This window comes from Pteropus medius, unplaced genomic scaffold, assembly GCF_902729225.1.
Source record: "Pteropus medius unplaced genomic scaffold, Ma_sr-lr_union100, whole genome shotgun sequence".
Taxonomy (NCBI): Eukaryota; Metazoa; Chordata; class Mammalia; order Chiroptera; family Pteropodidae; genus Pteropus; species Pteropus medius.
The window spans coordinates 20,054,814-20,193,389 of NW_024344378.1; the positions used below are offsets into that span (position 1 = coordinate 20,054,814).

At 45.6% G+C, this 138,576-nt stretch overlaps 7 protein-coding genes and 3 long non-coding RNA genes across 29 annotated transcripts in view; 5 read left to right on the top strand and 5 right to left on the bottom strand.

Moving 5' to 3' along the window:
• Positions 1 to 1,974, top strand: part of LOC120609181 (uncharacterized) — an 8,665-nt gene extending 6,691 nt beyond the window's left edge. The window contains exon 2 of the long non-coding RNA XR_005654692.1: positions 1,676 to 1,974. This is a non-coding gene — a long non-coding RNA (uncharacterized LOC120609181). The remainder of the gene's footprint in view (positions 1 to 1,675) is intronic.
• Positions 1,975 to 6,090: 4,116 nt separating this feature from the next.
• Positions 6,091 to 8,851, top strand: LOC120609190 (uncharacterized). The gene is made up of 2 exons (XR_005654697.1): positions 6,091 to 7,686; positions 8,587 to 8,851. It is a non-coding gene; the product is annotated as an uncharacterized LOC120609190 (long non-coding RNA).
• A 1,309-nt stretch (positions 8,852 to 10,160) lies between these two features.
• On the bottom strand, positions 10,161 to 18,439 carry SFXN3 (sideroflexin 3). 4 transcript variants are annotated; one of them, XM_039871464.1, is made up of 11 exons: positions 18,262 to 18,439; positions 15,860 to 16,023; positions 15,033 to 15,203; positions 14,586 to 14,684; positions 14,150 to 14,225; positions 13,904 to 13,989; positions 13,501 to 13,628; positions 13,255 to 13,304; positions 12,332 to 12,381; positions 11,817 to 11,864; positions 10,161 to 11,560 (listed from the first exon to the last, which is right to left on the bottom strand). In XM_039871464.1, the coding sequence occupies exons 2-11, from the start codon at positions 16,018 to 16,020 to the stop codon at positions 11,464 to 11,466; spliced, it is 966 nt and encodes a 321-aa protein (XP_039727398.1). In that variant the 5' UTR covers positions 16,021 to 16,023; positions 18,262 to 18,439; the 3' UTR covers positions 10,161 to 11,463. The 4 variants fall into 4 exon arrangements, with proteins under 4 accessions (XP_039727398.1, XP_039727397.1, XP_039727400.1 ...); XM_039871463.1 differs by lacking the exon at positions 18,262 to 18,439 and adding an exon at positions 17,281 to 17,425; XM_039871466.1 differs by lacking the exon at positions 18,262 to 18,439 and adding an exon at positions 17,281 to 17,392 and having other exon boundaries at positions 15,153 to 15,203.
• A 108-nt stretch (positions 18,440 to 18,547) lies between these two features.
• On the top strand, positions 18,548 to 37,278 carry PDZD7 (PDZ domain containing 7). 6 transcript variants are annotated; one of them, XM_039871446.1, is made up of 17 exons: positions 18,548 to 18,699; positions 19,396 to 19,770; positions 23,754 to 23,894; positions 24,206 to 24,380; positions 24,905 to 25,081; positions 25,358 to 25,505; positions 26,719 to 26,779; positions 27,171 to 27,575; positions 28,086 to 28,283; positions 29,836 to 29,886; positions 30,485 to 30,660; positions 33,769 to 33,860; positions 33,977 to 34,068; positions 34,235 to 34,306; positions 34,786 to 35,397; positions 35,705 to 35,805; positions 36,202 to 37,278. In XM_039871446.1, the coding sequence occupies exons 2-17, from the start codon at positions 19,548 to 19,550 to the stop codon at positions 36,415 to 36,417; spliced, it is 2,940 nt and encodes a 979-aa protein (XP_039727380.1). In that variant the 5' UTR covers positions 18,548 to 18,699; positions 19,396 to 19,547; the 3' UTR covers positions 36,418 to 37,278. The 6 variants fall into 6 exon arrangements, with proteins under 6 accessions (XP_039727380.1, XP_039727382.1, XP_039727383.1 ...); XM_039871448.1 differs by lacking the exon at positions 35,705 to 35,805 and having other exon boundaries at positions 36,202 to 36,345; XM_039871449.1 differs by lacking the exons at positions 35,705 to 35,805; positions 36,202 to 37,278 and having other exon boundaries at positions 34,790 to 34,997.
• Positions 37,123 to 47,190, bottom strand: LZTS2 (leucine zipper tumor suppressor 2). Of its 2 annotated transcripts, none has more exons than XM_039871462.1 (5): positions 47,037 to 47,190; positions 41,335 to 41,784; positions 40,072 to 40,719; positions 39,288 to 39,545; positions 37,123 to 38,453 (listed from the first exon to the last, which is right to left on the bottom strand). In XM_039871462.1, the coding sequence occupies exons 2-5, from the start codon at positions 41,740 to 41,742 to the stop codon at positions 37,770 to 37,772; spliced, it is 1,998 nt and encodes a 665-aa protein (XP_039727396.1). In that variant the 5' UTR covers positions 41,743 to 41,784; positions 47,037 to 47,190; the 3' UTR covers positions 37,123 to 37,769. The 2 variants fall into 2 exon arrangements, with proteins under 2 accessions (XP_039727396.1, XP_039727395.1); XM_039871461.1 differs by lacking the exon at positions 47,037 to 47,190 and adding an exon at positions 44,295 to 44,441.
• Positions 47,191 to 49,516: 2,326 nt separating this feature from the next.
• Positions 49,517 to 55,116, bottom strand: TWNK (twinkle mtDNA helicase). Of its 6 annotated transcripts, none has more exons than XM_039871460.1 (6): positions 54,993 to 55,116; positions 52,802 to 52,928; positions 52,373 to 52,613; positions 52,109 to 52,216; positions 51,643 to 51,784; positions 49,517 to 50,727 (listed from the first exon to the last, which is right to left on the bottom strand). In XM_039871460.1, exons 3-6 carry the CDS (start codon positions 52,492 to 52,494, stop codon positions 50,428 to 50,430), a joined length of 672 nt encoding a protein of 223 aa, XP_039727394.1. In that variant the 5' UTR covers positions 52,495 to 52,613; positions 52,802 to 52,928; positions 54,993 to 55,116; the 3' UTR covers positions 49,517 to 50,427. The 6 variants fall into 6 exon arrangements, with proteins under 6 accessions (XP_039727394.1, XP_039727391.1, XP_039727390.1 ...); XM_039871457.1 differs by lacking the exon at positions 54,993 to 55,116 and adding an exon at positions 54,287 to 54,683; XM_039871456.1 differs by lacking the exon at positions 52,802 to 52,928 and having other exon boundaries at positions 54,993 to 55,112.
• On the top strand, positions 54,724 to 55,956 carry MRPL43 (mitochondrial ribosomal protein L43). The gene is made up of 3 exons (XM_039871468.1): positions 54,724 to 54,918; positions 55,011 to 55,117; positions 55,230 to 55,956. Exons 1-3 carry the CDS (start codon positions 54,788 to 54,790, stop codon positions 55,469 to 55,471), a joined length of 480 nt encoding a protein of 159 aa, XP_039727402.1. The 5' UTR covers positions 54,724 to 54,787; the 3' UTR covers positions 55,472 to 55,956.
• A 494-nt stretch (positions 55,957 to 56,450) lies between these two features.
• SEMA4G (semaphorin 4G) lies at positions 56,451 to 69,638 on the bottom strand. Of its 5 annotated transcripts, XR_005654694.1 has the most exons (17): positions 69,540 to 69,624; positions 68,192 to 68,267; positions 66,149 to 66,625; positions 65,801 to 66,051; positions 65,556 to 65,618; positions 62,989 to 63,087; positions 62,778 to 62,871; positions 62,537 to 62,650; positions 62,170 to 62,339; positions 61,917 to 62,086; positions 61,506 to 61,650; positions 61,133 to 61,355; positions 60,664 to 60,779; positions 60,365 to 60,522; positions 60,101 to 60,162; positions 57,642 to 58,701; positions 56,451 to 57,521 (listed from the first exon to the last, which is right to left on the bottom strand). XR_005654694.1 is itself a non-coding variant. In XM_039871453.1 (15 exons), the coding sequence occupies exons 2-15, from the start codon at positions 66,270 to 66,272 to the stop codon at positions 57,872 to 57,874; spliced, it is 2,619 nt and encodes an 872-aa protein (XP_039727387.1). In that variant the 5' UTR covers positions 66,273 to 66,625; positions 69,540 to 69,638; the 3' UTR covers positions 56,451 to 57,871. The 5 variants fall into 5 exon arrangements, 1 of the variants encoding a protein (XP_039727387.1); XR_005654696.1 differs by lacking the exon at positions 68,192 to 68,267 and having other exon boundaries at positions 65,903 to 66,051; positions 69,540 to 69,638; XR_005654693.1 differs by lacking the exon at positions 68,192 to 68,267 and having other exon boundaries at positions 69,540 to 69,638.
• Positions 69,639 to 75,370: 5,732 nt separating this feature from the next.
• Positions 75,371 to 110,314, bottom strand: SLF2 (SMC5/6 complex localization factor 2). Of its 2 annotated transcripts, none has more exons than XM_039871445.1 (20): positions 110,010 to 110,314; positions 107,421 to 107,464; positions 106,251 to 106,993; positions 104,892 to 104,949; positions 100,113 to 101,098; positions 99,059 to 99,129; positions 96,547 to 96,669; positions 96,034 to 96,201; positions 94,923 to 95,025; positions 91,433 to 91,508; positions 90,497 to 90,638; positions 88,882 to 88,981; positions 88,100 to 88,276; positions 86,834 to 86,931; positions 86,193 to 86,280; positions 84,518 to 84,649; positions 83,970 to 84,047; positions 81,132 to 81,218; positions 79,061 to 79,129; positions 75,371 to 77,256 (listed from the first exon to the last, which is right to left on the bottom strand). In XM_039871445.1, exons 1-20 carry the CDS (start codon positions 110,147 to 110,149, stop codon positions 77,221 to 77,223), a joined length of 3,519 nt encoding a protein of 1,172 aa, XP_039727379.1. In that variant the 5' UTR covers positions 110,150 to 110,314; the 3' UTR covers positions 75,371 to 77,220. The 2 variants fall into 2 exon arrangements, with proteins under 2 accessions (XP_039727379.1, XP_039727378.1); XM_039871444.1 differs by having other exon boundaries at positions 75,389 to 77,256; positions 100,113 to 101,101.
• Positions 109,872 to 119,561, top strand: LOC120609191 (uncharacterized). Its single transcript, XR_005654698.1, has 2 exons — positions 109,872 to 110,005; positions 110,887 to 119,561. It is a non-coding gene; the product is annotated as an uncharacterized LOC120609191 (long non-coding RNA).
• Positions 119,562 to 138,576: the final 19,015 nt, after the last annotated feature.

The following is a 138,576-nucleotide window of genomic DNA, read 5'->3' on the forward strand; positions in this document are numbered from 1 at the left end:
AGCCACAGCATCTGGCCACCTGAGGCCAAAGTACTTCAGGGTTGGCATGAAGAGGAGAGATGCTCTGGGGCTGTGGAGCTGGCAGTGAGGGGAGGTAGGTCAGTCCCCTGTGAGGCTAGGACGTTTGAGAGGTCCTGGGAAGAACCTCCAGCTACTAGTGCTGAGATAGGAAGGTGGGAGGTGAGAGCAGTTATGGCTAACATCAGCTGCTGATGTTGGCAGGAACTTTTCTGGCTTTGGGTGGTTGAGATGAGGGGAGTGGTGAGTGGCAATCAGGTGGCTCTCTAAGCTGAGGGGCAGTGCAAGCCTCTGAGCTATGGGACTAAGGTGTCCCACTCCAGTCTTCCTCATTCTTGCCCCTCTCCTCACCTGAGGTCTGTGGTGACCAAGTTCCTTTGCAGGAGACAAGCCAGCTACCTCACAGGGAAAAATATGATTGGAGCCCTTCTCAGGTTCGGAAACACCGCAGTTTACCTAAGGCCTTGATGCCACTGCCCTGTGCAGTGCATTGAGATGAAAAGGGAAACGAGGAAAGGGGTTGTCCAGAGGCCCTTTACCTCCGCCCAGGGGCTCAGATGCGACTTGCCTGGCCCGGTGGATATCAGGGAGGATGAGACGCTGTTAGAAGGCGAGGGCACGGCGCAGTTCCGCGGCCCAGTCTGTTGGATGACCCCAGCCCAGAACCCAGAGCCTTGGCTGGGACCCCGAACCCAAAGCCTGGAGAGCCCCCTGCGAGAACGCTGTGGGCAAGTGGCGGCGCGGGGCAGGAAGGCGGACGGAGGGAGGCCCAGCCCCGCCCCAGAGCATGGTGAGCCTCCATCCCACCTGCGCGAGGGCACCCCGCCCGGCGAGGAGGGGCGGGAGTCCGAGGCGGGTCGGATTCCCAGCCAGCTCTCTTCGCAGGAGGCGGCCCATTATCCGGCGTCGTTAAACAGCAATTAGATGGAAATTAAGCCGAGAACAAGTATTGATTATCTCATTAAGGCCGGGGGAGCCCGCTCTGTCAGTGAGCATTTACCGCCGCTCACCCCATTATCTGCAAGGTGAAAGCCTGCGGTCATCAAAACCCAGTGATGTATCGATTTTACCCCATCCCCAAACCCAGTCCCTCCACCTCCCCCCTAGCGTAAGTGGGTCTAGAGAGGTGACACCAGGAGTGTGATGAGATGGAGGAAGAGCTTAAGTCCCCATTCTCTCCGTCTTAGCACTTCCTCTGTAGTTTCCCTCATTTTCTGCTCCTAAATAATTATTTTTCCCTGATGGGGAGCATGGGGTTAAGTGGTGGGTGGAGGAGAGATCAGAGACAGTTCACATCTTTCCAGGGCTGAGGAGGTGAGGCTCTCCTAGTTTTACATCCAAAGAAGAGACACTAGAGACTTAATAGAAAGAATTTACCCCTATTGACACAGTATAGGGAGCCTCTGGGCCCCAAACTCCTGTAGGGAAATGAAACACTTACTTCTTGGTGACTACCATCACCAAAGGAAGAGATACCTGGGACCACCCCCCATGCTCCCCAAGACTTGGAAACCTCAGAATTCAAAAGGGGCTTCCTCAGAGTCCCAGATGATGTGACCTTTGGAGAAAAAATCTCTGTGTTGGAAAGAAAAGTTTTCGTTCTAGCTTTGTTTCTAGCTGGCTGTATGACCTCAGACAAGTCATTTTGCCTCTTCAGGCCATGGAATGCTCAAAAGAATGAGAGTTGAAGATATCTAAGGCTCCTGAGATATCTGAGCCTTCACACATAACCCCATGGACTAAGTGCTGAGCTCTCAGCTGGCGGACGGGATGCAGCTGTGTGCCCAGCCCTTGCCCACCCGCCTGGAACTTCTGGCTTCAAGGAGGAGAAGACACTGAACTGATAATCACAGAAATAATGAATAAGTTACAATTATGATATGAATACAGGTGCTATGAGGGTGTTTAAGAAAGGGATGGGGAGCTAGCACAAGAAGCAAATGTTTAAAAAAAAAACCCACAAGCCTGTCGCCCACTCATTTATTCAACTCACAATTACTGAAGGTGCTGCAGAGCCCATGCTGAGCAAAACCATGGTCCCTTCCCTCTAGAACCCACAGTCCAGTGGGGGAGACAGACATCAATGTCACAATCACATGAATAAAGGTAAAAGCACGCATATGGTACATATACTGAAAAATATGACAGGAAGCAATCAGCGCGAATAAGTGGAGAACTGACTTGGAGGAGAAGAGGTTAAGGACGTCTCTCCGAGAAAGTAATGGTCATTCCTTCTTTTAAGATCAGAAGTCTTTCAATCAGGCCCGCGGTAAGCTGGGAGAGCACTCTAGAGAGGGCTCACCTTCCTCCCTCACTAGCCTTGCCTCGGAACACGCCTGGGTCTGAGACTCAGCAGAAAATAGGATTCCAGTCTCTGACATGCCCAACACCGTGTGGGGCTCACCTGAGAACCTCAGGTGTGCCCAGAGGCCAGAAAAGGAGGCGAAGGGAGGAGTGGCTGAAGCAGGTGATGCACCAGTCCCGCACCAGGTTGGCCCGCGCAGAGCGAGCGGCTCTGCAGTGGTATCTGGGCTCATCTCCCTGCCCCGGAGCCGGGCAACTATTAATCTTGGTTGACGGTTTCTAATGTCCTAATTGGGAGGTGGGGAGAGCAGCCCAGTCCGCCCTAAAGGTAGAAGCGGCTAATGGGCCTCTTCATCACCGCCAGGAGCGGGTCCCTGGCGGGGCGCGAGGGGCGCTGCAGCAGGTGAGACGCTGAGCAGGCGGCAGCCCTTAATGAAGCTGTCGGGCTGGGGCAGACCCAGAGGCGAGCTTGGGGGAGAGAGGCGGTCCCAGGGACGAGAGGACGATTTGCCCATTTCCGGTCCAACAGCCCAACCCAGGGCTCACCTGGGTGCCCTTTACCAGAGAAAGCCTCCTGGCAGCGTAGTGCTGGGGTGGTGAATGCTGGATTAGACCTGCATCAGCATAGATCTTTTCAGAGGTGACAAGAGTTGGGCAGTATACGGGAGAGGGGGAATGTCTCAGGGCCCCGGTACCCCTGCAATAAGCGAGAGCAGAAAGTGGGCGCCCCAATGTGTGCTGTTACAAGGCCTGTACCCGACGTGTGCAGTGGGGAGATGTTGGGAGCCAATGTGGGCCTCTGGAACTTCAATGACTCCAGAGAGCCTTGTCTTTTCATAGTCGCTATCTTTCTCCTCTATGACTCAGTTTTCCTTCTTGGAGCGGGTTTGTGAGCCCCCCGACTTCCAACTCTCAAGCCCGTCCCCTCCTCCAGTATATATGCTAGCGGGACCTGTCGCTAACCCATTTCTCCAAGTGCATCCCCCTTACCCTTCCATCCTCAACCAAACTGCCGGAGGCGGGGGAGAGGGGATTGCTGGGCCCACAGCTGGGTCGGCGCCGCTCCTCTGCCTTCCCCTGGGATCCGCTGCGTTCTGGAGCCCCGGCTTCTCCTTGAGCTTCGCAGTCTCTCGCTTGCAGTCAGCCTCTCTCCCGCCCCCTCCCGCTTCCAGCCGCATCAGAAATATATTGTATTCTCACCTAACCCTGTTCAATTACAGCATAATAAAACACATAATAAAAACCTAATTCATTTTTCTTTTGCGTCCCCCATCTCCCGGCATCTTCTTGCTCGGGATTAAAAATTTGTCTTCATGTTTGTGGCACCGCAGTCCGGGAGCCTCTGCATCTTTAATGTATGAGCTTGGGAGCTAGGGACCCGCGGGTTCAGCCGTCTTAGCGCCGGGAAGGCGCCCGCCAGTCACCTGAGGATGCGGGTGGGGAAGAAGGGAGAAGCACAGACCTGCATGGGGCCACAGCGGCAGCCGCCCACTCCTTCCATGGGACAGGGGGCTCAAAGTCCCCCGGGTTTCCAGTGGCGTTAGTCACATCCAACAGACCCATTTTGGCCTCCAGGGGGCGTACTGTGTGACCATTCTGGATTTGGAGTTTACTAAGGAGACACAGCTACCGTGCAGCCCAGCCAGAGACACAGAGCAGAGCCTAGAGGCAGGGAGGGACCCTTCTGTCCTCAGCCTCTATTCTCTCCTTTTCTTCTGAGCTGGACCGGCCAACTCAGTTCTGGCTTCCAATCACCACCACCAACCCCAGTCCCTAGGGACCCTCTACCACCCTCTGATCACGTTGTGAAAAACCTGGGTCACTGAAACAAGGTTAGAACTTCCCAGACGGAATTATCAAGAATTTAAAAAAGAGAAATTTTCCTGCAAAGGCATGGCACCTGTGAGTTTACACAGGGCAGGTGTGAGACCCAAATACAAGCCAGTACTATTCCCTCATTTTTTCATTTCTTCATACATTTATGGCAGGGTATCCCAAACTTTCTACATTCATGGAAGCCTTAGTTTTTCAGTAATTTTGTCACAGAATCCTAGGTCAAAATAAATATCTAACAGTTCCCTTTAAGTACTTAGGTCCAGACAACTTAATATTTATGTCCTAACTCCCTTGTAGCTGTTTGAAAAACTAATACACATAAACTGGAAGGAAAAAAAGAATGTTTTTATATCATTCTTAATCTCAGTTACTTACTAACAGGACTTGTGTGCCAGTTGGGCTCTGCATAATTTTTCAAAACTTTGGTTCAGCCTGGATACCGCTACCTTCATTTCCAGTTTCACACTGACTTCTGTGTAGTTCTTGCTTTTCTGTCACAGCAACCATCAAAAACCCAGTTTTGCAAAGACATGGAAAGTAATATACTATAATCTAATTTTGAAACTGAGTTTGAGCTAGCAGTTTGTGCAGTGTCCAACAGATGTCAAGTACCGCTGGGATGGGTTTCCCTCAAAAACTTAAAATGTCCTGTGATTTCATTGTGGCAGTCTGGGGTGCCTCAGTACACATTTGGAAACAGCAGATTTAGGAAGTCTGCCTGTTTTCCTTTTGCAACAAACCTCTTTAGTGGTTTTGGAATGTTTGGGACAATTGAATAGAGGTCATCTGATTTGGCCAATGGAAAACAACTTGTATTTTATCCACAACTCAGGGATAAGATATAAGCAAGGGAGTCCAACAGCCTGGGGGGTCAGGTGTTGGAAGCCAGCTTGCAGAAATGGGGCCCTGAAAGAAAATCACTAGCAATAATGAGCAAGTCCAGCAAGATGAACCAGACTCAGAAGGCTTGAGTATCATAAAAAGCAATGCTTCCAGGGTGATGCTTAATTTTACATCACCACTACCCAGCACCTTCACTGTGCCTTGGTGTCCTGGAAAGGAAAGCATACAAATAAAACTATATCGCCAGAGGCCCAAGCAACTCTGCTATGGGGCCATTCAATAAGAACTGGACAAGAATAAGGTGAAGGGGTGAAGGTATCTCCCTTTCAGCATGCCTTAAATGATGGCAGCTCAGTGCTAGCCTCAGAAGCTGCAGAGGTGGAGGGTAGATAAGCATCACAGGGAACTAACTGCTGAAGGGAAAAGGCATTGACAAGTGCAGGGAAGCAGGCAGACAACAGGGTTGGAGACAGTGGCTCTGATTACATGTGAGACACTCTCTCCCTCACCCCCTTGCATTTGGGACTCTTAGGGAGACACAGAATAGAAAGGGCTAAGCTCCTTCTCTTGCTGGCCATCCTTTATAGGGACATATCTGGGGACAAGTTTCACTTTGCCTGGGGGACTTTTTAAGCCATACTCCCCCCAAGATTTTGATATGCCCCCCTGAGAGGACATGCTCTCCCATCCTCCAGGCTGAAAATCACTAAAGCTGACAGCCATTGCTTCTGTTATGAATATGTCACAAATTTTAAAGGTTTCCTGAGGAGTAAAACAAATCAAGAGCCACTATGTTAGTGACCTTACCTAGGACTAGTGGAGTTTAGGGCACTTTTGGATTCCACATTCATTTATTCAGCAAACATGTATTGAGTACCTACTGTGGCTCAGACACTATTATAGGTGCTGTGGGCACATAAAAGTGAAGATATGAGTTGCCTAATAGGTACAGAGTTTCGGATATGCAAGATGAAAAAGTTATGGAGATCTGTTTCACAAGTTTATGAATATACTTAATACCACTGAACTGTACACTTAAACATGGTTACGATGATATATTTTATGTTATGTGTGGGTTTTTTTTTAATCACAATTAGAAAAAAAGTAAAGATATGGTGCCTGCCCTCAGGAAGGTTTTTATTTAAACTGGAGAGAATCAACTGTATAGGACCAGTAATAATACATATTGCCATAAATACCAATCAGGGTGATTTTTCAGCTCACAACAACTGCTCTACTTTAGGAACAGGCCCAGCCACAGAGATGGACCTGAAGTAATGATGTCCAGTATTCTTGCAACTTAACACTGACCTCTGGCCACCTCCTAGGGGTAGACAACTGATCGAAACTGTACCAGTTTTGAAACTTGAATGGAGAGATTGGAGGCTGCGGCTGGTTGAAGCTGTACCTTAATGGCAGTGCCCATAAACTCCAGTTACTGAAGTCTCCAGAGTTTCCCAGCTTCCTGCATTTTCCAAGGCCAAGTTAGTTAGTTCCATGTTTGGTTCTCAGAGCGAGCAATAAATCCTTCCAATACATCCTTCTATTTACTGAAGCTAGTCACAATTATTCTCTGCTGTTTTTCACAAAATAACTTCAATTAAAATTAAACCAGACCTTCTCCTTCTGGGAAATAAAAGTTGTCAATTTTCACAAAGCAAGTTTAACAGAGTATGGTGGGAAATAATACGATTGTTTTCATAATTATGCATAAATAAATAAAATTAAGGTGGTCAATTGAGGACTTGCTGATGATGGGGGAGTCTTCAGTCAGAAAATAATATAGGTGATTCATTGGCTAATTTATACATTAACATGGCAAATTCTTGCTCTATAAGCAAACTCTTCACCCTGAAGGAGCTGCTCGTTGCTTGTTCCAGGCACTGGTTATTTTCCTACTGGATATGTTGGGGGGTGAAGAGGAAAGGGTTGTGTGTGTAGCCCCCAAACTGTGCAGGGTTCCTCCCACAGTCTCCTGGTCGTTATTCAGTTGCAAAACTTCGCTGGTCTGAGAAGACTGGAAAGAGGAAGCTAGAGGAGCTGTGGCCCCAAGCTGAGTGTGCCATTTTCTCTCTGACAGGCTTTGCTGAGACGACCAGTGAGGAAAAAGATATGTGTATATGGAAAGAAAGAAGGGAGAAACCCAGGAAGCTCTCTCTTGGGAAATGATCCAACCGGGTCAAAATTCTGCTATAATTTCTAGCAAAGTTTGCCCCCACATGAGGACCCGAGATCACAGCAACGAGGGGGTGACTTCGACAAAGAGGGGACTTGGAGGGGCGCCTTAATGACTGCTGGGCACAGGCTGTGTCCTGTGGGAAGGGTCTCTGTTCACCCAACCTGCGATTTCTGCCCAGTGCCTGGTACAGAGCTTCTCTTAGCAGAGTTCAGTAAACGTTTCCAGAACAGAGAATGCGAAGGCGGAGAGAGGGAGAGGGGCGGACCGTGCAAAAGGCAGGACCAATGGCTCCGGAAGCCGCTGAAAAAATCCGGCCACGAGACCCAAGAGAGGCCTCGCGTGACTCCTTGAAAACCTCGCGGATTTCCGGGCAGGAAGTCAAAGGGCGGGCACTGAGGCGCTCGTCGGCTTCGAAACTGGAAAAGAGTAAGAGGACTTGGCGGATTTAGCGGCCCAGGACCGAGGTTACCCAGGAAGTGGATCTGAGACGTAGGTTTCGGGCTCAGGTAGGAAAGATGAATTGTCTTCAGGCCTGTGGCGCTAAAGCCGTTGCCTAGGAGACGAGGAGGTGGAGCGAGCCTGACTGACAGAGACCATGCTCCTGACAGGCTAAGTCCAGAGGGGCGTAACTTACCTGTGACTGACAGACCCAGGGGCGGGGCTGGCTTCAGGGGACAAGCTCTACCGGGAAGAAATGGTGGGGCTTGGCTTTAACCCTTGGGGTACCGATCCAGCGGACTAGGCTAGTCCACAGAGCCGGAGCTGAAGCTGGCCCTAACCACTAGGGACTAACCTGTCCCTGAGATGCCAGCCTCATTAGTTCCAGTGACCGGGGAAAAGAGGATACTTAGCCTCCTTCCTGTGGTCAGGCTAAGCCAGGGCTCTAGACCCAAGCCATTTTCCTCCTTTGACCGTATGTTGCGAGAGAGGGAGAGTTGTGGTTTTTCTTAATAGCGGGCAGGGTGGGGGCTCTGAAGCAGATGAGGCCGGAAGAGTGAAAGGCAGGGGAGGGACGCCAAGGACACAGATGCAGGCTTCCAGAGAAGTTTCCTATAGTCTGAACACAAGGAGGATGAGAGGAGGCCCAAGAATGGGGCAGATTACTTTGCAGTGAGGAGTGATACCCTGTGCTCAAATGCTGAGTTCCAAGGAAAAATCTAAGTACGTGGAGGCATTTTGGAAAATGTACCTAACTAGGATTTGCCTCTGTAGAGCCTGTGAAGTTAGCCTAAAGCTATTTTTTTTGCTTTGAGAAGCAGGTATGGAAATAAGAACGAAAGATGGCAGGAAAACATTTCCTAACTGGCCCACTGGTGCCCTGGCCAGTCTTCTCTCTGACATGGTTCAGTGTTATCTGCAAAGCTCAAGTAATCTGTTATAAAATGTTCTTTTTTTTTTTTTTTCAGAGAGTGCTGCACCTCACCCCCAAGTGGATTTATCTTAGATATTTCCAGTAAAATTGCAAGGTCTCTTTTCAAGAGTATTACCAAAGGCCAAAGCTGTTACTGCAGCAGGTTTTAAGAGTTGATCCAGGGCTCCAGTGGGCTTGGTGGGAGGCACTGGTCCAGATCGGCAGGACAGGACAGAAATGAAACTGGTTATCTATTTAATCAAGAATGGAAATCTTTGCTTATACTCCTTCAGCTATAAAACCCTCATGCTTGGACAGTCTTCAGTGGCTTTAATAGAAAGGTCTGTGTACACTTGAGGCCTGTCAGTTTTGCTGGCCTGGAATGTCAGAGGGACTAGGAACATGACTTCAAGTTTGGCTGGCAGCTGGCAGGTGAGAAAGCAGCACAGCACAGTGGCTTCAGTAATACAGAGCTCGACTTGAATCTTGGCTCTACCTCCTCTTAGTTGTGTAGCTGTGGGTAATTTCTTAATCATCTTTAAGCTTGTGTCTTTGCTAAGAATGGACATAACATGTCTGGCCTCACAGGAATGGTTGTGAAAATCAGAAGAGATAATAGACTTAAAGCAGTTTGCTTCATTAAGTCTGGAACCACACAGTAGGACTCAATGAACAGTAGCTGGTGTCACTCCTACTACCCATACAAGTAAACTTCTACTTCCCAAGAGGAGGGAAGGAGCCCTGGCCAAGGCAGCAGGTTCACTTCAGGCTGCTATAGGACCATTCAGCCCTAAAGATTTCTCCCCACCACCTAGTGTGAGAGCTTTGGGTTGAACAAAGGGAGATGTAAGGTATTTCCCACAGGGAGTAGGGAATGGATTTTGTTATAGATTCATTCATATTTATTCTTTTGAAGCTTCCAAAGCCAAGGCTTAGGGTGTGAGGGGCAACTATAAACTGTTTAGTAGTGGGTGTCACCAGATGTACATAGGCATGAACTTTTAGCCTAATTTTTGCCAGAAAACAAAAGGGGGAGGTCGTTGACATAAGCAGGGAAGGAGTGGAGGGCCCTGGGGGTGGGAGAAAGGGATATTAAGCAGCAAATGGTCCCTGCCAGACTTTTTCCCATGTAGTATCAATGGGGGCATAGAGGAGGGTGGAGGGTGTGTTGGTGCCTAACAACTTCCCTCTCATGAAGCTGGGCAGTACTTAGCTCTCGAGCCTTCCTCTATGCAGAGGCTTCCCTGAGCACCAGAGGCCACCACTCCATGTCAAATGTCTGAAGGGAACCAAGAAGCTCAGAACCTGAGTAGGTATGTAGGTGTGTGATCATCTCCCCACCCCGCACCCCTGAAGATGGAAATGAAGCCAGGGCTCCATTTGCTGAGTGAATAGAAGGTGGAGGCTTCCATCTACATCCCCTTTACATCCCCTAAACTTGAGTACTGAAGGTGCTGATGCAGGACTGATTTTTCTCATCTCAGAGCGCCCTCTGCTGAGAGCTGAGGCTCCCTACAGGAGGGGAGGGAAGAGACAGACCTGGACCTTGTGGGGAGAGAAGGGAAGGCCACACAGGCGGGTGGCTCTTCCTGAGCACTCACAATATAGAATCAAATGAAGATCAAGAAGTAGACAGGTTTCCAGTTTATTGAGCAACAATGGCATCATAGCTTTTACTGCTGGTGGCGGTTGGCTGGGGGAGCAGGAAAGTGCTCTTAGAAGACCCCTTTGGTGCCTTCAACTCTACTTCAGCCAGAGGTCATGGGAGTTGAAGTCAAGTTCCAACTCTGCTCTCTCTGAGTTTACCAGCACATGCTCCATCCCCAGGACCACCTCCCCTTTGAACCAGCTTTTGATGCCTGGGCCCCTCTTCCTTCGGGGGTGGTGATGGGGGTAGGAACAGGGCCAAGCCTCAAGAAAGAGAAGCTAAGGTGGGGGTTCTGCTGAATGCCTAACAAGGGCCAATGGAACACAAAATTCCCTGTCTTAAGGTTGTATATGTGGGGCCTAGTTGCCTTGAGAGTGTGCTAGTTACACCCACTCAGATACCTGTGGAATGTAAGCACCGTTCTATAGCTGTGTCACCTCTAAGAGGCTGTGCTGGGAGTTCTTAAAGGGGAATGTTTCTCTGCCTTAGTGGTTTTTTGGTTGAGGGAGAAGGTCGGGATTATAGGTTTAGATTTGATATTATGATGTCAGAGAGGACCAAGAACTCCTAGGATGGTGCCTGAAGATGCCCACATTGCAGTGGGGGAACTGGGAAGGGAAGATGGCAAGAGCCCAGATACCCCTTAGCTCTGGCAAAGAAGAGGAGAGGAAATGATTTATTCTGGGATGTGGGGGATGTATAAGCCCCCTTCCTCTCTTAGCCTGACATGTCTTCTTTTGCTAGCCCAGTCCCTGAGTCAGCTTTGGGGACCAGTTAGCAGAAATCTGAAGGATTCAGTTCAGTTTGGTCTGCTAGTGTCCCTCAGTCTGTCCTGAAATCCTGGGGCTCCTTCTATGTCCAGAAGGGGAGAGGTGCTGTCAGAAATGACTTGGCCAGTAGCACTGTTTAGGCAAGGATGTTGTGTAGTCTGGCTGGCTGGAAGGTGGCAGGAGGCCAAGTGGAAAAGCCAGATATCAGGACATCCCAGGACAGAATGTCTGCTCCTAGCTTCCAGAACAACATGTACACACATGTATCACATATGTATATACACAGACACACTAGCACAGGAGAAAGGGATTACATGATGCTGCTCTTTGAAATCAGAGAGGAGAGAAAAAGGCTTATGAGAGTACCTTCCCCAGCCTAATGGATTGCTGGTCTCAATAGCTATTCCCCACTAAGCCCCCTGCCCAGTACCAGGCAAAAGAGAGTGGCAGGATGGCAAGGCTCCACAAACACAGCGGCTCAAGGAGGTGAGGGAGGGGCCGGGGTGACCCTCCCTCACAGTCCCTTGTTGTAGTAAACCACTTCAACGCTGGGGTTTTGCTGATGAATCTGGGCTCTCAGTTCTGGCTCCAGCCTGCTCACGTGTATGGAGCTACAAAAGAATAGCACAGGCAGGCTTGTCCCCTGAACCAACACCCCTCAGGCCAAGGGATCACCATCCCTCCTCCCAAGCTGAAGAAACTTCTCTGTTAAAGGCCAGAAGGTCCAGATCACTGTCATTCTCCCACCCCAAGAATAAGCTGAGTGCCTGCCAGGCCTCTTCTGGGAGCACACTGAAGGACCCTAAAATCAGCTGGTTCCAGCGATGAGGAGACCTGTTCAGAGCCAAGTCCAAGGGCAACACTTACCTTCTCTGGGGAAACAGGGCACAGCACAGGGGGGTGGCAAATACCAGGCTGGGGAGAAGAATGTTGGAAAGGTCTGTGAAGTTTTGGCCTAAGGGTGTTCCCTCCCTGCACACCACCCTATTTCTAGAGACTGCCCCTAGGGGTGGAGACTAATTAAAGCCAACACTGACATTAGGTTCTGGCTGAAGAAAGAACCTCCAGAGCATCACAGCCATTGAGAGAGAGAATCAGGAATTCAGTGTGCATGAAACTCCTGGATGGTACCAAAAGGCACATTTTCATGGTTTCCTTCTGTAGACGAAGACTGGAACCGCTTCAACTAGGCCTGACCTTCAAGGACAGGGATTACCTGATAACTAACACACACAGTGTGCCCTAGGGGTGTCCAAGACCCCCAGATGCTCAATGTATAAATTAACGATGTATATAAACATCTTAAAAGCAATAAATACTTGCCTGTGTCCACTATGAAAAGGGCACTCCCACATACCCTTGCTAACTCCCTGCACACTTACCAGAAGCCCACCAGTCCCACTTGCAGGGGTGCCCCCAGCCAGGGGCGGCGCTGTGGGGAGACAGAGACAATGGAATGGCAAGTGTCCCTGCCCTCTGCCCTCACTCTATTTCACCCATCACACCTCTATCCCACCAGCCATGCCTCTGACCCTCTGATTTGTGGCCTTTTTCTTTCTCCTAAGCCTATAAGAGGGTTGGGGCCTCCAGAGAACCACCTTCCACTCCACCAGGCCTGTTTGCTGACCCTCTCCCTAGTGTCCCATGACCCATCTGGTCTCTCAGATTGGTTCCCATGGCACTCCCTGCCCCTCTTTCTCGTCTCTGATTTCCTCCAGAAGCTGTTTTCTTCAGGAAGCCTCCTCTGACCCTCCACGCATCTCCCCCCATCCCAGTGTCATGAATTTGTCCTTTTCCACATATATTTCCTGCTCTACATACCTTTCTTCGATTTGCTCCAGCTATAGGGACCACCATTCTGTTCCTCCAAAGCATATAGTTGGTGTTCAATAAAAATTTGTGAATAAATGGTCCAATGAATGAGCCAGAGCTTGTGCTGCTGGGCCTTGCTTTCTTGTCCTGTTTGTGCATGTGTGTGTGTCTCACTGTTGTTAATAGGTGACAGCATATGTATGGTAGCAAGTGTGATTATGATACTACATCCCTGGTGTGTGTCAGAGGCCTCTGGAGTGACACCAATTTCCTTCAGGATAGAAACCATTTCATTCCTTCCCTTATCTGCTCCTCCTATTCTCTCAGTGTTCCTTTACCCCCAGCCCAATTCATTCTTGCTGAATGAATGAAGGGGGAGGGGGCAAAAAGGTGGCAAATCTTAGACTCAAGTCAGGCTGGAGAGGGATTTGGGGACTCACTTCTGCTCCCAGGAACCACTGCTTCCAAGATAGGAGAGGTGAGAGTGACCTACCTTCAGGAATTCTTTCTTCTCCAAAGTGTCCATGATCACGGGGGGAATGGCTGAGGGAAGAGCAGGGCAGGGAGGGATGGAGTTAATGGTGTGAAAGTTGGGATCCTTAGGGAGGGGACTCCCCCTTCACAGTTCCTCCCAAGTCTCTCTGGAGTCTTATGGCCCCAGAGTCCTCAAAACCCCTGAAGAACTGCACCCATGTTCTCTGAGAGCCTCCCATGCCCCAGCCAGCCACCCCTGCCTCACCCATGGCAGGAATTGCCATGCAGATTCTCGATATCACCACCTGGAAGATTCCCTGCTTGGCCGCAGTCACCGAGTGGCCAAGCCTCTGCCCTGCCTCGTCAGTCACTGGGATGCCCACCTGTAGCTCCCTGAGAAGGCAAGAGGGTGAGAGTTGGATCACAGGCCCCAAATCCTACCTGAAATGCCTTCATGGGCAGCTATTCCCTGGGGTCCCCTCAGACATCGTAGATTCAAAAGCTGGTTCTCCTACCCCAGATCCCAGTGTCAGACTGAGATTGGACCCAGCAGCTCATGCTCCGGGTAGGAGAGGATAGTCCCCACTCTGGTTGGTCCCCACGGCTGGATGGTATGCCCACCCACATGGACACTGGGCGTGCATAGACCAGGAGTTGGGGCCACTCACCTCTGCCTCATCAGAGGGATGTTGATGCAGTTTGCAGCTGCTACAGCTGCAAAGGGCACAAATCTGCCAACTAGTGGGGGCAGGTGCTGGGGGAGGAAAGATGTCATTTAGTGGCCATGAGGGCCACTGGGTGATGAGGAACTTTGGGGAGAGTTACGGGGGCGTATATGTCAGGGTGGAGGAATGACAGGGAAGGAGGTGGATAAAGGATGACTGAGGACCAGTAGAATGGGAGGGGCACTTTACCTTGGTGAGGGATTTGAGTCCCAGGGCTGTGGCCACAGCCCCGGTGGTGGCACTCACATAAGCTGTTCCTAGCTGCCTGTGGATGGAAAAGCCAGGACACAAGGTGGGAGGTGAACTGTTTAGCATGTGGCTCTTTCCTTCAGGGACATGCCAAATCTTTAACAAGGAGGCGTGGGAGGGCGGCCTCATTGCAGAGAAACGCCTACTGTGCTCTAGTGTAGACTTGTCTGGAAGCCCTAACTCCTCCCCTTGAAGAAGAATGGGTCCCCCAAAGCATACACAAGAGGTTCCCATGCCCCCAGGCCAGGATAGTGGGGAGGGAGGCAGGCTGAGAAGGGGGCACAGAGCCACTTGCTACATGAGCCACTGGGGAACAGGAGACAACAGGAGAAACAGTGGTGGGCAGGGAGAAGAGTCTCTGGGGATGAGCTCTCACCCCACAGTGATGGGAGCATCGCCACTGCGGTTGGAGTAGTTAACGACGGCATTGAAGGATTGATTCACCCACTGCCAGAACACCACGGTTGGGGTCTTCCTGAGGGAACAAAGACATTTACTTCTGCCCCCTCTACAGTGTCCCTCATCCTTGGACTCTGATAATGAAACCCCAAAGGTTATTCCCAAACCTTCAAGAGGAACCCAAATGATGACCCTAGCTCCTGCTCTGGTGACCTCTGCATGACCGTCCCCATTTACATAAACACACTCAATGTCTCTGGGATCTCCAAGGCTGAGTTCTGAGGAATGGAAGGGATTCTAACACAAACTGTCACTTATCCACTATTTTCTGCCCACACTGGCCCAGAGAGGAAGCAGCTAGTCATCAAGCTATGCTCTAGCTTGGACAGAGTACTAGGGAGAGGACACACAGGTCAGGACCTGCCTGTAGAAGGTGAGCATGCAGCCAGTGATGGTCATGTTCATGGGCACCTGGGCTGACATGCGGCCAATCAGGACCACCTTCTCCCCCGTGTCTGGATGGAAGGCAGAGTCGTACACATACTTGGCCCTCCACAGCTGGTCTTCAGTGAGCCCTGGTGTCACCACGCCAGCCCTGCAGAGGTTAGCAGGGAGCAGACAGGCAATTCTAGGGGGCAGATTGACCACCCAAGCCCTGCCCACCTGACTCAGGGGAAGTCTGGGCAGAGGACCAATCATTTTGGTCCCCAATCTCAGAATAAAGGAGCTCCTTGTCTCTGCGAGAGAATCAAATCTTCCCAGAAAGCGGGGAAGTGCTTCTATTTCTATTTCTCTCTAGTCACACAAAGAGGGGTGCCCCTGAATTTCTGCCCAAATACTGAATCATGAGTAATGGTGGTTTCCAATGGGTCAAAAATGGCTAGGGGTATTGCAAGGGTTTTTCCTCCTGGAGACAAGGGGGATGCCTTCCTACCTCTTTATCAACTTTGAGCCTCTCTGTCTTTGCAGATGGTGGCCCAGCAGTGGGATGGGTCCCTGTACAGGGTTTGTGAGGCATAGAGCAGGCCCCTACCCATAAATATCAGTGCTACCTCCTAAACCCAAACACCCTAAAATCTTTCAGATTAAAGCTCTGTGCCATTGTTTTCTGTGATTCCAACAGGTAGGGCCAGGGAGTGAGGGGTGAGACAGGGTCACTCCCAAGCTTGGGGAGACAAGTGCAAAAGGTATTGTATTAATGGCAGGGAATAAGATCCTGGGTTACAGGGTCAAGATGAGGAAGGGAGTCACCTGTAGTTCTGCACAATGTTCCGTGAAGCTTCCAGCTGTGCCCCAGACAACAGGAGATTTCGGGGGTCAGTAACAGTGAAGAAGTGTCGGGCTCTGCCCAGGAAAGTGCTTTGGTCCCAGCGAGGTTCCTGGATGTTGATATCTAAAGGCAACTCACCCATTTTCTGTAAGGCAGGGACCAGAGTCAGAGGACTCCAAAGAGTGGATCCAAGGGCTCTACCTGGGAGAGCCTTTGGTGGCCCTGCCCTGGTTCCAGGGCCTGTCACCAATCCCTTCTAGAGATCAAGGTGACTCCAGATAGGTAAGTGACAGTGGGGGAGGAGCTATTTTCTAGGCAATGTCCTGGCCCAGGGATCTGCCACCACTGGAGGAACCTGGGGTGTGGGTGGGGAGGGGAGGAATCAGAACTGGGAAAACAGATCTTGCACTCTGGCTTGGTGCAGATTTTCACAAGTGAGGATTTACATGTGCGTGGTTGATGCATGAGCAGCGACTAATCCCATGTGGCTACTCTTGTGCTCTGTATGCACAAAAATGCATCTTATATGCATTCTACATTCATGCTCATGTCACTTTTAGGCACCAGCTGCCCTGAGACCTTGTATGCAAATTCCCAAGGCTGTTTGGAAACATGGCATAAGCCATCCTACATCCTAGCTCCTGATTGGAGGAGAACAGGAGCTCACGGGCCACCCCAGAGTTTATCTATTCCAGATCTCAAACAGGAACTCTGGCATGTGTGTGGGGTGTGTGTGGGTGTGTGTGTGTGTGTGTGTGTGTGTGTGCGTGTGTGTGTTTTCAATCCACACTGAATGTCCGGAGGCTTTCCTTGTTCCCCAGCTGGGCAAAGCTGGCACAGACATGTTTCCACTTCTAGCCCCAGTCCTTACCCTGAGCCACCTACCTCCAGAAAAGGGGCAGGATTCTGTAAGTGCCCTCTCCACCCAGCACAGAGAGGAAAGCCTGAAACAGCCATCTGGCTGCGCTGGGCAAAATCCTGCAGAATGACTAATCCTTTTCAACTGCACTTCCTCCCTCACAGGCAAACACACCCTCCCCTTTCTGACACACTCACATTCACATACCCACACACAAAGACACCATCATACCCTACACAGACACACACACAGAATGGACACGCCCTGCATACACTGGCCCACAAATACCGTTACTTGCGTGTACGCACACACACACACACACACATACCACTCAGCCCATATCCATCAGTTACAGACACTTGAATGTGTGACCACAGAGCATCCTGGCATTCTTCCCCCAACCAACATCTCCTCTTGCTGCATGGACCTTCCCACAGACGAGTATTCTGAATCAGGACAGGACAGAGAAGGCAGGTCTCCCTCTGTGACACCCAGCCCTCGACCCCCAACTCGCCTGACCAAGAACCCCACCCAAGCACTCACGTTCCTGGGCTCCTGGGCTCCTGGGCTCTGCAGCTCTCAGACCCGCCTTCCTCTCCGCACGTCGCCGCCACTGCCCTCCCACCCATCACGTGTAACGTCACTTGTGACGCTAACCAGAAGGAGGGGCGGGGGCTCCCCCGCCCCCCGCCCCAGCACGTCTGCCTGGCGTGCCCAGGGATTGGCAGAATCTGGAGGCGGTGGGTGTCATTTGGGATGACGCCCCGATCTCGGGCCACGGGGATCCAGCCCCAGCCAGAGAGGGGAGGGGAAGAGCCGCGGGTGTTGCATCTTTTGCTTGCAGTCTCCTGGCTGGCGTCCGCAGACACCCGGCCTCGGCAGCAAGGCTTCTAAGTGTCCAGCACCCAGGGCGCAGGAGGGCGGAGTGAAGGGTCTATCCTGTGATGGTGCCCTCGGTGGGACTCGGGTTACCGCGCGGCTTGTTTACTTGATGGCTGCCTTGACAGTGGCTTCTGCCTACTTGGCCTCCTGGGCTCCTACCCCACTTCCCACCAGCTCATTCCCCTCGCAGTACCTCGTATTCACGCCCCTCCATAGCCCCTTGCCTCTCATGCCTGTGCCCCTTCGATGTCCTCAGCTCCCTTTTTATTCCCCTCTGTGACCCTTAGCTCCACTGGGTCCCCAGTTTCCTTATGCTCCCAATCTCTACCTCTGCACACAGACCTTAGCCCCAGTCCCTGCCCTCGGATGTGAAGGAGCAGAAGGCTCAAGGTAGCTCTTTCTGCATCAAGCAAGTGGATCAAAAAGATTCTTCCTCTACCTAGTGTCTTGGGATCAGCTGCTGCTCTCTGCGACCTTTCCATAACTGGTTGGCCAGAGAGAGACTGTCTGACATAGAAAGAGGATGCCTATGAAGAAGGCAGCACTCAGCCACACACACACTCACAACGCACCCAGTCACAGTACAGAGCACGCCTGCCACACACCCAGGTGCCAGCCCACTCCTGAGTACCGCAGGCTCACATCCTGCTCTGACTAGGTGACTTTCCCTCACTGAGGCATCGGGGGTGACCGCTGAGGGGTGGCAATTTCATGAGCTCTGGTAGCTGGCTTGGCCTGGAGAAGACGCTGTTCTGGGTTCTCCTGAGCTGAACCGGTAGTGGGAGGGCGTCAAGCCGAGATCCGCGCCCCCAAGTTCGCAGTTGGGGTGGGGCACCAGCACTAGAATCCGAGCGGTTAGAATCCAGCGGCCCAGCCCAGGTGACAAATGGCTGTTCTGGGCGCCCAAAGGAAGTGGCGGGAGGGAGTGACTGGCGGCCCTCTCAACCAATGGGAGCGCGGGGCTGCGCAGGCCAGCCGGGATCCTGCCACCTCGATGAGGCGTGGGCGGGGTTTCCTCACTGCTGCAGTCGCTCGCGCCCACCGGCGGGCGAGGCCGGAGGTGGCCGCATACAAGAGCAGGTGAGGGGGCTGGGAGCCCAGCTCGAGAGACGGGAGGCCAGGAGGTCCAAGTGGGGACTAGGGTGCTGTGTTCTGGAGACTAGGATTTGGCCCCAGGTTTGCGCGGGATGTTGTGGGGCTCTTGCCAGCAGGTCCTCCCACCAAGCCTGGGAGAGGTTCACGCAACCTCTCTAGACGGGTGTCGGGGAGAGACGGAGGGGACAGCAGCCTAGGGGCTGGGGATCTCTGGGAGCTGGGGAAATCTCTGGGGTGTTTGGCTGCAGCTGTCCCAGGTCCTGAAGCCCTGCCCTCCAGGCCTGAGCACCAGGGGCTGGCCCCCTACCCACCCACACAGGAGAGGTGTGCAGTAAACTCTCCTGGTCTCAATTTCTTTCACACTACTTGAAAACCCAGGGTGCGCAATAATCCTATCTTTACTCTCTCAACCTTTACTGAGGACTGGGAACTGAACAGATGACTCAGCTGAGAGCAGGAATGAGGGATGCAAGAGAGGTTCCTACTCGCCTTGTAGGAATGGCTCCAGAAGTCCACGATGGTGCCTGGACTGGGCAGTTCTCTGGCCAGGGGTGGGAGAGGTTAGGAGTCTAAGGCATGGGAGGGCAGGATGCTCAAATCAGAGAGAAGGGTGGAAATGCTAAGGGCAGCATTCAAACCCCTCTCTCAACTCCCAACCCCTCCCCCACTCTTCCTGCGCAGGCCTGGAGCTCACACTCTGGAGAGGCAGCAGAGGTGGGGGATCCTGGTCACTGTGACCACAGTCCTGTTCAGAAGGCTCATGGAGCCCCAAGCTCGCGGAGCCCTCCTCCTGAGGACTAGCAGGTTCCTTCTAAACCTGTAGTCTAGCCGCCATGGCACACGGTTTCTCAGTGGGCTTCGACCCACTGGGCCTCAGAGACCTAAGCTCGGGCTCTCTGAGCTCCCTCTCCTCCCGAGGCCATCTGGGCAGCGATTCTGGCTCCGCAATGCGATACCTGCTGAGAAAGCAACAGCGGCTGCTGAATGGGCCCCCCCGCGGAATCCGAGCCTCATCGCCCATGGGCCGAGTCATCCTCATCAACTCCCCCATCGAAGGTGCAGGCAAGGCCCAGCCATCAGCTGGGAGTGCGGGGTGGGGGAAGGGGACATATGGCACTAGGCAGAAGAAGGTAGAGGCAATATGGGCAGGGGAACTCAAGAGAGGGGCGTCTTAGGGAGGGGCTAGCAGGCTCTCTGGGGAACCCATATAATTTTATCTTTTTCTCCCGAAATAATCTTTTAGGTTCCGGATTGTAGAGAGGCCAGAGGTGGGATAGGGCAATGGCTGGCAAGGAAAATTGTGTGTGTGGGGGTACAAGTTAGCCTGCTAGAGCTAGGAAGGGTATTAAATTGGCTTTTTCATCCCACGGACTCTACCTTTCTCCAAACTCATTTGTGTAAGCCTTTGGGGGGTGGGCAGGATAGAGGACATCCTCCATCAACCAGCCTATTGAGTGACCAGCTCTGTGCTGAGCTGTGAAGAGTCAGTGACCAGGTGGGCAGACAGAATGAAAGGCTTCACCTGAAGGAGATAGGTAATAAAGGTATAGCAAATATTTAGAAGAGGGGGGAGAAGAGGAGGATGGAGGGTCTGGGAGGGAGCCCCACGGCTCCTGAAGGAGCAGGAGACCGAAGCTTATTTAGATGCTTAATGCTGTTTCATGGCACACAGATTCTGTACCAGCCCTGGTTAGGTTCTGCAGGGGTCCTAGAGAGAAATAAAGCTCAATCTTTACCTTCAGAAATTTACGGTGTAGCAGGGCTTAGAGATAGCATTAAGAGCAGCTGGCGGAGGTATCACAGACAAAGGATGGAAGTGGAAAGCATGGAACACGATGGGGCAGGCACTTAGGAGACAGCCTGGCTGCACTGACAGATGTGAGGCGACAAAGAGTAAGTGAGTAAAGCAGGACCTTGAATGGTGGTGGGAAAGTGGGGGCCCCCTGGGCCTGAGCTTTCTGTGGGCAGGATCAGATAAATATCTCTAGCTCGTTCCTGTCTCTCGGCCAGCAGAGCTCCCTTGGCCAAATCCCAGACTGGGCTTTTTCACACCCTGTTTCTTCCCTTTAACTCAGTTGGGCATCCCTACTCCCCTGCCCAGTCCTCTAGGGTAGGGATGGAGCATGTTGCTCAGGAAGCAGGCTTTTCTCCACCAGTGGTCCAGCACACTCACCCCTCATCCTCCACACACTCAGCCTCACCCTCAGGTAAGCAGCAGAGCACTGCTGAGAGTGACCACTGTCAGGTGGTCAGGGAACAGAAGTCCTCAGAGGAGCAGTGAGACATGGAGGCGAAAGGGGGGAACTGCAGCACTGCCCTTGTGAGTGATATTGCGCTATACCTCCCTCACACACTGCGCACACCCCCTCACATACCAGACTTACCATGCCCAAGGGGCCCTGTTCTGACAAGCTGGCCCCCAGCCTGTCTGGCCTGGAAGCCTCTGAGATCAGAATCCTCCCCCTGCCTGAGCACAAGTATCTCCCAACTCTCCACAGCCTGGCCCCCCTCACCTGTGTTATTATTTAGACCACTCAGGGGCCTAAAGTAACTGATAAGGGAGACACATCACCCCCATGAGGTCCCACCAGCCTCTCAAACCCTGCTGATCCCAGAGAAAATGCATCATCTTTAATCCAAACCAGCCCTTTCTCCTTGTTCTCCTAGCGCATTCAGTTATTCATTCATTCATCCTTTTATTCTTTCCTTTATTCAAGAAATACTTAGCAAACACCAAGGAATGAGCAGCATACTTGGGGAAAAAATGGTGGAAAAGAATTACAAAGTCTCTACCATGGTTGAGTTTACAACCTAGTGAAAGGAGACAGAAAGTAAATAATATACAAATAAGCAAATAATGAGAAAGGATAGTAAGATTCTTGAAGGTACTAAATCAGATATTATGCAGGAGTAGTGTTTCTTAAACTTTAGAATACATCAGAATTGCCTGGGATGGGGGCAGGGTCTTGTTAAAAGACAGATTGCTGGGTCCTACACCTAGAGCTTCTGATTCAGTGAGTCTGAAGTAAAGCCTGAGAATTTGCATTTTTAATAAGATCCCAGGTGCTGCTGCTGCTGCTGCTGGTCTGGGAAGCATGCTTTTAAGAACCACTTTTAATAGACACTACCTGGGAGGAGAGAAAGAACTTTCTTAGGTAGGGTAGTCCATCAAGGCTTCTCTGATTAAGTGGTATCTGAGCCAGGAAAGCCTGAGGAATAGGAGCTGGCTTTATGAAGGTCTGGGCAAGAGTATCACAGGCAGAGGAAACACTGAAAGCATTGGCCTGTAAGAGGAACAGGAAGGAGGTCAGGGAGGCCAGGGTGAGTGGCCAGAGATGAGAGAAGAGAGGTGGGCAGAAAAAAACCTGTGGAGGACCTTACTGGGCATGGGAGGAGTGTGGCATTCCTTCTGGAAGCAAGGGCAGGCATTAAAGGTTTTAATCAGGGGAAAGGCATGGTCTATTACAAAAGCTAACTCTGACCACTGTATAGAGAATATATTAAAGAAGGCAAGAGCAAAAGTGGGGAGAGAGTGAGGAGGCTGCGTAGTGCCTGGAGGGAGAGGTCGGTCGCCTGGGCTAGGGCTAGGGCAGTGCAGGTAGAAATGTTCCAGCTTTAGATGCCCCAAGCTCTTAGGCTCAAACTCCCAGATATGGCATCCCTTTGGCTCCAGGGACGGCTGAGGAGAAAGAGGGTTGGGGGATGAGAGAGCAAAAAGCTCCTTGGCTGGGCCGAAAAGGTCCAAAAACCTGTGCAGATAGAATCGGCTAGGATGCCCCAGGATCTCCATGTCTCTGTTCCGTACCATCCCTGCTCACAGACTGCCTTTGGGGATTTCTTTCTGAGCTTCCCTGGTCATGCACTGTAACCTGATTTCTCTTAGTCAAATAAGTAAGTGTGTGTGTGTGTGTGTGTGTGTGTGTGTGTGTGGAGAGAGAGAGAGAGAGAGAGATTTCTTCTGGAGTAAGCCTTGCCCAAGAAGAAATCTCACCTTCTCACCTGGGAACCAACTTACCCCTCCAGTCTTCTCACCTTTCTCCAACCAAAAGACCTTGTCAAGGATCCACCTGAGCTTTTGTTCACTCCATTCCTTCATCAGTGTCCTCCCTTTCCCCTCCACCCATCCAAATCCTACCCATCTTAATCCTCCAAGAAACCTTTCCTGACAGCTCCAGCCCCTGTGGGCCTCCCTCCTCTTTATTTTCCCCAGCGCTGATGGAGAGGACCACTCTGGGCTCTGGGCACATACTGCAACATGGTGTTGATTTGAGTTTCTCTCTTCATATCGTCAGGTAGCCGTTACCTCCAGAATCGCAGAGTCTAAGAGATAGAAGGCGCCTCAGGGATCCTTCCACAACATTCTTAACGAGGATTTACCCAGTGTCAGCATGTGTGCCTCCAAAGATGAGGAACTCACTCTCCCTCCTGGAAAACTCATTCCATTGTCTGACAGCTGAAGTTTTTAGAAAGTTTTCCCTTGCTAAGTTGGCCTCCATCTAACTCTACTATGTGGGCTTGGTTCTGCCCTCTGGGTTGCACAGTCGAAAATATCTAATACCTTTCACAGAATAGCTCTTCAACTATTTGAAGATAGAGCTAACATACTCATTTCCCCTGCAAGCCGAAGAGCCCAAACTCCCTCAACCACACCCCATAGAATGGGGTCTTGAACCTCTTTTCTATCCATCTGTCCCTCAGAATACCAGGATTTTTAGGTATTTGGCCTATCCCGGGCATGGGAAGCTTAGTAAACATTAGACACACACACGCACACGTGCACACACACACATTTATATTATGAGGATGGAGAACAGTGTCCTCTGGCATGGAGTCCTGTCCCAACTGCTCTCACACCCTTCCTGGCCCATAGTCTCAAAATCATCCAGAGGGAACTCAAAGAACTAGCCGGCCCCCTTGTTTAGGTCCCTGGGTGCCTGCGTCCAGCAACTCAGCCTTTTTAGACCCCAAGCTGAGAAACTCAGTGGTCCACTGTGCCCAGTATGGGCATGGGAGTCATGCTTGTGTCCCCATTTCTTCAGCCAACAGTGATGAGAGTGACATCATCCACGCAGTCCGGGTGGAGAAGAGCCCAGCGGGGAGGCTGGGTTTCAGTGTGCGGGGCGGCTCTGAGCACGGCCTGGGCATCTTCGTCAGCAAGGTGGAGGAGGGGAGCAGTGCAGGTGAGCAGGGTCCCCAGGGACGAGGTCCTGGGGGATGTATGTGACCCCGTCTCAGTGGAGTACAAAGATGCTCTTGTCAGGATGGGAGAAAGGGCCTTCAGCTTTGGAGGGCCTGATCTGATGGGGAGATGGCAGAGTGGGCTACTGGACAGATCTCTAGTCTAAAAGCGGACATTCAGACCCTACCTGGGGATCCCCAATCTCAGGGAATAAGTTTTACCACAAGGAGCCTGGTCTGATGGGGGCTTAGCCTCAGGCTGGGGAACTTCTCCCAAGGGACCGATGCCAGCCACCACTCTCCCTTGATGCAGAGCGGGCTGGCCTGTGTGTGGGGGACAAGATCACGGAGGTGAACGGGCTGAGCCTGGAGAGCACCACAATGGGCAGTGCCGTGAAGGTCCTGACAGGCAGCAGCCGCCTGCACATGATGGTGAGGCGCATGGGCCGTGTGCCAGGCATCAAATTCTCCAAGGAGAAGACCACATGGTGAGAAGACCTGCCCCACCTGCCCCATAGCACTCCCACCTAAAGCCATAGCAGGAGAAGCTGAGGGCATAGGGCTCTGTATGGGCCTGGCTAGTATGACTTCTGTTCCTCCCAACTCCTGGGGCGGGAAATAAGGGATCCTAAGTCCTGACCTTGAATGAGAAAAGGCCACATCTGTCTCCCAGCCCTCCTCTCCACGGCTCTGCTGTCCCAGGCCCCAGTAGCCCTGCCCTCTACACTCCTGCTGCTGCTGCTGCTCTGAGTCTGGGATAGTAACAGCACCTCTCCCTTTAGAGCCTGTGAGGATTCGAGATGGGCCTGGCAAATTGCAGCTGCTCAATAAAACGAGGAGATTAGGATGGTTTCCCAGATTTGATTAATTTATGTCCCACTGAAGATTTCAGGCCTGGGAAGTCCCCCAAAGTCCCCCACTGTTCCCATGCAGTTGTGGGGGCTGCTGGGAGGAGGGGAGTGGATAGTAGCAGATGGCGGCCCAGGCTGAGGGCCCCTTGTCCCTGCCCCAGGGTGGACGTGGTTAATCGGCGGCTGGTGGTGGAGAAGGGCAATTCGACGCCGTCCGACAGCAGTTCAGAGGACAGCGTTCGGCGCATCGTTCACCTCTACACGACCTCTGACGACTTCTGCCTGGGCTTCAACATCCGTGGGGGCAAGGAGTTTGGCCTGGGCATCTATGTGTCCAAGTGAGGGCTGGGCAGGGAATGAAATGGGTAGGGAATGGAGCTTGGAAGGGCCTGGGCTGGGACCTGGAGTTGGGTCAGCAAGAGAGGCCTGGCCAACTACATGTCCAAATGAGGGCCTAGGTCAGGGGTGGGATCTACAGAGTGGGGCGGGGGTCGCCTGGAAGGAGGGTCAGGGAGTTTGACGGGCATTCCTGTATCTAAGTGAAGAGAATCTGGAATGGGGTGAGGGAGGGCAGGCCAGGAGGCCTATCAAGACTGCTGCCTGTCTGATCTCAGAGTAGACCATGGTGGGCTGGCCGAAGAGAACGGCATCAAGGTGGGAGACCAGGTCCTGGCGGCCAACGGTGTCAGGTTCGACAATATCAGCCACAGCCAGGCCGTGGAGGTGCTGAAGGGCCAAACACACATCATGTTGACCATCAAGGTGGGCAGGACCTTGGGAGTCAGGGAGAGGCCAGACTGACAGCCGATAGAGTACTCTAGTACTTACTTATGCCCATAGCTCTGCAGTTTATGACTTTTCCACAGCCACGTGAGAGGCAGGGCAGGCATTGTTCTCATCCCTATTTTGCAGAAGAAACTGAGGCTCAGAGAGACAAAATAACTGAGGAACTATGGTCAGTTACTCAGCTGGTCAGTAGCAGGGCCGAGTTCCAGACCTGCTCCTGGGACATCTAGGGCAATATCCCTTCATATGGGTGGCAGAGGCCTAGAACTGAAAGGGAAAACATTCCTCCCAGAAGGTTGGGGCAGTAGCTGTGGCTTTGGGCAGGACCTAGAAGGTGGACATCCTCAGAGCACAGGGCAAGAGGAGCTGGGCTGGGGCCAGAGATTGGGTTTCAGGGGAGGCGGCTGGATCCATTATTCATATGGGTCTCACACTTGCCTGTGGATCAGGTCCTTCTCACTCTGGCTCCTGGAAGAGGTAATCCCTCACTCTCCCTAGTGCCTCATCCTGGCCCCTGCTCCACCCTCTCCAAACCGTCACCCATTTCACCATTCAGTGCCTCATCCACCATTGCCCGCCCCGCCACTGACTCTATTTCTCACCTCCCACATCCCATTTTTCCCTTTCCTTCTCAAATTATCCAAAAGTGTTCCTTCTTACTCCCACTTTGCCCCTCATTGATTGATTCATTCATTCATTCACTTGTTTATTCATTCATCCACTCATTCAATATTTCTAAGTACTTACTATATGACTATACCAGGTACTGAGGCTGCAACAGCAAACAGGACAAGTCCTCTGCATAGACTAGATACATGCAGGTTGCGAAAATTGCTACAAGGAAATTAACAGAGAAACAGGATAGGGTAAGTTAGGAAGGCCCTTTTAGCCAGGGGGCATGATGAGAGCAGGCCTCTCTGAGGAGTTGACACCTGAATAGGGAGAAGGAGCTAGCACAGATGAGCTGAAGGAAGAGAATCCAGTCCGTAGGAACAGCAGATGCAAAGGCCCTGAGGCATAGAGGAATGTTGCATGTTCAGAAATACAGTGGCTCGTGTAGCTAGAGCATGATGAACTCAGAGGAGACTGATAAGGTTGAAAGTTTACTCCTGTCCTAGAACTCTCCATCCTTACCCTCCCTTCTCACCCATTCCCCTATGCCCTCCTCTGCGCACCATGCCTTCCCCAGGAGACAGGCCGTTACCCTGCCTACAAGGAGATGGTTTCTGAGTACTGTTGGCTGAACCGACGTAAGTGGCCCAGGCCCCCAAGGTTGGAGAGAAAGGGCTGAGGCCCGAGGGTGGGGCCAGAATCTCTGAAGAATAAATGGGCAGAAGCAGGATCTTACTGGGATTTTCACACTGCCCAGAGTCATTTCTGGACTCTCCTTTGAGAAGCTGCAAGTTTCTTGCAGGCTCTCCTAGGGTCTGGAGTCTCAGGATGTGGGTGGAGGAAAAGCAACTTGCCCAAGGTCTCTTAACAAGTCAGTAGCAGGATTCTGAGCATCTGAGTCCCCAGACCTTGGCTAGTGCTACACTCTCCCCAAACCTCCAAGCCCGGGGGATGTCTGCAAGCCTGGTAGGGCTTTGAAGCAACCCTGTCAGACCCCCAAGATGCCCCTGCCTTCCCCACTGCCCACAGTGAGCAACGGGGTGCTGCAGCAGCTGTCCCAGGCCTCTGAGAGCAGCTCCAGTGTCTCCTCATACGCCTCCAGTGTCCCCTACAGCTCTGCTGAGGGCTCCGGCTCCCTGCCCTCGGACCACATGGATGTCTGCCTGGGGCCTGAGGAGCCCAGGCTTGGCCCAGGCAGGGGGCGGGCAGACATGGCCATGCAGACGGAGCCCGACATGGGGGGCTGCATGGAGACCTGGTGCAGTGTGCGGCCCACGGTCATCCTCAGGGACACGGCCATCCGCTCCAATGGACCCTTGCCTGCCTGCCACCTTGACTCTGCACTCTCGGAGTCCCCCAAGACTGCTCTGCTGCTGGCTCTCAGCCGACCTCGGCCCCCCATCACACGCTCCCAGAGTCACTTGACCTTGTGGGGTACGTAGGGTGGCTGCTGCTTTCTCTATTGCTCCTGGTCCAAAACCTCCCTCACACCCTGTCCTATGCCCCAAACCTCCCTTTGCCCCAGGCCTCCACCCAGACCCAGTCCCAACCTCAGCCCCAGAATACACTCAGACCCTGCTCTGGGTCCCATTTTAAATTAATCCTGGGCCCCGAATCCACCGTCAGTCCCAGCACCAGTTCCAGTCAGTTCTGAGCCCCAAACCAGCCCTAACCAAGCCCCTCTATCCTGGAGTTCCCAGGCCTGTCTATACACACAGACCCCAGCCCTCACGGATTCTTCACATAGCTGTAGCTGTGGAATGGGGGAGGGATGGAACGTAGGAGGAGAACCCCCCACCCCATCCCCATTCCCACCTCCTCACACAGCTGCAGATCCTGTCTGCCCCCTACTCTCCCCTTCTCTCTGCCCTCCCCCGACCTCGCCCCTTGTCCTTCCCTTCTGCCCACCCCTCCAGCACCCCCGGTGCTCCTCCGTGTCTGCAGAGGAGAAGAAGCAGCGGAAGAAGGAGAAGTCAGGGTTCCCTGGGGAGAAGGGGGCCCTGCAACGCTCCAAGACGCTGATGAACCTCTTCTTCAAGGGAGGGCGGCAGGGGCGGCTGGCAGGGGACTGGCGCAAAGAGGCCTGGACGCTGGAGAGCGGGAGCCCAGCCAAGGCCCGCCCTCGCCTGGACCTGGAGAAAGGTAAGTACTGTGTGGGTCAGACAGGGAGGATGGAGGAAAGGTCCACTGTGGCATCCAGCAGGTACGACTTTAAATCCCACCCTGCCTCTTATTAGCTGTGAGTCACCACTCCACCCTGTGAGCCTCAGTTTCCTCATGAGTTAAATGGGAATAACAATACCTGTATCTTTAGGAATAGTGAAGAATAAGTGGATTAGTATATTTTCATCACGCAGGACACACAGAAGGTGCTCAGAAAATGTAGTGGCCATTGTTGTACTATCTCATCTCCTCATTTTACGGAAGGGAAAACTGATAGATTCATAGCATAGAAAGAAGTAGAAGAGCTTAGGTTTATCCCTGTACTTTTGGTGCTGAGAGGGAAGGATACTTCTTTCCTAGAGCATTTGGCTTCACTTCTCAACAGGCTCTACCCAGTTCTAATCACCCTTGAGCAAGACCATTTCTCGGTCAGGATCCAGGCAGAAGGGTCCAGGCAGGCTTCACGTGTTTGAAGGACTTTCTAAGGACTCTCATGGAAGGCCCCTCATCTCCCAAATGAGGTTCAGAGAGGGTACCAGGGCGGAAGGCTCTTGAGGTTGCCTGTGACAGAAACTCAACCCAAATTAGCTTTAAAAAACACACCTTGGTTCAGCTACTGATTTCACCTGGATCTAAATGTTTAAACAATCTCTTCAGATATCTGCCCCCATCATGTTTTGGTTCCGTTTCTCCTGGGTTAGCTTCATTATCATACAGGCTTTGCCCACCCGAGCTAAGAAGCCCACTGTCACTTAGCAAGGCAGGGAAAAGAGAGCTTCTCCTTAAATAGTCCCAGCTGAAGTCTCAGACTCTTACTGGCCCAGCTGGGATCACATGTCCAACAAATCACTGCGACACGGGAGAGAGAGGGTACTTTCATCAGCCAGCCTGAGTCATGCGCCCACCCTGGAGTACATGCACTGAGAATAGGCATCCCCAGTTAAAATCAGGGTGCCGTTCCTAAAAAGGAGAGCGGATGTTGGAAAGGCAAAAACGACCAGAGGGTGAGGAGCTGGGCTCTGTCCCTCCCTGGTGTCTCGAGGTAACAATCCCATGGGAGGGACAATCCCTTCAAATCAGGAGAAGCCAGCCCCTGTCCCTCAGCCCACCTTTCTTTCCACAGACCCAGGAGCCCTGCTCCCTCCTGGTTCTCCTCCTGCCTCTCTGGCCACTCCCCTCTCTCCTTCAAAGGCTCCATTTTTCCTCTTTGTTCTTTGAAGGTAGGTGCTCCCCTAAACTGTCCTTGGGGTTCTTGTTTCCATACATTTGTTTCCAAATGAATCTCCATAGGCAGAGCTCAGACTGCACACTCTCTCAATCTAAAACCTTCAGTGACTCCCCATTGCCTATGAACAAAGTCCTTGGCCTGAGCATGGCCTTCAAGACCTCATGGCCTGGCCTCTTGCTTCCCCATCCTTCCTCCTTCCATCCTGAACTCTCCTAGCCAGTGATCTAGCCAGTCCTGACCTCCCCAACCCCCATTTTCAGACTGGGGGCCAGGGCCTGCTGCTGAACCTTTTCTTCTTCTTAGCAGGGGGAGTGGGGCCCGTGCAGAAGTTTGTCACCTGGAGACTGAGACGTGGTAATTCATGCATCCCTTTACCAGGGCCTGGTTTACAGCAGAGCTTCCAATAGGGTGCATGTTGGAGGCAGCTGAGGGGTTTGGGCTAAACTAAGTTGGGGTCAAGAATGAGGAATCAGAAAGATAGGGAGGTGCATATTGGGGCAGCTAAAAAAGAACTGGACTAAGTTTACTAAGAAAGATAGGGTTCCAGGTAAATATTGGGGTGCATTTTTAAATACTGGGAGCTTAAGTTGGAACACCCAAAGACAGATTTGAGGGACAAAAAGGAACCTGTGCTAGAACTCTAATAGGGACCAGACTAACATGACAGTGCATGTTCAGGGAGCCTGGGGGGCACTGGGCCAGGACTTCATTAAGGAACAGACTGGTGTAGGGGTTGTGTGTTTTGGGGGCTGAGGGGCCTGAGGAGGAGCTCCATTGGTGGGTAGGCGAGACCATGGTGGGGAGCATCTAGGCTAGGCTGGAACACCATTGGGGGCACTTAGGCCTCTTAGCCAGCCTGTCATGGGATCTGGCCCTCACTGAGGGAAGCCCCTGCCTCCTCCCCTGGTGACTCCTGGCTCCTTCATCATACCCCTCTCTTCCTGCCCTGCAGACCAGGAGAGGGGGCGAGCCCTGCTCTCTGCCAGGTCCGGGAGTCCCTCCAGCCAGCTGCCCAATGTGGATGAGAGAGTGCAGGCCTGGGAGAGCCGACGGCCCCTTATTCAGGACCTGGCCCGGCGGCTGCTGACTGATGATGAGGTGCTGGCCATCACTCGCCACTGCTCCAGGGTGAGCCTTTAGCCTGCCCCCAGACCCAGCATGTGGTCACTCAGTCACCCAGCTCCTCATTCATTCAGGTCACTGCTGACTAGTACTTGGGCTTGATGCTGTGAGGCCAGAGGTCCTTAAAAGCAGAAATTGCCACTGTCATGAGCATACACACACACAAGACGCCAAGACACACACACACACACACACACACGCCAAGACACACACACACACACACACACACACACACACACACTAAGCTCACAACCAGGAAGGGGGAATAGATAATAACTAGAACCTAAATATCCATAGCGACAAATCATGTGAAGTACTGTGAAGGAAAAGAATATGAGAAAATAACCCAAGAAATACAAATTAGATGTGGTCTGGGAGGGCTTCCTTGAGGAGGTGAGAGAAGAAGTCAGACAGTGATGAGTTGGGGGACATGAATCCCTGCAGTCACCTGCCCCCATTTTCCTCTAAACCCCAGCCTCCTCCTCCATACCTTCCTGGGTCAGCTAACAGGCCTGGCCTCATGCTAGACCCCTACTCCTATTTCCTATTTCCCTTGTCCCCTCACACGGCCCAAGCCTCCCCTAACACCTACACTGTTATGCTCTTTTCTCTTCCACGTCAAACAGTCCAGAGGGCCCAGGGTGGGTTATAAGTTAGGTTTGAGGGAGCTTTTGTAGCCTGAATGTTGGGGAGGCTGCGGGAGGCACAGGTCATTCCCTCAAGGAGGATTGGATGGCCCTTTTCTAGCCTGCTGTCTCAAGAACCCTCAGGTTTCTGCGATGGCTTCCCTGTGATGAATCTGCATCTGCGCACACATGACCCTGTGTGCGAGAGGGCAAACTGAGGAGTTTCAGGGAATCGCTTGTGGATCCCTCCACTTCCTGACCTTGGTCAGAGTGGGCTGAGATGTATGTCTGTGTGATGTATGCATTTGTCTGTGTGGGCTACCTGGGTTTGTGTTGACTTAACAGTACGATTGTATCTGTGCGTGAGTGTGAGTGTATCTGGCTAAGGCACGTGCGTGTCACCTGGAGACTGAGACGTGGTAATTCATGCATCCCTTTACCAAAGCCTGGTTTACAGCAGAGCTGCAGATAGAGTGCCTGTTGGGAGCAGCTAAGGGCTTTTGGGTTTAACTTGGTAAGCGTTAAGTGTGGTGCTCAGCTCTCAGCACTAAATGGGGCTCTGTGTTTACCAGCCTCTGTGAGCCTGCAACTCTGGGGTGTGGCCACTAGGTGGGGCTCTGTGTCTGTTTCTTTGTTGGACTTTTTCTCCATCCCTCAGCTCCTCTCACCCAGCGCAAGGTAGGTTTCTTCTCACAGTGTCCCCGCAACACCTGGGGAACTTGGCATACCACCCAAACCTGACGCAAGCCCTGCCCACATCAAGAGATCAGATCCTCTGGAGTGGAATCCTGGCCTGAAAGATTAGTAAAGCTCCCCTAGTGATTCTAATGGGTGGCCCTGAACTCCCAGGCCTCCCTTCTCTCCTCCCCATTAGCCACCTCTCCACAGCCACCAAACCAAGCATTATAAACCACCTCTCTGATCACTTTACACTCCCCAAGACTCCTTGTAACCTCTTTGGCAGAACGGAATGCAAGTTCCTTATCCTTATTTTCAAAGCCCTCCCACTAATCTCAGCTTTCTCATAGTCGCCACGTCATCATCTTCCCCTGGTCTCCGCACAGATTCATGCAGTTTATGGACTGCACGACTCTAGGTGCAGTACTCCCATTGCCATCGCAACCCGTGCAGCCTACCCGGAAGCCCTTCTGGCACCCCAAGGTCAAGTTAAACTTCTATCTATCCATTATTCCACATCAGCCTCGGAGCACTTTCTTTCCAACTTTCATGCCGATCCCTGCATTTGTCCTTAAGAGTCAGCATAAATGCCACCGCTTCCATGAAGCCTACTCTGATCTTCCCACGCTCCTATGAGACGCTCTCTGGCCCCACTGCCAGTGATTTGTGATTCATTGGGGCATGTGGCTCGTTCTGCTCCTTGTTCCCACTATACTGAGTTCCTGAAGATCTGGAACAGGGTCTTCATTGTTGTTCACCCAATGCCCAGTACACAGCCTGGCACTTAGTGGGTGCTGAATGCAGGTTTGTGGACTTGAAGTGTGTGCACATATTTGACTATTTCTGTACAATTATGTGTATCTCTCTCCAGACAAAAGGGGGTATATTGTTGATATGTATATGTGTGAGTCACTGTACCTTTGTGTGCGGTTTAGGGCCACACACATAATTTATCTTTTATTTCCAGATATGTATGAATGTCTCATTCTGACCACCAGGGCATGCTGTTTTTCTGTGTTTATGCCCAATCAAGATGCTCTGTTTGTGACCCTGAACCAGTACATGTCTCCCTCTCACCACCAGGGGGCGATGCGCTGCCTCAGTAGTGTGGCTCCCAGTGTTCAGTTTGCCAGTTTGCGTAGGTGGGGTGTGGCTGGTGGCATCCGCGCAGTGCCAAGCAGAAGGGCCTCCACCCCCTTGAGTACTGACTGGAACGGCTTTCTGTAGGGCCACCCCTTCCCCAAGTCCCCATTCCATCCTGAACAAAGCATAATTTGTAGGTCTGTGTGCAGACAAGTGCTGGGCAAGCCAGGCCCATAGCCTAGTGTTTGGCTCAAATTCCTTCCTTCTGCTTGGAGGTGGGGGTGGGGAGGAGAGTCCACTCCCTGCACATCCTTTTCCGGCACCAGAGCAGGCAAGAGCCAGACTTCTCAGGTTCCAGTCCCTCTTCATACTTCCTTATCCGTGTGGCCTTGGCAAAGTCCTTTTCTCTGAGCTTCAGTGTCCTCTTCTGTAAAACAGGAATAACTAATGTCATCTCTCAGGCTGGTTGCTAAATGAGAGATTATGTGTATGTAAAAGGCTTAGAAAAGTGCCTGTCCCAAAGCTGTCATTGCTGTTGTTCTTTGTTGTTCATTGCTATTATAAGTCTGTTGTTATTATCACAGGCTTCTACCTAGTCACCAAGTCCGTAAGACATCCTACGGACAGCCTGGGGATGGAGAGAGCCTTTTCTAAACGTAGGGGGTCCCTCCATGCCCAGCTCTGGAGGTCCCTGCTGTTATGTGACCTGTAATGCCTCTCTCTGCAGTATGTGCATGAGGGTGGCGTGGAGGACCTGGTGAGGCCCCTGCTGGCCATTTTGGACAGGCCTGCGAAGCTGCTGCTGCTGCGGGACATCAGGTGGGGAGGGGTGTGTGGGGAGCGCTTGAGGGCAGGAAGGGGACCCCTGATTCCAGCCTTTCCTGGCACCTCCAGAACTGAGACCCAGCCCACCTCCATCCCTTGTCCTCCCCCAGGAGTGTGGTGGCTCTCACAGACCTGGGCCGCTTCGACAGCATGGTGATGCCTGTGGAGCTGGAAGCTTTTGAGGCCCTCAAGAGCCGGACAGGTCAGCAGCTGGGGGGCAGGACTTGTGTATCTTGAGCCCCAGGTAGGGATAAGAATGGTATCTCCCTGTGAAGAGTGGGCAGAGATTGCCAGAGCCTCTTGAGCTGTGTTCCTCAGAGAGTCTGGCAGCGGGGCCCTGACTCTGACCTGTTCTCCTCTTTAACCAGTGCGGCCTACTGCTTTGCGGCCCTCCCGGCAGGACACACCACCCAAGCGTCACCTCATCACACCTGTGCCTGGTCAGTAGAGTCTCAGAGCCCAGGGAAGGGGCATAGTCCTGGGGGACTGGGGAAGGGAGGATGGGCTTTCCATCCCTGCCCCACGCGGGGTATTGTGGTTTCAGAGGTATTTATGGTTCCCTGAAAGAAAGCCCAGAACCATTTCTGTCACATCCGCTCACCACTATCATCTACCTAATAATTGGTTTTAAACTCACTTTTTAAATCTAGTCTCATTCTATGCAGTAATCTCTGAGAAATCATCAGTTTGGTGTACGAGTCATATTTTTTCTCAGATACATTGTAGTATAACTATTATGATGGAAAGTATTAAAATAGTTATAATGGAACCTAGGCAGTGTCCTTCACTGCAGGGAACGCTGCTGTAGGGCCTGAGCAAACTCAGGCCTGGGTTTACTGGGCTCACAAAGAACTGGAGTCTTGTAAGGTGGTCTGGGCTGGTGAGGAGTGGGCAGCCTGACCTTGGCCCTCTTCCCCAGACAGCCGTGGAGGCTTCTACCTGCTGCCTGCGAATGGCTTCTCAGAGGAGGAAGACGATGGGGAGCTGAGGGAGCGGCTGGGGGACCTCCAGGTCTCCCTGGGTGCCTCTGCCCCCCGTCACCCTCATAAAGGAATCCCCCCTCTCCAAGATGTGCCAGTGGATGCCTTCACCCCACACCGAAGCGCCTGCACGGTCCCTCCCCAGCCACCCCCTGTTGCTCCTCGGCCCCCAAGGCCCAATTGGCTGCTGACAGAACCCCTGGCACGGGAGGATCAGAGCCAGAGCCAGAGCCAGGGCTCAGCCCAGAGCCGTAGCCGCAGCCGGAGCCGCAGCCGCAGCCAGGGCCAAGGCAAGTCCCCTGGACGCAGGCGTTCCCCATCACCAGCACCTATCCCCGCCCCCAACATGACCAACGGACGCGGACGCTACCACAAGCCTCGGAAGGCCAGGCCCCCTCTGCCGCGACCTCTGGATGGTCAGTCAGCCAAGGCAGGAGGCAGTCAAGGGACCTCTGAGAACAGAACTGGCAGGACAGCCAAGGAGGCAGCTACAAAGTCCCCTAGTTGGGAGCTGAGGACAGTCACACTGTCCAAGATGAAGCAGTCATTGGGTGAGTCCAGGTGGGAATGGGCCTGGCAGGGGGGCTCTTGGGTTTGGGTGAGGTTGGTGGGTTTGGTTTTGGGGTATGACTCTAGGGCCTGGGCCTAGGAAAAGGATCTGGGTATTGGGGTATAGTTGTGGGGTCTAGATTTGGGGGTTTTGGGATCTAGAAGATTTTGGAGCTGAGGACTCAGTAGTAACAGAACTAGGGTTTGGAAGAAGTTGGGGCCCTGTATTTGGGGATGGGGCCCTGGGTCTATCCTGGGAGCTCTAAGTTTTAGAGGTATGGTGCACCTGACCCCGTGTCTCTCTACTAGGCATCAGCATTTCAGGAGGCATCGAGTCCAGGGTGCAGCCCATGGTGAAGATAGAAAAGATCTTCCCTGGGGGGGCCGCCTTCCTCTGTGGGGCCCTGCAGGTGGGTGAAGTGCACCCAGGCCCACTTTTTCGGCCCAGAGCTGATTCTGGCTAGGGGTGGGCTGGTACATGTTCATCTGCCAGCCAGGCATGTTCAGACCAGGTCGTGGGAGGAGGGGGGTCAGGCCTGTAGGATGAGCATGCCAAGGGAAAAATCTGTCCCCTCATGCCAGCCCGGGCCTGAGGGTGGCCCATCCTGTTCCATCCCTAGCCCCAAGGGACAAAGGGCCATTGTCTGCGCCCCACCCAGCCCCCAACGGCTCCAGGCACAAAAGTCCCATTGTCCATCCTCTCTACCCAGATGGGGAGGAGTATCTAGCTGGTGGAGGTGAGAGGTTGGATGCTGTGGTGGGGGTGACCGAAGGGAGAGGGACTGATTCTCCCACTCTCATCCCAGGCCGGCTTTGAGCTAGTGGCAGTGGATGGAGAGACCCTGGAGCAGGTGACTCACCAGCGGGCAGTGGACACCATCCGCCGGGCTTATCGAAACAAGGCTCGGGAGCCCATGGAGCTTGTGGTCAAGGTCCCCATTCCCAGCTCACTACCCTCACCCTCTGACTCGTCAGACCTCATGGATCTGCACCCTCCTGCTGACCATTCCCCGTCCCACTGACCCCAGCCCAGTCCCCTCTCCAACCCTCCAGACTCCTGATACTAACCCTGGATTCTCCTCACCTACCCCGTGACTCTTCTTGCTGACCTCGGATCCTCCCACTGACCTCAAATTCTCCTGCTCCCTCCCAGATGCCTCCTATTAACTTCCTCTGGAGCCAGGAACCTCCCACTCCTGCTTGCCTTGCCGACTCCCAAAGCTCCACACTGGTGGCTGAGATCTCCCTTTCTTCTTTCCCCAGTTCACTAAGGCTCTGCCCTTTCCAGACAAACTCGGTGTCAAGGACAAGGTGCTACTAAGCAGCCTGTGTCACCCACTCACTGCTCTCAACTTCCCAAGATAGGAAGGGGATCAAGAAACTTAAGGTGTGGTGCTTGGGATTGGTGGGCACTAACGATGTCCTCTGTGATTCTCCTAAGCACTGAGGGACATGGATTCTCAAGACACACCCTCAGGGGTCACTGCATCCCAGTCCGGTGGTGCCCAGTCCTGAGCAGTGTTTTGTGCAAGGGACAGGATAGAAGGCTTTTCTAGTTTCTCAAACTCTGAAGGACCATTTCATGTGGTCCACTAGGACCTCAGACTTTCTATGGGATCTGTCCTTCCCCCTTTCTCCCCTGGCCAACACCTATATGAGGAAACAGACAGCAAATAACAAGGGAGTGGGGTAAAACGAGTTCCATAATCTTTATCCAGCACACTCACTTTTTAAAAACAAAATTTTTTTTTAATTTTTTTCTTTGGGTTTGTACAAGAAATTTACAGTGTGAAAAATATACAAGTGAAAACGAGGCCATAAATCTGGGTGCGGGGAGGGGCCCCTTGGTCACAAACACAAATAAACAAGACATTTCTTTCTGAGTTTTTCCTTTGGTCTGACTACAGTCCCCTCACCTCAGGAAAGGGGATGCAGAGCTGGAAGGTGGGGAACAGAACTCAGTCCCAGTCCTGTCCCCCAACAAGGGCAGGGTGAAGGCAGGCACATCTGGAGCAGCTGGCATTGTCTGGCTCTCTCTGGCTTTGGGTTGGGGCAGAATGTGGAGATGAGGGAGCCCCTTTCTCTCCCTAGCCCCCTGGCTGAGTGAACTGGTGAGCATCTGGGGTAAATGGTGTTGACAGAGTGGCAGCAGGTGGGCAGTGAAATAGTGACTAGGAGCCTCTGGGTGACAGTGAACATGAGGACCTCCAAGGAGTCTAATCTTGCTCATCCAAGTTACGGGATGGCCCCGAGTTCTTGGCAGAGGCCCAGAGGCCTGGATCTCAGGGGGCAAGTGGCTCCTGGGTTCTCAGTGGACCTCAGGCTACTGTCCCCTTTCAGTAGAGCTCCCTACAAACCTGGGATGCCGAGGGCCCTAAATTTCGGTGGCAGTGATTTCCTCCAGGCAGATGCAGGGCGCTGGCTCGGCCAGGCCCAGGTCAGCGAGCTCCCGGGCCTCCAGCTCCAAGCTGAGCTGCTGCAGCTCCTGCTCCAGCTGCCGGTTCCGCCGGTACATCTGGATATAGTTGTGCTGCAGTTGCTTCTGGTAGCGGATCACCTGCTCCTTCTCTGCCTGCCAGGCCAGCCGTTCTCCCTCAAAGCTGTCCCTCTGCTCCTCGCCCCTTCGCCGTTCCCGCTGTAGCTCCACCCGCAGCTGTTCCACCTGGGCCCGCAGGCTGCCCCCGACCCCAGCTGCTACCCGTTGTGCCTTGGCCTCATCACTCTCTGCCAGGAGGAATGGGTCAGCAGCGGCAGGTGGCACAGGGGGTTCCCGGAGTCCAGCTGCCTCTGTATCCAACTGCCCAGCTTTCTCCCGCAGCCGCTCGGCCTCCTGGCGGTGCCGCTGTAGCTCTTGGGAACAGGTCTCCAGCTCCAGCTCTCGTGCTCGGGCTGCCTCCTGGAGGCCCCGTGCCCGGCCCTCACTGACCCGCAGCGCAGCCCGGGCCTCCCGAAGTGCCACCCGAAGGGCCACCAGCTCACTGCCCTTCTGCACCAGCTCTGCCTGAGACTCCTTCAGCTGCTGCTTCAGCAGGGAGATCTCGCCTGATTTCTGGCACACCTGGGGGTGGGAGGGAGTTGGGAAGGGTGGTGAGAAGGATTCTCCAGGAGAGTCAGACCCTGTATGGCATCATGCTGTACATTTGGTGGAAAGGAGGTGTGATCATTGTAATATCCATTTTACAAATGGAGACACCGAGAGGAACCTAGTGACATGCCCCCAGGTCACACGTCATGTCAGTGGCTAAACTGAATACAGACCCAGATGTTTCTCCTTCAAAGCGGGTGTCTTTACACCATCATGAGGCACGGCAGAGCCCTGGGGCCTAGTGGTGGCAGAGTGTGCAGGAGTGGGGGCAACTGAGGGCAGTGGCCATATTTCCAGTTGAGAGGCCCTACAGTGTTTTGGTTAAAAGTGTAGACCAAGGAGCAAGACTGCCTGGGTTCAAATCTCAGCTCTGCCACAGACTAGGTGTGATTTTGGCCTCTAGCCTTTCTGGCCTCCGTTTCTACATTTCTAAAATGGGGATATTAACAGTACCCACCCAACAGTATGGCTATTATGAGAATTAGATGAAATATAGTCTAAGTAACATGCTTAGAACAGCACCTAGCACATAGCAAGCACTACATTCTTATTGCTGGCCGGAAGGCAGTGGGTAAGAATACCACTGGCTATGGGCACTAGACCAGACCAGTGAGAAGACCAAACACGCATGTATGAGGCGGCCCCCACCCAGAAAGGGAGGTCAGAGGGGGATCCTCATCTTGGAGAGAAGAAGAAGGGGAGGCCCTCTAGGGGGCCCCTCGAGGGCTCAGGGGGTGTGGCTGGGCCCCTCTTTCCAGGCCCTATCCCTGCAGGACCCTGCTCCGTGCCCGTCCTGATCTGACCCACCTCCCACTTGGTCTCCTCCAGCCGTGGCCCGAGCTCCCGCTGCTCCCGCTCGAAGGTGGCGCAGCGCCGCTCCAGCTGCTCACGCTCCTGCAGGAGCTGCACAAAGTCGTCCTGTAGTTGCCGCTTCTCCTGCTGCAGCTGGAACACCTGCAGCTGCAGCAGCTGTTGGGCCCGCTGTGCCCGCTGCGCCTGGGCCGCACCGTCCTCTCGCAGGGCCTCGCGCTCCCGCTGCCAGTGCCGCTGCCGCTCCTCGTACACCTGCGGGCAAGAAGGCACACCTGGCTCCTGGAAGCTCCCCCGAAACTCTAGCCCTGGCTGCCCCCAATCACTGACTGCTCTGGGGCCCACTGGCCTGGGTTCGGGAAGGCTAGATTCCACTAAACAATGATAATGATTACGATAACGATAAGAACTACTTGTATCGTAACAATACGAGTGTGCCGCGCATTATTCTAAGCACTTTACATCCTTTGTCTTCTTACTCCTCCTAACTCTTAAGAGGCCAGAACTATCCTGATCCATAGATGAGGAAACTGAGGCTCGGTCTGAATAAGTAACTTGCTCAAGTCTGAAAAACAGTAAATGGTGGTGCTGGGTTTGAATCCTCACCATGCTACAGTTAAACCAGACAGCTGGGGTGGGAATGGGGTCACAAGTGCAACTGCCCACCACTTTCTCCTCTGTCCCAGAACAAACTGAGATGCTCCTTGGCGTCCCAGCACCTTTGGATGTCCTACCATGCCACCCCCATTATAGCCACTGACCACACCGGGCACATGGTTACCTCGCTGTCATCCAGACTGTCCCGCAGCTGTTGTAGCTCTGTCTCTCGGTCTCGGAGCTTCCCTTCCAGGACACAGTGCAGCAGGGCCTCATCCGAAGGGGGTGGTGGGGGTGGGGGTGGGGGTGGGGAGCGCTCCCCACAGGAGCTGCTGTCAGGGGAAGCCCGTGGACCGCTGCCCAAGAACACCCCAGCCACGCGACCCCCCACAGAGCCTGTGCTCTTGCTGGAGGAAGACCGGCCACTGTCTGAGTGGGAGGGCCCAGCAGGGGCCCCTCGGGCTGGCCCTGGCAGTGCCCCCCGCCCAGGGCCATGGGAGGGCAGGTGCCCACCTGGGGAGTTGGTGGCCGGCTCAGCACCCCCGGTGCTGTAAGTAGGCAGGCTAGACAGTGAGTTTCGGCCAGAGTCAGACAGTGTCCCTGATGGGCAGCCACTGGCCCAGCCACTCAGTGCCAGGGGTTTGTCAGCAGCTGAGGAAGAGGAGGAAGAGGAGGAGGAAGCAGGGCCCCCAAACAGCTGTGTTAGGCTGCCCTGGCTCCCAGACAGTCCGGTGGCCCGAGGACCCAGGAAGCTGGGGAGAGATGGCGCCCCTCGAGGTTTGGGCAACACTGGCTTGAAGGCTGTTGGGCGAATCAGGATTTTCTCCATGTTCTGAAATGAGATACCACGTGACATTGGGGATGAGCTGCCCAATCTTTCAAAGCCTTTATCACACTCTGTCCTCCCATCCAGAGTCCCCCATCCCCAACTGCTACCACTGGCTCAGGACCTCCTAAATGTCATCTTCATATCAAGTAATTTAAAAGGGTTCATCTTTAATCATTACTATAGCCAGGTGAGCAAAATATTATCACTATCTCCATATTACAGATGAAGAAATAGAGGCTCAGCAGTTAAAGACCTTGCTCAAAGTCACCGCTGCTGTATAACAGTATTACCAAGTAGGTAACATTTATTAAATACATAGTATGTATCAGGCACTAACTAGGTTAAATACTTTACATATATTATTTGATTTAATTCTCACAACAGTCCTATGAGAGCTGACCTATTACCTCCACTTCACAGATATAGTAACTGAGGCTCAGAAAGGTTAAGTGACTTCCCTGAGGTCATACAGCCACAATGAGGCAGAGCTGGGATTAGAACCTAGGTCTGGTGAATCTGGAGCCCATGTTCTTTCCTCTAAACAGGCCCCCAAATTCCTGCAGCTTCTCCAGGGGACTCCTGTTCTACCCAGGCCCCAAAGGGGAAGCTGGTCCTCACCTTCTCCAGTTTTCCAGAGACAGGAATGAGCTTTGGAGGCGGGCCACGAAGATGGGCATTGCGTGCCCGCTGCTCTCGGGCATCCTCAATATCACTGCTTGGGCTGGGGGGTGACTCTGTCCGGAAGTCCTCATTGATGTATGTGAAGGTGGTGCCAGGGACAGTCTTCCTGGGGGGCACAGCTGGGCAAAGCGGTTCCTGTGCCTCATAGCCACCCCGCAGCAGCCCATCCTGCTGCCGGAAGAAGGTGGGCCCAGTGGGGCCATGGTGGCGGGTAGGAGCCGGCCCTCCGGGGCAGGGCCGGCCTGAGATGAGGCTGCTCACACTGCCCATGGCTGGAGCTTGTGGGGCAGTGGCGGCCTCAGGAGTGGGCTCCAGTGGCACTGGCAGAGTCTGTACAATGGCCATAGCAACAGTGGCTCAGGCCTGGCCGAAGGCCTCCAGGGGAACCTGTGAGCAGGGCAGTGGTGTTAGACTCACTCCACCTTGAGCCCCCTCTCTATACAAGGCCCCAAGTCCCTCTCCTGGAAACAGCCTCCTGATGTCAGTAACAATCCCTGATGCCCCCAGAGGCTCCCCTTCGAGCACTGGCATGAACCTCGGTTCTCCCTGAGCCCTAGACCATTGTCCAGCTCAGGTCTGAACATGGCTGAAGACTCAGTCTACCTAGCAAGATGACAAGGGGAGGGGAGATCTGGTGGTTATGCGAGACCCATGGCAGAAGAGGCCCAGGCCTCAGCTCAAACCTGCATCCCTACAGAGGCAAGGACTCAAGTTAGGGAGGGAGCCTTCTCTACCAGCTCCCAGCACAGGTCCCTGGTCCCCTGGGACAGATGGCCTCATTAGAGGGCAGTTTGGGCAGAGGTAAGCAACCACAGGGATGCAGTCAGCAACTCAGATGGTAATTAGGGAACAAACAGCTAAGGCCAGGCAGTGCCCAGCCTCCCCCAGGTGGGCCTCAGTTTCTCCCAGACAGAGAGGCGGCAAGGGTGGAGCTGGCCAAACAAGAAATCCAGAGCTCTTCTAGAGCCCACAGGTGCCCTCTGGGGTCTCCTGCCTCTCAATGGTAGATGCAGGCTTATGCTTATTGCCATCACAACACCCAGCCTCACCACACCCAATTGGTTAGGCCTAAAGGAGCATACACAGGACCACTGCCAACATCTACGAAACCTTCCAGCTTTAGATGTTCCCCAGAGTGACCCAGAGCGGGTGAGGGTAGAAGCCCCACCATCACCTCTGGCAGCTGATCCTAGATCTCACTTCCCTGGAACCCAGGGAAGAGGGCTCCACCTTCCCAGGCCCTGCTCCTTCCTGGAAGGGGACAGCAAGTCTCCACCAGGAACTCCCTCCTCCTCCATCCTGAGGCTGAAGACCAGGACTCAGGCATCTGCTGAAGTCATCACACAGAGCATGGGCCAAGATGTGGACAGAGAATCGCGTAGGAGCAGGAGTGTGTGTATTTACTTACTTGTGTGTGTGTGAGACTGTGCACAGTGGAGCATGGAAATAAGCAGGGTGTATATAGAAATGTGTGTGAAAATATGAATGTGAGTAGAAACATATGGATACATTCACATATATGTGTGAATTCACATGTCCATATCTTACAAGAGTATGTGTGTAAATAAGGTGTCACTCTTAGAAAGTATTGAAAGTTACAAATGCATACATAACTGAATTTGTGATATGCGACTAACACTAGATGAATATTTGGATGTCCACTTATATATCCAAGTTTATGTGTAAACTCACATGTATCTTACACGAGTGTATGTACAGAAAAGTGAGTGTCCACAAATGTATATCAAGGAGTGTGTGGACAGGAGCATGTGTGAGAGAGGCTGGGAGTCAGTGGCATGCAGGGCCAACTAGGTGAGTGGGAGCTTGGTTTCTGTCACTCACTGGAGTGTGGGAGAGGAAAGACATCTGATTCCTTTGCCTGGTCAATCTGTTCCCCTTCTTTCTTGTGTTTCATTAAGTCCCCCCCTCCCTCATCCTCAAGTCAAAAGATCCTGAGACCCAGGGAGATGTCCAGGCGGAGGAAGGAAGAGCTGGGAGCTAGGGATGAGCAGTATCCACCCCACAAGTGCAAGCCTTGAGCAAAGCAGATGGAACACCCACTCCTCTACCTTCTCCCAGGCCACTCCAGGACATGGAGAAAATATTGAGGAAGTGGCTTCTTAGAGGGCAGTAGGGTCTTGCACCTTTGTATTTCTCCACTTCAGTGAGCACAGAGAAAGTGAAAACTGAGGGGAGGAGACAAACTCAGAGAGACAGGGACCCAAAAGACAAGAGACAAAGACGCAGAGCCTTCAGGGTCAGGCAGACAAGGAGACAGGCAGGCTCAGTGAGGAGGGGGAACCCTGAACCTCACGGATCCAGGGGCCCCTAAACCCAGAAACAACATAAAGCTGGGCCCTGTGACCCAGACACCCAGGGAGCCAGAGCCAGGCATCTGGAAAGCGAGGCCCAGCCGGCCCAGCTCCCGCTCTTGGAGCCCGAGAGAGAAGGAGGGGCAAGTGGAGGCTCCATTTTGAGAAATGCGTCTGTGGCTGTGGGAAAAGGAACCCCAGCTCTCCCCAGCACTCCTTGAGTGACTCCTCTAGCACAAAACACCCAACCTTAGGGGTTGAGCGAAGCCGAGGGCCGAGTTCAGAAAGGGCCCGAGAAGGGTCTGGCTAAGGCCCGAGGGCCCGCACACGTATGTTAAGGGTTGAAGAGTTGGGGAAAGTCTCCCTTCACCAGATTCCAAGGACCAGTCATGAGGAATCGAGTCTTGGAACATGAGTTCCCATTCTGCAACAGGAATCCAGGACCCCCCCGCCTCCCAGAGATATCCCCACCCCGCCGCTTCCATAAAGTGGGGCCGCTGTGGAATGCCACCTCCCCACTGGCCCTCCGCCTCGCAGAAGTTGGGGGCGGCCCCAAGGTCGCCTCCCCGCCCCGGCGCCCCTCACCTCCGCCGCGCGGCTCCATGCTCAGCCCTGGGAAGCCCCCCGTGCGCCACCGGCGAGCCGCCTGGCTCCAACCCGCGCGCGGCCACTCGGAGCGGCCTGGCCCGACCCGGCCCCGCCTCCGCGGCGCCCCCCGCGGGGCAGACCCCGCCCGGCCCGAGTAGGCGGTGCAGCGCGGGGGAGGGGTCCCAGGGGCGTCCCCGCCCCCGGGGCGCGGCCTCGCGCAAGCACCCCACGTCATGCGTGTCACGCGTGTCCCGCGGGGCGCACGCGGGGGCTGCACAGCTGGACTTAGGATCCCTCCCTCCCTCCCAGACCGGTGGCTGTGTATCTGGGGGTTCGGTCGGCTCAGGACTCGGCGGCGGCAGCGGGTCACCCTCTATTCCAACCGGGGCCCCGGGGTTAGCCGCGGCTGGTCATTGTTGGAGCACAAAGGGCCTGGCGCCGCGGCGGCCGCCCTTCCCCTGCACCCCCCCACCCCCGCTCCTCTAGTCGAAACCTCCCTCCCAGGCACACTCTCCGGCTTCGGAGTCCAGAAGGGGAGGCAGAGGAGCGGGGGTCAGTTGCCACCCACTCTACCCGGCTGCCGAGGCCGGCGCCCCAGCACAAGGGGCCGAAGCTTGGTCCGTACCTGCCCCACCCCCAGCGGCATGGAGGCGGCACGCTTGGATTTGCGGAGGCTGCGCCACCTGGCGGCTTATTTCAAGAACACACCCAGTCCGTCACACACACATATATACACACACCCATCCAACTCGGCGGGGGCCTTACCCGACTCCCCAGCACTGTACCCTAACCTTCGCGAGCCCGCGAGTGCTTCCCAACCTTCCCTCAGAATCATTTGCTAGGACAGCGATCATTGCTTGGAGAGGCAGCCCCTGGCTCCTCAACATCACTGGGGTGAGCCTGTCCAAACCTGCAGTCCAAACCTCCACCAGCCTCACAGCAGACAACATTCCAGTCTTCTCAGGGTCACGAATATTCTCACCCTCTGGCAAACAACACAACCTTAACACCCACACGACCTTTCCCACATTCAGTCTCACATAGCCACAATCACAGTCTCATCTGTCACGTGGTTCCACGTTCCTTCTTTCCATAATCTTTCCAACTCACACAGGCACACTCAATGTCACACGCCTAGTTGTGCCCAAGATCTCACAACTTGCAGTCCTTTACACCCAGTCACAATCTTAAACACATAGTCTCCTAAGCATCTTTCACACATTGACAAGCTTATTCACAGCCATACAACTTTCTACATATACACACATTTATCAAACATTCTACCACACAGACTTTCCTGTAGGGGTCTCTGTGACCTGGTCAGGTCAGTTGATGCTGGCACCCCTGGGCAAGGACAGCCTCCTTCTCCTTAACCCCTGCAACAGGGCCAGGCCTGAAAGAACTCCTCTGCTCCAGGAAGGAGCATCTCCCCCGCCTTCCAGGCCACAGCCCTGGCTGGCTCTCAGCTCTATTTTTAGCTCTATGGAAAGGGTTGTTTTTCTTTTTCCCTGGAAAGGGAAACATAGCCCAGCCACCCTCAGGCTCACCCCGGACCCCCAGCCTCACAAGAACAGACGGAGCCCCTCTCTCCAGTAGAGACCCCTCCTCTGGCCTTGCCCTGATCCCAGCCTCCTGGGGCACCAGAAGCCTCCTCCCCTTTCTGGCAGCCTGCCCAGAAGCTCAGGCAGCAGCTGGGCTCAGCGTGTGTAGGGTTGGGGGGTGGGGCAGGGAAAGGCCAAGGGCTGCTGCCCACTCCCTCATTAGGGGGCTGGGGTGGAGGAGGGGGGCTCGCCTCCCTTCTACACCAGTGGGATAGGCCCACTGGTGCTGACGGGAGGTTTATGCTCCTGCATTTTCTGGGAGAGGGGAACTCCCAGTCTTGCCTGAGTGGGTTTCCTGCTCCTACCTAGGGAGGAGGAGCTCCCAGTTCTGCAAGAAGGGGTAGTAGTAGGAAGGGGACCGACGGGAGCTGGGAGCTGGGGCAGCTGCTCCTCAGGCCGGTGGTATGGGGCAGGGGCTGCCGTCCACTGTCATCAAGAATAGCGCCCCTCTCTGACACTTGCGAGGCTGGAGGTACCATGAATGTGTTCAGGAGAAGAAAGGCTCGGAGCCCAGGTAACCCCACCCCAGCCTAACAGTTCTCCGGTCCTCCTGTGCTACCCCAACTCCAGGGGGCGTTGTGTTCCCATTTCTAGGGGAGGGCTTATCATTTATCCATGCGGAGGATGGAATATAACCCCGCGTGGAACCTCGCCCTGATGCCGGGGTGGGGAAGCACAGCCCACCTGTCTGCGAAACGATCACGTGCTCGGCGCCTGTTTACAACTTAGTCGTCACCTGTGGGCGGCGGGGAAGCTGGAACAGCTGGAGGTGTCCCACCCGGCCTACCCACATCGGCCCTTTCCTCCCACCACCGTCATGTACGCGACAGTAGAGAGCCCTGCCCGCTAGGGGTCCGCGCGGGCCAGGGGCTGCAAAAGTAATCCACTGGGTGCGTCCTTTCCTGAGTGCACATGTGTTCGTGTGTCCCAAGTGCGTGCGTGGGTCTGTGTGCACGCGCGTGTGGGCCCGTCGGTGTTTCCGTGTCGGTTCTCTGTTCAGACACTTTGCCTGCGTCCCGCGGAGTGGAGACCCCTCACCTCATCCCAACCCCCAGCTTCGCCAGACTGCAAAGTTTACTCCGGAGCGGAGATGAGCAGGAGGCTGGAGTTCCTACACCTCTGCGCCCCTACCACTCACCCAGCGCCACCTGCGCCGCTACTCCAGCTCCTGCCTGGCTCCTCCAGCTCCAGCGCGGACACCTCCTCGCCGTAGATCCGCCGGCTCCTAAGCCCGCTCCGAGTTCCAGACTCCCGGCGCCCGCCAGGCCAGGCCTGGTAGAGCGGGGCGGGGCCGCCGAAGGCCGCGCCCCCCGACCCAAGGAAGGGAGTGGTCTGTCCAGCAACCCCCACCCCCGCAACAGCCGACCCAGTACCCTACCCAGCAGAGCCACCGTGGCCCGAGGCTGCCTTCTCGTATTTGATTTAACAGCTTACTGGATTTAGCTTTAGACTTGAGGAAGGGGCGAGCTGCACGTGACCGAGAGCTAAGCTACCTACCTGGCTGCACTAAACAAGCTGGCTATAGGGCTTTTTCTGCCACCGCCCCTGCTTTGGAGAGAGCCAAACCTGGTCCACTCTCGGCCCATTCCCCAGACACAGGGAAAACCCCTGGGAAGCAGACAAAGAAGGCTCGAGTTCCACCGAAACAGACCGGATCCCCCTCGACTCCCCCTATACCTAGGTTTGGGGTTGCCCAAGAACCAGCACCTCGCTCTTCTCTGGAGTAGATGCCTACCTAGGTGAGCAGACCTGCCTGTTCTGCACTCCCCCCCCCACCCCCGGCTCCTTGAGCATGACATGATCTCCCTTAGATTCATAAAGTTCCACCCACAGGCACAAACAGGAAGTTGGCTGGTATTGTAGGGAGGCACCTAGGGCTCCCTCCCTCCATGGCACCCAAGGCAGCTTGTGATGTCTACAGGTGTCTGAGCTATATTTACAGCCTGAGCACTTGAGCAGCAGAAGCCCAGTGAGTTTTGACCCTTCTCAAACCCATCCACAGTAAAGAAGCTCCCTCACCACGAAGTGTGACAATGAATCTGAGGACAGGGCTGCAGATTTAGCTGGACCTTGCTTGGCCAGGCCCTTCCTAAACTCTGAGGGAGATTTCTTAACATCCAATTGGACATAGGCAGAGTACTTTGCCTCAATCCACTTTTTGGCTGGGTACAGGGACAGTGGCTGCCAGAGCCCTTACATAGGACCCAAGAATCCCTCACTGCTTTTTAGGCTCCAGGGACTCCTGAAAACATTTTGGGCTCATCTTGATGTGAGGAGTTTAAGACAGGTGTGGAATGGAATGTGTTTCTGTAGGGTGTGGGGCTGGGAGAGCTTTAGCTTCCCTTCCCCCCATCATTCTGGTATGTGCTGTGTGGGGTCTGCTAGGAGGATGGGGCAAAACAGAGAAGTGCGTTTCTATCCCTCTATCCCAGATTCACACAGAGACCTCAAAAAGTTCCCCTGATGGAAACGCCTAAAAGATTTCCTGAGAACAAACCAGGCATTCTGGGGAGAACAGAATGTGGAACCCATGTCTTTATAGGTAGGACTGACCTAGTGGTGTGCATCTGGAAGGCATGGCTGATTTTGTGTTATAGACTCTGGATGAGGCCGAGACCAGCCAGCGGCTGGGAATGATTACTGTGGGATTAGGAGGCCTGGCTCCAGCCAGTCTAGGAGAGATCCCCAAGAAGGGAGGCCCTGGAGGAGCTATACCTCCCCCACTCCCACCCCCAGAGAACAGCTTTGCTCCAGGTCTGTTTCAGGAGACAACTGTAGCCACAGTTTTCACATATAAAAGACCAGAGACCTCAGACCTTTCTATAAGGTCCTAGAAGCCCCCTCTTAGATTAACAGGGAGACCTTGATAAGACAGCCCTACTTCCAGGGAGCGGGGAACCAACCCCAGCCCTTATGAAAGTCTTCTCCTCAGCAGCACCCCCTCCACCAAAACAAAATAATACTGCATTCTCACCATTCTTGCAGGCAAATCCAAAGGGCAAGTAGGACTTCAGGATATCAGAAGAAGTGAGACGAGAAAATGTTATCATTAGGAACATTTCTGACAGGGTCTCTAGGTAACTTTTCCCATCTCCTTCGGGGCTTGTTAAAAATGAAGAACCCTATACCTCTCCTCGAACCTTCAGAATTAGAAATTTCTGTGTGTGTATGAGGATTGGGGCGAGCTGTGCCTAGGTTCTGCTTTTTTAAACATAAGAGAAACGCTGAGAAGGTACAAAGAGGAGGGAGATGGACAAGGGCCAAATAAGAATATGCTGAGCCTGAGTCCACATTGAGAGAGGTCAGAGAGTGGCTCATATCACAGAGGGACAGCTGGTCAGGCAGAGCATAGGCATGTGGCCCAGTGACCCACACCTCTGCCAACGATCACATGGAGATCCTCATGGAAAATAGGGATAAAGAGGCACCATCCTGTCCTCCCCAGGCCAAGAAGCAGTGTAAGGGTGTGTTATGTGTGAAGGCCCTTTAATGCTCCTGCTTCCTTGGGAGGTTACGGGATGGGGGAGGGGACCCATCAACTCTTCAAAATGAGAGAAAAATCCGGTTATAGACTGTAGAGACACCTGGTGGACAAATAAGAAAAAGCACAGAAACAAAGACAATGGAAACATTTTTTTTTTCAATAAAACTAGAAAAGGCTCTACAAAAGTTATAACTGCATCCACTCCAGTGGTCTGAGGCAGCATACTATACAATGTGTCCATGTGGGGGACACTCTGGGCTCACAGCTTTCTTCCATGGCTCTCTGGCCAAGCTTCCACCTTTTGGACCCTGATATTACAGGGCCAAGCACCTAGGATCCAATGGTAGCAAATGCCACCACATAGCAGGCTCCAGGGCGGGGAGCAGAGGAGCTTGGTACTCATGTCACCCTTTGGCTCTGAAAGCCTAGGTTGGAATTTTGGCAAGGAGTCCCCCATTCCCCTCCAGGTTCAGGGGGCCTGACCCCACTGCTTTGAACTCAACTTGCTCATTCCCAGCATAGGGCCTTTGTATTTATGTTACCTTCTACCGGGATCCCTGTTTCTCCATATGTTCACATGGCTCAATAGTAGTTCTTTAGGTCCCAGCTCGAATGTCCTCTGCTCAGAGCCACCATTTCAGACCTTAATCTAAACTAGCCTGTAAGCACTGTCGCATTACTGTTTTATATTTAAAATAGCATTTTTCACTATCTAAAATTATGTTTTGTGTTTACTTGTTCATTAGCTTATCTGTCCCTCCACCAGATTGTATGTTCCATGGAAGCAGGGACCTCATATGTCTTGTCAGTGCTGTATTCTCAGGACCTAGAATGAAGCCTGGCACATAGTAGGTTCTCAAATATGTGCTTAATTCTCTCACTATGGGATCCTGCCCTAGGCTAGGCCCCTCAGACTGAGAAGTGCCCACAGCTCAGGACCAGACTGCAGGAAAGAGGCAGCCTAGCCTAGCAGAGGGCCAAGAAAGAGTCTATGCCCCAGCCTGTCCTGTCAAGGCTTACTCCAGTATCTAGCTCTGCATTGCCTTCACTCTAAAGGCTTAGAGGAATCTGGCTGAAAGCAAGTTTTAGAGTTCTGAGGCACAGCTCCCTTTTTACCAGAAGAGGGCTTTTTGACCACAAGTCCATTGTCATCCTTGATCTTCTTGAGCCGGGCCTTGCTCTTTGGTGGTATGGAGAAGGTGAGAGAGCTCTTGTTGAACTCAAGTGGGAAGACACCTACATCTCCATCAAAGCGGTTCTTGGACACCTGTAGATACCGTTTCCCTGGCCCAGTTACCAGCTTCCTGTCCTGCAGGATCAGAACATTGTCTGCTTCCTGGCTTGCCTGAAGACAGGGGGCAGAGGATGAAGGAACAGTGAGTAGACATATGAGAGAAGCAGAAAAGAAGGTTGAGGATACAGGGAGAAGTGGCAAGAATGAGGAAAGGAAAAAGTACTTCCACAATTCATCAAAGCTCTTTGAACTATTGACCACAATGCTGCAACTCACTTGAGTTTTTCAGTTCCTTGACAACCTTGCTGCTGTCCCCGATTTTGTACCCACTATTCTCTCTGTTTGTAACACTTCTCCACAGCTTGCCATTCCACTCAACCCCAGCTTTTCATTGAGGCCTTGGTCTAAATGTCACACTGCATCTGACAGACCATTCTTGATCCCCACAAATATAGAAAGCAACACCATCTTTCCATTTCTGTGTTATTCTCTTCCCCAGCTCCATGTTTGTTCCACTGTGGCATAGTTTTTGCTCCTTGCCCTGTATTCTGTGCCTAGTCCAGGCCTAGCATGTATAGGCACTCAGTGTACCACTGGAAGCTCCATGACTAGGCTGCTCCTGCTGCCCAGAAGGCCCTCCCATTTATTTGATTATTTAACACTTACTGTTGGCCAAACTCAAACCAACCTTTGCTGACACTTCCTCTAGGAAGTCTCCCCAGATATCCCAGGCTGACTCATATGTCTTTTCTCTTTGTTTCCCAAATATCTGTGCTGCCTATCATAGCTTTTATCATACCAAGTTGTAATCACTGTCTGTTTTTCCACTAGAGGATGTGAGCTCCTGGAAGGTGAGGAGGGCAAAGAACCAACTATTATCAGCCTCTGTATTCTTCATGTTATGGCCTGAGCTGCCTCTTCTTGATGGACAGTCAAGATGATTTAAAGCTAAGCTGACTGAGGGCTATCTCGAGTGACTGCCCCCCACTACTTTCCAAAGCTTGGAATCCTCTAAAGGCCACTTACTTTGGCTGAGCCAAAAATGGATGCTGTCTGTAGTTCCTTATCATCATCCTCCTTTCGGGGATGAATGACCAGTGTCACATGGCAACTACTGTCTGTTGCAAACTTCCGAAAGGCCCCAACAATGTAGTCTTGAGCTGCAATCCTGCCCCAACCCCAACAAAGCAAAGAAGTTATCAGACACAGACAAAAGGACAAGAATATACACATACTCTTGATTCATTCACAACTCCACAAAGCACACAACCTCACTCTACTTCCCTCTACCCAAGGACTCACACTTAGGTCCCTGTCCATACTTCCAGCTGCCACATCCCACACATCTATAAAGACAGAAATACACATGGGGTGGGATGTACATGCCCATGTGTCAGAAAACAAGAGAGTACAGTATATATGCCTAGAGGCCAGCTGCCTGAGAAGACATATGTGTGTTCAAATGGGTTCCAGCGAGACAAGAGGATATCACCTGTCTGTGGACAGCTGCTCGTGACCCATCATGAACTGCAGATTGTCGATGACCACATGACAAATGTCATAGACGTAGACCGCATGTTGCATTGTGTCTATTACAGTCCTGGGAAGAGAAAGAGGCAATGAATTCAAGAGTTAATTAGAAGTAGTCTCCAGACCATCCCAGGCAGAAAGCCAGCATCCTGAAAACTCAGCCTCAGTCAGAGGCCTGTTCTCTTGCCCTCCCATTCTTTGAAAAACCCAGGCCTGAGAATATCACCTGATGTTCTGTTGCCCGTGGAAAGTCATGAAATAGAGGGGCAGGTCCTCAAAACGGTCGGCCCACTCATCGTATTTGTCCAGTTGCTCTTCCAGCCGTTCCACAGCGAATTGTGTCAGCATGATCCGGGCTAGTCTCACATTGCTGATCTCAAAGCTACCCCATAGCGTGTTCACCCCCTGGGTACATAAATCCAGGGCATACTCACTGATGAATGTCGTTTTTCCACTGCCCGTTGGCCCTGCAGGGGAGTTGAACACAGACCTGAGTGAGGGAAAAAATTCCTACTCTTGAAACCAAGACATGGAGCAGGGCCTCAAAGTTGGGACGGAAAGCCTCCTTTTCAAAATTTACAGTGGCCGAAATCCACGTGCTTCTATCACCTGATCCTCTGCCCCCACCCCGAGCAGTGATTTCCCAAAGGGTCACCTGTAAAGACTGTCAACTCGCCCTTCCGATGTCCCTTCAAGAGACGACTGAGGTCTGGGAAGCGGCTCCAGCGGACGCCAGCTACCTGCTCCACATTTGACAGTTCTCCTAGTACCTCCTCCCGAAGCTGCCGGAAAGACACAATAGACTTGTGCCAGGCAGGCAGGGCAGAACGTAGAATTCGAGAAAGATTTAGTCCTCGGTTCAGGGCCTCCAGGGGACGGGGCTGCTGGTCCCCAGGCCGTACCAAGGAGCACCGCTTGGGGTTCAGTTTTCGGGCAAACAACTTGGCAGCTTCCCAGGACCGAAGGTCATCCCCCAGCCAAAGCACAATACGTCGGAACTGTTCAAGGTAGGGGAGCAAGGCAGGGGGCAAGCAGGCTATTCCTCGGGGAAGGGCAAGGGTGGGCAGCCCTGTGGATTGGTTCAAGGCCAGGCTGTCCAGCTCACGACTTGTCAGTACCACCTCAACATCTCGACGATTGATCAGTGGTAGTCCGAACAGATTATGGTAGGCACCAGGCCGGGGAATGGTGGTCTCCACATAGTGCACTCCATCCCCTTGGCCTTCAGCCTGTAGGAGCTTCAGGCCTCGTAATCTCAAACTTCCAGGGGAGAACCAAGGGAAGACAAGGCTGCGAGCAGGCCGCAGATACCGCACACTGAAACGCTTGAGTGTGTCATCTGTCACTTTGGTAAGGCCAAACATCACACGAGCCAGCTGGGCCTCCTTCGGCTCAGGCAGCTCCCAGAGAGGTATTGCTCGGTCCCAGATCCTCCGAATCTCCTCACTGTCCTCAGCTTCTGGGACTTCACTAAGCAGAACTCCTTCTCTGTCCCCATCCCTACGCCCCTCCACGCTGGCCTGGAAGTCTTCCCAACTCCCCTCTGCTAGGCTGGTCATGCAGAGAAAGCGGCCTGTGGTCTTGTTAATGAAGAGGCTAAAGGAAGTGGTAGCACTCGTCTGGTCCTTGAGCTGTGAGGCCCCCACAAAGGGGCTTGGTGCCTGGAGGCAGCTGTGGCCATCCTGGAATGGGATCCCATGAGCCCGCAAGTACTGGCGGATTTCAGTTGCAGTTACAGGCAACACTGGTACCTCCAAGGCTGGGAGAGCCTCCTTCCTGTACCTCCTGCGAGGCGAGCCCGGGACCAAGCTCCTGGGCAGGCCCCTCCGACCCATCCACTCCCCACGCAGGGACAACAAGATACGGAGGGGGTACCCACTTCGGAGGAAGACCCACATTCCTAGTCAAATGTTGAAAGTCCCTACTTGAAATACTTTAGGTGCCTGGTTCTAGTGCCTTCAGACCTTAGGAATCCTCCACACAGCATTCTAAGAGCTCACTCTAGGTGGCTTCTGAACTCTCCAAACTTCTTCACATCTCTCTGAATCCTCTTCTGCACCCCCTACGTGGCTACTTCCACCCAAACCAGGCCCATCTATACGACCCTTTCACGTCTCTACCCATCTATCGGGCTCCCTACCTCTCCGATCCTGTTTTACAGTTTCTCCCTTAGCCGACCCACACCGATAAAGTTTCTCAGGATCATCTCTCCACCACTACTGCCCTCCACGGAGTCTTTTCGTCGTCTTCACCTCTACAGCCTTCTGCGTCCTTTCAGTAGTCCCTCTGCTCCAGGTCACCAACTAGTGGCCCTCTTCGCAGCTCCTTCCTTCAAAGGGGACGCGCGCGACACGACTAGAGCGCCACTGTGCGGCTCCCGTCCCTCTCCGCGCCACCTCTCCACTTGCCCGCGTGTCTTTCCCCCGCCCCACTGCCAAGGGCTCCGCCGTTCCGACCCTGGCCACGCGCCACCACTCTTGTCTCACGCCTTTCGCTCGCAACGTGGGTCACTCGCACGCGCCACTCTCCAAAACCTCGGAGTCAAAACTTCCCCTAGCTCTGTGTCCCCGGAACCGGAAACCTGGCCTTAGTCCCGCCCCCTCCCCTCGAGGCTGGGCTCCGCGGTGGGGGAGTTGGAGTCATGACGGCGCGGGGGACTCCGAGCCGCTTCTTGACCAGTGTCCTTCACAACGGGCTAGGTCGCTACGTACAGCAGCTGCAGCGTCTCAGCTTCAGCCTCAGCCGTGACGCGCCCTCATCCCGCGGCGCCAGGTGAGCCGGGCGAAAGGTGCGGGGGGTGCGACTCCGGGCAGAGGTCGCCCTGGGTCTGGAGTCACCGCGCTCACCCTTCTCGGGTCCTTCAGGGAATTCGTGGAACGGGAGGTGGCCAACTTCGCCCGACGGAACCCAGGGGTCGTAATATACGTGAATCCGCGGCCGTGCTGTGTGCCCAGAGTCGTGGCCGAATACCGTGAGTAGGCGGGAGCTGGAGGGTGGCCTCGGGGGTGGCTCGGCCCACTTCCTTCCCCTGGTCTGACACCTGACCGGCCCGCTTCCTCTTATTCCCACCTTCCTTCGGCCAGTTAACGGGGCTGTGCGTGAGGAGAGCATCAACTGCAAGTCGGTCGAGGAGATCACGACTTTGGTGCAGAAGTTGGCGAACCAGTCGGGCTTGGACGTAATCCGCATCCGCAAGCCCTTCCACACAGACAGCCCTAGCATCCAGGGCCAGTGGCACCCCTTCACCAACAAACCAACAACGTGGGGCGGGCTGCGCCCCCGAGAGGTCCAGGATCCTGCCCCAGCCCAGGTGCAAGCACCGTGAAGAGTTGCTCCAACTGCAGTTCCAGTGGAGGCGGTTCTTCCTCTTTTGGTTCAGGGAATTCCAAGCCCAGGCAAACAAATGGAGCCCACGGAAGGGGAATTTGATACCGAGGCTTTTGCTTGGGATAAAGAATCAATGCCTGTTTCTTTTTTGTGCCCACTGCGAGGGTCAGTGATTTTGTGTCTAATTTTATCCAGTTGACATTATTGAAATCCGAGAGTGTTGCAAGATTTTACAAGGGTCTTCATTTCTGAAATCCAAATTGATAGTAGTGATCTCAGATCACAGTGAGGGATTTTGAGGCCGGTTTCTGAAAAATCCTATTGTCCTTGATGTCCTATTTCCGCAACCATTGAGCTAGAGAGAGCTAGCACTTTATACTCTGCTGTGAGCCTGACATTGGGCTAGGCACTTTATAGCTGTGTAAATGTTTGTGTACAGATTAGAAAACTGAGGTTAATAAACTTGCCCATGGACACACTTGAGGTCTTACTTCGAAATATGTGCATTTTAAAATATAACCCCATTTTTCATTATAAAACCAGAAGCAGAACATACAGTAACCCTTCAGGATGGTTAATATCAAAGACCATATGATTAATCTAGGCCTGACCCTTGGAGAGAGTGAAATGGGCAGCATCTTCTAGGCTTAACCAAAAAAAAAAAAAAAAAAAAAAAAGGGATGGGGGAGGGATGGTGAGGAAAAGAGGAAGTAAAAACCTAGAAACTGTTGTATGAATTCTTGAATTGTTGTAGTGCTCTTATCCCCATGAGCAGTGAATAGTGAGAGCCTTAATAAAGGCCTGTGTACCCTCTATTATTGCCCAGGGCAACCCGTATAGAAGCTGAGGATCCCAGTTTCCTCTACAAATGGTTTTTATGGGGAGCAGAGCCAACCCTGCGGCACCTTTACCATAGGCACAGAAGCCTGTCCCCTGGTAATCGGGAGGGCCAGTTGAGACCAAGCAGACCACTCAGCTGTGGGGAAAAGAGGGTATTTATTAACCAACAGGGTGGGGGAGCTGAGCCCACGCTCCCCACTCTGTCACATGCCTGTTCCACCCACCTGAGTGGTGAGTGGGGGCATTCCTAAAGAAATGTAGCTGTTCTCACAATAAATACATTCATTGTGGAGTGGAGGTGGGAGAGGATGGGTAAAGGGCAGTAAAAATCCGTGAGATTCCACGTTCTCAGCTACAAAAATAACAGTCATCCTCACCCAAGGGGAATGGGGGAGCTCAGTCAGGATTTGATTGTCCCATATGGGCCTGGAGACTTCAGAGGCCCCTGGACCCTGAAAGTGCCCCGGTGAGGTAGGACAGGGGTGGGAGCCAAGCATCCAAACTCCCAGCCTCTGCCCTTTGCATAGTTCCAAGAACGGGCTTCATGTGCCAGGTGAGACATCAGATCTCTCCTTCCCCTGCTCTGGTCTAGGGGTAGCAAATGCTTGGTCCCTAAAAGGAATGCTGGCTCATTGAGTGCAGTGTCGGTCACCCATTCTAGGGAAGTGTCTTCAAAGATAGCTAAATGGAAGAGGGCTCTCCTGAAATGTCAAAAGACCAAACTCAACAGACAGGGGAGGCCCAGAAGGTGCATGTGAGTGGAAATGTAAGCACATGTGTGTGAGGAAGGGACATGCCTGGAACTCTGCCACTCTTGAGAGTGACCAAGGTGGGGTGAGGGAGCTGACTCAAGCACATTAAGGGAGAAGAGGGGAATGAAAGTCTTACCTCTTTAGGCTCTTGCCAATGAGGTCACCACATGGGGCTAGGACTAGGACTAGGGAAGAGGACTGGATAGGATGGGATGTGGCAATTGGGAGGGTACCCAAAGTCCAGAAAAAGGGATTAAACAGCAATGTACCAGAAGGTGAGGGTAGGGGCCCTGCAGCCCAGCTGATAGACATTCTTCCATGTGCACATCTGAATGTATGCAGGGCTCAGGATGCTCTGGTAGCTGACAGAGGTCTTATCTGGTATCAGTACCATCCAGCACATAGGGCCATGCAGAGGATGGTGACATGAGGCCCTCTGGACCTGTAGAGCCCTGCCTGGGAGAAAGAAGAAGGGTTTGAGCAGATGAATGCAGCATGAGGATGGAGTCCTCTCTTCCTGAGTGCTTAGGTTAAGGGCACAGGAACTGGGGCTGCAGAACCTGAGGGAGCACCTACCTCTGAGGAGCACCGGTTGGCCTGGGCTGCTCACAGATGGATCTGTGGAGATGAGGAGGGGGCTTTGGCTGGGCCTAACTCTGGCCAGCCATACAGGGACATCAAAAAGTTGGGAGAAGGGCCTGGAGTTAGGGGGCAGTGAAGGTAAGGTGACTGTGTTGGGGAGGCAGCAGCCCATCCTGGGGCAAGACAGGCTGGCTTGGAAGAGCATTCGTCCTGGGAGGCTGGGCTCAGACAGAGCTCTCATCCAGGTGCTCTACGAGCTGCGTGTGCTTCCTCTTCTCCAGGATGCGGCTGAGCTCCTCAGCGAAGGAGCAGGGCCCTGCCGGCACTCCGTTGTTGCTCTGCCTCAGGAGCACATAGCTGTTGCCATTCATCCTGCGCAGCCGGCTGGGCAGTGCCACAAGCCCATTGGTCAGCTCAGCCGGTGGCAGTGGGGGTGGTGGAGGTGGTGGGGCTGGGGCTCCTTCTCCAGGGATGATCTGGAGACAGCCCCCCTCCAGGCCTCCTGCCCCTTCCCCATCATCACCCTCATCTTCCTCTCCAGGGCACTGGCCTGAGACTGTCTGTAGCTGCACAGCAGAGCCCCCTGCCCTGCTGGCCCGACCCAGCGAGTACTTCCGTCGGTGTCCTCGTCTGCCTCCCCGAAGACAGGCCACGTAGAGGAGGGAAGAAGCCAGGATGAGGCAGAGACCACCAAGTACAGCAATGGCTAGCACATAGAGCAGCCTCACATCAGGTGCCAGTTGTGCTCCTGGCATAGCAGGGGCTTGTGGAGCCGGGGCAGGAGTGGCTGGCCGCACGGTGAGGCTGTAGGAGGCCAGCAGGGTGCGGAGGCCATTCTCCTCAGCATAGCAGCCATAGTTGCCACTGTGCTCGGGCTGTGTGTCTGTCACCAGCAGCCCATCTACACCCACACGGTAGCCATCCTGCCCATCACTCAGGCCCATGCTTCCATTGAGCAGCCACAATGCCCGAGCCAGGTTGGATGGCTGGTCACAGGGCAGGAGGACGTCATCACCCCGGAGCACAGAGCGGGTCTTCGTTGGTGGTGGTGGCCCTGGAGGGAGTGGAAGATAGGAGCAGTCAATGCCCGCCTATCCCAGGAAGGGCACTAGAGGTGGCAAGCCAGATGGTTCACTGTTATGTCTCCAGCACCAAGCGCAGAATCTGGAATCGTGGAGATACCCAGCCAAGCTCTCTGCACTTACGCTTGCACAGGAGGTTCAAGTTGGCCTTTCCCTGTGGTTTTGATTCCTGACGTCTGCCAGTGATGCCTAATCTCTACCTCCAGCACAGTGTTCTCTCTTGAACGTCAGAACTGAATATCTTCTACATGCTGGACATCAGTATGAGGTCTCTTGGACATGTCACAGGAACTATGGCCAAAGCTCCCTCCCAAACTACACCAGGTCTTTTCTTTGAATTGTCATCACCGTGAACTGTGCCACCAGCTCCTCAGTTGCTTAAGTCAGAAACCTGGGAGTTTCCCTGCCTCTCTCTCCGCCTCACCTTTGTATCTAACCCTCTTGGGCCAACCAAGATTATGCTTTTGGAATCTATCTCAGACCTGTTCGCTTCTCTCCTCCAGCTGCTGGCCCACTCTGGTCCCCATCTAATCCATTCTCCACGCAGCAATGGGGTGACCTTTTACAAACACTCAGCTGATGAAGCCACTACCCTACATTAGCACTGTCCCTGCCCACTTCTCCAGCCTCTTGTTGCTCAAACATGCCAAGCTTGCTCTGCCTGCTATTCCCTCTACTTGGGTGTCATCCTTCTCCCCATGTCCTCCACTTGCTCAGTTAACTCGGGGGAAGAGAACATAGCAGTGATCAAAAGCACCAACTCCAGTCCAACTGCTTGGAAGCACATTTGAATTCTGACCCTGCTGCTTAACAGCTGATTAAATTTGGGCAGTTTACTTATTCTACCTGTGCCTCAGAGAGGTTGCCCCTCATGGAGATGATGATAATGGCACCTCTCTCATAGGAATGCTGTGAGAATAAATGAAAGTGCATGTGAGTGTTTGATCAGTGTCTGGCACATAGAAAGTACTCAGTACATATTAGCTATGATTTTTAACTTTTGTTCTTCTTTCAGATATCAGTGCAGTCATCTGTTCTTCCTTGGGGTAGTACTCATTATCCTTCAAACTACCGTCATAGTTATAATGATTCTTTTTGCAACAAAAACCAGTAGAAATGATTATAATTAATTGTGTGATCATGTGATTGCCAGTGCTGCCCCCTGGCACACACACTTGGCTTTAAGCCCCAGAAGTGACAAGAAACTTCACATTTTGAACCTGTTTCCTCATTTGTAATTCTTTTGGGAAACAAATGTTTGCTGAACACTTACTCTATGCCAGACTCTGAAAGTGCACAGACATAGCCATTCAGATACATACATATGTATACAAATGCAGCCAGACCCACATACACATGAATATCACTTACTTGTGTCCCTGTTGCTCTCACAGCCTCTATTTCCTCTCTCTATGTCCTGTATCAGTGCTGTCCTGGAGACAGAAGAGCAGAACTCATGAACAAGAGAAAATGGGCTCCAGTTTCCTCAGTGGAATTGTCAACAGGGCGGTTACCAACAACCGGCTGTCACTCCTCCTACAGCTGGGTAGGCCATCCTCCTCTCCTCAGGCCCTGATGCCCTGGGCACATGGGACCCTCACACCCCCTACCACCTCCTGCTTGCTACCCTGGGACCTGTTGGCTACGGTGGTCTCCATGCAGGCATGGGTGCTGGGGTCCCAGCCACAGTAGGGGTCCCGGGCCAGGATGCAGTCATAGCAGGAGCGGTAGCGGGAGCAGCTGGACAGTGGTAGCTGGATGACTCCACTAGAGGCCCCTATGTAGAGGCTATGCTGGGAGCCAGAGAGGACAGCTGATTAGCAATACCCTCACTCCCACTTACAGACACACATACAGCCACTTCCCAGCCTCCTCATTCTCCCGCCCCGCACCATTCCAAAAGGCCATATTGAGGGTCATGAGTTAGGAGCTACCTGCATAGGAGAGATAACCAGATTCTCCACAGACTGGGGCTCCTTGAACACTTGTGTCTCTTCAATAATGTGCATTCCAGAGCCCAGGACCACAGCCTTGTGGATCCAGCCATCAGCTGGTATAGAAAAGGCAGAGGGTCAGACTCCAGCAATGAAAAACTGCTCTTGGCCCCCTGCAATAGTCTAATGGGACCAGCTTGGGAGTCATAAGGTCAGGGACAGGATTCAGCCAGTAGTAGTGGGCCCTCAGGACATTGGGAACTCTGGGCTTATCATGGCAGGAATTATTGGGTTCAAAAGCATCGTGATTGAGGTCAAACGTCACTAGTTGGTGACAGGAGTCAGCAGTCACCAAGAACCAGTGGTCATCAGTGTTTTGTGATCAAGGGTCAACCAGGGGCTAGAGGTCAACAGGGATCAAGGACAGGTCAGCAGTCACCAGAGGGCTCAGGTTAGGGGTCAGAAGCACCTGTGCCCAGAAAGAGCAGGTCATAGGTGGGTCCAGCAGGCGTGGTGACAGGTGTCCCTGTAAGGTGTGTATAGCGCACACTACGCTTGAGCAGCAGGGGTCTTCCACGCGTGGGTACCACGGGCCGAGCCATCAGTGGGTGCAACTTCACAAAGTCCAGGACCAGCGATGGCAAGTCCTGGGATGAGTTGTAGCCTTGGCTGCGCAACAAATCTGTGATGCACTGGGGTGGGAGACAGGGGTGGTGAACCTTAGGACTACTATCCCTCCCAAGGGTTCTGTCTTCCTGCCTGTCCTCCCTATAAGGCCAGACCCTCCTGCTCCTTCCAGGGTTTCTGCCTACTCAGCACTGGCCCCAGGCCTGGGTACTCACTGAGCCAGGTCGGGGCTCTGGCACCCTGCCCTCATAGCGGCCCCAGCGCCGAGCACCATCCTGGTATTCCATGTAGGGACCTGCAAAGACAGTCTGCACCTCGGTCAGGTCATAGCGACAGATGGCTGAGGCCTCCAGGGTCTTCCTAGAGATAAGACACAGGAAAGAGGGCTGAGTTACACTGAGTGGAGCCTGCTTCCCTGCCACTTTCCCAGCCTTGAGCCCACTGTTGCTCTGGTCAATGCCAGCTCCAGGCCCACAGGGCCTCTGGTCCCAAGCTAGCTGGATGTGCCTGAAATTCTCTCTGCAGCTAGCCCTCCCAACAATGGATCCTATCTCATCCTCAGTGACCTCTGCTACAGCTCCTATGCTATCCCTAGTTCCTTGCCTCCCCAGTATCCCTGCACTGACCACTGTGTGGTCAGCGTGAAGGCCGCATAGAAATGCGTGCGAGCTGATGTGTCAGCGTCCAGGCTGCAGACACCACGTAGTGTCTCATATTGTGGAATGTGGCAGATGAGACGCGCCTTTAAGAAGGAGGTCCACTTCTTCTGCAGGATCTTCCTCCCTCCTAGGTCACCCTAGGGAGGTAGGGGCATGGGATCAGAGGCCAGGGTCAGAAGTTCAGCCGCTATACCCTTGCCCCAATCTCAGTCCTATTCACCTTGCACACACGGGCCACACGGGCCACACGGTGGCTACTGCGGCTCTGAGCAAAGCTGCCAGAGCCCTCCTCAGTGGCACGCTCCGTGAAGAAGTAGTAAATCTTGTCATCATCGCCCACTGCACTGGCCTTGCTCTCCCGTACCAGGATAGAGAATATAAACTCGGCATCTGCAGGTGAGGCAGTTCAGGTGGCTTCTGAGACAGGTCGGAGGTCTCTCTCCCAATCCCCCACCCCTCACTCAATGATACAAAGGAATAGGCAGGCTCACCTGGGGATTTGGGGATAGGATGGTCAACTGCCCAAGGGAGTAAAGATGAAGAAATAGTCCCCTGCCCCCCATCATCCTGTGCCTCATCCTCCTAACCATTGAGCCAGTGCATAGGTGCCTCCTCAGTCCTCAGGGAGTGAGGGTGGCGACTTCGGCGGATGTCAGGTATGCTCCGGAATTCATATCGTGTTGCTGTGTAGAGGCCTCCATCTGGGGCAGGGACATGCCAGACATGAGATATGTCACATACGACAAGGCACATAACACACATGGGTGGCAAGTTCTAGCAAGGATGCTTGTGGATGAGAGACTAGGGTGGGGAGAAGGGCACACTCACCAATAATGAGTCCTGTGAAGCCACGGGCTGGGTCGTAAGGACACTTCTCCTTCCCCTCCTCAAAGTTGGTTGGCAAGGTGAAGGCCTCAGCATCCTGGGGGAATGAGAGTCCAGAAGTCAGTGGTTCCCAGGACAGGCAGGGGTAGAGGCCTAAGGTCAGACCAGTTTGGAGTCAGGGACCAGTGATTAGGGCTGAGGCAGGCATACTCACAATAGCTGCACAGAGGGGCTGGAAAGCATGAGTCCCGCATGCATAGAGGTGGGTGGCATTGAGCCGCTGTAGGAATCGCACATGGTTGAAGCACTCAGTCTGTGGGATAGGTGGGGGAGGGTTAGGAGCCCCAGGTCTCCTTAGAAGCCTCTTCCAGTAGTCCAGCTTTGTAGTCTGGTTCTTATCCCCACCCACAGGACACAGGTCTTTCCAAGATCCCAGTGGGCCTTCTTACTGCCCGGAACACAGAATATTCTCTAGAATTCACTGTCTTTTAGCCTCCTAGTGGCATAACTCTTCTGTCTCTTGGATTACTTGATATACTCTGCCAGCTTCTCCTGTATCTCCTGTACCCACAGTTCAGGGGCTCCCAGGTTCTCACCATACTAAGATGCTTCTCTCACATCTCCTTCTTAGCAATGTCCATCAGTCTTGGAGCTCCTATAGCCCCCTTTGGAGTGACACTACCGAATCCATCCCCAGGCTCCAGCCCTCTCTCTACCTGATATCCTACAGACACATCAAACTCATCCATGTCAGAAAGCAAGTTCATCCCCTCCTCCCTAACTGCATCTTCCCTCCTAAACCTGTTCTTCTAGTCTTTCCCATCTCTCTTCATCTGTTTCCTATTACTCAGTCTAGAAACCAGGAGTCATCTTTGCTGCTTCCCATCTCTTCACCCCTACATTCAGTCCTGTTCCCTGATTAAGTGTTTGTCCTAAATGTCTCCTGACTTGGCCTACTTCCCCTCCACTGCCCCCACTTGAGTCCAGATTACCACCTGACAGCTTTCCCAGTTCTGTGCCACTCTTCATAAAAATGACTTATTTACTCAATGAATGAGGAATACGTGCACACAGTGTAAAATTCAAAAGGTACAAAGGGATATGTTGTAAACAGAGTCTCCTTTTTATCTCTGTTGTCTTCAAAGGAAACTGCTGTTACCATTGTCTGAAGTTTCCTTCCAGAGAGATCCTACCAAATGGCACATACTTGCAACCCACTTTCCAAGGCATATTTTAAAAAATGTAAACCAGATCATGTCACTGCTGTATTTAAAAAATCCCTTCAGTGGTTCACCAGAGTCCTGAACATGGAGTTCTACATGCTCCCAACCCTGCATGATAGTGCCTTGCCCCTTCCTCTGGCCTCATTCACCCTACTCCAGACACACTGGCCTTCTCTACCCATCAAATGCCTTGAGCTGTCACTCTCTTGACTTCTTTGCCTTGTTAATGATTCCTCCTCCTGCCTGTTACTCAGGGTTTGGATCCATGCAGGCCTCTTTGTTTCATCTCGCTCCCTTGCTGGGTGCAGTATTTGTCATCCATCCATCCTCTCTACCAGCCTACTCAGGCCTCCCTCCTTTGACCCACGCAATGTCCCCAACCTCCCCACTGCCTTTCCTGCCTCCATTTTAATCCATCTAGTCCCTGGAGCTGAATAAATATTCCTATAGTAGTGTTTCCCCAAGATGTTTACATTTAATAATGGGGAGAGGAGGGAGGAAATCTGTGGTGAAATAAGTTGGAAACCATGGGTAAAACCTACCTTTACTGAGGACTTCTGAGAGCCTTAAGGGATTGCTGTGCATTGTGGGATGGAGTGTGCAGCATTTCCCAAACTCATCTGATCATTAAACTCTTTTTACTGAAAATTAACGCTCCTCAGAACAAGCTTTGGGAAATGTTCTCTCTACCCAAAGTGAGGTCCAGGGACCAGCAGTGTCAGCTTAACCTGGGAGCTTATTAGAATTGCAGAATCTTGGGCCCTTCCCAGACCTACTGAATTAGCATCTGCATTTATAATATACCCCGTGATTCATGTGCACATTGAAGTTTGAGAGTCTCTAAAGTAGACTCTCAGTGGTGAGGATACTCACTGTCATAGAATAAAATCCAAACCCCCTGCTGGGCATTTACAGCCCTCCATGACCTGGGCTCCACCTACCTTACCAGTCCCATTTTCTACCCACACTACACCAAGAAGCGGCCTTTGATAGAGGCTCCTAGAGGCATCTCTTTAAACACAGCTGTCCCAGCACCACTCTTGACTCACTGAATCAGAATCCTTGGGCTGGTGGACCTTGAGAATATGTATTTTTAAAAAGCTGTCCAGATGGCTCTGTTACATAGCCAGACATGGGACCCCTGAAGACACCTGTTCTTTAGCTAGCAAGGGCTTCACCAATACCCCTCCATGGGATACTGAATTCCTGAACTATTCCTTGACCAAAGCTTCATTTTTTCTCATCTCTACAATGGAGGATAATACCATTTCATACGGTTATTTTAGAATTAGGTGATAATAGCTAAGTCAACACTTACTAGAGATTACTTATTGTTATCATGATTATTATTGGGGAGCCCAGAGGAGATTAAGATGCCATCGCAGATCTATTTATTAGGCCACCAGATGTTTGGATTAGAAGTGCTGCACTGGGGCTTGTTTATTATGGTTGCTGCAACTGACTCGCTGATAATTAACTCTCCATTTGTGTTCCCACCAACCCTGACATCTCCAGTTGAGGAAGAGGAAAGGAGCTGGGGACAGGGCACACCACATACCTGATTGTTTTTCCCTTTTTGATGACATTTGCTTTGCATCTCTGGGGAGGCCTCCCAGTGGATCTGGAGAGGGGGAAATGGTAGAAAGGCTGATGCACTGACCCCAATACCCTTGCCTTTCCTCATTATCTGTGTGACCAGGTGATGGGACCCCAGGGGAGTGGGGAAATTGGGTTGGGGATAGGTTTCAGGAGGAGCTTTGAGAGTAAGGGAGACCTGGGTTGGGAAGGGCAGCATTGTCTGACCAGGGGGCTCTGGAAGGCTGGCAGCATTTCTAGAAAGTTGAGGTCCCAGGGAGCTGGATGAAGCTGGAGACCCTCCGAGTGGTCCAAGTGCCAGGGGCTGACCTCTTTGTGAGCCCCATCTCCTATGTCGTGGGCACTGAGAGAGAATAGAGCACCTCGGGCTCCCACCAGCAGCCTTGCTGAGGCCTCCTCCAGCAGCAGTGTTGAGTAGTTCTGGGCTGGGCCCTTGAAGTGCCGGGTCCCAGAGAGCTCTGGGGAGAGTGGGAGCTGTGAGCCCAGCTCTGGGGCTGCCTCCCAACCCCCTGCCCCGGCTTCTGCTGCCTTTTGAGGTTGGGGAGGACATCTAACCTTCATAGGGGATGGTCATCCGTGGGGTGGCATCTAGTTCTCTAGATGGTCTCCGCAGTGATGGTCCAGGGACCGCAGTTGCTGTGAGGAAGCTCATTAGGAGGGGCCAGAGCCTCCCCCACATCTTCCTGGGGAGGCCCAGACCAACAAGACTCTCAAGGAGAGCCAGGGCCAGTCAAGGAGATGATGGGAAGAATAGTCACAGGGGTCAAGGTCCTGGGGGGTCACTTGGAAAGTCAGGCGTCATGGGGCCAAGGAGGGTCCTGGAATTGGGGAGACATGGAATCACAGGATTGTGTGGCCATGGAATCCTCGGTAAGAGGTCAGAGGAATGGATGGATCACACGCTGTCTGTCTGCATCAAATACAAACTCCATGGTGAGAGGGAGTTGTGGGGTCATAGAGGGGTTGTAAGTCACTGATGGAGTCACCCTGCTCCGACAACAGGGCTAGTCCTGGTTCTCTGAGGTCCAGTTTCTGAAGAAAAAACAGAAAAAAAAGCCCTTTGATCTATGTGTGGGTGGAAGGTAGATGACATTACCCCTAGACTTCAGGGGGTACTGAAGGAAGAAGGCCCAGCATTCACAGAACTCCCATGTTAGGATCGACTCACAGTCATTCTGATGCAGGAAGTTGCGTGGTGGAATTTGCCCTCTTTACAGGTCCTAGACTTCCCCTAACCCAAACCCAAGGGAATAGCTCTCCTTTGACCAAGTCAGAAGCTTAGCTACGCCTCTATCTTGGTGAAGCTCAGGTTCTCAGGGAGACTGCCTTCAGACCCAAAATGGGCAGCAGCTGGCCTTGCTGCCTGCAGGGGTGCCTTATGCAGGAAGGCCTAAGCAGAGATGTTTAATGGGCCTTTGTTTATTTTATCCAGTTTTCCCTTTGTTTTTTCTTTTCCCTGGCCTGAGAGCTCCCTCTGGAATTTCTCTTTGATTAGACACTTCTTGGCATTCCTCTCTGAGAGGGTGGACATCTCCGCCCTGCCCATTCGAGTCTGTACTGCATCCTTTGGCTAGGCATCTATCTACACGTGCCCTTACCTGCAAACAGGCATTCACAGGCAATGCAGCGGGGAGGGGTCTAGATTTACTGGCTGCATGGGTGTAATGTTTGTGCAGGAGGCTATAATGTGCAAACCCAGTTAATTGAGACATGAACAATGTGGAAAAGGTGAATGATGGGATCCCTGAGCTCTTGGCCACCTCTCCTGGCATATATTGGAGACTATTCCCACACCTGGCCCTCCCTCAAGCCAACTCAGGATGTGGTACATGGCACAGAGATCGGGGTTACACTGAGCTCTATAACAGGCCTGATATCTGGGGTGGCCCCTGAAGGTTTCCTGAGCTGGGCTAGGTGTGGAGGAAGCCTGACCCACCCAATCTCATTTAGATGCCCACAGACTGGGCCAGGGGTGTCACTGGCCTCTCCCCTCCCTTCTAGGTCAAATATTAACTATGTGGCCTTGAAGAGAGGGGAGGGACTAGGAGTTGGCCAGAGGGAGAACAGGAATTTGGAGCATTTATTTAAGAGGTAAAGGTCACCACTGTAGTGGGCAGAGCCCAGAGTGGGAGAATGGAGTATGAGTAGAGAGAAAAGGGTCCCTAGACCACAGAAAGGGCATCAGCTACTGGTTTAAAGGCTGGGGCAGTAGGAGGCCCCAGGCAAACTGCCCATACTCCACCCCTCACTGTGGAGGCACACCTGTTTACCTTTTGGGCCTCCTATTTGCTTAGTGCAGAAGGGTTGAGAAGCCAGATAGCTATGAGAGATCAATCCTTAGGATTGGGCAGGGGGAACACACCCCAGGTCAGAGGAACCACTCAGAGTGTGGTACATGGCACACTTACACAGGTTTACACAAGAGTCACATGTGTCCACCGGAGGGTGATAAGCATGCATACTCGTACACACATATATTCACAAGAGGGCTGTGAACACATGTATTCACAGGAAAGTCATGCACATGCACATTCACAGTGAGGTTTGTGCACACATGTCCACATAAAGGGCCCGCAACATGTGTTCATATATATTCACCTGTAAGGTTGTATTCACAAGTCCATTCATTCATCAGGTCACATGGCCTCAGAGGTTAACAAGGAGGGTTAAAAACCTACACATGTGCATATGAAGGATTGTACACCTATTCACAGGAGGGTCCTATACATACACACGTATGTGGAAGGACGTGGACACAAACTCATTGATACAGTGGGTCAGCTATCATCATGTTCACAGAAGGGTCCAGTACATGTGTTCACACAGTCCTCAAACACACAATTACATCTACGTAGAGACAAGCACATGTACATACAGGGGGCTAGCTCTCACTGCAAGCTCGGAGACTGCCAGTGTCCACTGAAGGTGAGATGCAGAGCAGAACACTGCCTCCCTTCTTAAATGTCCCACTTCTAAGGCCAGATACCAAGTGTATGTCTCTGTGTGTGTGTGAGATGGGGGGAGGCTTCTGACTTCAGATCTCAAATGGGATAGGTGCATAGGCCAAGTCTGCTCTGCAAGGGAAGGAGAGGTACCTAACAAAGGGGAGGAGGCCCCTAGTTTTAACGAAGGAAAGATGAATGGAGCGCCTAACTTAGCACTCCTCTACACTCAAGTATATAGCAGTTCTAGATAGAGTTGGGCTCGAGGTCTCAGCCCCTATTTAACCTGTTGGGAGAGAGGGAGGCAACGCAAGGGGGAGGCTCCCCACCCCCCCACACACCAGTGGCAACAAGGCTTCAAGGTCTCCAGTCCACACCTCACACTCCACCCACAGTTCCACAGTTTGGGTTCCTCCCCAGGGCCGGCCCCCTGAACTCTGATCACCTTCCCCCTAAGCAGATCCCAGGGCAGAGGGAACTGAAGAGGGGAGGACCCCTCCCCCCAAACAAGATCAATGTAGGATCAGCAGGCTCTCGACCTTCATCCCAGATGTCCACCTGCTTAGTGCAGGCGGTATCTCCTTCTGCCTAATAGAATGGTGGTCTCTCCGGAGAGCCCCTCCCCCGCTACCTCCTTTCTCCACCATCTTTCCAGTTCAATCCTTTCCTCAGGTCTAACCTCAAGTCTCTACTGCTGCAGCTTGAGGACAAGCTCTCCTTCGATTCCGCCAGACACCAGAAGACATGACCCAGATCCCGGGGTACAGTGTTCATCACGCGGGCCCCGTTCCGCTCAGGTCCCCGACTCCGCGGTGGCGGGGCTGCGCCCAGTGCGGCCCGAGGCCTGGCCTGCGCCCCTCTAGAGCCTTTATGCGGGACTGGGGGACTTAGCAATGAGAAAGGCCTGGTCCAGCTTGGAGGGTAGAATGGACATGTGAAAGGCCTGGCCTGGTCCCTGCCCCCTGGCGCGGGTGCCACCGCCGCCCGCACTCCCTGCCTCTCACCTTTGCGCTCGGATCCCTGGCCATAGAGACAGCGACGCGCAGCTCAGCAGCCCCAAAGAACCAGCTGCGCGAAGGGGCCGCGGCCGGAGGTGGGGCGGGGTGGAGGCGGGGCCGGAGGTGGGGCGGGGGCTCGGAAGGCGGGACCAGGAGGCAGGCGCGACAGGGTGGGGTGGCCGGAAGGGCACAGTTCTTCTTTCGCGCCCCCCACTCTATACAATAGAGACATTTAAAGCCAAGGATCACACATAACCATCCGGCAACTGGCGTGCCCTGTCCCCAACGGCCACGGCCCCGGGATCGTGTCTTGGTGTTGGCCTCACCTCCCCGAGTTCCCTCTGCGGCTTATAGCCCATCTTCTCTCCCCTCTAGCCCTGATGCCTCTGACTTTCCTACTGCTAGGGTCGTGCAAGCTTGTCCTCTGGGAGCTTAAAAATTCTCCAAGGGCCCGTCCTCACTTCTTGCCCTCCGGCTACCCCTCTTCCGCTGACTAGGATGCGGGGGTAGTGGGAAACAGTGTGTGGAGACCAAGCGTTGGGGCAGCTTTGAACACAGAACAGGGTCTTCATTCGGAGGTCAAGGGCCTCCTTCATATGGTCCTGCAGCCTGAGGTGTGGGTGGGTGAAGGGAGTCAGGTTTAGAGGGATGACATTACAGTTTGACCAGAAGTGCACACAAAATGTTTTTCTGGATAAATACCCACAACCATTTGCACCTGGTCCACTCAATCAAAACTTAGATGTAACCCTCTTCAGAGACTGGGTCACTCAGACATTTGCCTTCCTTCCAGCTCATCTTGGACATCAATGTTACTCCAGATCCTTCAGTGCACTCCTCCTAGTCAACAAAATATCCTGCCCTTCCTGGGCTCAATCATATTATCAGCTATCTAGGAAGCACCACCAGAATCAACCTCCCAACTAGGCTGGTCTTCCCATGCAATCTTTGGACCTATAGTTTCACCTCAACTCAGGCTATGCCTCCTTCCCATCCCCTATTAAAGACCCCTCTAGGGTTTGACCCAAACCCCAGCTCTACCCATGACCTGGCCTAATCTCTCATATCCATGACAGTATTGCTATGGGCCCAAGAGCAGGACCAAAATGATGAGGGCCACAGGAACATAGGTAAGTGACTCTTCCATGTGCCTAGGAGTCTGTGCTCTGGAGGGATAGAGAGTAGGGGAACAAGCAAATGAGCACTGGCCTGAGAGAGTTTGAACAAGATTCAAGTGGCTCTATCATTATTTAACTGAAGATGCCTTGGGAAAGACAGATCATCCTTCTTTTCTGAATTCCTCAAAGCTCAGTTTGGCACTTCATCATATACAATCTCGTAGTTTGGGTTGCTGTGTGTGACAGCAGACTGCTAGACAGCAGGGCCCACATCGCACTTCTACCTCCCCCAGCATTCTGCAAATAGGATGTGTATGTGGAGGGGAGGTAGCTGGGGAGAAATGCTTGAAGTGTACATACACATTTGCAGAATGCTCAGCTTCATTTTTTAAAATTGTAACCTCATTCTGAGGCACTAACAGCCTCATTTTATAGATGGGAAAACAGGCTCTAAGAGGTTAAATAATTTGCCTTGAAATTATTCTTGTGTTTACAGAGAGGACAATCAGGACTAGAAAAGCCTGAGAAGAGGCAAGCAGGGTAAGCCCAAAGGGGTGTTAGCAGAGCAAAGGCGAAAACATACAGGTTTGCGTTGGGAGAGTAGGCAGAGAGAAAGGGCATGAGAAGGATGAATTTGATTTGATGAGATGGAACAGATTCTAGTGAGAAATAGAAACGTTAATAAGTAGTTTGGACAAGACCACACAAGAAAAATCCTGAAAGCTGATGAATTGGTAAGGAAGTCTAATCTGGGAAGACTGAGAAAGGCATGGCTAAAAAAATTTAATGTGCAGTCCTTGTGGCAAAGTGGGTTGGGGGTGACAATGGAGGATGGGCAGGAAGACTATTAGACCTAAAGTATCAGATAGGAGAGAAGTTAAATTGCAGGGGGGACCAGTGGGCAAAGGGACAGAGAGTTCTTCATGTTCTCACAGAACTCACAGTGCTGACTTTGGATACCACTGGAGGTGGCAAGTAGGCCAAAGTGATTTGGTGGTAGGTTCAGCATCCTACTCACCTACACTCTACGAGGCAAGCCTTTCTCTTCTAAGGTACTTTGATGGCAGACTCAGAGGTCATACATTTTCAAATGAATAAAATATGTAACTCACAATGCTGAGTTCCAGTATGGCACTTGCTAAACTGTAATGGGCAGTTACTTCAGTACCTCTGATATGTAGATTCTGACCACATTTCTCTCTACTGTTCTCCCACTTCAATCTCTGAACCTAAAAAAATGATCAGATGTGATGGCAATTAATGGAACTTTCTAAGGAAGGCCCTTTGGTATTTTTTTGTAAATCAAGCTGATAAAATATGAATAAAATATACTGACAGTGGAAGGGACTTGAAATCAAACTAAGAAATTAATCCTTAGCCATGAATTTGTGTCCTGGGACACAGGCAGATCCTTCTTTGAGGTTGCTACTCATCCTTAAAATCACTACCTCGGCTGCTTCACAGGGTTGCTATGAGAGGATCCCATTTGAAAACCTTCTAGTGTACTTCACAAACAGAACACAAATGGAGGTTTTGTTTTTGCCAGGCTATTTTCCCCAAATGTTGTAGCAAAGTGGCTGAGGGCAATGCTGGTTGTCCTCAGCCATCTACACACCAGCGTTTGGCTCCAGGCTTTGCACAGAGCAGTTACCTACTGTAGTAGGGATCCTAGGTGAAGGGGGTAGGCATGAACTCCTGAAACTTGAGCAGAGGTTCCCTGAGGCAAAAGAACTCTGGTCTAGTCAAGTTGTCCTGCTTCCTGTTCACTGAGGCATTTCTGTTCCTGCTTTGCCATCTCCACCTCTGGTTTGCCCAGCACTCTCCCTTTAGGTGGCATCATCTTTATTTTGGCCACATTAACAGCTGAAGTGCTTCTTCAGTAGGGACTGTCACCAGTGCAACAATGCTGTAGTCTCACTGTTCCACTGTGCCTCAGAAGCCTGTTTTGCCTGTTAAGTTTTCCTCCCAGCCAGTCGTCTTGGTGTCAGACCCAAAGCTGGGCCTTCTGGTTTGCCCTCTCTTGACTGCAGCCTGGGGAATGGTTAGCAAGGAAAAGGGTGTGTTAGGATATGTCCACAAATGTTGGAAAATCACCACCCACTACCCCTTTCTCAGCTTTAGCATGCTTTTTTTTTTTTTTTTAAAAAAGCCACCAACTTATTTTATCAGCAGACAAGAGCTGGACAGAGAAGCCTCTGGTGCTGTTGGAATAAAGCACACATACACTACAATTTTAGGAGACAGTTTGCTCAGATATCAGTGAACTCCAAGTGCCTTAAGATCAATTTTAATTGTCATCTGAGAAGAGCCTCAAATTAGAGCTAAATAACAGCTAGCATTTGGAGTTCTATATGCCAGGCACTTGCTAAGCATTTTTCATGCATTAGCTCATTTAGTCCTCACAAACTCAAGTAGACACATTATTCCTTTTAACACGAAGAAAACTAAGGCTCAGTAACTTGCCCAAATCTAATGGCTGATGTGGTGAATCTGAGATCTGAGGTCAGGACTAAGAGTAAAGTCAAGGCCCTTAACTTGTACAAGGCTATGCTGCCTGCCTCCCACTAAGTTATTAGGCAATGTCTCTGCTTTTGCCTGGGCTGTCACTCCCCCACTCGTCAGAGAAAAATGCTCATAGACGGTCTTCTCCTAACTAGTATACTGGCATGGTTCTGGAACTTGAGGGTTCTGGTAACCACGCCTAGGCCCTTCTATGAGCTAAGAATTGCTTCTGTGAGAAGGTGTCAACCTATGTCTCCCCCAGCTGGCATATCTAAAGCTGTATCTGCTTGGCAGGTTGGTGATCCTGAGCCTTGCTTCTGCATTGTCTGGCTTCTCTTTTCTTTGCCCTGGGCTCTAGAACAAGGGGGCCAGGCCAAGGATATTCTTTTCCAGTCCTTTGCCCAATAACAGAAAGTATTTTCACCTGAATACCAGAAGGTAAGATTCATGACAGCTGCTTGTGTTGTTCACCACTGAATCCTACAAAGAATGCCTAGCAATAGTAAGTACTCAATAGTTGCTGAATGAACAAAGTGAATGAGGTAATGTAAGAATGAGATAACTGAATTCCTGACTGCAAAGTATATAGCAAATTATTAACTGGGTTGTATAAAAGTGAACTATGTATCACTACAGCTTTATGTATTCCAGAAACAGGAGACATCAAGCTAAAAAACTGACTGGAGAATCCAAAGCAAAAGGAAGAAAGGAAGAAATCCATTTAAAAACCAGGGGATGGTGCAGGGGAAGAAACAAGACATTCCAGATACTTTACCATCCCCACTCCCAAACAAATATTACCAAACACATGTTCAAACTGAGAAAAAGCCATTTTAATAACACACATACATTCATAGGACTTTAAAACAAGATGTAGTATAAAATCTTAAAAAAAAAAAAAGGGAAAAAAAAGGAAATCTGCATTTATTTGTAAACTGCCTAAGAGCTGGTGGATTATCCGGCTGACAAGACTGCCCAGAGAAAACAAATGCACAGATAATGAGGTGCACCAACATTGTTAATGCATAAGAAATAACAACCACAGATCATGCTCTATATGCCTAGCCACCTGTACCCTACCCTTGCCTCCTTAGAGACAAATCAGGACAGTCCTTCCCTAATTCTCCAACTCAGTCATTTGTTAATGGGTCACCTCTTAAATTTTTACTTTTTTTAAATTTAAAAATTATTCTTGGTTTAAAGACTCCATACATTATTACTGGCCAGTCCCCACCAACTACACTTATTTCAACAGACATAAAAATGCAAATGCTCCAACTGAGCCTGGATGACAACACTCCATTTCCTATCTTTTACATCTGGGGAGATTTTTGTGAAGTCAAAAGCAAGCTATTACTTGTACCTGAAAACGAAAACAAAATGCCAACCTTCCAAAAGGTGACAAAGGCACTACTGCCATCAGGAGATAGACAGAAAATGTACAAATGCTGTTACTTTACTGCTACATAGATGCATTTTGTGCATGGAGAGCCTCTTCACTTAACATGGTATAACTAATAGAATTATATTTTTGGATAACAAGAAAAGCAGTTTAGAAAAGGCAAACAGTTACACACAAAAGCATAAACACGAGTACCTTAATTTTCAGCTTGCAATAAGGGTAATAAGTTTGACATACATATCCAGAAAATAAGACAAGGTGATTTTTGGCACAGTAACATTGCCAAACACACCACCACTCAGTGCAAGCTTTGTATGTCAAGTCCAAAAAGTGGCCTGACATTCTCTGTGCAATGAAGATTTCTCCCCTACTACCATCCCATTCACTGGGTGGGCAACAACAGCAGGAGGGAGACAAAGCATGGGGACTCAACAGGGAGGATAATACTTGATTTGGGAGAAAAACCATGGAATACTTGTACCAAAAGAGAATCACAAAATTTTTATGAGAATCCAAATGCAAATACTGACTGGAATATGACCTGGAGACTAAAGACATCTACCAGTGTCATAAATACAAGGGCCCAAATGGATGTTTGGCCATTTATTTTAAAGGGACAGATGAAGTATTTTTCTCTAATGGAGAAAGATAATTAAAAATAGAGACTTTCCTTACTGGAACTGTTAAATAAAAATGTTATCAAAGTGGTTTTAAATTTGATGGGCAGTTATCTGTTGAAACCGCAATACAAAAAGGTCACTTAAAAAAAAACCTGAATAACCCACTTGTCCCCCCATCAATGTACACGATTAGAAAATATTTACACACTGTAATTACAAGCAATATAAGCAGTATTTTATACTTTTGAGATTTTGTACACTTTACACAATGCAAAATGAGAAAAATATGAACACTTATAAAATTACGCACAAATAATGTATCTACAAAGCATTAAATTACAGAGCGTGAAAGCCCCCATTGTTGGGCAGATAGATGCTAGAGTTTCAAGCTTCTGTCAAATATAACTCTTTGTATCTATCTCATTAACCATAAGTGGCATTTTCTAACAACACCCTTGAGAGGTAGTATCAAGATAATAATACTCTTACCAGTAAACTCAACACAGAATAAAACTTTTGTTGGTCTGACTCTTACAGCCTCATTCAGCCAGGGTTCTTAGGAACTGGATTTACTTAGTTTTTCCTATAAAATCTCTAACTGCTCAATGCTTGACATGGGCTCAAAAGTTACTGATGAGATTTTAAATGATAAATTTAGGATTAAATGGTTTTTACTCCTAAGCCTCAATTTAGAGGTAGCAAGCTATTTTTCAAAATTTATTTTCTCCCCTCTCAAACTACAAACATCAAGTCCAATTCCGTTTTCCTCCATTATCTTTCTCCCCACAACTGGAGACCTTAGAGTGCTCAGGACAGCAATGTCATCCAAGTCAATATTAAAAGAAAGGAAAAAAGTTGGTATTCTCTTAAGAGACACACCCTCCTAAAAGAGACATTCAGTCAACAAAAGAAATTTTCAGTTAGTAAGAGTCTATTACTATCAAAGTCTTCAAAGGGCCCTTGGGCTAAGACCAGCATGTGCACTTCTACTAACCTTCCACCACTTAAACCAAAGGGTGGCTTTCCAGTGTTTAAGAATTTAGAGCAGCTGTGGTTTTCAAGTGCAACAACTTTAAAATATAAGCACACACACATACACATGCGTGCAGTGTCCTAAAGAACAAACACCATCCAGGTCTCTGCCAAGGTTACTGGAAACTTACTTGTCCAGATCTTTAAGCTTTTACAATACAGGCTTTTGTAATATGGCTATCAAGGGGCCAGAATTCCAAGATTTAGCCAAGATTCTAATATTTAACCAGTATTTAAAAAAACAAACTGCATATTAATATTTTGGCATAAACAGAGCCACTATATCATAGCTTAACCTCTTCTCCTTAAGGGGGTCTGACAATATACCAAACTTGTTTCTCAACCGTTTAAATGTATTTTAAAAACCTAACAGATTTATAACCTTGAACTGTGAAAGAAAATGTAGAGATTGAAACTTCTCTGTGGTTTATAGGAGTTACAGAAGAAATTTTCCCTTTTTGTTACTGAACTCAGTTGTAAGCTTTCCCTTCAAATCTTAAAATAACCAAAAGGGAAAATTAAACCCAACTGGAACTTGGTCTTAGTTTCCATGTCCAACTCAAGTTGGTACAAACCCTTTCTTACATATTTCCTGTGATTATCCAAGTGCCACACACAAATACAAAAACAGAAACAAAACAAAACCCCAAAATGAAAACCCCCTGAAAACCACACACACGCATAAACCAAAAAAACCAACTGGCTTAAAATTTAACAGAGGAGTTAATAGGGGCAGGTTAGCCATGCAACTATCAGCTGCTTCTACTCCTCCCCCCATTATAGGATTTTGTTCTTCTAAAAGGCCAATTGCCTTAATTAAGCAGATTATGTTTCATATCTGCTTCAGAAATGGCAATTTCTTCATTACCAGCTTCATACTAGATACTCAAGTGATACATGTGCTGCACATTTTCTTAGCATTCCACTGGGTTTTGTAGTATTCCTTTCAATTCCTCTAGAAAAGGCTCTTATTAAATTTCTCTTGGTTCATATTTTTGCTGCTGCAATTCCTGTTAAGAATCTGGTACCCAGAAGTCATGAAGCTGCCCCTAGAAAAAGGAAGGAGGGAAAAAGAGGATAAAGGAAAAGCAGATTATGAATTAACTTTTATAAAACTTCTAATTATTTTTCTAAGAAAATAGGCTTTGACAACTAAAGTAATAAAATCTTTATATTGTATATTTCTCTGAAATTTTATGGTAACAGATTCGAGTTTCCATTTTGTGGTCTCGCAATTAAAACTATAAAATAAGTACAAGACAATTTCTCCTCACCAAACACACACAAGTAGAGGGTTATATTTAAGAAAATTAAGTAAAATGATAAGCTGATTAAGTTTTAGTTTTAAATTAATTTTGTTTTAATGCCACATCAGTAAAGATGGCCAGCCTAAAAGGAAGTCTACTGAGGTTACGAACAACAAAATAACAGTAGCTTAAGATTTCTCAAAGACTTCTCAGTTCATTTGTAAACAAGCAGGATAGCAGACTTAATAGCAGGTATTTAAACAATGCCCCTCTTAAGCAAAGTTTCCTTGGATATGACACCAAAAGCCTATGTGATAAAAGAAAAAAAAAGATAAAACTGGACTTAATCACAATTAAAAACTTGTTCTACATATGATGCCATCAAGACAATAAAAAGACAACACACAGAATGGGAGAAAATATTTGCAAATTATATACTTAATAAGGGACTTGTATTTAAAACATACAGAGAATTCTTACAATACAATAATAAAAACACAAAAACCCAATTAAAAAATGGGCAAAGGATCTGAATAAACATTTCTCTAAAGAAACTATATGAATGGCTGGTAAGCACAAGAAAAATGCTTATTAGTCATTAGGAAAATGCAATATAAATTAATACAACATCATTAGTTACTAGGGAAATGCAAACTGAAACCACAGTGAGATTCCACTTCCAACTCCTTACTATAGCTTTAGTTAAAAAGACAGATAACAAGTGTTGGCAAGAATGTAGAGAAATTAGAAACCTCATACATTCTGGTGGGAATATAAAACAGTGCAGCCACTTCAGCAGTCTGGCAGTTCCTCAAAACATCTGACATAGTTACCATATGACCCAGCAATTCTACTCCTAGGCATATGCCCAACATGTTTTCATTTGAAAACATACGTTCATACAAAAACCTGTACACAAATGTTCATGGAAGCATTATTTTTAATAGCCAGGACACAGAAACAACTCAAATGTCCATCTAATAAGTGGAAAATAAAATGTGACCTATCCATATAATGGAATATTATTTCCCAATAGAAAAGACACACGCGCTACAATATGGATTCATTTAACATTGTTATGTGAAAGAAAGCCAGTCATAAGAGACCATATAGTATATGACTTCGTCTACATGAAAACGTAAAGAACAGGCAAATTTATACGACAAAAAGTCTTTAGTTGCTGAAAACTTGGGGGACTGGGGATGGGAATGCAGGAGCTTGGGTAATGGAGAGTGACTACTAATACTAACGGGATTTTTTTTTTGGAGTGACAAAAAGGTTAAAACCACTGTACACTTTAAGTGGGTGAAATGTATGATATGTGAATTTTATCTTGACTAAGCTGTTAAGAAAAATGCTCCTCATGAGATAACCTCTATTTGATGCAATTTAGCATTTAAAAATGGGCTCAGCCACTTCTTAAAATAAATTAATGAATATAAAGCAAACAAAAACTAAAAAAAATATATAAACTATTGTATTGGAGTTTTCAGTTTATCTTAAGATACCTAGAAGCAAGTCCTCTGTTATATTTTTTTCACAGTATGAAGAAATACCGTTTAGCAAAATTATTAAGAATAAATAAAAATGTTTAATAAAATGACACCTGAGTCGGCCGACAGTTCTGGATTATTTCTTGCCATTTTCCATGTATCCTGGCAACCAAGTCTTTTACCTTAAAAATATCATAAAAGGGAAAAAGGATCAGATCAAAACATCCTCACCTTTAAAATCAATTTAATGCTTGATACAAAAGATTTGACAACTGTGACAGGTCCATACCCAACAACTCAATTTGATTTTTGTCAAGAAAAAAGAAAATAAACTTGAACTCATCTTCTGGAGGGGCTTTAAAATTAGTGATTAGTAAGATTTTTTCTTCATCACCATGGTCTGAAATACTGAGTGCTTAGGACTCAATTTTCCCATTAGTTACTAAAGATCACCCAAAAAATACTTCCTGCCTTCCAAGACACCTACATTTTCAACTTGCTGGCTTTTGATCACCCTGACAGAGAAGCTAAAAGGCAGGCTTTGCTTTAGGGCCCACAGCTTAGGTTGTTCCCTGCCGTCCCAGCTTCTATTTGAAAGACTCAAGGCCACAAAGAAGGTTGCCATTTGTTCTAGAACATCTGAAATTCCCTGTTACACCTCTCTAGGTTTTTCCAAAGTAGTATGAATCTTCTTTAAATACTTGGTATCTTCTTACATTTAGAGGTTTAACAAGTCTTTGTATGAAACAAATTTTCCTACCACTCTAGAGATTCTCAATTAGCTCTCAAATGCAACTGCTTGAGAAAAATGTCTTAAGCAAGTCAGGAATTTTATAGCTACTTTAAGTTTATGCAGTAAATTGCAAGGTCTGCTTTTTTCTCCATTTAGAGTTCAGCAGATTTGGTTTCTTCAAAACAATCACCACCTTTTTATTTTTTACTAGGGGCTTGTGAAGGGGAATGCGACTCATCTATTTCATCTATTTCTGCAGGACCATCCCCCGAAGCAATTTCCAGAGACCTCTATGTCACTCTCCACTCTAAGTAAGAGCAGCCCTGGCACCAATCTATGTCCTAACCTTGGCTTTAGGAAACAAAAACCTTGGGTGGTCCCCTTTTAGCATGTCTGTCAGCAGTAGCCACTACCACCAAGTTCTATGGACCAGTAACTCTAGTTAGTGTTCAAAAGAATGTGCTTCTGAAACTATGGTTTCCCCTCTGAGGCAAAGAGCTAGCTGCTACATGTATCTGAAAATCTGCAATCTGATACAACTTCATTAGTTGCTCATTCTTGTATTTAACTTAAATCTACTAATATTCAGATACTAAGTCCAAATAGGCATTGTTGAAATGACTTGACCTTTATAGCTAATTAATGTAAGATAAAGTTATAAAGTTGAAACTTCACATTCAATGACTATCCAAACGCAAGGGCAAAAAGAATCAGCTTTACATTACAAAAGCTAAAATATGATTTGGAATAAAAAATCCTTAGAAAAAACTTTTAAAAAAGTGTTGTTTAACTTAGTGTTTCAGGAAAAATTGCCAAGTCATTTTATTAATACTAAAGTTGCTTTCCTAACTATACTCATATACTCAGATTTTCTACTGTCTTTGAATATACTAAACCTTTAAGAAAAAAAACTTAGCAAGCTTACTGCTGAAATCACTTCCACCCTAGAGCTCAGACTGGGTGATGCAAAACTCAAGAGATTTGAGGAGACCTTCCTTTAACAAACTCTCTAATGGAATATTCAAATAACACCTAGCCTATTTCTTTATGAACAAAACAAGTTTTCAACTATCACAAGATTTTATAATCACTATTTTAAAACTTAAATATCTATTTAAACAATGTTTTAATCCTTGAAGCTAACTTAAGCATAAAGGTCTTAATTTGTACATAAGTTTCATTAGTAGGGAAAGAATTTTCTTCCTTAGGTGTCAGGAGTTTTAGAATAGAAAGTATAGTAAAATTAAAACATGTATTTGCTTTGAAATTTTTTTCTTTCAATTTCAGTCTAGCTAGAAGCACTTAGTAGAAGCTGATTTGTTTTTAAAGAAACTCATATTTCTAATCTTTGTTTTTTTAAAGAGATGCTTATATTCTTCTCTTCCTCAAATATTAATGTTACCAAGGTTAAACAAAAGAATCAACAATATATAAAGAAAATGCATACTTACCTTAGTTCTATAAAACAGTCTTGCATCTTCTCTAATGTCACACTTAACATGCTTTTCCAAAGCCCCACAGAGGTGCACGAAGTGTTTCTGTGCAAAACAAATACAAAGGATGAAAACGACTCTAAAGTATTACAAATTACTAGTACTAACAATCATTTAAAAATCTACCATTCTCCAGTTAGCAATTTCTGATGTTAACTATCTAACATAACAGCAGTCTATCAGTGAAAGCAGTAACTGCCACAATAATAAGACTTATGGTTTATTGCTAATGTAAAAAATACACACAAAAGTAAAAGGTTTTTTTTTGCCATGTATGGAAGTACATTAAAGAAAATTAACTCTAGGGCTCAGATTGTGATGTAATGCCCAGAAATTTAAATTTGTTTCTTTTACCACATTCTCTCATGAAATATTCAAGTAACAAATAATGTATTTTTTCTTTGTGAACAAAACAAGCTTTAATAGTAGTTCCTTGAAAAATCATCTTTTAAGTTTTAGAAGTGTATAGTCCAAAACAGCCACTCTTATACATAAACCAAAATTGAGACTGTAAGGTGAGAATGTAAATGGACATTTTTAGGGAGAGAAATGTGACAAATATTTTTAAATAATTAAAGTTTGAAAAATTTATAAACTTTCATATAGCAATTCTACTTCTAGGAATTTACCTTATAGAAATGCTTGCATAGATTGGTAAAGATATATGAATAAGCATATTCATGTTAACACTGTGTGTAATCACAAAAATGTAATGTTTATCAACTATGATTTTAGACAGAAATGCTAATACCTTAAAGTGAAAAAAAGACACGTTGCAAATAATATGAATAGTCTGACTCCATTTTTGTTAAAATTATGTTAGTATACGCATAAATTACGGAAAAATTTACAGGAGGGCACTGGATTATAGGAGTCTTTCACTTTCTACCTTAGGTGATTTTATAATAATTGAATTTTAAAACACTACTCATTGATTTTTTGCAAAAAACTTTTTAAATATAAAGACTATAGAAGAACATTACAGATAAATGATTACATTAGGTTCCAATCAAGAGAGCAAATAGTTCTATGTCCAATAGTGTTCATAAAAACACACGAACCGGTCATGTCCTCTTCATTATGCCTAAGGAGATCCTAAGTTTTAAAACAGGGGTTGGATTACCTAAGGTGTGAAACATGAGGAATTAAACAAGAACTAAACGGATATGGAGTATGGGAAGAACAAAATGACTGAAAATGAGAACCTTAACATTGGGAGATAATTTAGAAATACATATCTGAAGTAGCCTGACTTACCATTAACTTAATTTTTAAGGCAAATATTATTTCTAAAGGAAAAAAAGTAGAATGGAAAAAGAGATGGAAAGAAACCAGCTAAGAGACGGCCCATTTTGTATTTGTGACTTTAATATCTTATTAATATACGACGCTGTTGCCAAGTTATGATAGTTCAGTTCCGCTCCAATAAACAGAACTAACATTTGCGGACAATTCTTGTCAGTGATGTGGTTGCAAGGTTATGATTACTTCCCTCTTTCCAGTGTATACTGAGATTTCTATAGTAGTCCCCCCTTATCCGTGGTTTCGCTTTTCTGTAGTTTCAGTTATCTGTGGTCAACCATGGTCTGAAAATATTAAATGGAAATTTCTAGAAATAAATAATTCATAAGTTTAAAATTTTGCGCCATTCTGAGTAACATGATGAAATCTCATGCCATCCTGCTCTGTCCCTCCTGGGGAATCATTCCTTTGTCCAGCGAATCCACACTGTATATGCTATCCACCTATTAGTGACTTAGTAGCCATCTCAGTTATCAGAGAGATTGTTGTGGTATCACAGTGTTTGTGTTAAATAACCCTTATTTACTTAATAATGGACCTAAAGCATAACAGCAATGATGCTGGCAATTTGGGTGTTTCAAAGAGAAGTTGTAAAGTGCTTCCTTTAAGTAAAAAGGTATGTATGTACTGGAAAAAACATAGTATATACAAGGTTCAGTACTATTTGCAATTTCAGGCGTCCACTGTGGGTCTTGCAACATATGTCCTGTGGACAAAGGGGAAATACTGTATAGAAAATCTAAAGTTAATTTTTATTAAGTTTTCTCCTAGACAAAGACTGTTCATAAACTGGTACAGTCACTATAGAAAACAGTATGGAGGTTCCTCGAAAACTTAATAGAGCTACCATATGACCTAACAACGGTATCTATCCCCAAAATTTGAAAACGTTTATTTGTAAAAACATATGTACCCCTATGTTTACTGCAGCACTATTCACGGTGGCCAAGACATAGAAACAACCTAAGAGTCTTTCAATGAATGACTCTTAAAAAGAGTCGCTGATAAAGAAGATGTGGTGCATATATATAATGGAATACTACTCGGCCATAAAAATAGATGAAATATGGCCATTTGCTACAACATGGTTGGATCCTGAGTGTATCATACTAAGCAAAATAAGGCAGAGGGAAAAGACAAGGACCATATGATTTAACTCATATGTGGGATATAAAACAGAAAGCAACAAATGAACAAACAAAACAAACAACTCACAGACACAGACAATAGTATGGTGGTTACCAGAGGAGAAGAGGTAGGGAGAAGGATGTACATGAAGGTAAAGGGAGTCAAATATATGGTGAAATAAGGAGACTTGACTCTGGGTGGTGAACACGCAATACAATATACAGATGATGTATTACAGAATTTTACACTTGAAATCCATACAATCTTATTAACCGATGTCACCCCAGTAAGTTTAATAAAATTAAAAAGTTTATTCATTCCATCAGTGACATTTATTAAAAACAAAAGCCACTAAAAACTACATACCCGTTGTCCAGAAGAAAAAGAATGAGAACAACTAACTTCACCAACTAAATGAAGAAGAATGTAGGTCAGGTAATATGCCTATTAGAGAAATGAATAAAACGAACACCTGTGAATTAGTTAGCATAGATGTCATCCTAGTTTACACATTAGGAAAGCTGCTCGGGAAGGATAAAAGATTTGCTAGTTAACCAGGCTAGTAATAGGGAAAAGCTATGCATTTAACCTAGGCTTTCTAATTTCTAACTCAAGTGCATTCCTTTAACCTCATGACTGTATAAGTAAAGGGCTACAAAAAACACTTCCAGTATTAAACTACCAACAACCATCCTTTTACCTCAATTCTCAATTCTCGAGTTTACTGAAGATTATAGGACAGCAATAAAAAATATCATTCACTTTATAATTGTGTATCTGGTCTCTAAATCCAGCATTATTCACGGTGGCCAAGACATAGAAACAACCTAAGAGTCAGTCCTATATCATTCTATAGTTTGTAAGCTGGTATCAGTTATGCTCATATACCCTTTTGAGATGATCTAGCCTGATACCTGCTTTTCAAGTTCCAAATGAAGACTGTCATCAATGGTGTCATTTGGTTGTTCAGCCTTTCTCTTCAAGACCATTTTCTTCAACAAATCAGAAGGCTTCATTTGTACAAGATAACGAAGTAGGACTGATATCTATCAAAACAGAGAGAAGACAGTGAACAATATTAAGCAACACAGTTGTTCTCTCTTAGGCTGCTTTTTTTCAGTGTGTCCTCTGTTCATTTTGCCTTTTCTAATTTTGCCCCTTTATATTTCTTTATAGTCTGTGATACCCATTTCTCCTAAGAAGTCTTCAATTGCTTGGAAGGGGTTTTAAATGAAAGATTTAGTACTTGTAATTGAGGATAAAAGCTTAAGGAGACCAAATGGTATTACAATTAGAGGTCAAAGACAATACTTTCTCTGTGAAATTATTTGAAAGTCAGCAAAACTGAATCTCCCTGTGAGTCGAAGTCATTGAATTCTGAAAAGAATTCTCTCTTGATGGCAATAAATACCACTGAAAGGATTGAGAGCTATTTGATAATGACCCTGGTGACTCAGGAGTAGTACCTATATATCTGGAATGAAATCTACCTCAACTCTATTAATGCAGAAATCAGCTCTCTCTTTCAATTTCTGTCCCTCAGCACCTTGTGCATACTTCTATTACTGTTCTCACTACAATGTATATCAATGATTGGTTTATTTTGTTTCAACCACTAGATTATGTTTTCAAGGGCAGAGTCTTTAGTTCATTTTTTTTATCCCTAGTAGAATATCTTGTACTGAACTGCAATTCAAACAAGAACACTACATCTAGACCAGGTTCTATGTTGAGTTTTCAAATCCAACTATGAGTAGCCCCATTAGTGCTAATAATGTTTGTAAAAAGTTTTCAGGACTTCTAAGAGTAGAACTTCCACAAGACATGTTTATATGCACTCATATATATATGATATATTCACTACTTAACAAGTACCAAAGGGCAACTGCATTTAAGCTCTACAATTTAAAGACTAATATTAAAACAGGTACAAGATAAAATTAATGTACAACAGTTTTGCAATTTCTAATCTTGAGATAAAACTGCTAACCTTGATAAGGCAAACTAACTTAATAAATAGTCGTATTTAGCACATTATGATTTTTCCAGTAGTTTTTTATACATTAATTCATCTAAATGTCCACAACAATCACACAGAGATGGTAGAGGGTGTGATACCATCTCCATTTCACAGATGAAGAAATTAGATCTCATTAGTTAAGTACCATTCTAAAGAGTATATGAATATTATTATGCCCAAGAGTTGAGATCTAACCCCAGCACTTTTTTTTTTCTGGCTTTATTGAAATATAATAGACAATTAGTTGCTTGTATTTACATTGTTCAATTAAATGAGGTATTTTTTTTTAATTATAGTTGGCATACAATAATATATTAGTTTCAGTTGTACAGCACAGTGATTAGAGATCTATATAACTCACAAAGTGATCAACCCACTAAATCTAGTACCCCACTTCCCCTCTACATATTTACACAAAATTATTAACTATTTTTCCTGTGCTATACTTTATACCTCCATGTCTATTTTGTAACTATTCATTTGTGCTTTTGACTCAGGATCCATCAATTTTCCCCTACACCTCACTAGCTCTTCCATTTATTAAAAGAAAACAAAAATATTATTTATACCTGAAGATTATTCGCATTAGGGATATCTTCATGTTTCTCATCCAAAAGCTTTGAAATAATCACTAAGCTGAGGCACTGTCTCAGTTGCCTGGAATTAGAATTTAAAAGTATTTAGAAAATATTTTAATCAATATTGCTTGAGAAGTGAATGAGCCATAAGGAGTTCTTCTAATCCTAATTGAAAACATAGCTAATGTTTCAAGAGAAGGCTGTATAAGAACAAATGTGCTTTAACAGAATAGTAAAATTTTCACGTAAAATATTTGTACATAAAGTTAGAGTTGCCTGAGGCTCAGGCAAATTAGTAAAGCCTTTATCTCTGACCCTACTGATTTACTGATAGAAAATCTATTTTACTGCTGGGATTTCTTTTCACTAAAGCAAAAAAATATGCTAATTCATTTACTTTCATAGTATGTGCCGTCTATATTACCAGATAAACTAAAATTAAGAATCAAGATTATAAAATGGTCTGAGTTAAGTATCAGAATCAGGCTGTCAATGCCTTTGCCCATAGCTGAATATGAAATAAAAGACTCTAACATTCAAGGAATGATGAAAGAAAATAAAGGACCTAGAAGTATTTCATTAATATAAACATTATACATTTTTCTCAATGTTTAATTCTCACTTTTCAATACCTTCCACGTGATGTCCAGTTAGGGACCAGCTGTACCAACCACAGAAGGTTGTGGGGATGACTGGAGAGTTCATTTATGGCCAGACAGAGTTCAGGCATCTGAAAACAAAGAACAACAAATAAGATTTTTCAAATAGGTTGGTAGAATCGAATGTCCAACAGATCATCCACATCCCTTCTTGCCAAGATGAAAGCATTATTACCGAGAGATCACTCATTTTTAAAAATAGCGTGGAGTCTAGTACCTGCTAAAATATATACAGTACAAAGATTCAGTATATCATAAATTCTAGAACAGACTGAACAGACACATTTATCAGAATTTCACTTGGCTTTCATGTTTTGTGCTACATCATATCTATATGTATTTAAATAGGACTTCTTGGAAGAATAAAGTGATCTAAATACAAATACCAGTTTCCAAAGGTCTATTATGATTGTTGCACGAGAGCATATATCTTCCTGACCTGAGATTTCTTGCATTTTAATGATCCTCAACTATTCCAGTATTTAAAGTCAAACAATCCCTGAGTAGGGGAAAGTAGTATGGGATGATGGTAATAGAGGATACAAAATTATGTCTTCAATATTAAAGCGGAGTGATGGGTACTTAGGGGTTCAACGTACTCCTCCTTCTACTTTTGTACTTTTTTGGAGTCTTCCACAAGAAAGGTTGAAACATATAATTTTAAAAAATCTAACAAAAATTATACATATTTAGTCAATGTGGCTGCAGAAATTCAACTCAAATTCTTGTTTTGTGTGTGACTCACTCTATCATTCTTTTTAGGTCTCTGCTCAAAGGCCGCCTTAAAAAGGGCTTCCTTGACTGCCTCATCTGAATGTGCAGACATCTCTGCCATGCTACTCTCTACATCCATGTACTACTTTAATTTTATTAATAGCTCTTAATACAACTTGACATATTATAATCTACATTGACTTTATTTATTATCTAACCCTCTGACCAGGATAAAACTACCATGAGGGCAAAGACTTTGTCTTTTTCACAGCTCTATCTCCAGGGTCCCATAGTAAATCCCCAATAAACACCATTCATTAATGAAATGAATAGCTGCAGTTTTAGAGAAGATTCAGTTATCATGAACTTAAATAATATGATCTCAGCAAAGATAAGTCCCTTTTTCAGTTTATTTTTCATCTGCTGAAGATCTTAACTGAGGTTAGACACTGTTCTGCATGCGCAATGAAAGTCGAATTGTGATGTCATACAAAAAACCAACACTAAAGTTTTAAGTAATGTTACCTCTATGTTCCAATCTCTGATGTTTTTCATCAGGTTTATCAGGAGGCTTTGAAAGTCCACTAGAGGAATCTGCTTCAGCTGTTTTTCCAAACTCATTTTAAACAACATTAGAATCAGCAAAATTATTTCGCGATCCTGGTAACCTTCTGGATGTATAGATGTACATAAGCCTAGAAACTTTGACATAAATGCAGAGACAAAACAACTTGAGGTATATTTTACTTGAAGAGCTCAAAATAAAAAGTTTTAAACAAAAAATGCAAAAGAGAATGTGTAGAAAACAAAACATCAGCTGTCTAGAAAGAAGCAAGAAATACTCATGTTAGTAACTGAATAAGGTGATAGGATAAGTATTTTCTTCTGCATTTTTCATTTTTAAGATTTTCTTAACAGTTCAATATCATTGATTTGATCCAGCTTTGTTTTAACATTGTTATTAATTCTTGATCACTGTTATATTGTGAGTTGTATTTTTTTCTTCATATATCTTAATTCTAAAAAAATTGGTTTAAAAAATACTAATTTCAAAAAGCTTCTTGGTAAAAGTATTCCTAGAGCTATTTTAAATACATAACTTTGATCTAAAGATCTCTTTCACTCCCAATATTAAAACAAAAACAACAAAAACAACCTTTAATACAAAGATTATTGCTAAGAAATTTTAGAGACTGGGAATCACCAGTTTTGTTTTAAATCACCAGTTTTGTTTTGTTTTAAAACTATTAACCACAAAACTAAATGGTTCTAGCTCTGTACTAAAGACATACAAAGTTTTTTCCTACCTTAACCACATTTAAAATGTTAGTTTCAGGAAGAGTTGAAAAAATTGGCTTAGATGAATCTTCAGTTCCTTTTCCCCCCAATGTCATCTGTGTTTTAGAACTATTGAAAAGTGAATAAAGCAGCATGAAATTAGGAACAATATAACTATTTTTAAAAACACTGAGCAACAAAAACGTTTTACTGAGGTATAATTTACATGCAATAAAAGGAATATACCCATTTTTAGTTTTGATAAATAAACTAGTATAACCACCATCCAAATCAAGAAATAGAATATTTTTGTTACCCACAAAAGTCATTTCATGTCAGATGCAAGCCAATCTGCTATCTCCCACTCCAGGTAAACACAAATCTGATTTCTATCTCTATGCATTAGTTTTTCCTTGGACAACTACTTTTTATAAGACACTATCCTCACTGCTCTTGGTGTCAGAGAGCTATGTGGAAGGTGGCTCTTACTACAAAGAACTCATAATATTTAAAGGTTTCATGAGTGGCCGAAAGAAAATATAAAGAAACAATATAAAGAAAATATAAAGAAACAAAATATAAAGAAACAATTCTAAACACTTCAATTTTGGTTGAGGTAATCAGTGAAGGTTCATGGAAGAGAAGATACATGAATTCGGTCTTCAAAAGGTAGATAATATTTCCCTGTTTAATTTCTTGAATAAATAATATCTTCTATAGTTAAAAAGCCAAGTGGTACCAAGGCACCATATACTGTAAGAACTGTCCTCCCATTCTAGACCTTCAGCACCCATTTCCCCTCCCCACAATCACTACTAGTTTTAGTCTTTCCTTCCACAGGCATTTTATGTATGCACAAATATATATGAATATTTGCTCCTCCACCTTTAATACAAATGATAGCATATTATATACTCTGTTGTGCACTTTTCTTTTTTCACTTAATATATAACTTGGAGATACTTTCATATGAAAAGAACTTTATTTTTTAAATATCTGCTTGGTAGTCCTGTGTCCCTTTCTAGCTGTACAACCTTGGGCAAGTTACTTAATACCTTTCTGTGCCTGATTTACCAGTAAAATTGGAATGGAAATACTAATAGTTGTAGTGACTATTAAGTAAAGTACCATATATTAAGCCCTTAGAACTATGCCTGGCACATAGTAAGCAATATGTGTTAGCAGTTGTGATGATGATTATTAATATACCAATGATCTATCCCTTAAAGATGGAGTCTTTTGCTCTTATAGTGCTTCAACAAATGAGACAGGTAATATTTTGGAGAGTAGACACTAAGTATGGAGGAAGAGCCAACGCAACAATAGCTAATGTGGAGGAACAGCAAGCAGATCAATTTGGTTAGAACAAGAGGAGAGCAAAAACTAGATAACAGGTCAAAGTTTTGAATTTTGAATTACAGTTTTGAATTTTAAGAAAATGTTTCTATTTTTTCGCTATTAAACATGATGATGGTTTTTAGATTAAGACATGTTAAGAATGTATCTAATTCAAGATCCATTTCAACTTTGAGACTTTAAAAAATCAAGAATGGATATTAAACTTATCAAATGAATATTAACTGTTCTTATATAAAAATTGTTTAAAGGAATGTTTTGGGCATTAATTATGAAAAGAAAACTTACACTAGATTGTCTTCATTGAAGTCTGGCTGGAGATTCTCCAGAGGAAACAAAAATCTAAAATCAATTCCCATATTGAAAAAAACAGCCGCTATATCAGACAATGATGGTATCCAGGGCCAAACTGGTGAATCACTGAAGGTATCTAGTTAACAGAAAAAAATATGTTATCACAAATCCTGGATCCACAAACCCACAGTTGCAAGGTGGTAGTCTGCATGTGAAACACAGATTATTACAGTGATTTTATAGAAATGACAGCTGATATGTTAACAATACAGTTATTTAGAATGATCATATAGGAATTAGAAATTTTCAAGAATATCCGAAGGAAATAATATTTATGAACAAAATAGATGAATCAAAGGATATAACTCAGGAGGAAGTAACATATTTTGAAAAGACTGGAAATAACAGTGGTAAAATACCAACTATTGTTAACACAGGAAGATTTTACCATCTTCAGTGCCTATTTGTCCCAATCTTCAAAACAAGTGATACAGATAAATCACAATGCTTGTTTCATTTTAAGGGATCTCAAAAGTGAGAAAGCAACTATCACATTTTTGCAGTGGACACTTTCAATCTTCTCAGTGCATAATCAATACAACACTCTTGCTCATCAAAAGTCAATTAAAGTTAATTGACTGAATAAATAAACTTGCAACTATTTCTACCCAGCACAGTAAGCTACGACTTGGTAAATACTAGGTAAGGGCTGCCACTTCCAAGATCTTATACCTTTTTTCTCAATGTAACTAGAAAAATGCAGATACTCATGTTTGATTGGAGTTTCATTTTATTATCAAAGACTTTAATTACAAAAATAAATTTTTATTCTATATTCCCAAATATCCTAACTTTTAGCAATACAAAAGAGACCATGTACATAGCAACCACTAATTCACACCATTAGTCACAGTGAATTTATATACTCACCATTTCTAATTGTTATTTCCATCAATGTACTTAAAATCTGCATGGACACAATACAGTCTGTGTGAACTGACATCATCTGTCATAAGTAGATAAATCATAGAATATAAAGAGAAGAAAGGAAATATGAGAATTTACTATTTGCCAGGCACATATAAAGATGTGTTATATGCCTTTCATTTAATACTTATAATAACTTTATGAAATGGTCATACATCATACATATGAGCAAACAGGCTCAGAGAGATTAAAATAGTCTACCCAACGTAATACATGAGGAGTTGAAATATAAGTCCAAGTCTTACTCCAAAGTCAGGCCCTCTTCCATTCTAACATGCTGCTTGTTTTTACAGCTTTCACTTATAATTAGACAAATATAACTATAGACAAATGTCAAATATAAATAGACATTTAAAACTATAAAAAAAAAAGAACTCCTGCCATGAAAGCCAAAAAACATAAAGGAAAAAGGCTGCTAGCTTTATCACTTCACCAGCAAAAGTCAAACCATAAACTAGTTAAAATACTTGAAAAGATACAAATATGCAAATTAACATACCAACATACTTAAAAAGGTGTTCGCTATTACCAGTAATCAAAAAATACAAAGAAAAATGACGAGATATCATTAGTTGACTTCGAGATTGGTAAAGATTGAGATTACTGATAATACCCAGTTTTCACAAGTGTACTAGAAAAGAGGAGGAATGCCCAGTGCGAAAGTAATTTGGAAAAATTTGAAAAATAATTTGGAATAATAAAAATAAATAAAAAATAATTTGGTAATATTTGTGCAAAGTTATTGTCCTTATCTTTTGATCTAGTCAGCTTTTTGACAAAGGACTTTTTATGCAGAGGCATATAATTAATTTTACGAGACAATTCTTTGGGAACAAAAGCTCAAATTTAAAAATGTTTTTAAAAAATCACATTGAAAGTAATTTTAAAGTGGTTTTTAGAGAAAGATATATTGTATTTCTATCTCTCTTTTGCTTTGGAGCCATGGATAATTATAATAAATTTAAATCTAAAATATAAGAGGGAATAACTCAAACGCAATCAGGCATAGAGCCTGTGCCATTTTAAAATCATCCTATATGAATAAATGTCTTTGCTATATTTGTGTTGTTACTCTCTTCTAAGGGGCAGCACCATTCAAAGGCATATTAAACATAGGACAAGTTTTAGATAACTATCTTGTGGGGGTGATGAATTCTAAGGTTGGCAACACAGCACTTGAGATAATTACATAAGTGTGTAAAGAAGTGTATACAATAACCTAATGTCTATCAATCAAGACTGAGTTAAATAAATCATGGTATAGTATTACAAAGGAATAGTGTAAGGTCATTAAAAAGGATAACATCTAGACTGCGATAAAAATATTTAATAATTTATTGTTGTCTGAAATAAACGAGTTATAAAATAGCATATATTTTGTTTTTATTATTATACTGCAATCTGTGTACACAGAGAACAATCTAGAAAACACTAAATTTAATAGCCCTTGGAAGTTGGGAGTTCAGCTCTTTTTAATTTTAATTTTCCCATTTTACTTAAATGTCTCACGATGAAATGTGAATTCTCTCTGAAAATGTTAAAAAAAGTAAACTGTCTTTCTGGTCTATTACTACATTTAGACACTTGTGATAAGGTCACAAAGGTGCCAATATTTTACTTACATTTCAACAATTAAATTTACAAAATATTAATTAGGACTATAGCATTAAAATGAATTCTGACATATTTTGTAAAAAAATACTTATAAATTGGTAAGTCTCTCCATCACAAAAAAAGGACTTGGAATTGGAAAGGAGAAATGAGACGAAGTATCTTACACACAAAAAAATGCTTAATAAATGATTATTAGTTTGTTTTTTAAAGAATAAATATGAGGAGCATAAAAAACTGCTTAAAGATATGCCTGTATGTCATCGATAGGGTTTTAAAGGCTATAATGATGGGCCCACATCAAGAAGATGAAAATTAACACAGATAAATGCAAAATCTTACTTGTAAGTTTAAGAAAAGATATATTACATAGAGAATAATGAAGCCCTGGTGTGAAAGCAAATAAAATTTTGAACTATAATAAATAGAAATATGTGAGTGGAGTAGATAGGTAAAAGTCTTGCTGAAAATGGCTGGTAAGAAAGACCTTATCTGGAAAATAGGTCCATTTATGGGGAGAGTGACACTGACAAGCAAAGGGTCTTTCAGAAAGATGATCAGTAAAGGGAAATTAAGTGACTGCAAATGTTTAATGTGGGGAGAGATGACAGCCATGAGAGTGTCTAAAAATAACTGAAGGACTGACTGTTAAGACAGATGAGGTATATTATGAGAAGCTATAGGGAAGATAATAAGTACTACTAGATGAAAACTGTAAGGAGGCAACTTTTTATTTAATTAGAACTGTTTAAAAAAATTACTGAGGTCCAAGTAGTTATCTCCTAACCCTTGGAAGCAAATGCGCCTGCCTCATAGTCTGCACCACCTGTTATTCTCTTTGCCTACATTGGCAAGGCTCATTCCAGCACTTTCTTCAGTTCTTTACTCAGAGATCACCTTATCAGTAAGGCCTTCATCAACTACTATATGTATATATTAAAAAGGCAAATTTTCTTTCCTACCCTGATATTTTTACCTACCTTAGCCTACTTTTTCTTCATAACACCTACCATCTGACACAATATACCAGTAAATGTGCATACACACATTTGTGTTTCTTCTATATCAGAATATGGGTTTCATGATATCAGCAACACTGATTTTCTTTTTATTGCTGTTCTCTCCAGGGCCTGGCATACTTTGCACTCAAAAATGCTAGCTATATAAAAAAAGGCTGCACTGGAATATCTAGTTCTTGCCAAATACGAGATTCTCTGAAATTCTGTTTTAAAGTCCAGAATAAAAACTCATGTTTGTTCACTTTTCACTTCATATATGTTAGTTCTCTGCTACCATTGATATTTATACAGTTCCCATGTAGATAATACAACAATTAAGATAATTATTTAAGTGGACTTAAGAGTTAAATATGAATGGATAAGAAAACCACTTGGATTTGCATACCAAGAAAATATATATATGAATGGGGAAATATTAGCAGTATACAAGTCAAATCTTAAAAATGTACATAGGCACCTCCATAAAAATGGGTAAAAAATCCCTCAGGTATGTAAGTGTTCGAAGACCTCTTCTGAAACTAACTATAATAGTGATTTACCAATGTGATGAAATGTCTTAAGTACAACCAACATTACTAACATAATTGACAACTAACATTACCCTGCATACCACCTGCGTTAGTATTTTCTTTATAATCTCTTTACATTGACTTTTTTGCTTCATTCTAATCCACTGAAATCATGTGTTTGATGTGTTAAATATTATTTTCTCTAGTAACGTGCAAATAAAATTATATTTAAAAGCTTGTTTTTAACAGAGAAATACAATAGGAGGCAACTATACCCCCAAACATTTCTCTTACCCGAAAGAGCCACTTTAACACAGGTACAGGGCACTGGACATAGTGATAAGCAGAGGTAAGGAAGCCTTGTGTTGTCAAAAAAATCTGATCTGTTTTTCCTGATCTGAAAAAATATAGTAAAATCAATATGACTGTTACTTTCATGGCAAGAAACTTCTACCACCACATCTGACATAATCAGGGAAATGAGCAAGCAAATCATCCTCAAGTCCATGGAGGTGGATTCTACCCCAATATGAATGGGTTACTCATAAAAGAAATTGAATTGATGGCCTAAAGTTGATCCAATCTGTTGGCTTGTTACTAGATTTATCTGGTGGACAAATCGTTAGCTGGCAGTGTTGAGAAGGAGACTATCAAGTCTCAGGACACTATCTGCTTTTGCCAGCTTGGGTTTATACTTCATAAAACTCAGCACCAGAATTAATTAATGAGATCTCTCTGGATCTGAGATATCACGTACCATATCAAGAGAAATTAGCTTTGTGGCAATTTGAAGAAAAGCACTGTGGTAGAGACTGCTAGATGCCTATCCCAACATTTATCTTTGTCTTTCCTCTTGATAACTGAACCCTGATTTTTAGTTGAGCACACTGGCTGCCAAAAATAAAAATCACTTCCCAGCCTTCCTTGCAGCTGGTATGGTCATGCTAAGTTCTATCCAACTAACCATAAGTAGAAATGTTGTGTGGGATTTCTGGGAATTTGAATGTAAAGGCTGGAGCTCCAATAGCACCTGAAGCAAGCAAGTGCTAAGGATGGTGGCAAAGAAAGATTATGTATTGAAACACCAGCCCTGGACTTTCTACCTCTGAATTCTTTCACATAAGAAATATACCTCTTATTTAAGCCCGTTATTTTGACAGTCACTGTTATTATACACTGATCTTAATCCTAATTAATAAAGATGTGATGTGCCAAACGACTATCTTACATTGCTCCCTATAATTAAACTAAAAAAACAAAAAACACAAAACACAAAGGGCAATAGTAATAAGTAAGAGGATTAAGAAACTGGATAGGTCATAATAGAAATTAATGTTTAGATTACATCAGTCAGAATCTTAGAGTAATTTTTACATAAAAGTAAAATTTCTATTTTTCTACTTACTTAAGAATAAGCTTTTCTACAGCACTTTGTCCAATAAAACCAGAGTCTCTTAAATCCAAGGTATACTGATTGAAAATTTTTCCAGAATTGAGGAAATTAAATATTTCTTCACCTGGATGATGATCAGGAATAGCATCAATTGTAATTGAAAATTTCTTTAGAAATTCCCTGAAATTAAAAAAAAAAAAGAAAAAAGAAAAAAGGTACTAAATATCAAACAGTTATACTGCACATAATTTTGTATTTAAAAGCTGGGTGCAAAGCAAGAGAACATGTGTTTTGCACCTTACACTTTTTGCTTGTTGTTAGTCCAAAACCACTAAATATGTGTGTGAAAAGAAACAATAACCAGGAGAAAAGACAAATGATGTAACTTGGCCTTAACATTTGCCTTTCAAATCCATCATAGATTATCTACTAAGTAAATAACCACCAATGGCTCATCTATTTTACAAAAACAAAGATAAAAAATGTATAAACTTAATATGGTAAACATAGTGAAAAATGCTGTACCTGTGCTCTTCTAAGAGGCCATCCTCATCATCTGTACTGTCTTGATCTCCAACTCTTATTGGGGATTTAATGCCTCGGCCCTGCCTTATATCTTCCTGTAGTTGCTTCTGCAGTTCATCTAGCCTGAGAATTGAAAGAATGTTATAATAAATAGTTTGCCTTAAAAAATATACTACCAACACTGCACAAAATTAAAAAAATCTTTATGTCTAAAAACAGCACCAAGGAAAACTCTTATTCAAATACCTTGTTATAAGACAGACTTTGTTTACACTATAGGTCAAATCTTGTTTCCCACATATATGATGATGATACAGTATATACTATTTCCACTAAACACAGAAAATCTAATTTAGGTCTTAGGCTTTTATCCATCTACTGGTATGGTATTAGAATAGTGTTCTATTGCATTAAAAAAAACTTGAACATTTCCTTATAGGTAGGACTTCAAAAATAATGCCGAAATCACTTAGAGAAAGGTAAGGAAAAATGGCAAAAGCTCAACATGACTAATTTGATTAGTCCCTCTAATCTTTAATGCTCATTTGACTTCTAGTAGATAACAACCTGATATGTTAACTAGGCTTTCTAGTAGCAGTCATTATCATTGTCATCATTATCATCACAACACCTAACTCTTACTGAGCATTTACTATGCGACAGCCACTCTACTAAAAGTGTGGTAGTTTATGATTACCCATTTTATGTATGAGGAAACAGACATTAAAAAGCTAATGTGCTCAAGCTCACAAGGTGAGGAGCTGGGATTCAAAGCCAGAGTCTAGCTTTAAAGTCTTTGCTTATATTGCTTACCAAGATTAAGTTATTTTAACTGAGGTCCTTATTCTCAGCTTCAGCTCCACAGTAGATGAGTATAATATAACAGTAAATGACCAGTAAATAAATGTACTGCTCTATCACTACAGGAAAGAATCAATCATCAGATTAAAGTAGCATCTCTGCCTTTGATCTGTGCAAGTTCAATTGTAAATAAGCAACTTCAGATCTGACATCACAAATCACATGAATTTATGAAACATTTAATTAATTTTATAATAGGAACAATTTCTTTAATTACATTCAGAAAGGGAACACTTCTGACCTACTAAGTATCTGCAATTCCTATAGTGAGCTGCTTAGTTATCAAATTTGAGACACATACATACCAACTTCAAGCCAGCTAAGCTTTTAGTGAAGTTCTCTGGGCTACTTTCAAGGATATTCCTTGAGCTCATAAGAAATATATTTTCCCCCTCTCATTAGTAAAGTAGTTGCAACCAATCATATAAATTTAATTAGGGACATTATGATCCTCAAACTTTTTGATTTCTATGTAAGTGCATGTAGGAGGCTATCAGTCATAATTCTAAATATCTTCCTCAAAAGAGTAGCTTGATGTAGAAATAACATGTCTGGTTATGCTGGTTTCAAACTTGGACTAGAAAGGCATAAAAAACATTAAAAAAAAAAAATTTACCTATGCGAACAATAACAAGAAAAGCAACCCAATTAAAAATTGAGCAAAGGATCTGAACAGATATTTCTCCAAAGAAGCTATACAATAAGGGCATGAAAAGATGTTCAACATCATTAGTCACTAGGGAAATGCAAATCAAAACCATAATGAGGTACCACTTCATACTCATTAGGATGGCTACTATAAGGGCAGGGAAAAAAAAAACAACAACAAAAAACCCAGCCAATACCAAGGCTTGGTAAAGATGTGGAGAAACTGGAAGCCTTGTGCACTGCTGGTGGAAATGTAAAATGGAGCAGCCACCATGGAAAACAATATGGCAGTTCTGCAAACAATTATGCATAGAATTATTATATGATCCGGCAATTCCACTTCTGGGCATATACCCAAAAGAATTCAAAGTGGGTACTTGAGAAATATTTGTACACCCATGTTCACAGCAGCAATATTTACAATAGTAAAAAAACAGAAGCAACCCAAGTGTCCATCAATAGATGAACAAAATGTGGTACAATGGAATATTATTCAGCCTTAAAAAGGAAATTCTGACACATGCTACAAAATGTATGAACCCCAAAGATATGCTAAGTGAAATAAGCCAGTCATAAAAGGCCACATGCTTCCAATCCCATTTATCTGAGGTACTTAGAATGGTCAATTTCATAGAGACATAAAGTACAACAGTAGTTGTGCCAGGGGATGGGAGAGGAGGGGACAATGAGGAGTTATTGTTTAATGGGCATAGAATTTCAGTTACAGAAGATAAAAGAAAGAAGTTCTGGAGATGTATGGTGGTGATGGTTGCACAACAATGTAAATGTACTTAATGCCAGTGAACTGTACCCCCTTGCACAATTAAACTTGATTAAAAGCCTGGAGAATGCTAAAAGTGGTAATGAGTAGAGGAGGCTGCAAGAGCAGAGAGTACAGGTGAGCCCTTCCTTGTAGTCAGTTCATGATTTTTTAAGGTAAATTAAAAGCCACCCACACAAATAAGCAGTATGTTAAATTTAGCAAGGTAGTCATGATGCTAACCTTTGTGTGTCTTCCATTTCCTTCACTAGACGTTCTAGAGTATTTGTGTACGTTCCACTATGAACACGTTCCTAAAACAAGAAGAAAATTTAGGAATACTTTATAACATATCTTAGTGAAAAACTGGGATGTTTTAAGTTATTTGGAGTACTATAGAATATTTTCTATTTCAATAACCTGGGCAGGAGGATACCTTTCTTAAAAAAGAATTTTCACCATCATGCTTTAAATCTAGTATTTTGTACTGCAGGCAACTTGATTTCACCATCTATTAGGAAAGGCACTACTGTTAGCCCTAGGAACTGACTCCAAACACCCAAGGGCTCCATGGCTACCCTGTCTTTATTTTTAAATTCTATTTTAGTGGAATCAAACTACTAATTTTTAGGTGTTACCATGGAACATTAACACCTTCCCCACCAAATTTCACAGACATTAGAATTCAGCTTATTCCCAAGATAGAATGAAGCACTTAAAAATAAAATTGCACACCACAATTAACAACATTTCTACACTCTACCTTCATTTACAGCAGTGGTCTCCAAAGCAGGGGGTGTGCAAGGTGATCCATTGGGGTGCAGGAAGAAAATAATAGAACTTCTATTTATACGGAACGTCTATAGAAACTCCAGTAGAACTTAGTCTATAGTAACTTCTACATTAACTTCCATAGGAAAATACTTTCTTCTTCCGTTAAAATCTGTTTTTGCATATGCTTTATAAAGTACATAATGATACATGTATTAATCTATAAGTATACATATACATATATTGGGGTGCATGCACATGTATTAATCTATAAGTATACATATATATTGGGGTGCATGCTCAAAAAAATTTTTACTAAGTGTGTGTGATCAGAAAAGTTTGGAGACCACTGATTTACAGTAATAAAACTAAAGGTATTGAAAACCCATTAACTAATCAAATACTACACCAGTTTTAGACCAATTATGAACCATAACAAATACTGAAATTTAAAATAAGTTCTAATTTTCTTCACTAATCAATCCATCTTTCTTTAAGTAAAGATAAATGCTATAGAATTACTTACTGTATAGTCTGATGACTGAGATCTAAGCCCCTTGGAAGGAGCAGAAGACTTTCCTGTAGATGCAGGAGTCTGATTGAAGTTCTGAGCCATTATTTCTTCCAGTGATTTTAATGTTTCCTCTTCCTCATCACTGTCTAGGTTGTAACCTAAACTTTCTTCATCACTATCAAAATCACCCCTTAGTTTTCTTTTCAGTGCATTGCTACCTGCATTGGAATTTCCTGAACTCTCTTTATCTGAAGGGGCTTTAGCTGAAGGTGCTGTAGGGCTTGGGATACATGGCACAACTTCCAAAGCAGCTGGGGGAGACTTTGTAGGAGTGCCATATTCTGAACGCAAAGATCCCCCAGAAATTTTCCCTGAAGATACATTAGAATCAGCCTTATTAGTCTTTGCTTTGTGTTCCTTGTGTTTGGAGGACTCTGTAGAATGCCCAGAACATTCTTTAGATGAGGAACGCTCTTTATTTTTTTTAAGAACTGGAAGAGTGCAATTTTTAGTATTTAATGGTACCCGAGAGGAACCAGCATTTGGAACATGGGAAAGTAAAGGTAGAAGTTTTGTCTCCTTTGATGCCACAGAGCTAGCAGTTTTATTTTTCTGAAGGTTGCTAGCTTTTTTAGCTGCAGACTTTTCCTGAGGTAAAGATAAGTGGGGTTTCTGCATCTTAGTCTCTTTGGTACTTGCCACACGGATTTGGTCACTATTCCTGGAAGAATGGTGGCCAGAATTTGAAGGTGCCAAGCCTGCAGAGGAGCAATCGGCTTCTTCATTCGGTTCCTTGGATATATCTTCCAAGCGCAATACACCACCAGGTGTCTTCAATGCAATATGTTTAATAAATTTCTCTCTCTGATGTGGTCCATCAGGACGCTTCTCAAGAAAGGACTCTCTTGCTTTTGGCATTATAGATTCTCTTGTGCTTTTCAGATCTGAGTCCACAGAGTTCCTTTTTCTTTTGTCAGGGAATTTATTCTGCTTAGAGCCTGCTAAAATTTAATTTTTGCTAGATTAGTGAAAAGTATACTTTCTTCTCTTAGTAAAGTTTATTCAATGAGTGTCTAGAACACCATGACAAAATGTTTAAATTCTAAAAGTTCAGGTGGAGTTTATTCACCACATATGGAATGAGGAAAAAGAGTTAATAGTATCATTTATTCATTAACTGATAAATACTGGTCAGGCCAAGACAATGACAAATGCTCATCTTCATTCCAAAACGATTAAAAGTTTACTATCTAAATATAACTAAAAGTGTCACTCTTCCACACATAAAAAACTGCATATTTGTATCAAGGAAAGGATTCCAAAAGCATTTTCTCTCAAAGTGCATATACTATTTCTTAGACCAAGGACTACCTGGTTCTAGAAATTTAACACTTCTATATTTAAATTTATAGTACCTTAAAACACAAATATGGTAACTAGCTGAAGTCAAATTTTAATTTCTCAATTAAAAAAACAATTCATCCAATCTTTCTCGCTGCTATTTGTTTATCCTTCCCATGTATCTCTCTAGTCTTCAGCTGTGTTATGGGTTAAATTGTGGCTCCCAAAATGATATGTTAAAATCCTAACTCCCAGAACCTTGGAATGTGACCTTAATTAGAAATGGGGTCTTTTAGAAGGGGTAATCAAATTAAAATGAGGTCATTAGGGTGGATTTTAATCCAATATGACTGGTGTCCTTATCAAAAGGGAAATTTGGACAGGGAGACACATGCAGAGGGAAGATGATGTGCTATATGGCTGGAAGGATACATCTACAAGTCAAGGAATGCCAAGGATTGTAGGCAAAGAGCAGAAGCTGGAAGAGGCACGGAAGGCTTCTCCGTTAGAGAGCATGGCCCTGCTGATAACCTTAAGTTTGGATTTCTAGCTTCCAAAACAGTGAGGTAATCAATTTCTGGTGTTTAAAGCCACCTAAGTTTTGGTACTTTGTCATGGCAGCCCTAGGAAACTAATACAATCGGTGTGTTAGGAGCTCCAATCAGAAGTACTTTAATAACCAGTTTTTAAAATTTTCTTATTGTGTTTAAAAATGTGGTTTCATTAATTCATTCTTAAAATTCATCATTCATTAAAAATTCACTATTTATATAATCAGTATTCTCCCAAATCAAATTTCCCTAAATCAAGTTTCCTTCTTCACATGGACAGATCCTCCATGTTCCCAAATCTTCAAGAGAGTAAAAACAAAAATAAACCAAACCAAAACAAAACAAAAACCTCAAGAGTTAAGCAATTATTTGAATATCTTGGTCAATACATAAACTGGAAAATTCAATTTATAAAATGAAAAATCAACAAATAAACAAACGCCCCATCTCCATTCTTCTACAGATATCTTTTATTAACTGAAGAAATCATTCATGCCCACTCAGTTTTCTGGGGGTTAAATGTCTTATAAAAACGGACAGGGGTCCCTTACAGTGCTAAATGAGAAATCAAAGAACTAGGAAAAAGAGAAGACTTGGGGCAGACTTACACTGATTATCTTAAGTTTGAGAGTTATAAAAAAGAGAGCTACTGAGCTTGTCAGTTTGAGTTTTATTCTATTTTCCTAGAGAAGTCAGATTATTTATATACAGCTAGTAATAAGGAAAAATTCCTGCTTTGTTCAGGAATTGAAGACTTACCCAAGAGACAAAAACTATCTGTGGGCAGAATTTAGGAAAAATCATCTTATTAAGAGCTTTTTAACATTTAGAATTAGAGGAGAGTGAATTGGTACTGCAGGCAGGCTCCCTTTTTGCAAGGTCTCCTGGGCAGTGGATTAACTGCAAGTTTCATGATTCTTTTTGCACCCCTTGTACAATCTGCAGCCTCAATGTTTTACAACATTTCAAATATATATTGTATATAAAATACTCAGATAAGACAGAGATTGATTTTGTAAAATTAAAAAAAGGAAAAATCCAAATCCTCATTAATAGGGGACTGCCTGTTTACAAATTACGGAATAAACTAGAGATGGGTTAAATTGGACCTCAAAATTCAGCCAAATGGGGACAAATGCCTATGCCACCAACATTTTTGAAATCCTTGAACTTGTGTGAGATTAATGAATGTGACTATGTATAGCACCATCACAACTTATAATTGTAATAGCATTAAGATGAACAAGACATAACATTTAATTATTAATATCTATTCACTATCGGATAAAGATAAGCATTCTTCACGCTATCTAGTGAAAGAGAAAGCCCCTTATGTGCTTTATATTCTATTGACAGTCAAGTATGAATATATATTTATTAAGAGTAAAATACAATTATGATAAATATGCAAAATATTTGAAATAAAAATAAGTGAAGACAACCATCTTAAGTTTGCCTCTGAAAATATGTAGAAAACATCTTTTTCAAGCAGTGTTCAAAAACTTCAGTATGTGAGATTACATAAATCTAAGTACTTCAGGCACCATTGATGAAATCTGCAAATCCATGAACTAAAGATAATTTCTACCTTACTCATTTCATTATCAGAAGAAAAAAAAGTTGAATAGTTTGGTGGCAACACTACCACCAGCAGCCCTTTATACTGCCAGAGTATAACTCTAAAAGTATTTTGTTCTTCCATTCATCTCAGTGCAAAGTGATCATTTATTATTACAAATGTGCAATACACTGAGGGTGGGAGCAATCGCATGGCTGAAAAATTACTGTTCTTGTACTATAATATCAAAATTCACTAAAATTGGATCACCAAAATAAACAATATTATAAAAGTTAAATAAAATTTTAAGAACACATAAAACTTCAAATTTATTCTTGTATCCTGGAAGCTCCTTCTATGATGGTAAAGTAAGATTTTAGCCTTGGCTAAAGACTGATTTTAACACTTTAGATCACGTGGTCAAAATGCAGTGCACCTCTAGAAAATATAAAAAAATAAGAGTTTTACATGAAACCTGAAGAATGATGTCAGAACTGTTTCTCTGTGCCTCTGTTTTTTTGGTCTCTAATAAAAGTAACCACCTTATATGGATGTGAGGCTCAAATGAATTAAAAAGACACAGAATGGGGCACAGTAAGTACTCAATAAATGATGCTATTATCATTACGTCCAATGTATCTTACTGAGTGTATAAATTTGTAAAGTTCATTTTTCAAAGTTTGCAGTTATAGCAGGGAAAAAAAACTCTGATACACCGAACTATAAATAGTTGTTATTTCTGGGGGCCTTTCATTTTCTGTGTTATAAATTTCAGTTGTGTTTGAATTTTATATTGTTCTATTTTCTAGTTAAAAAAAGATAAAGATACTTTAAGAATTACTGAATTAACAGTAACTTATTTTCTCAACCAGTAGATACTAAAAGTACAAACTAATATCATGTAAGTGTCCTTGAAATTTGATATTAGAAAAGGAATCTTTGAATTTGAAAGATAGGAAACATTGTTTTGGATCATGATAACAGTTTCAACCATACAGAAAGCATCTTTTAATAGAAAGATCTCAGTCTATAATTCTAAGGATACAAGATTATGCTTCTTAATTATAGCCAAGGACTCAAAAGTAGAACAATGATTATCATGTGAAAAACACATTATTAGGTAGTCTTGAAGAAGGCAGAGGAAAGTCAAGACAAACTACAGGTTATATATACTAAATTCAAAGACTATTCCTTTTCGAATATAATTTTACCAAACTCTAAACTAATCTGAGATACTCAATTCACTTTTAGAAGGAATCTGCATATTTAAACAAATTTGCTTTAAAAAACAGTGCCATTAAGATGCAAATTTAAAAATTCATAAATTTAATTTGATTCTACCTGAAGCAGGTTCCCATGAGTCAGAAGATGATCTTTTTCTTGAGAGATGTCCATTTTCCTATTAGCAAAATAAGAAAAATTAATTAGGAGTCGAAGGAAGCAAAGAATGTGAATTTTTCTTCGTAACATTTAAACACAGATTTTTAGACTGAATGAAGCAAGCACCTATATTTGGAGGTAAATTCAAACTTCTGTAATAAAATATCTTAAATTCTTAAGTTTCATCATAGAAACAAAGGGCATTTGTATCATAAAAATATAAAAATGCCAGTTTTCCTAATGCAAATTTAGAGATAATTCAAGAGTAATATTATAGTGTACTATTATTTTGATAAATACTAAGCCTAATACTTGCCAATCAAACGGCTACAACTCACTCTTCAATACTTTTAAGTATTGATGCAACGCCAAATACTGAAACCTTATAATAGACCAAATGTTACTAACCTCTATTGATTATTAGCAAATCTCACTTAAGGCACCAAATCCCTGCAGACCTTAGAGTTTCCAAATATATTTTCCAGCAACATACAATGCAACAATCTCCATTCACTCCTAGAATGCCATAGTTTGGTTTATTTTGGTTTATCTAGTTTTAAAATCTCATAGCATCTTCTCAGCATAGTAATTTTTTGTTATCTGATCTTCCTGTATTTGTTCTGTATGTAGAGAGGTTCTTTGAAACAGATATACTTAACATGACTATCTAGGAGAGAGGAACAGCTTTTATGCTAATCTAAGTTTGGTCCATTTTCAAGAGAAATTTGATGATGTTAAGATGTATTTGGATAATTTTCTAAGACCCATACTCAAGATTTATATGTAATCTAAACTAGTGATTCTCAAACTTTAAAGTGCATTAGACACTTGGAAGGCTTGTTAATCACAGATGGCTGGACTCTACCTCTAGTTTCTAGCTCAGTAGGTCTGGGGTGGAGCCCAAGATTTATTTTTCTAACAAGTTCCCAGGTGATGCTGATATTGCTAGTCCAGGGACCACATTTTGAGAACCTCTGTTCTAAACCATTTCCTGCTATTTTTGATTTTCCATTCTTCAAGTATCTCCCTTCAGCATAGCCTACTTTAACAATGACTATATTTGACTTAAAAAAAGAATGCTTTACTGATTAAGAAAGGTCTTTGTTCCTGGTCTGAAAAAATTAAGGAAAAGAAACACTGCTTTACTGAGTCTGATAGACAACTGGAGAAAATCTAATAAAACTAGCTTCTACGCAAACTGTGTATCAGCATTTCTTTACCAAAAGATACCAATATGAACTTAACAATTATTAAATACTTTTATATTTAGCATCTAAATATAAAGCAGTAGCCAAGCTAATCAGTAATTATTGTGCTTACCAGGTTTGAAAGATTACTCTTTCCAGGTGCGACATCATTTTGTTTACTTTGTTCCTGCCTCGGTTGACAACTTCTTCCTATACTTGAGGATTTCAAGGAAAGGTTGCTTGCTTCTGAGAAAGAATTTTCTGAGTTGATTCTCTGCTCCATTTGTTCCTTTCTCAACTTTTTTAGTTCCCTTTCTCTACAGTAAGAAGCTAGTGACAACTGGAACTTAGCTCCCAGTGGGCTTTCTCCTGGGTGGTGCCTGGATAAGCTGCTCCTGCTGCTAAGACTTCTGGAGGTATTCTTGAAGATGTCAGCTTCTGTCACTGTGGCCTGCTTTCTGGAATCTGCATTGGTCTTGCTTTGATCTCTATCATTCTTCTCCCTATTTTCATGAATGAACTGTGACTTTCTTCTCTCTGGAGATCTATGTTTTTTCTTTAGTGTCTTCATCTCTTTTGACAAGTGAAATGAAGGAGGAAGACAGACTTTTGTAACTGTCTTTGGACATTTTGTGGTTAGTGACACACAAGGCTGACATGATTCATGTACACCACGATCTTTAGGGTGCTCTTTAACACCTTTCATGAAAGCCTCTAAAATAGGGCTCTTTTCTGACGACACTCTTTTGGGTTTAGATTTTTTTGGTGAGGATAGTTTCCTTTCGAACTGCTCTGTCCCAGTGATGGACAAACCACTTCCTCCATATTTGATGTTTGATTTTTGTGGAGAATCCAACATATGTCTGTCTAAATAGCCTATTAAAACATATATAAATTGCATATTATTAAAAATATACAAATTATGTTGTACATTTAAATTAATATTTAAAATACTAATCCACCATAAAAATTTTCGATTTATTTAGATATGATACATATTTTATTGGCAGAGGTGATTAAGACATGGTTAATAGTTGTACTTTCATAAGCTCCCTATGGCTCTATTTATAAAATAAGTTACTGCATTAGAGAATCAAAATAGTATACATTATGAAAATTACCACAGGAATTTTAAATGTAATAAAGTGTAAGAGCAAAAGTTTCTTGACGATGTTTAGAACTTATATTTGTAAAAAGACATTGCATTTTCATATTTCAATTTTAAACATTATGTTTAATGAGTTTAGATCTAAAAATTAAATCCATCTCCCTCCCTCCCAAAATGCATTAATGGAATACATACCTTGTTTTGAAGCTGGTTTGAAGAAATCTATAATTGACTGCTTCCTGAAAATAAAAGCATAACTAATATGGTATCACATAAGCAAATATTAAAACCTCAATAATTCAGGTTAAATGGAGAACACTAGTAGATTTATAGTATATAGGCTGGATTTCACTGAATAGTTTAATCAAATTCTGACAATGGCAATCATGCTTTGCTGATAAAAAATTGAAAATACAATCCGCTACTTCCTGTAGGAGTAAATTTATAAAATACAACTGAGGTTTATACAGCCTACAGTACTAAAGTGTAAGATTGAAGCGTGGATCCAGAGAATTGGTAGAGTGCTTCCTGCGACTGAAAAGCTTGCTGTTACACAGCAGAATACAAGATCTTGAAGGCATCTGATCTTCTTCCTTTATATATCCACTGACTGGTACAAAATAATGCTTAATAGATGTTTGCTGAATGAATAATGGAGATTGTAAAAACTGAGTAAAATCTTAAGGCTCATTAACAAGAATAGATGGTAGAATGTCAATATAAGTGATTTGGCCAGTCTTGGGAGGTAGATGGAAGTGTGGCAGGCAAAAGACAGAAAGGATCAAGCATTAACTTTATACTTTTATACAGTACCATCTTTATATACTACCTTCTTTATACACTAATAGTTTAAATATCTTAATTTTTAATCTAAAAATTCTTAAATTAGAAAAATAATGCACTGTCTGGGAAAAATACAAAACAAACAGAACAGGAAGAACAAAAACAATTCTTTTTAAGGATTTCTGCAATGTACAGTGGACATGAAGTGAAACAGAACCATATCACCAGAATTTGTATTGATTTGTTCATGTATTTAGTTGTCAGCTGCATAGACGGATGTCATTATGTTTAGAGCAAAAAATTAACTTTCTGGCAAGTTTTGCTAAAAAGTATTCATTTTACTGAAAGAGAATAAGTGGTAGTCTCACTTTATCTAAACATTTATCCACTATGAGTTTGGAATGCTCAGAGAAAACTTGAATAATCCAAGTCCCTTGTAGGTTAAGCTTATTTTATATCTTGTACACTTTACTGGTTACATTAAAAGAGGAAGGCTCATTTTTAATGGTTTACCAAGAGTCTATAATGTTTGAGATATTGGTAGAAAAGCTAAGTGGTTATGAACATGAGTGATGGAAGGAAGAATTTATGCATTTGATTTCGAAAAATAAATATCAGGTAAACTAACTCTATGAGAGTAAAGAAAGAAATGCTGGAGGTTCTGTAAAGTGGAGAAGGATGATGCCCTCAGATATTGGTTGAGGAAAGAGAGACGAGACAGGATTAAAAAGAGGTTAATTCAAAACAAGATAATACTAAATGTTTTTACATTAATTTCTAAAAGTAACACTGTATCTCTTCCCTAAAAATATTAGATTCCTGGCTTCTAATTGATTAATGCACCAGAGAGAAAAATGGTTTGGGTAAAACATGCAGGAAATTTGTAAAATAACTATGAATGTAACGTTCAAAAAGGAACGGTTCCCTAAGTTCATATGCACAAAAATGTTTATTATTTATAACTAGTTAAAAAATTATAACAGCTCACAAACCCTTATTTGAAACTTTTGGAGCCAAATGTATTTTAGAATTCTGAATGTACTGGGTTTTAGAAAGAGGGTAACTTGGATTCAGTATGAAAGCCCTCCAGTGGGGTCTTACACTGCACTCTGACACGTTAATATTTCTCCAGCAAACTTATGAATACTTACACTTAATGGAATAAAGACCATATACAACTTTCCATTAGTTCTAGTCAGGTTTGGCTGCCAAATAAGATGTAGTGCCAAACTTACTGAAAACTTTGAGTTTTCATATCTTTCTGACTTTCAGAAATAAGGGATTGTGGACCTGTACCACAATATTGGAAGACAAATTTATTGTTAAACTTACGTTACAAATTTTTACACTTAAAATAAAAAAGACAGTACCAAGTGTGTAGAGAATTTAAACACGTTTTATTGTCAGAGGATGTCATTTGAGGAATCTCCCCATCTCATTACATAGCTCTCACAAAATCTTTACATAACTGGCCTCTTGGAGAGAAGTAAAATTACTGGAGAAAACATATCACACTCCAAATCTGCATGTTCTTTTAAGTATGAATTATCGTGTACACTTAACTATAAAGTAATTCGTGGAAGGGTTTTCCTCATCACATCTTACATAATTTCACCCACAATATAAAAAAGTTTATACTATTAAAAAACTAGGATCGGTAGAGGTGGCCAAGTATAGAAACCACCTAAATATGCATTAACTAGTTAGGGCCCCGGGTACCAGCTATCGTAAAAGACAAAAATCACGTTCTACCTAAGGCGGGATCTCCGTAGCCATCTAGGCTGTGGTCACTAGACCGAGGACAGCGTCCCAACTATAGAAGAGGAAACTCGAACTCCCAGAAGCCCCCGCACGGAGGCGGGGCGGGGGTTTGCCAGGCCCTGGAACGCGGAGGCCTGAGCTCGCGGAGGATGGCGGGAACTAGAAGAGCGGCCGTCCGCAGTCCTCCCTCATACCCTTGCCCCCGCGACCCGGCCCCTTCTCAAGCCCTCTGCACGGTACCTGTCCCCAGGACTCTCTGTTCTCTTTCCCGCTGCAGCAGGGGCGGTACTACCGGGTCTCAGATGGCAGCGCGGGGGCGACGACCCCGGGGCTGGGGATGAGGGGAAACCTGGCCTAGCGAGCATGCAGCGCCTTGTCATGTCGGCGCCGCTGTCGACGGCGGCATGAGCTGTGGCTGGAGAAGTTGGGTGCGTGGTTGCCGTTTTGCTGCTGGGACTCTGGGAGGCTGTCGGAGCAGAGGTGGGCGGCACCCCCTTCTCTCTTCATGGCGGTTCTCTCTTCGGAAGTGACTCCTGTGTGAGCGGGAAGGAACCTGAGGACCATCAAGGGGCGGGTCTTACTTGAAGAGTCGCATTCTGATTGGATGGCACGGCGGTCATTTCGGTAGTGGCGCAATAGAAAGCCGTAGCCTCTCTGAAGAAGGAGGGGTTTCGGGAAGGGGGAGGGGAGAAGGAAAACTGCCCCGCCATCACGTGCGCGGGGGGGCGGGGGGCGGAGGTGGCGCGCGCTGCCGAACCCCGGCCGCGTCATCCGTGGCTCGCGCGTGGGGCGGGAAGGCGCGGGCCGCTGTGGGCGCTGCGGCAGCTGGGGGCACCAGCCTAGTCGAGAGCGAGGAGCGAGGTTTGCAGAAGCAAACGCAAGCCCAGCAGCCGCCTTCAGTGAGGATGGCTTGCAGTTGGGTTTCTTGTGCCACACAATCGCGCCTCAGAAATTCTCAGCTATTCATTACATTGTCTCTCTAGCATTTTAGGCCAAAGTGTCCTAATTTCCTCTGTAGTCTGCAGAGACCGATCTGAAAACTTGTCCATTCTGAGGGTTCTTGAGTGCTGTGGTTGATTGTTTTTCTGTTTCTTTTTTTTTTTTTTTTTCTTTTTAGGAAGGAAAGAAACTCCGATGGAATAGACTTTTTATTCCACAGAAGCGTTTTGTTTCTCAGCTGCTGAAAGGAGTTGTCCATGAAGTCTCTGCAGCCAGATTCTTTGGAGATTTTTTGAAAGGAACATAGTCAGGTTTCAATTACCCATGTTAAGTGTAGACAGCATAGATTAGTGAAAGCTGCCAGCAGTTTCCAGTCCTTTGTAAGTGGCCTGTACTTTAGAGCAGAGATCCATAACCCCTGAGCAGTGGTCGGGTACTGGTCTGTGGCCTGTTAGGAAACTGGCTGCAGAGCAGGAGGCGAGTGGTGGCGGAGCGAAGCTTCATCTGTATTTGCAGCCGCTGGCCCCCACTAGCATCATCACCTCAGCTCCACTTCAGATCATCAGGCATTAGATTCTCGCAGGAGCACTGGTTCCTTGGTGCCAAAAAGGTTGAGGACTGCTGCTTTAGAGGCTGTTAGCCAGTGTTTTCCTTACAAACGGAGAGACTGATAAGAGTATCTGAGCCTCAGTTTCTGCATCTATAAAACGGGTATTCTACTTTTCTGAGTAATTAATAAAAGATAAGCATTGTAAACTGCACAGTTCAGAGTATCTCATGTAATAAGTACTGAGCAAATTAGAGTTCCTTTGTTCTTTAGACCAACTCTTATACTTTAACTTACTATCAAAATCTTCCAGAGACAGGTCAGATACTGTTATAATAACTATTAACTAAAATATCAATCACAAGGATGTCCAGGCTTAATTAGCAGGCCTGGTCAATCGGTTGGACAGAGCAAAATCTTAAATGACACAAAAGAATTTAGACAGGTCTTTAAAGTTTATTGCACTGAGATTTAACTGCTTCGATAGTTAAGCATGCCTGACTGACCTGAAGTTCACCTTTTCTTCCTGGTTAGCCCTCAGGAGGAAGAATTAATGAGGAATAAAGTGGTGATCAAGGTGAAGGGTGGAAGGTAAACGGTGAATGTACAGGGCTCACATGCATCCAAAACATATATACATAGCTATCTGTATGCTAGATAGTAGTGATGCAAGAAAGGAAACACTATAATAAGGGACATTTTTCTGCTGCTAATAACTGAGAAATTGCTATATCTAGTATTGTTCCTTACTTTAAAAAGAAGATAAGATATGCTTAAAATATATTGCATGAATAATGACATATGATTTTTATTAAGGGCTTTTTACATGTATTATTTCCTATCTCTTGTGCTTTTTGTTAGATGTTTCTACACTAATAAGTTCCTGCTTCTATACTAGCACATCTACAAAACATTTAATCTGATTCATTTCATTGCATGCTCAGTCCATAAAAAAGAGTAGTGCATAAAAACACGTTCTGCATGATCAATTCGTTGCTTTTCTTGGATTATAGTATTTGAATCATCCAGCTTTCAAGATATCACTCTAAAGTCTGTACTCATGCTATCAAACAATAGTTTTCACATTTTCTTAATCTGAGCAACAGATTATGGAGTTAAGTGAGGCAAGAAATCCCTTGATCAATAAATGGAGATGGAGTCATAATGAAAACACAATTAAAAAAAAAATCTTAACAGGGAGGTAGTTATCTAAATCTTCAATAAGCATCAAGGCTCTTCTTTGTTTAAACTGTGTTTGAAAATGAAACAAATTTGGGTTGCAGGGTGAAATATGCTCAACATACTAATCAGAACTCCTAGGAATTTCTAAGGCCCTTTTTATTCCCCTAAATAGCATTGGACAGTTTATTTTGTGTTTATATGCCTTCTCCTGCTTTGTGTATATATTCAGTTAATATAAGGGCTTTTTACACATTAATTTGTAGTGGGCTGGAAATACATGGCCAGGAAGCTGTACACTAAGTGAAAGATGTTAAAGAGTTCAGGTGTTCGTCCTCAAGATGGGTAGAGAAAAACTTGCGTGGGGCTGGGGGAGAGGATGAATAAAGTAGACAAGACTGAATTAGAGATTTAAGACAAAACTTCAGCGAGGATTAGAAAAATAATTTGGAGAAATTAAGGCCAGATGACCTTAAAAGGCTAGTTTGAGCAAAGATTTTTGGTCATGGGGATGAGGAAGCAAAGCCCACAGGAACAGAGTGGCTTCTGTGTATGAAACTTGTATGGGATACATACAGTTCAGCTCAGTTTGACACTCAGAGTTGTTAAAGACAATGAAAGACCTCTGATTCTGGCCTTGATGGGAAAGAATGGGGACAGCGGCAGAAACAATGTTGCATGAACAACAGATTAAATTTGTTGGGAGAGTCAAAACCCAAAGTGGGAGTCCTGCGAGGAGTGGCAGAATAACTCATGCCAGAGATCCCAAGCAGTCACAAAGAAAACAGCTTGCGCAGATTAGCTCACACAATACAATAGCGGGCAGTGACTAAAAGAACAAAAGGTTAGTAAGTTAACAGAGAATGAAGAAGTTTATTCAAATGCAGGGAACTCTAAAAGTAACTTCTGATTTTACAGTAATGACATTCTTTTGCTCTGAATTTGCTACACTCTGGAATAAACTCCAAGGCTCTTGTTAGAGGGTGGGTTAGGGCAGGTGGAGAGGCAAAGATAGGTTTGCTGCATAGTGGCTAGGAGAATGTGTGGATGGGAAGATAGAGGTCACTTGGGAAGCAGGATAAGGAATGGACTCAGAGAAACAGGAAATAATTGACTCAAAAGCCTGACAGAGAAAGGACCATATGATGATCTGGAGAAGGGAAGGCAGCTCTAGCATCTCAAGATCTGCACAAATTACTTAGCAAATGGATGCTGAACTCAAAACTTCCCAACAAGTGCTTGGAAAAAGCACTAGCTTGGTTTAAGGGGATGCAGGGGAGAAGTCAAATGTAATATGTCATGTCATGTTACTTAAACTGCCTGGGAGTAATTAATAAAACTGCAAAAGCAGATTTGATGTTTAGGAAAGTAGATTTCTTGTTGTTTCACTATAGAATGGTGCAAGATAGAGTTTCTCACACTTTAGAATATGAGTAAATATTTGAGATTTTTGACATAACTTATTTCCTATACTATTATTTATGTAATATATTTTTCTTTAAATCACTTTTTAAAGTTAAATACATTTGTTTTAAAAGAAAACAATCATTTCTGTAAGTGGAAAATCAATATCACTTAGAAAGTGATAACTATCCAAATGGAATCTAACTGTAAAAACTAATAAATAACTAAATAACAAATAGAAAATATATATCCATGCTTCTTCTAGAGCCAACTTATTTACTAGTGATGATAGGCATAGATATTATTCATACATCTAAAATATAAGAGACTCTGGGACTTAGTGGTTTTATGGACTCCAGCCTGTAATCAGGCGTTTTCTGGACTTCGTCAGCAACCCATTAGAGAGTTTTGAAATTGATGTAATGGGTCACAGACCGAATCGAAAAAAAGAGAATGGAGTAGAGAATATTGGTGCATTGCACATAGTATTTGGGTATGTATATTTTGTAAAACTTACATCTTCAGTTATATATATATTTTATATGGCAGTGATATAAAAGGATTTCTTTGGCCCCAATTGTGGACAGTCGTGGAAACATTTGAAAGTCGCTGTAATCTGTATTCACATTTCACGCTTCTGTGTATTGGTGGCACTGAACAATAGCAGTTACTTGGAGGAGAAATGATGGGTATCCTTTGGCACTCCTGCTGGTGGGGGGTGGAGTGAGACATAACTAGGGCTCTCCTTGTGCCCTTTTAAGGCCATACCTTTCGAGAGTGTGTCTATTGGGGGGACTTGTAGAGAGAGGCAGATGTCTCCAAAGAAGCTTGCCTATATCCCTTCTGTGCTATAATAGTTTTCAAGATGGGGAGGAGTGGCTGAGGTGACCCTTTCAGGTCCCACCTTGTCCTCAGTAATCTAGGGACTGTGGGTGAGAAATGGGAGAGAAGGGAAAATGGTACAAAAGAGGAAGAAAGATCTATTTCTTGTCCAACCTGCCCAGGGCACCATCCTGGAACTGGAAACCATCTGTAGGGAATAATACATTTGATCTCACACCTTTGCAATGCTCTTACCAGAATTCAACACACCTATCATGACCCATAGGGCTTTTCTTTATCCGCCTCTTCAGAGTCATTCCCTATCACCACTATCTTTAAGTTGTAAGTTTCCACGACACCAAAATACTGAACCACCTATACCAGGCATGATAAGATGGCCTCCCGAAGGTGTTCTTTTAGCTCTTGATGAGTTTTTTAAAAAAGATATGGGGTAACATTTTAAAATCAAGAGATTTCACATAAACGTCTAGATTTCTGTCTTAGTCCTATAAGGGCTAGGTAGGTAATATAAGTACATGAATCAGTTCCATTTTCCTAACTTTTACAGAGTTGGGATCAGAGAAATATTTCTTAAAAGCATTGATGACAATAATGGCAAACACCTACTGGGTCTTACTATGGGTCTGGCTCTGTTCTAAGCACTTTATGACTACTGACCCATTTAATCTTCACCACATTCCTACAAATTAGGAAATGGTGACATTTGCCCAGTATTTGCACAAACGTGATGATATGGCACCTGGAACTCAGCCTCAGTGAGTAGAGAGATGGGACTGGGAAACCTGGAGGGCACATTCCACACTAAATGGGGACAGCCTCTTCAGGCCACAATTGCCATGTGAGAATGTAGGCCCAATGTTTTCTCTCTCAGCATTAAACCCTGAGAGTGCTGGGGTGAGACGTAACATAGACCCACAGTAAAAGCCTGCAGCTCCCTATTTGAGCTGCCATAAATGTCTTGGTATGTACCCTATATTTCTATATTTCTGTGAGATGGATGTATAGAGGTATTCATTGCAACACAGTCAATAGCAATAGACTGAAGGAGAACTAACTAGTCTAGCAACAGGGGACTAGTTAAACAAATGATGGCACAAACATGCTTTAAAATACTATGCTGCAATTAAGAATTCTGGATTAGATACACAGGATGTGTTGTGGTTAAACATGCAGGCCCTAGGGTTTGACTGCCTCGGTTCAAATCCCAGCTCTGCCACTTAGCAGAACTGTGACCTTGGGTGCGTTGTCTAACCTCTCTGTGCTATTGCCCTCATCTACAAGAGGGAATGATGATAGTACCTACCTCATAAATTTTTGTGAGTTTTAAATAAGTTAATACAAATAAAGCACTTAGAACAGTGCTTGGCATATCATAGGAACTATAAGGTTTAGCTATTGTTACTTATTGTCGTGACTTTGTTAAATTAACATTTGTAAAGTAGAGCCCTGGGATGTTAGGTGGTGAGTCCATGGTCAATAAAAGATCCAAGAGAAAATACAATAGAGAAGTTTATTACTCACAGATCCTGGAAAAAGTATGTGGCATACCTTGAGGTGCCACTTAGGGAGGTCAAGACAGGCTGTAGGCAAGAGAGAGAGCAGCAGGACCAGGGGCACATGCCTTCATTAGGGAATGTAGTGGAGTGTTTTGGGGTTCTAGGGCTAAAGCTGGGTTGGTCAACTCAGACCTAAAATAGCTGGGTTTTGGTAAGCTCCACAGAGGTCTAATTAAGGGGCACACAAGGGAAAGGCCTTGGGAGATGGGAGACTATTTATCACAAGGGCTGTTGGGGAGTCATATCAAGAACTTATATTTACTTGAGACTCTGCCGGCTGTTATCTAGGCATGCGTATGGGAGGGTTAGTGTCAATTCAAGGCCCCTGCAGTCTCCTTGCCCACACAAAATGGATGCAGCAATATTATGTAGTGGTTTTGCAGAACTCTCAACACTTGTAAATAATATAGAATGGTAAGAAATAATCTCTAAGATATATTAAGTGAAAAAATTTTAAGTCGCAGAACAGTGTATGTTACTATGTTATTGCCTGTGTAAATAAAAGAGATTATTTGCATGTTTATGCCAAGATTATCTCTGGAAGGATGTTGTGCTTTCCAAGTGACTTCCTAACTGCAGCATGGTATTCTGCTATATGTATGCACCATAATTTATTTAACTAGTCTCCGACTGCTGGACTAGTTAGTTCTCTTTCAGCCTTATACTACTGATAATACTGCAACTAATACCTTTATACATTCACTTTTGTAAACACAGAAGTATATCTCTAAGATACATTGGGAGGGAAATTGCTGGGTCAAAGGACATGTACATTTTATATTTTTGATAAACATTAGTCATTGGTCCTTTTAACTTTCCAACTGGATCATAGATAAAGAAGCACATAACAGCGGTTGCCTCTGGAAAGAGGTTTTCTCCTATTTGTGAAATTTATATTTACCAGGTGTTTATATCATTTTTCCAAAGAAACACAATTCTTTCTTCCTTCCCCTGCTCTCTCTTTTTTCTTCCTCTTTTTTCTTTTTTTTCTTTCTATCACGAAATAAAAGGACCAGTGGTTTTAGATGAAAATTTATACTGTTACATTAATTGTTTTCAATAAAGACCTTGCCAGATAGCTGTCACTATTCCTGTTAGCATTTACTCGTTTCTCCTTCATCTGCCTTCTCTAGGTCCTCAATAGTGACACCCCTACTCCTACCTGCTCCTTGTGGGCAATGTGGAGGCCATTAAGTTATGTTGCCTGACAGAGATTTGGTAGCACAAACATTTGTTGCTGGGTTCTCAAACTCTAGGTGTCTTAAACATAACTCATTATTTTCTCTCCCTAACTTTCAAATTTGATGCACTCTCTTCCTGTATTTCTTATCTCAGTGAAATCTCCCCATACCTATCGCCCAAGCCAGAAACCTGGGATTCCTACTACCCCCTTCCCTCTGTTACCCCCAGCCCCCACCTGTTATCAGTCACCAAGTCTTGGTGATTTTGTGCCCTAAATATCACTTGTATCCTCTCTTTTTTCTTAAAATTACATGCATACACACACACATCGATATTTGATTCTTTTTAAAAATGTAAAAGATATAGACAAATACAAAGAGTGATATTATAAATATATATTCACCACTCTAAACATACAACTGTAACATTTTGTCCAGTTCTCTTTTCTGATCTTTTCATTTTTATAATAAAACGTTACAGAAGTAGGTGATTCCTTTTTAATCGACATCCCCAATTTAATTTGCCTCCCTCTACTATGTGATTTTCAAATCCACAAGTTCTCCATGCCTCGGATTCCTTATTTTTTTTACATATATATATATTTGGCCATAAAAAATATATAGGATTATTTTATACATGTTTTAAAGATATGACACATGTACATTTTATTTATGTATGCAGTTCATATGCCACATTTTATTTATCCATTACAAACAATGCTGTCATGAACATCTCTGTACATGTTTCTTTGTGCCCATGTACAAAAATTTCTATGGGTTATATAATCAGAAGGGAAATTGCTAGGTCATAGGGTATTTGCATTATTAGGTTTACTGTATGCTGCCAAATTGCTTTCCATAAATAGCTGAATTAATTTTCAGTCTTACTAGCAATGTATGAGAGCACTGTTTTCTTCATGTCTGTTCCAGTATTTGATATCATCATCCTTTTTTATTTTTGTTAATCTGAATGGCAAAAATGATTTTTCATTGTTTTATTTTAGTGTTCCCTTAATTATTAGGTTGAATATCTCTTCAGAATTTTTTTGGGGGGGCCATTTAGATTCTTCTTTCGTTAATTGCATATTTGTATATTTCACTCATTTTCTAAACTTTGTATTTTTTTTATAGGTTTGCAGAATTAAAAAAATACATATTTTTGTATATTCAAATATCCTTTCCATCCCTCCTGCTGTATCTCAATACAGGTCCTCATCATCCTTTGCAAAGTTTATTGCAACAGCTTCCAAACTGGTCTCTCTGCTTTCAGTGTGCCTTTCTTTAATCCATCTTCCACACTGCAGCCTGAGCTATCTTTCTAGCAAGCAAATCTGAGCATGCAGTTCCCAAATTCACTATTGACAGGGAAACAAAACAAAAACATCATCATCAACAACAAAATCCCCAAACAAATTTTAAAGCCCTAAATCTACAACTAAACTCCTGGGCGTGCCATATCAGGTACTCCATGATCTGATCACTTTCTACCTGAGTGAAGCCATCCCACTGTGTTCCTCCCTGTGCATCTTACACCCAGCCATTCAGAACAAAGAATGGTACTGGCCATTCTTTGAACACATCAGCCTCACTCATGCTTCTGGGCTTTTGTGCACCCATTGTACTGCTATCTTGCCCTCCTAATAAAAATTTCCCTGACGTCCCTGAAGAGACCTGGTTGCTCCTTGCTCAACCCATGTATACATTATGACTCCATTATAATATTTATGACCTTGCATTGAAATGATTTATTGTATATATGTCTTCTCTATGCATTGAAGCCTTCAGCTGGCCAGGGTTCTTGTCTGTTCATCTCAAGAGGCAGTATAGTAGAGTGGTTAGGAGTGTGGGCTGTGAAGCCAGACTGCCTGAGTTTAAATCAGCGCTGTTTCTCATTGGGAAGTTGCACGGCTTCTCCATGCCTCAGATTTTTCATTTATAAACTGGGAATAATAGTACCTATCTCATTGGCTTGTATTAAATCAATTAATACATATAGTAAAGTGCTTATAGTAGTGTTTAGCATATAATAGGTGCTCAATAAAGGTTAATTCCGATCCCTGTTTATTAACTCATTATTAATGTTATTATTTATTCGTGGTAGGCACTTGGTATATTTGTACAAATAAATGCTTTTTTCACCTGCCTTGGATGTCTTAATACTTTTTCGGAATTAGTACCAAAGAAGTAGTACACACACACACACAATGGAATATTACTCAGCTATAAAAAGAATGAAATCTTGCCATTTGTGAAAACATGAATGGAGCTAGAGAGTATTATGCTAAGTGAGAAAAGTCAGAAAAGGACAAATGATTTCGCTCATATGTGGAATCTAAACAGCAAAAACCAAAAAACAGAAAAAACAGAAAAAGACCATCATATAGAGAAAAAGCTGATAATTGCCAAAGGGGAGGAAGGTGAAATAAATCATAAAAATTAAAAATAAATAAAGCCAATCTCCTTCAAACAAAACCAAACCAAACCAGGAAGGAGATAAGAGAAGATAGATGTAGATAAGGTTATAATAGTGTTTATAACCTTGTCCTTGGGGTGTTCCCCCAAGGTTGCTCATAGCAGCATTGTTGTAAAACATCTGTCTCTTGCCTAGTCCTGACTTCCTCTGATTTCCTGACACCAAGGCCCATTCCTCAAAAGAATATACTTGGAGCAGTGGTAGCCTAGGTGATACTTGGACATCCCCAACCAAAATTTCAGGCGTAATCCCCACAGTTTATTTAGTACTGGCTTGCGTCTTGGTCAGTAGTGTCCCGCTCTTCTCCTTTCTTTCCCATCTCCTCCATCCCAGGCACTTAGCTACCATACCGAAAAGAACTGGAAGCATTAGAAAAAGGCAATGCATCAAACAAATCTGAGAACATTCTTTGCATTTAAAAAACCTTAGCTAGCACTCTGTGTTACTTTCACCTCAGTCCTCTCCAAGTCACTCACCGAGTCTGCCTTTTCCTTCTTCTCTTCACCCTTGAAGCAGCCTTCAGTCTGAGGTCTCAACATCTGATAAAACCAAACGATCTGTTCCAGGATTCCCCCAGAATCCAGTTTCCCATGTTGGGGCGTCAGATGGTCTTTACCATAATGTTCCTTTTGAACTCTTCCAAGCACAAAATTCTCACTTTGTGTTCTTATGACCAGAGCAGAAACAAAGCTTTCCTGGGTGGTTGGCAGCAGGAAAATATGCTTTGTTTTTGTTCTGTAGAGCAGAGCCTAGAAATGCCATGCCTGATTTTCTAGAGGCCCTTACAGCACTGCTGGCTTAGATCACAAATGAAAAATTCAGATGTGGACAGGTGTGAAAGTCAAGGGATCAGCCTGGGGGATTTTGGGTGTCTCCAATTCAGCAGAACAAATGGCAAAACAACAGGTGTCCACAGATGTACCAACCCATGAGGCACTCATACCCAAAGCTCACTTCGGAGTTGAATTCTCTCCATCTCCCAATCTCTGTAAGGCTTGGAAAATTATGCATTCTTCTAGCCTTATGTTATAGGTACCAGGAGGTTATGTGTGACTCATGAAGGATTAGCTGGCTTTAGCACTCAAAGTTCTGACATTTTAAGGCTATTCAATAGTCATAGAACGTTGTGGCCTACCTTGATGTTGCATAATAATTAAAAACTATGGTTGAGGCAAATGTTCAGGGGTGACCACAACTGACAGGGCAGAGATCTGTTGAATTGGAAACCCAGTCTGGGGTCCTCAGAGCTGTAAAGTGTACTCCTGAAATAAGAAGATATTTTCAGGCAGGGAAAGAAGGAATATTATGGAGAAAATAATCTATATGACTTTCTCTAATTTGGGGATCAGAAATGGAGTTGGTAAACTTTGGAAATTAGGCATTGCATAGATAGACCCCAGAGCCAGAGACTACCAAAATAAAAAACTTGAAAGCTTCGTATCACGCCATATTTGCTCTTATTGTTATTTCCTGTTTCCTTCTTGAAGTGATGGCAGAAAACACTTAAAACCAAAAAGGCCTCTGTGTTGGTCATTAGGGGCACTAGCAAAATAGAGGACTTCGGGGACAACCTGCTGCGCCTTAGCCAGCATGAGTGGTAGTGTGACAGCCTCCAAGGAGAGGGAAGCAGGTTGAATACCTAGGTCTACAGCAAAGAAGGATGAGGAGAGTATACAGTGGGAGGGAGCAGTTGGTTTTGAGAAAGGACTGAGATGAGCAGCAGCAATATCTTATATGAATGAAGTTGCTCATAGCAGCATCGTCTGTAATAGAAAATTGGAAACCACCCAGGTGTTCATCATTAGGGGATTGCTAAATAAATTATGGAACAGCTTTGCTATGGAATACCATACAGCCATTAAAAAGAATGGAGAGAATGTAAATGTGCCAATTTGAAAAAATACCTAAAATGTGTTAAGTGAAAAAAGCCAAGCACATGTAACAGTATGCATATAGTAAAATCCTATTTCTATATGGTGTTTCCTTTTAAAGCTAGGCATATAGTATGTATTTATATATTCTTGTATGTACATAGACAATCTCTGGAAGGAAATACATAAAACTGTTAACAGTGCCCCACCTCCGTTCTCTAAGATTGAGAGTTAGGAGAGTTATCATGAATTATCGCTTTCGACTTTATAATCTTTATTCTGTTTGAAAGTTTTAAAAACCACTTATAATTTTTAAAAATTCTTTTTTCATAAAGCTTTTAAGGGTTTCAGTCAGGCAAATTTCAGGATTTACGATATTTGAAAGTCTGTCCCTCAGTGCTAATTTCAAATAGGAAAGTGGACTTTAATTTTCTGATTTCTTCCTTCACTCAGGATGGTAGACAAAATTGCAGTATTAATATGTTCTTTTCATGCCCATGCAGACTATTTGCAATGACCATGTCTAAGTGACAGCGGGATTCAACGAGATACCAAAGAACTGATAGCATATAAATAACATTCTCTGTACAAAGTGCAATAAAATTAGAAATCAGTAATAAAAGTATTATATTTAAGTAATAATTAAATAACCAATTCAAGACAGTTCAATTCTAAATTCTAACAGTGATAACACAAAGAAAAAACTTACATCTATGAATTCTCTCTGATTTTTACCTTCGCCCTTAATTATGATGAAGATATTCACTGTTCCAAAGTTGAACTAGTTGTGAGTAAATGAATAAGTCAATTTGTTTGTTTATATCTCATCTTTCCATAGAAGTTTGAAAGCAGTTCAGTTGCTTGTGAACTTAATTCTGAATCTGGAGGAACCCTCCTTGTCATTTTGTAAAGCTGATGTCAGTGTTTGTAAAGATCCTAACTCTTGCCAATAGGTACCAACATTTGAAGGATCTTGTTTTTCTCTGGAGAGGAATCCGCACCTGCTGATCACAATAATGTTTAGATACTGATATGGACAGATGCCCAAGATATCTCATGTGGAAAAAAACAAGTTGCAAGATAATATGTATTGTACATAGTGTTAGATGATCTAATTTACAAATCAGGCATATGCTTAGGTGAGGTAGGGAGGACACCATAACCATTTCTAGGCTTAGGGTTGCTTAAGTTCTAAGTTTGGCCATGATTTTACGATTCTAATTTTATGAAACTTTACATATATGTGCATTGTATTAAATGTTTATATATATGGAGAAAGCAATCTGGATAAATACACTTCAACTTAAAAGTGGTTATCTCTGAAGGATAGAATTTTAATTTCTACCTTATATATTTCTGTAACTTTTGATATTTTTACAGTGAGTATGAGTTACTTTTATAATCAGGAAAACAATGAAAATTAGAAACAAAACAAATTTATTTTAGGCAGTGGGCGATTGAGCCCTGTGTAGGAATATCACTCATCGATTGTGTGGTTGTGTGGTCTTACCACCTGTTTTCAGCTATTGAGTTGTTGCTGCCAACCTCAGGAATGAAATCTTTCCCACAAGCCCAGCCCAAAATCTAACCCTTGATTCATCACAGTTTCCTATGATTTTATTGTGTCCTTCTGCTACCACTGACCCCTGGCCACACTCTACCTGTCCCCTTGTCCAGGTGGACTCAGGGGACATTCATCAGACTATTAAGAGTCCCAATTCTGTTATTCTCTTTTCTAGCTTGACTTGACCCCCACAGACCTAATAAAACTCTGCTTCTTTTTCCTATGTAAACAGGCCTTCTGGCCATTTTCTTGCATGATTCAGAACTCTATGTAAATATTCTGGCAAGCTATATGAATATGAAATGTGGACACAATCAATTAAAGATATTGAGCACAGTAAGTTCTTAAAGCGATATTTGAATGGGAGGTGACAATGACACCAGGTAGAGATGCTCACCAGTTTCCTGAGAGTCTAGGGTTGAAGGCTAAACCATTGGAATAGAGGAACAAGACAAAAAGGTAGCTAGTTAACAGCAAAGAGACTGCAGATTTGGGGAGATGGGGTATCAGGAAGTGATGAGGGGCTTTGACAAACTGAGAGACTTCTCTGGGTGGAGAATTTATCAGGGTCTGGAGCTTCTTGAAGATAAAGACTGTTGAGGCCAACTGGGATTTACTGGGCTTTAGCTAATCCTGGACTTGGAGACGCACAGATTACCTGTCTGGCCTGTTTGTTGGAGTGTTACCCAGAGAACAAAACCCAGTAAGAGAGAGGCCTGGGAGTGCAGCATACCTCCAAGGTGGAAGGACCTAGCCCCAAGGTAAAGCTGATGGAAACTCAGCAGGTCTTTCCTGATGAATAGTTGGCTGCCCAAGGAGAGAGAGGCTCTGAGAGAGAGAGACTGGGAGACAGAATGCAAGGGGAGGGAGGCAGCCCAGTGAGCACTTCCAGTTACCATAATAGAAAGGAGTCAAGAGCCAGGCCCAGAAACTCAACCTTGAGGCACCTGTATGATTCTTAATTGTGTGTGGCTTCCTCAATTGTGTTGTTTCTGTTTTTCCATGTTTGTTTCCATGGTGATTAGCAGGAAAGCAGCAAAAGCTTTAAAATAAAACATGTTTATCTTTAGAGGCAGCAAGGAAGAGGGAACTGGGAAGGCTGGCCAAGACACCTCCCCAAGGAGACAAAAGCAGGCTGGTCCCCAGGGCCCACTGTGAGAAAGTGAAGAAGATCTAGACCTGGCAGCAAGCTTGGGCCAAGGAGGGCCTTGGGGCTTAGTTAAAAAAAAAAAAAAAAAGGAGAGGTCCTGTGGGATTTTCTCAGTCCTACTCTCATTTCACTTATTCCTCTATCGTGGCACTTATTTCACTCCTAATAGGAGATAATACATTGTCCTGTGACTACTTGCTTTTGTAGTTCCATCTATATGTTAGAATGAAACCATGTCTTTCATGTTCCTATATTCCCAAAAGCCTGAAACAGAACTGATCATGAATCACAGGCTCAGTATATCTTTATTTTTTTAATTAAAAAGCATTTTACTTTTATACACACATATGTAATACATAAATGTTCCTCTTTTGTTTACTCTTTTTCTTTGTCCTCTCCTCTCCCCTCTTCTCATATTCATATAATCATATACAAATAGAATGCATATGCATATATAGTTTTATAACAATATAATTGTCATCTTAAACATTTTCTGCCTCTTGCTTTTCTTGCTCAAAACTCTCTCTCAGAAATCTACCAAGTAAACTTCTGTAGGACATTCAGATTCTTTCTAATAGCTGCATAATAGTCCAAGGTATGGCTATGCTATAATTTATTCAGGATGTGGTTGTGCTGGGGACCCTGGCTTTCTAGTGCTGATTGTTCATATCTCTTGCCAGCCTGGTATTCAGTGACACCTGGCTGGTAACTTGAAGTTGGGCATGGTGAGAATATGTACACCATAGGAATATGCAAAGGCTACAATCCAGGGCTTTTTCCGTTTTTAACTAACACACTACTGGTCCCTATTAATGGGTTTTAATTTGTTTCTAGTTAATTTTTTTTTCTAGGGTGGGATGGAGGTGCGGGGAGAGAATGGCCAGTATGAATAAACGATGCTGAGACACCAACCCCCCCGCCCCACACACATACATCTATAAATGTGTAGATATCTATATCTATCTCCTTATGTATTGGTGTTTTCATTTCTGTGGGAAGTAAGAGTGGGATTGATGGGTCAAAGGGGATACATATTTTCAATTTCAAAAAATGTCGTCTGATTATAGAAGGTTGTAGAAATTTATATTTCTACCAGCAATGTAAAAACTGTTTTCCATGCATCCCTGCCAGCAATGGAAATTACCCTCATTTAAATTTTTGCTAGTTTAAAAGGTATAAAATAATATCTCATTGTACTTTAATTTGCATCTCTAAATACTAAAAATTTTGATCTTCTTTTCCTATGCATGTTGACCATTTAGCTCTTTCGTGAGGTGCCTTCTAGCTTTTGCTCATTTTTCTATTGGGTTATTTGTCTCCCTCTTGTCCATTTATAAAACCTTTTTGTTTATTGTTGTTTTTAATTATCCTTCTGTCCTGAACATTTATGACTATTTCCTCCAATCTATTGTTTGCCTCTTGACTTTATTTTATTGATTGCCATGCAAAAGTTTTTCTTTTTTTATTGTCACAAGGTAAAATATGTCTACATATTTTTTATAGCTTCTGGATTTTAGTCTTGGTTTATAAAGCCCCCACTCCCCCCATATTGAACATGTAGCCTCCTAAATTTTCAAGATTGTTATTGTCTTACTTTTTACATTTGCCTTTAATCTATATGGAATTTATATTTGTATGTGGTACAAAATAGAAGTCCAGTTTTATTTTCTTTCAGATGGAGGTCGTCTTGGCACCATTTATTAAATAATCCATCCTTTTTCATGGAATTGAAATACCAGCTATGTCATATAGTAAATTCTCATATATATACTTGGTCTATTTCTGAGTTCCCTATTTTATTCCACTGATATATTTATCTATTCCCACGCCAGTACCAAACTGATTCAATCACAGTGGTATTATAGTACATTCTGATATCTGGTAAGATGAGTCTCACCCCTTATTTTTCTTTTTCACATTTTTATTTGCTATTCGAAAGCATTTATTCTTCTATATAACTTAATTTTGTTTAATTGTCTCGCCAAAACTTTCCTGTTATCTAATTAGAATTGTATCAAATCTGTACACTAATTTTGGAAAAATTAACATTTTTAGCAATATTCTTTCCAAAGATATTTACGGGGTATCTACTTTGTGACAAGCTCTGGGGATATAGCAGTGAAGAAGACAGCCATTGTCTCTGCCCTCTTTGAATCCAGGTTTGCTTTTTTAAAAAATAAATAAATGGCTCAGCAGTTCCACTCTTGGGTAATACTCATCAGAAATGAGTGCTAACATCCACCAAAAGAATACTCAGAACAACTTTATACATGATAGACAAAAACTAGAAGTAACACAAATGTCTTTACAGTATAATGGATAAACAAATGGTGGTATATTATACAATGAATGCTTGACAGCAATGAAAAAGAATGAACTGTTGACACTCACAATAACATAGATGAATTGCACAGATATGTTGAGCATAAGAAAGTTGACAAAATGGACGTTCTAAAATAGGCAAAACTCATTTAGAGATAGGGTAGAATAGTGGCTAATTTGGGGGAATGGATGTATATTGACTACGAGAGGACACAAGGAAAACTTCTGGGATAGTGGCCATGCTCTAGATTTGATCTGGCTGGTGATTACACAAATATATACATATACATATATATTTTCATCAAATCATACATTATGAACCATCCACTTTACTCTTTGTAGGTGATACTTCAATTAAAACAAAAAAGAATAAAAGGAAATTCATTCTCATAGAACTGCCCTCCTGCCCTTCAGGGTGCCTAGGATGAGCAGCCATCTGCCCACCTCTGTCTTCTGCCTTCTCTATCTCTGAAAAACTGGTTTTTCTTGTGCTTTCTAGGCTAGGCTATTGCAATCTTGAAGTGCCTGCAGCTGCTGTTCATGTCATGATTTTCCAGCTCCCTCCTTCTTTAAAAAAATATATATATTTAAAAAAAATCTCTTGATGGAATACAGTACAGTATTGTGGAAAAGCAGCAGACCTGGACCAGACAGCTCAAACTCCCTCTCCCCCACTGGTCAATAAGAAACCCTGGGTTTTTATGCCTTTCCCCCAAAAGAGTTATAAAGTTCTGTAAGTGCCTGGAAAGCAAGCAAGACTCTGAGATGCAATCTGGATCGCCCATTACCAATTTGCTTTGCTCACCCACCGTAGTGGCTGGGCCTTATGCTTCCTAGGGGAAAATGAGCAGTTTGAATGCCTGCCCCCTCCTCCCCTCTCCCATCTCACCCACTCTCCTCCCATTGTTCTCTATAAGTGGTTCTTTAATGTAGGGGTGCCTGTATTTGTGGCTCTTTGGGGAGAAAACTTTGAGCCACACTTGGGGTTTCACATGTCACCCCAAGATTGTAAGCATTGGATGCAGCCTGCAGCAGTTACAAAAGGCACATTACCATGCAGCGCTGCTGAGTTGCACTTTCGTGCCATTTTGTATTTCCGCCCTCTAGGGCAGTGACTCACTGCTTTCCAGTTCAATGTGAGGACATGTCCCACGGTGTTGACTGCCTGATGCTCCTGGAGGACATTCCTAACCCACCACTCACCAAGTTATTAGAAATCTAACTCTGAAATCACTAATCCCCAAATAGCCTCTATTCTCTCAACTGCTGGCTTCCTTGCTTTGATTTTATGCACAGTAGTTCTAAACTCAAGGCCAAAAATTCTACCCCATGTTGAGCCACTTTCAAAGGAGAACCAGTATGCTAAGACTAGAGGGGGATTTGAATAGCGGCTAATTGTCAGTTTGTCTAGTGAAAAAAGCTTCCTCTCTCCCCTGAGCGGGCTGGTTATTTGTTAAAGTTTGCTGGGGTTTTGGAGCACCTCGCTGTTAGGGGCAGCTTAGACTCAGCAGTTTTAATTATTAATCAGGTCAAAGGCTGATGACAATTTTTCTTCTCTTCAGGGGACGGTCTTGAAAGTTCAGAGGAGGGGATGTCCAACCCCTTGTTCTGTGATGGGTGGGAAGGAGGGAAGCAATTCAAGCCAGGCCAGTCTTGAGTTCTTAATGGTCCCTTGCCCTAGACAGACTGGGTTGGAAAGTTGCTTAATCTGTCTCTGGATTGTTTTTAAGTGAATATAGGTCTTTATCTTTTCTGGGGGGTTGTGGCTTTCTAAGTTGAGCAAATTCCAGACTTCACGGCACATGTGAAAGCATAGCCTGTTGTACCCTTGCAAATTAGAGTGCAGAGGAAGTGGTGTACTCTTCAAATTTGTCCACTTTGGGGCATCAGCCACCGGTGGTTGGGGTGGCGGTGGAGGAGTGGGGGGCTCTCCTTGCTTCAGCATACTTTGGGAAAGGCATGAGGCTTTTTCCAGTTTCGGTTTGTAACGTTCCAAATAGGCTGACTCTATTCTTTTCCTGCCTCCCATGCTTCCCTCCTGGTCTCTATGGGTCTGCTTTCTCTTTTTGGCCTGAGACCTCAGCTTGATGAGATCCGGAAAGTCTCCTTTCTGTCTGCAATTCTGTCAGCCATTCTACAGGATTTCAGCAGGCCCCGCCTCCCTCCCCTGTTGCTAGGCAGATTCCCCTGTTGCTAGGCCACCACTGCCTCTTCCCTGCCTCGAAATGAGGCACAAATTCCTGGTGACCCACTCAACCGTCCACCTACTCACCCACCCACAGACAAAACAAATCGGTCCTAAATGCCTACCATATGGGAACCCTGGTGCCCAACGTAGAGTATTCCAAATGGGAGAAGAGGCAGCCAAGCCAGGGGTGTCAGAAATGGAGGTGACTGGTTTCTCTGGGGTGGTGAGCAGGCTGTCTCCTGGGAGGTTTCTCAGGGGACAGCCATTAACTTGGAGATTTTCCTCTGGTCCAATGTCTGACCCTCAGCTTTACAGGCTCAGAAAACTCATTTATGTTCAACCAGAAACAGGTCCTTGTCCTCGTAGCAAAAGCATATTAATCAGGTGATGCTTAAAATCAGGATGCGAATTTATTAATTTGTAATGAGAAGTCTGTCACATGGCTCTAGGGTACTCCGGCAGGCATCACTGTCTCTGAGGAGGCAGACTTTTCTGGAAATGATGACAACACTGTAGGATATTGGAAAGTTGATATGGAGCACCAGTTTGCTTTGGAAAGGGAGAATATCTATATATCTACATTTATATCTATTTTAACATGCTTACTATATGCTAAGCAAAATGCTAGATGTTTTACAGATGTCATTTTGTTAATGTTAATTTCTCACATCAGCCATGAGAGGGAGCTACAAATATTCATCCCCATTTCATAGAAAGAAAGCAGTTCAGATTAAATAACTTAACCTAATGAGGTCATCCACATCCAGCTAGCAGGTGACAGAACCAGGATTTGAACCCCAAAATCATGGTGGGACTAATAGATCCCAGCTACCTGGCAATGAGGAGATGACAAGTTTGGTTAGAGGTGAGTTGGTAGTGGATACTGAGGTGCTGATGAATCGGCCAGATGGAAATTTTCTGTAAGGAATGGCCCATGAAGAAGGAAGAACGCTGCTGAGCCTAGATCTAGAGATGGAAAGGAGAGGTATCATCCAGCATATGCCTCACCTCTTCTGGAATTGCTCTGAGAGAACAGATTCTAACTTCTTATAGATAGTAGATAAATATTTATACCTTCTAATTCCATTGTAGTGATAGAGTGCAGAAGGTCACTTGGACTGGGTAGGCATCAGAATGGAGTAGGACAGGGTACCTCAGGGAATTGCCATGGTTAGGAACTCAGAGGAAGAGGGTTCCTGGCTTCACCACTATCTTGCCAGTCAGCTATCAACCCAAGGCCCAACACCTAACGCCAGACCAAGAGACCAAGATCTTAACTTTAAGGAAAGGTAGAAACAGCCTCGGGGAGAAGGTGACATTCATTGAGCTCTCTGGAAATGGCAGACTGGAGCCTGTGTAAGAAAGAGACAGAGGCGTGCCTTCCTGGTCTAGGGAAAGGGCAGACCAGACATGCAGCATAGCCCAGATCTGGGAGCCAGATCAAGACAGGGGTCTGGGTGGCAGTTTCTGAAAGCAACGAAGAGCTCAATCAGGCATGGTGTTAACCTCTGTCTCTGGCTAAAGTGTGAGCATCTTTGTTTTGTATCCAAGCCTTAAAGATTTGAGGAAGAGTAAGGAGCAAGGAAATGTGGGTGTCCAACGAGCTGTAGCTTTTCTTCCCTCCCTTCCTCTTCCCCTCTCATTTTCCGTCCTCCTCTCCCTTCCTTCTTTTTCACTTATTCTTGCAACACACTTTCCTGAGACTATACTTGAGTCGTTCTGGGAGAAGGAATCTGTGCTCTATAAGTTGTCTGTTTCTCTGCTTTTGTAATTTACTTTTTTGGCTTTCCCCCCAGTTTCCTAGTGAAGTGCTTTTTGAACAATCCCAGCCTTGTCTGGACGCCTGAGATTCGCCCACATTTGGGCCAAGAGAATCAAGGGGTTCCAGGGCCCCTGGAAATTTAGCATGGTGGGCCAGCAGCTGTCTCAGCTGGATTTGCAGGAAACAGCTGGTGGAGCCAGGGCAGAGAGAGGTGAAACCTCGAGGGAGGAAAAGATTGAGAAAGGGAGAGATGGGAGCAGCTGCAGTCGCTAAACTCTTCGTGCCTGGGCTCCTCCATCTCAGGAGCCTGCATGGCTGCAATACTCCTCACCCTGGCTTTGCTCAAAAAGGAACAAGTTAAAGTGATGCCCTGGGGACTATAAACAGGGGCATGGATTGTATCGGACAGGGAATCAGACCTAGGGCTCTTACCTGAGAGCACAGGGTGTGTTCACCTGCAAGCTTAACAGCACCTGGGATGTGATTCAGCTAGAGCGGGTAATGCCTCAGATACTAGACCATGACTATTTGGGGATGAGATTCAATCAGAGCACATGGCATTCAATTGAAATAGCAGAGTATTGGAGGAATTCGGGCCTCTTCTGTTAGTTTAGTAAACTGAGAGTCTTTCAGAGATTTGTTCAGAGTTCTGGCCTGTGCCTGGTTGGAGGCCCTCCCCCACTCCCATCTCCCTTACTCAGATGAGCTATGATTTTTTTTTACTTAAAGACTCATAATTATGTAAACCAGGGAAAGGCAATCATTTCTTCAACTGATTGCTAGCTAGCCTTTTGGAAGAAGTTGGGAAGATGTTAGAGTCACTCAAAAGTTTTTTTGGGGGTGCCTTCTCCTAACTCGCTAATATTTTGCAGACTCAGGCTTGGTTCCTGGGCAGCAGTGGTTAAATTGAAATCTTGATTCTCTTGGTAATTTGATGGCTTAGTTTAGGCCTCAGGTTGCTGTTCCATGAACTGCCTTGAAATTTAATCACCAAATTTATTTCCTAGAGTGTTTTTCACCATCTCCTCCTCTAGGCCCATTAGTCACCATCCTGTGACCTGACAGAGTGATTATTGAAGACCCTGTGGTTCCCTTTCATTAGATTTAGGGTGTTGGTGACTCTGGAGGCAAGTTCCAACTTGAGTCACAGTTGGTTGGATTTTCCCTCAATTGGTTGTGAATCTTCCCTCAGGGCATTCTCTTGAGCCTGGGAGAATAACACTGTGGATATCCTGTTCTTTCTTTAAAACTAGAAAAATGGTTACTGGATCTTCTAGGGCTGGTGTTCTCTGGCTGAGGGTTATACTATCCCTTGCCCGTGGGCACACCACTGACATCTCCCCGCTTCAATTTCCCTTTTGGTGAAATGGGGATAATGCACAGAAAAAGGAGTGCTAAGTCTGGCTCTTAAGGCACATAACAAATATTAGTCCCTTTTTGTCCAGCTGGGACAAGACCCAGGGATCTTGGAAGAGAAATTTTATCAGTCTGAATTGGAAGCGTTCTGACAAAATTTTATTTCAAGAGTAGTTCCATATACAAAATGTTTAGCTGTCTCCTTTTCCAACCTAGTCCTCTGAAGTAGGGATTGCAGACTTACATGATGACAGATGCCAAGCAGATAAATAGATAGTGAGGTGGTTGAGTACTATGAGGACAGATGAGCACCTGGCCTGCGAAAAGAAGACATTGTCTGTCATCTGGATTTAGTTGTTTCCAGGTGAGAGTGAAGCCCAGTATGATCTTCCCATTTTTTTAAGAGAAGTAAGATATCAGCATATTTCAATGGAAAATCTCAAATTTTAAGTGCTTTCGATAAACTAAAAATATTTAAATGTGGGGTGAATGAAGCACAGTATGGCACCATGCTGGTTATATTCACAACCTCTGCTCTTGGCAGGTTCTGGAAGGGGTGTTCTTATTTTTGTGGCCACCCTTTCCTCCATCTAGGACTGGACATCCCTACCCTCTGCTTGGTTGACTTCTAGAGGCATCGACACAAGCCTGCTCCTCTCCTACAGACATGTTGGGCCAGTTAAAGTTTATTCTGTAGAAACCTCAACCAACAAGTCAAAAGATGAGTTTCCTGGTCTTAATAGATAATTTTTATTGGTTTTGCAATAAACGTATGAAATAGAAACAATAGCAATAAACCAGCTCAACAAGAAATCGAAAGACACAGGCCCCCAAAGCCCTTCCCGCCTCTTCTTAATGAGTCTCTAATTTATAGACTGACTAGCAGAACCACTTTTCTTTTTCAAAGCTTTGCAAACTTTTCCATCTTGGAGGCTTGTGTGCTCTGGGGGCTTGTGTGCTGGTTTCCGCATAGTTGCTGTAATGGAAGCCAGCGCTCAGCAGGGCCAGGCAGGAGGCACTGCCTCGGGGCCCTGTTTCCTCTGTCTTTGAAGGTCTGCTCCCTTTCAGTTTCATATTTATCAATGGAGGGCAGAAAAGGAGAGTGACCAGGATGAAATAAATGGCCAAAGGCTGCAGTTTAACTTTTGGAGAGCAGAGTGATGGGGGTGGGCATGAAAAACATCCAGAGGCTGGGTGAAGGGCGTTTTCACCTTTTAAACCTCTGACCTTTATCTTTTGGAATGTGCAGAATATTTTTAGTCCATGATGCTAAGCTTTCCCAAGGACCTCAATCTACATGTCTGCTGTCTGCTAAGTGGCACCAAGGGGTGGTGATCTTGGTTGCTTGGTGACACTGATGAGACCTCCTTGCTGTTGTTCTCAGTGGCAACTCAAGCGAGCTGGAGGGCCTGGGTCCCTGCCAGTGGGTATTTACTTGCAGGGTTACTGGCAGTGTCAGATGAGTGATAGCTGGAGTCAGAAGGGCTCAGCGTCCATCTGAACATTTTCCCCTGAGGCCTGCAGCCCAAAGAACAGGTTATCTGTGTTCCTGATCACGCCTCAGAGAAAGTGCAGGCCTCCTCAGGGCTCAGGCCGCCACAGTGAAAGGAGAAAAACAAGACTTAGTGGGTTTTCCATATCCACTCCTTTAGGGGTTGGATGACCCCAGAGTCTGCATGGTGGCAAAGTCCCTGGCAGCCCATGGAAAGGGGACACACAAGGCTGTCACTTGGGATGTCTACGCTCTCACCCCCACAGCCAGCTGGGTACATTAACACCGTCCTTGCCGTGGGAGTGTGTGCGTGCGCGTGCACGCGTGTGTATGTGCAGCTCTCCTAGGAATTCACAATTCGCAGGGAGGGAAAGGGTGGCCTGAGTGCCACATCTCTCTGCTGCTCTCCTCCTGTTCCCCCCACTCCTCCCTCCTCGCCCCTCTCCTCCCTCCTCAGCGGGCTTGGGGGGAAGACCGCTGACTTTGCAACCCGTAGCCCCTGAAAGTCTCCATCTATGGCTGCTGTTATGTTTCGAGGACACAGGACTGTGAACTTGAAATTGTCTCGCCTTTGTCACCTCCTGGCAGGTCTTTAGAGCTCGGGGAAACAGCGGAGCGATACAAATCGCAGCAGTGTGGAACACCGCCCCCCCGCCCTCCGCCACCCGCCCCTTAGTTCTGATGGGCTGCCTGACTCATATCCGTTTCCCTGGCAAAAAATAAGTTTTTGTTATTGCTGGCTTGGCAGAAGCACGGAAGAGTGCGCGAGGATCTACTGCCCCATGCATCACTGGCCAAATTGCCTGAGAAATCCCAGCTCTAGAACTTTTCATCGTTGCCTGTGATGTACGGAGCAGAACGGCAGCTCCGTTTCCCCGGCGTGGGGCTCAGCGATGCTGGCACTTAGCAGGCCCGCTTTGCTTGCAACTCCCAGCAAAACGTGGCCTCTCCTTTCCCTTCCCCTCCTTTTGGCCCCTTATCCACTCTGCCCACCCCTACCTTATCTTTCCCATTCCCGGATCTGCTCATCAACCCCCTCCCTGCCTCTATCCAGCAGAGCCGTAGCTGGAGAATCAGGAGGAGGCCGGGAGTGTCATTTCCCCATCACTCTGCAGACGATTCCACACTAATGTTCTTTTAATGCTGTGATGCTGCACTAATTAATAAGCATCCTGCACAGAGGCCTCTGCTCTCCTCTCCTCTCCTCTTCTCTCCTCCCCACCCTGGCCCGCCCCACCAGCCCTGGAGAAGGCCTCCTCACATCCTGGCATCTGGCAGCAGAGAAAAAATTTCACTTCTCTACCTGGGCTCCCTGATATTGCTATGAGAGATAACTGTATACGAACCAATAATCTAGCCTGACAATCCAATTTACTGACCAATAGCGCACAATCCACCATGTCATCGGCTGTGGGGAGGCCCATAAATTAGTTCCTAGTAATTTATTCTGATCAATAGAATGGGCAAAGTCACTTGTCTCTTTAATCAAAGGCCCTCTCAGAGATGTCAGGACAGGCGGCTGGCTGCATGGGAGGGAGCAAGGCTCCACGAACAACTGGGCAGTGGGTAGTGGGTGCTCGGCACTATACTCAGAGCCCTGGCTTCCAAAGTCTAGCAGAAGACTCTTTGAATCAGGGCTGGTGTGTGTGTATGTGTGTGTGTGTGTGTGTGTGTGTGTGTGTGTGTGTGTTTTGGTGGGGACCCATGGTGCAGACTACTTATGCTTCCTTTGGCCACTCCAGCCATAAAACATTAGCCTTCAAATAAGCAAAGGCAGACGTGGCCAAGATGGTGGTTAACAAGAGACAGATTTGAGGAGACACTGTCCTGGACCCTAACAATGTTTTTTCCCTTCTGTTCAGAGTCTTCCTTCCTCCCCAGGTCAGCTCTTGTGCTGGGGCTTCTGTAAAGGGACAAGAGCTGAGACTTCTGGTGGACAAGAGCCGATTTGCCTGGTGATGTTGTCACTTCCTAGGTATGAGGCCTTGGGCAAGCTGTTTACCTCTGTGACTTAGCTTCCTCTTCTGTAAAGTAGGACTATTAGTAGCTGCCTCAGAAGGTTATTAAGGAACTTCAACAAATTAAATATGGTGTGTATTAAGTTAATATAAAATTAGATAAATTAATTCATATATAAAGTGCTTAATGCACAGTGCTATATTGACTGTTTGTTAAAATAAACAAATACAAAGAGAGCAAGGAAAACTGTTGATGTGATCCTCTCTGAAGATGTGCCAAGTCCCCGCTTCCTGAAAACTTTTGCACTTTCCCACCCACCTTCCTCTCTTGTCCACCTTGTCCAAAATAAACAAAGGAAGAGTCAATTGATGCTATCTTTTTGAAATGACAGAGAAGCTCCGAAGGCCTCCATGCAAGGTTCTTCTCCTCCTCAGAGCCAATGCATTGGCCTTGAGGCAAGACACTGATTCTACTTTAGAGAAAAGAACCTGTTATTAGAGAATCGAGGAGGAAAGGAAGACCTATGTTACTTCTGTTGGCTGTGGGGACTAACGCACGAGGCAGAGCTCTCTGACATGAACAGAATAAACAAAGGGAGATGCAGAGCAATGATACAAGGGTCTGTCACCTTGGATTCCAGTCCCAGCTCTGCCACTCACTAGCTGTGGAGCTTTGGCTAAGTCTTTTTATGTCTTTGACTCTTATTCTATATCTGAGACATGAAACGGTTGGACAGAGGGATCTCAGAAGCCCCTCCTGGCTCTGACACTCTGGAATTCTGTATGGTCAGTGAAGGAGGCTGTCGGCTTCTCTCTGACTCCTCTCAACCATTCGCTCCCCACAATAATCATCTGAAAAGCTCTGAAATCAAGCGCTAGAAACATAAGGAAATCCGTATCTCAGGAATATTATAGGCATTAAATGAAACTGACGTCACCAGCAGAACACGGATGGGGATGAAAGCCAAGTCGTAGAGGAGAGAGGTTCCTGGGCCCCTGACTTCAATTGTGACTAAGATCCTGAATGTGCAAGAGGCAGGGACCTCTGTTCTGTCATCAAGGTCAAAACCAGGACTTCTGATTCTGGGGAACATCTGGTGCTTCCTCTGTTCTATCCACCAGCCCTTAAGGCTACCTCAGGTTAGGGAACCCATGCTAAGGGCACAGCCTCACTGAGACACAGAGAGGAAACTGAACCAAATCCCACTTGAAATTCCAGGCTCCAGTGAGCATCTCGAATCCTCATCCTGGACTCCCGACTCCCATAACAGAGCCCTGATATGTGCCCAGCTTAGATCTGGTGTGTTCATCAGAGGTGAGCTGGAGGGCTGAGGTACAGCGGTCATTGGGGTGGTGGAGCCAGGTTGGAGGCCTGAGGCCAGCCCAAGGTGGCTGCATGGCAGGTGGACACAGTTTCTGGTGAGCAGGAATCTGGCACCCTCTGCTGACCCCGAGGCAGGAGACAGCTGGTCAACCAGGCTGGGGCTGCAGCCATGGGGAGGGGGTGAGGTGGGGTCCAGGACAAAGCAGCAGCTTATCAGTCAAAAGAGCAGCTCCCCTCTCTGAATAGATCATTTTTATTGGTTTTGCAATAAGCTTATGAGACAGGAACAATCGCAATAAACAAACCGAACAAGAAATCGAAAAGATGGGCCCTGAAAGCTGTTACTGAGCCATTCTCACCTCTACTTAATGAGTCTCTAATTTATAACAAACTCATCAGCCTAGGGTTCCTTCAGGGTTCCTTGGTTCCAGACTGGGAACCCATGGCCTCTGCCTCGTGTGTGTGTAATCTCATCTCCAGGTGTCCAAGACCTAGCTCCAGAAGTGGCAGAAGGCTCTAGCAGGAGAAGTCCTGCTCTAGCAGGACAAGCCTGGGACTTCAGTCACGACTACCTCTGGAAGACCCTAGAAAGATGTGGTCTTCCTCTACCCCTTACCAGATCTCATCAGAATAAATGAGGCTGGCTCTGGAGAGCCCACCTCCCCTAAACTTCTTTCCCAGCCCTCTTTCCAATCCTAGGCTGCTGAGGAAGACACAGAAATCATGTTACTTTCCGAATTCCAGACTAGAGTTTGGTGTGGGAGGCCGAGATACTGGGGACTTCCAAACCCCCAAATTGCATGTTCCTCAGATGGGATTGGGATCCCTGATGGGGATTGGAATTTTTCCCTCCTCAAGACTAGAGGTTCCCTTAGGGCAGAGCCATGCTTTACTGTCCCCCCACCTCCAAGGCTGATACTCTCTGAGATGGGGCAGAATGCTCCCCATCAGATTGCTTCAATGTAGCCAGGGCTGAATCTTTTCCTTCAGGCAGGGGACCCCTGGGGGAAAGGTTGCATCTCTTCCCTCAATACTCTAGCCCCCTGTCAGGGTTATGGTATTTCCTCACCTCTGACTGGAGCTGCAGGAAGACAGGGCTAAATCTCTAACATAGACTGGATCTCCCTTAAGCAATTCTTTTTCTCCAGTCCCTTTTGTTACTAAGTGGCCCTGAAACCTTTTCCCAAAGCAGCCTCCTTTTCTTCCACCTGTTCCTGTTCAAGGTACATGCCATCCCCCTGTGCCTTTCCTGGCTGCTGAGCATGGAACAGGATACCCAGCGATCAGGCCCACTTTTCTGCCCAGGATCCGCAGGACTGTAGGTAGGGCAGTGTGGTTTTCTGCATGGGACCATGTGCCTCCTTGCAATGCCTGCAATTCTAGGGATGGCCACAAGATGCCACTGTGAGGCCATGGAAATGACTTCTGTCCTGGTGCTGATGCCTTCAAAAGGAAGGAATCAGCAGCCAGCAAGGGATGTGTGTGGGGTGGTCTTGGCAGTTAGTCCTGTGCTTCTCTCTGTCTCTTCTGCAAGTCCCAACCCCGGCCCTCCCACTCTACCTTCTCCCTCAAACTCACAGCGATGCTCCATCTCTCTTCTCTGACCCCAATTCTTTGCTACCAGAAAAGCGAGTTCTGAAGCTCCCTGACATCCAGCTCTGGGAAGGATGAGAGCTGCTGCCCCTGCTGCAGGCACCT

Bases quoted from the DNA above. Each gene is read 5' to 3' on its own strand.
- LZTS2 (XM_039871462.1), bottom strand. From the start codon at position 41,742: ATGGCCATTGTACAGACTCTGCCAGTGCCACTGGAGCCCACTCCTGAG. The intron at 39,546-40,071 runs GTAACCATGTGC...TCTTGCCCGCAG, and splicing joins ACAGTCTGGATGACAGCGAG to GTGTACGAGGAGCGGCAGCG. The intron at 38,454-39,287 runs GTGGGTCAGATC...TCCCACCCCCAG, and splicing joins TGGAGGAGACCAAGTGGGAG to GTGTGCCAGAAATCAGGCGA.
- SEMA4G (XM_039871453.1), bottom strand. From the start codon at position 66,272: ATGTGGGGGAGGCTCTGGCCCCTCCTAATGAGCTTCCTCACAGCAACT. The intron at 63,088-65,555 runs GTATGTGGTGTG...CCTATCCCACAG, and splicing joins AAAAAGGGAAAAACAATCAG to ACTGAGTGCTTCAACCATGT. The intron at 61,651-61,916 runs GTCAGTGCAGGG...TCTTATCTCTAG, and splicing joins TTCACGCTGACCACACAGTG to GAAGACCCTGGAGGCCTCAG.
- MRPL43 (XM_039871468.1), top strand. From the start codon at position 54,788: ATGACGGCGCGGGGGACTCCGAGCCGCTTCTTGACCAGTGTCCTTCAC. The intron at 54,919-55,010 runs GTGAGCCGGGCG...CGGGTCCTTCAG, and splicing joins CCCTCATCCCGCGGCGCCAG to GGAATTCGTGGAACGGGAGG. The intron at 55,118-55,229 runs GTGAGTAGGCGG...TCCTTCGGCCAG, and splicing joins CAGAGTCGTGGCCGAATACC to TTAACGGGGCTGTGCGTGAG.
- PDZD7 (XM_039871446.1), top strand. From the start codon at position 19,548: ATGGCACACGGTTTCTCAGTGGGCTTCGACCCACTGGGCCTCAGAGAC. The intron at 25,082-25,357 runs GTGAGGGCTGGG...GTCTGATCTCAG, and splicing joins CTGGGCATCTATGTGTCCAA to AGTAGACCATGGTGGGCTGG. The intron at 34,307-34,785 runs GTCAGTAGAGTC...CCTCTTCCCCAG, and splicing joins CCTCATCACACCTGTGCCTG to ACAGCCGTGGAGGCTTCTAC.
- SLF2 (XM_039871444.1), bottom strand. From the start codon at position 110,149: ATGACAAGGCGCTGCATGCTCGCTAGGCCAGGTTTCCCCTCATCCCCA. The intron at 107,465-110,009 runs GTACCGTGCAGA...TTTTATTTTCAG, and splicing joins ACAGAGAGTCCTGGGGACAG to GAAGCAGTCAATTATAGATT. The intron at 86,281-86,833 runs GTATTGAAAAGT...TTCTAATTCCAG, and splicing joins AACTGGACATCACGTGGAAG to GCAACTGAGACAGTGCCTCA.
- SFXN3 (XM_039871464.1), bottom strand. From the start codon at position 16,020: ATGGGTGAGTTGCCTTTAGATATCAACATCCAGGAACCTCGCTGGGAC. The intron at 14,685-15,032 runs GCAGGTCCTGAC...TTGTTCCCTCAG, and splicing joins TGCATGCTCACCTTCTACAG to GAAGACCCCAACCGTGGTGT. The intron at 13,305-13,500 runs GTGAGGCAGGGG...CTCTTCCCTCAG, and splicing joins CATGGCAATTCCTGCCATGG to CCATTCCCCCCGTGATCATG.
- TWNK (XM_039871454.1), bottom strand. From the start codon at position 54,044: ATGTGGGTCTTCCTCCGAAGTGGGTACCCCCTCCGTATCTTGTTGTCC. The intron at 51,785-52,108 runs GTGATATCCTCT...GGGTTGGGGCAG, and splicing joins GAGCAGCTGTCCACAGACAG to GATTGCAGCTCAAGACTACA. The intron at 50,728-51,642 runs GTAAGTGGCCTT...CCCTGTCTTCAG, and splicing joins CCATTTTTGGCTCAGCCAAA to GCAAGCCAGGAAGCAGACAA.